The sequence below is a fragment of the Ornithorhynchus anatinus genome, chromosome X5 (genome assembly GCF_004115215.2).
Source record: "Ornithorhynchus anatinus isolate Pmale09 chromosome X5, mOrnAna1.pri.v4, whole genome shotgun sequence".
Lineage (NCBI taxonomy): Eukaryota > Metazoa > Chordata > Mammalia > Monotremata > Ornithorhynchidae > Ornithorhynchus > Ornithorhynchus anatinus.
Window position 1 is genome coordinate 20462662 of NC_041753.1, and position 144179 is coordinate 20606840.

General features: G+C 44.9%; 1 protein-coding gene across 1 annotated transcript; it reads right to left on the reverse strand.

Moving 5' to 3' along the window:
- Nucleotides 1-13477: 13477 nt before the first annotated feature.
- RAD23B (RAD23 homolog B, nucleotide excision repair protein) lies at nucleotides 13478-77595 on the reverse strand. Its single transcript, XM_029055010.2, has 10 exons — nucleotides 77086-77595; nucleotides 56605-56686; nucleotides 51740-51819; nucleotides 49974-50221; nucleotides 31242-31321; nucleotides 27488-27615; nucleotides 22704-22836; nucleotides 20757-20884; nucleotides 19683-19850; nucleotides 13478-15098 (listed from the first exon to the last, which is right to left on the reverse strand). Exons 1-10 carry the CDS (start codon nucleotides 77149-77151, stop codon nucleotides 14985-14987), a joined length of 1227 nt encoding a protein of 408 aa, XP_028910843.1. The 5' UTR covers nucleotides 77152-77595; the 3' UTR covers nucleotides 13478-14984.
- Nucleotides 77596-144179: the final 66584 nt, after the last annotated feature.

The following is a 144179-nucleotide window of genomic DNA, read 5'->3' on the forward strand; positions in this document are numbered from 1 at the left end:
CTGATAAAGGCTTGGAGTACTAATGGCCACTTTAATTGGGCACCCACTTGGTGCAGAGTTCTGCATTAAGTGGCAGGGAAGTGCACAGGTAGACCAGAATGAAACAAATTGATAAAAATGAGGTTGCTTTAGGTCTAGGATTTTCTTCGTGCTATCTTTCTCTACTGTGGGTGCAGGGAGCTGATGAATGCTTTATTGAGTCAATGGAGTGTGCGCACCTTTTATATTCTGAGTTGGATGTAGGTTCTTCCTGAGGTTTTGGGATGTTCCTATTGCTTTTTTTTCCTCCTCTCTCGGTATTTGTTAAGCTCTTACTATGTACCAGGTACTATACTCTGCGCTGCGATAGACACAAGCCAATCAGGTCAGATGCAGACTTAACCCCCATTTTACAGATGAGATTACTGAGGCACAGAAAAATTGTGACTTGCCCAAGGTCACACAGCAGGTACGTGGCGGAGCCAGGATTAGAACCCAGGTTTCTCACTTACCCGAACGCCGGGGAATTGTTTGCTGAGATGGTTGTCCTGATGACTGTGTAGTGGAAGGGAATATCTCTGTTGTGGAGCTTAATGGCTTTTTCCTAGGTTAAAATTCAAAGACATAGGAGTTGAAGCAGTAGGGGGAATATCAATATGCTGAAAGGGATGATGTCGAAAGTCTATAAAGGGGAGCAATTGAGAGAGGATGGGGCAGAGTGGGATGAAATAGAGCAAGAGAGGTGGTAGCACCTATATCGATCATTCAGTGGTATTCAATGAGCACTTACTGTGTGCGGAGCACTGTACCGAGCATTTGGGAGAGTACATTAGAGTTGGTAGACAGAGTCCCTGGGAGAGAAGACGAATATTACAATACATTACTGGTAGGGGAAGTAACCAAATATACAAATATGTTGCTGTGGGGCTGGGGGTAGGGCGGGTATCAAAGCGATTGGGGGGTGTGGGTTCAAGTGCTTAGGTGATGCATTAGGGAGGAAGAATAGGGTGGGTTAGGAGAAGTTAGTCAGGGAAGGCTTCCTGGGGAAGAGGAGATTTTAGTAGGGCTTTGAAGACGGAGGGAAACGGTGGATTTCTGTCAGATATGAAGGGGGAGGGAGTACCAGGGAGGAGGGAGGACGTGAGCGAGGGGTTGACGGTGAGAGAAACTAGATCGAGGGACAGTGAGTAGGTGGGGGTCAGAGGAGGGAAGTGTGCAGGCTGGGTTCGGCGTGGTTTAGTGGAAAGAGCACGGGCTTGGGAGTCAGAGGGCGTGGGTTCTAATCCCAGCTCCGCCACTTGTCTGCTGTGTGACCTTGGGCAAGTCACTTAATTTACAGTTGCCTCAGTTACCTCAGGAGATTACGACCGTAAGCCCCAAGTGGGCAAACCTGATAACCTTCTACCCACCCCAGCGCTTAGAAGAGTGCTTGGCCCATAATAATAATGTTGGCATTTGTTAAGCGCTTACTATGTGCAGAGCACTGTTCTAAGCGCTGGGGTAGATACAGGGTAATCAGGTTGTCCCACATGAAGCTCACAGTCTTAATCCCCATTTTCCAGATGAGGTAACTGAGGCACCGAGAAGCGAAGTGACTCGCCCACAGTCACTCAGCTGACAAGTGGCAGAGCCGGATTGAGTCACAATTTTTCTGTGCCTCAGTAATCTCATCTGTAAAATGGGGGTTAAGTCTGCATCTGACCTGATTGGCTTGTGTCTATCCCAGCGCGGAGTATGGTACCTGGTACATAGTAAGAGCTTAACAAATACCGAGAGAGGAGGAAAAAATTCGAACCCATGACCTCCGACTCCGGGCTCTTTCCGCTGAGCCACACTGCTTCTCAGAGTAAGCTTTTAACAAATACCATAATTGTTATCGTTGTTGTCGCTAGGAGGGGAGTGAGGATAGGTAGAAGGGAATAAGCCCTTATCCATGTTTAATTGTGCATTCAATTATTTATTCAGCTATTTCCATACTGGCGTCGCACCCTGTCGTATCCTCCCTCTTCTGCTCCTTCTCTTTGTAAATAATTGATGTCTGTTATTAGATTGTAAGCCCCTTGGATGCAAGGGACTGCTTCTGGTGTACCCTCTCGGGAGCTTAGCATGTGATTTCCACACAGTAGACACTCGATAATTACCGCTGATTGATTTGATGCATCACCTGGCACATCCATCCCGGGCCTCTTTCGTCAGAAAATGTGCCCGGCAGTTCTTCGGTTCACCACCAGGTGGCAAACCCGCACGTGGCAAGTTCTCGCTGGCCCTTTGGCAAGTTAAGCGCTGCCCCGCGATCTGCTCACCGGTCGTTTTGCCTGGCTCGATCCTTTCATTCATTCAGTGGTATTTATTGAGCGCTTACTATGTGCAGAGCACTGGACTAAGCGCTTGGAACGTACAAATCGGTAACAGAGACAGTCCCTGCCCTTCGTTAGGCTTACAGTCTAATCGGGGGAGACGGACAGACAAGAACAACGGCAACAAATAAAATCAAGGGGAAGAACACCTCATTAAAACAATAGCAAATAAATAGAATCGAGGTGATGTACATCTCATTAACAAAATAAATAGGGTAATGAAGATATACGTGGCTCAGTGGAAAGAGCCTGGGCTTCGGAGTCAGAGGTCATGGGTTCGACTCCCGGCTCTGCCACTTGTCAGCTGGGTGACTGTGGGCAAATCACTTCACTTCTCTGTGCCTCAGTTACCTCATCTGTAAAATGGGGATTAACTGTGAGCCCAACGTGGGACGACCTGATTACCCTGTATCTCCCCCAGCGCTTAGAACAGTGCTCTGCACATAGTAAGCGCTTAACAAATACCAACATTATTATATATACAGTTGAGCGGACGAATACAGTGCTGAGGGGATGGGAAGGGAGAGGGGGAGGAGCAGAGGGAAAGGGGGGAAAAGAGGGTTTGGCTGCGGAGAGGTGAAGGGGGGGGGGGAGAGGGAGCAGAGGGAGCAGAGGGATACTTCCACTTTCTTGGACTCTTTTACCCCAGCAACCTACTTTTCACCCTCTAAAATGACTTGCAGAACACTTTGGATTCTCACCTTCTTTCTGTCGCAAAAGAAAAATACCCCCCCCCCCACTCAGAACATAATAATAACGTTGGTATTTAAGTGCTTACTATGTGCAGAGCACTGTTCTAAGCGCTGGGGAAGATACAGAGTCATCAGGTTGTCCCACTTGAGGCTCACAGTCTTAATCCCCATTTTCCAGATGAGGTAACTGAGGCACAGAGAAGTGAAGTGATTTGCCCACAGTCACACAGCTGACAAGTGGCAGAGCCGGGATTCGAACTCATGACCTCTGACTCCCAAACCCGGGCTCTTTCCACTGAGCCACACCGCTTCTCTAATCCATCAGAGATGGATTACAACATCCCCAATCAGCTGTCTTTTATCACTGCCAGTATACGTTACCTGCTGCCCTCAGAGCGTTGGGAGATGGGTAGCTTCACTTGCTGGATTTTGGCATCAGCTTGACAACCCAACAAGGAAGGCGCTTTTTCTCACACCCCTCCAGTGGGGCATAAAAGACACCAGTTTTCGTGTAATAATAATAATGTTGGTATTTGTTAAGCACTTACTATGTGCAGAGCACTGTTCTAAGCGCTGGGGTAGACACAGGGTAATCAGGTTGTCCCACATGAGGCTCACAGTCTTCATCCCCATTTTACAGATGAGGTAACTGAGGCACAGAGAAGTGAAGTGACTTGCCCACGGTCACACAGCTGACAAGTGGCAGAGCCGAGATTCGAACCCATGATCTCTGACTCCCAAACCCGGGCTCTTTCCACTGAGCCACGCTGCTTCTCAACCGCGGATGATCTTGACTGCCCCTGCTGCGGGCAGCAGAGCGCCTGCTTCCAACACCGCATTAAACCCCTACGGCAACCCCGTCTGCTCTTGGATTCCAATTTTTCCTCCATGCTTCCGGACCTGATCTTTTTTCCCCACTCTTCCTCGTCTGCATCGAAGTCCCTCTCCTGTCTGCCCGTCCCCTGTCCAGGCCTCAGTTTCTCTGGGAAACCAAAACCCGCAGACAGTCTGTACAATCCTGTCGATGGATTTGAATGGATGGTGAGAAAGCAAACCAAAGCTAGTGTCCTGCTCGAGCTATCCGGGAAAGAAGTAGTAAGGGATGCTGGGAGCACTAGCCTGAATACGTAGTGGTCAGTCCTGAAAATGGCAAGCATTCGTTTACTCACTGACTAGTTTCCCTGAAAAATCCAACACAGGGATAAAAAGACTGTAAGGATAATAAGGCCTTAACAGGATCTCTGCTTGCTGCTGTAGAGAAGCAGCGTGGCTCAGTGGCAAGAGCTCGGGCTTGGGAGTCAGAGGTCATGGGTTCAAATCCTGACTCTGCCACTTGTCAGCTGTGTGACTGGGCAAATGACTTCACTTCTCTGTGCCTCAGTTACCTCATATGTAAAATGGGAATTAACTGTGAGCCTCACATGGGACAACCTTATTACCCTGGATCTCCCCCAGCGCTTAGAACAGTGCTCTGCACATAGTAAGCGCTTAACAAATACCAACATTATTATTACTATTATTATTATTAGGAGGGCCCATTTAGCTTTATTCAACCCGGGTCCTCCCTGGCTCCAACTCTTCTTGTTAGGATCCATTCTGGGGCCATGCTGAGCCATTTAATCCCCTTCCATTAACACTGGTGGCTTGGGGGTTTCCCCGCCTCCGGGGATTGAGCAAGTGGGCAAACCTAACTCCCTGTGGGGTGGACTGGGGATTGAGGGGGACAGAGGCATTAAAGGAAGCACCCTTATATGGCCCCAGGGCAGATGTCAGCAGAGAGTGAGTCAGGGCTGAGAGCTTACTATGTGCCAGACACTGTACAAAACACTGGGCTAGATACAAATTAATAATAATGTTAATAATGTTGGTATTTGTTAAGCGCTTACTAGGTGCCGAGCACTGTTCTAAGCGCTGGGGGAGATACAGGGTAATCAGGTTGTCCCACGTGGGGCTCACACACTTTTAATCCCTATTTTACAGATGAGGGAACTGAGGCACAGAGAAGTTAAGTGACTTGCCCACAGTCACACAGCTGACAAGTGGCAGAGCCGGGAGTCGAACTCATAACCTCTGACTCCGAAGCCCAGGCTCTTTCCACTGAGCCACGCTGACCTAGTCCATGTCCCACATGGGGTTCAGTCAATCTCCATTTTTACAGATGCGGTAACTGAGGTGCGGAGAACTGAGGTGACTTGCTCTGGGTTATACAGTGGACGGATGGTGGAGCGGGATGGGAACTCGTGTCCATCTGACTCCCAAGCCTGTGCTCTCTCCACTAGGCCGCGCTGGTTAAGCTCTCAGTACAGTGCTCTGCACACAGTAAGCACTCAATCAATACGATTGACTGACTGGTTCAATGAGCCTTTGTAGGGTTTCAGCTGCCTGGCCTGTTTGCAGGGGTATAGAAGTCCCTATCCTAACTGTCCGCCCTCTGTCCAGGCCTCAGTCCCTTTGGGAAATCATAGCCCGCAGACGGTCCGTACAGTCTTGTCAATGGATTTGAATGGATGGTGAGAAAGCAAACCAAAGCTCTCTCAGCAGGCAGTGAGAGGTTCTGTCATCACCCATTTTCCTCCCCGGGCCCGCCTTGCATGGGGTGAAAAGCGGGAGGCTAAGTGGGGACTCATTCCACCGTTGGGGAAAGGAGTACAAGGAGCCGACTGGGAAGGAAAAGTTGGAACCAATAGATTGTGAGCCCCTTATGGGTAGGGAGCGCGAGGAGGAGCGTGACCTAATGGAGGGAGCACGGGCCTGAGAGTCGGATGGTTCCGAGTTCTAATCTTGACTCTGCCACTTGTCTTGGGGGGGGGGGAGCTTGGGCAAGTCACTTCACTTCTCTGGGCTTCAGTTATCTCGATCTGTAAAACGGGGATTAAAACTGTGAGCCCCACTTGGGACAGGAACTGTGTCCAGCCCAATTAACTTGTATCTACCCTAGAGCTTAGAACAGTGTTGAACACACAGTAACCACTTAATAAATACCATCATCATCAGCAAGAGCTGGGGGGAACCCAGCATTGCTCCAGGATTTCAGTTCTGCCATTAAATCACATACACGTTATTCTTTCACTCATTCTCTCTCTCACACACACACCCCATGCATACCTTGCATGCTCAATAACTTCATCCACACCTGCTCATGCTTGCTAACATTCCCCCCCACCCTCCACACACCCCAACCCAAATTTACCTTTAAGGGAGATGACAAGGATGAATGATGGAAGCCCTGCTTTGTGCAGGAGTCAAGAGTTGAACCCCTATATGATCAGGAGATCCAAGGCTAGCAAGGCCATCCCATGTCCAGCTCTGTACCTCCGTTGTTAACACCACGGGATGCAACAAAACCTGACTTTAGATATTTTAGAACACTGGGGAGTTGGGGAGGCTTGGAGCAGCAAGGGGTCAGTGAATCCTCCTAAAAATGTATTTATTCATTACATCAGTTGTAATCTTGGCTCGTCTAAGCTGCAACATATTTCTCGTCTTAACTTCACTCTCTGCATCTGACTTCCTCCATTTAGACCCTGGGCTCCTTGGGAGACAGGGACGTGGCTGATCTACCGATGGTAAGCAAGTGAAGCAATCATCTCAGGGCAGTAGCCATCGAGTGCCTAGTCGGAATCAGAACAGGGTCCTGGGGGGAAAGGGTGGGGGTGGCAGAAGTTCCTTCCCACTTCAAAGAAATGCTTTCGGTCCCGGGGTTCAAGCAGACCTCCGTAGGCTATCACGTCAAAGGGAGGGAGGCTGGATGGCTTTTTCCCCTGCCTTTGGGTGGCTGAATAGCTGAAGCTGGCCCTACTGATCAAATTATCTTAGGTTTAACCCATCATTTATACTACGAGAATAAAAGTGAGAAAAGATTTGAGTGGGATGAATAAGAACAATAACGGCACGTATTGGGCACTTATTCCGTTTAAGTGCTAAGGTAGACATGAGGTTGAGATTGGATATAGTCCCTATCCCACATGGGCCTCACAGTCTTACCTCCGTTTTACAGATGAGGGAACTGAAGCCCAGAGAGGTTAAGTGACTTACCCAAGGTTGCACAGTAAGCAAGCCAGCGTGGCAGGTTCGAACTTGGGTTTGCTGACTCCCAGCTCTGTGCTCTTGGAAGTAAATGGGGAATGTGTAGCAAGTCAGGTAAGCACGTCACACTATTTCCTGTGTATGGGCATGTGCCGTACATTCATGGAGGGGGTGGGGCACACTTTTAAAACGCTGCAGATTACTAATGAATTATTTTGTAAGATCATTAACAGCCCAATACATTAAATAGAACTAGAGGAAATGAAACTGGTAGAGAGAACTCTCATTTTCTTGTCCAAACAATGTTACGATCTGTCCCCGGCTCCCACGCACACACTCCACCCGCCTCCACCCGTGTCCCAGGGTCGTGTCAGAAAGGCTGTAAATGCTGTTCATCTTAACTCAAACCGTCTTAGATGAAGGACTTCCTGATGAGGTCCAAAATTAAGGGGGAGGTAGAGGAGACACAAATGAAAGACAGACATACATGCACACCCAGACGCCTCCTGGACAGCAGTGGTAGAAAACCAACACTGAGGCCATTACCTTTTTTCTCCTCGACCTTCTCGGAGCAGCTTGGCTCCTTGCTCTGGCAGTGGTGTGGGATAGACACCTCTATCGTGGGACAGGGACAACCTCACAGCAGACTGTGAAGTTTGACATGTCTGGTTGAGGAGGGTAGGAGGATGTGACCACCAAATACACTTAATTGCCATCCGGGTTTCTGCTTTAACTGAATGCAGGCAGGTCATTCTAGGTGGCTAGTCTAATGTAATGATTATGATAACTGTTAGGCGCTTACTATATGTCAAGCACTGTATTAAGCGCAGGTGTAGATACACGTTAATCCGGTCAGACAGTCCACGGGCTTTGGAGTCAGAGGTCATGAGTTCGAATCCCAACTCTGCCACTTGTCAGCTGTGTGACTGTGGGCAAGTCACTTAACTTCTCTGTGCCTCAGTTACCTCATCTGCAAAATGGGGATTAAGACTGTGAGCCCCACGTGGGACAACCTGATTCCCCTATGTCTACCCCAGCGCTAAGAACAGTGTTCTGCACATAGTAAGCGCTTAACAAATACCAACATTATTATGGGGCTCACAGTTCAAGTAGGAGGGAGAAGAGGTATCGAATCCCCATTTTACAGTTGAGGAAACAGAAGCACAGAGAAGTTGAGTGACTTGTCCAAGGTCGCCTGGCAAGTAAGTGGCAGAGCCAGGATTAGAACCCAGGTCCTGACTCCCAGCCCCGTGCTCTTTCCATTAGGTCATGCTGCTTCTTTTCAGGTCAGTCAATCAGGGATATAATGGCAGTAACAGAAAGGAATCCAAGGGGGAGGTTAATCGATCATACTTATTGAGCGCTTACCCTTTAGGTCCTGGGGTTCAGCAGAGAAAAAGAGAAGCAGCATGGTGTAGTGGACAGAGCACGGGCTGGAGAGTCAGAAGGTCATGGGTTCTAATCCTGGCTCCGCCACTTGTCTGCCGTGTGACCTTAGGCAGGTCGCTTCGCTTCTCTGGGCCTCACTTACCTCATCTGGAAAATAGGGTTTGAGACAGTTCCACATGGGACGAGGGACCGTTTCCAACCTGATTTGCTCGTATCCACCCCGGCGCATAGCATAGCGCCTGGCTGAGTCCAATCCACTTTGCTTATATCTACTCCAGTACTTAGTACAGAGCCTGGCACATAGTAAGTCCTTAACAAATATCATAATCATTAAAACGGCAACTACCCCAAATCTCTCAGGGGACACTGTTGATGCCCCAGCTTGCAGGGTCCCCCAAAACAGACTTAAGTTATATAACGTGGTCCAGGCTTTCACCTGGCCTGCTCCTAGCCTGACCCAACTTCATCTCCCGAACAGCCATCCCTCGTAAATGGGATATTTTCCCTTTGAAAGGACTGCTCAACCTTGGCACAAAGGCAGAATTTAACCAGCAGAAAACCCAACAGCACGACCAAGCTGGGGGAATCACTGGGTTTGGAGTAAACTGATGACACAGGTTAAAGTTTCTGTTCTACCACCCTCTCAATGCATCACCGTTTTCTCAGGGGTAAAGCGGGGATCATGTTAGCTGTCCCATACCTAAATGCAGGAAAGATAAATGAAAGCGAAGGACCTTGGGGATCCAGAGACCGGTGTTATGCAAACACACTATCCTTTTTGCAGCATTTAGGCACACCAGGAGACAAGGATCAGTTGGTTCCATTTTACCGTCTGCTTCTTTCTGTAGTCCGTTCCACCAGTGTAGAGCCTTCCAGGATGGGGACGGGAGGGGTTTTGGTGGTGAAACATTCACTAAGCATCCCCTGCCTTTGCGCCACAGTTCAGCCTCGCCTTATCTTTCCTCTCCGCTTCCTTGTGGCAGGTGTTCAACTCACCAGGCCCCGAGCTACATTTCGGTGTGGATCGAGGGTCTCATGTTATCTAGCACTGAAGGATTTTCTAACTCAGAACTAACAGAACGATAAAGACCACTACTAAAAATAATAAATTCAAGGCTAATTTAACTAAGAGCAAGAGCTCACGCTCAAGGAATGTGAATGGGCTGCTCGTTCTACCACGATCAGAAGCTGTAACTAGACTTCTTCCCGACAGATCGTGGCATAACCTGGGAAAACCCAAGCGCTTAGTACAGTGCTCTGCACATCGTAAGTGCTCAATACGATTGATTGATAAAACAGGCTGACATCAGGGCTCAATTAATAGCCAGAAGGCAAGTGTGACTGCTGTGCATTTTAGGGGCCCTGCGTTAACTTGAAGTTCATCTTTTGACCCACATTTCCTCCAAAACAAAAGCCTCTTCTTGTTATTCCACGAGAATGACAAAGTAATTTCCTTTTCCTCCTCTGCTCCTGCATTTACGCTTCAGACCTCATACATTTTGGTGATTCTGTATCCTAACCCTGCTGCTCTCTGGAGATTGTGTATTACTAACTATTGCCTTACCATCATCTACAGGTCACGATTATTTAGCAGCTGAGGCAAGAGTCAAAAGGGCATGAATTAAAGATGTCAGTGTCACATCGGCCACCCGACTACCCCAATTGAATCCAGACCATTATACATTCCCTCTGGCACCTCTACCCAGGAATTGCTTAGGGAAAAATCCAATATGTGGTAATTAAAGCCCAGACAGCACAAAGTAAAAGCTCCATTACTCCTGTAATTCCAAATGAATCGCTCAGCTCTATTACCCTAATTAGAATGGTAAGGCTGTTGGTCTTTCCAGGATTTCTTGAAACGGATACTGAACTACCTAACAGTAGGAAAGACGAAAAAACTTTCTACGGTCAACAGCTCACAAAACATGCCAAGGGTGGATTCTAATTCTTCCAATATTGAGTGTGGTCCATTCATGCTTGTAGCCCTTTTCCATAGTTTAAATTTTTCGGACCAACTCAGAAGCACTCATTTGGGATTGGGTAAAATACTTATAAAATAACTGGATCCTTAAGAAGGGCACTGTTGGATTTTGTTAAACTATCTATACAAGTGGAGGACTACAGCACCACTAATATCAGCAAACCTCCTACCCCTCAAAAACGCAGCCCTTGCTGTCCTGGGAATAGTGATGGCCCAGTTAAATAGACAGTACTGTAGCAACTCGTGAATTACTTGATGCACATCTCCAATAGAGCTCACCTCCTCCAGGAGGCCTTCCCAGATTGAACCCCCCCTTTCCCTCTGCTCCTCCTCCCCATTCCCCCCCACTCCCACCCTCTGCTCTTCCCCCTTCCCCTCAACACTGTGCATACTTGTATATATTACTTATTACCCTATTTATTTTGTTAATGAGGTGTAGATCTCTAGGATTGTATTTATCTTTATGATGTCTGCGCTAGACTGCTTATGTTTTGTTCTGTTTTGCTTTGCTGGTTGTCTACACCCTTTGGACTATGAGCGCATTATTGGGCAGGAATTGTCTCCATCTGTTGCCGAATTGTACACTCCAAGTGCTGAGTACAGTGCTCTGCACATAGTAAGTGCTCAATAAATACTAATGAATGAATGAATTGCTCCCCTCCCTGTGAGTTCAGGTAAGAATTATGAAGTACTGGAAAGAGGGGAAAAGAGAGTTGTGGGTGGGGGGAGAGAAAGAGAAGTGGGCGGGGGGAAAGAGGCTGGCTTCAGTTAATATACTAGGGAAGAAGCTCATCTATTTCGTGATAATTCATAGGGCGAACAGGAGGCACTAAATGTCTGCAACTCCATTCTTTCAGGCGATTAACACGTTTTTATTCAACTGCAAGTTCAGCTCAATTAACTCTCTAGCAAATCCATTTTAATAATTTGTGTTAACACTGCAATTCTATAATACTGAGCAAGTTGTGGGCAGGGAATGTTTCTGTTCTATTGTACTCGCCCAAGCGCTTAGTACAGTGCTTTGCACACAGTAAGGGCTCAATAAATATGACGATGAGCTGAATGAAGTTGTAAGGGGGCCCAGAAATCCAACACTGCACCACCAAAAATGGAAAGGCATTTCTTCAACTCACCTAAAAGACAAATATCAAAATATAGTGGGGGTGGGGGGTGGGGGAACAGAAGTTGTTAGAGTGTACTCTCCCAATTGTTTTGTACAGTGCTTGGCACACATTAAATGCTTAATAAATACGATTGAGGGAATGAATTGAACGCAAGAGAAAGAACCTGGCTGCTGGATTTTTTTTTTAAATTGAGTCTTGCTTGGGCACCGCAAATTCTACTGCAAACAGAATTGCTATTTCCTTTACATAAAACCAGCTCCTGTTCATTGGGCTATTTTGGACAACTTGGGCTCCTGTACCCCGCCAAAAAAAATACAGGATGGAGGCAAGTTTTCTGCCAGGCAATTCCACAACCAAAGGTCTATGTAGAATAGAGAATATTTTCCAAATACAATGATGCCCACGTAGGTCACGGACTATGTCTGGCCTACTTATCTTGTACCTACGCAAGGGTTTAGTACAGTGCTCATCAGACCTGTTTGATTTTTTAGTCAAGTGCTAATTTCTGGTCAGCGTTGTCATCATCACCTCTCCTTTCCTTAATACGCCATCTCAAGTTTAGCACTCACAAATGGGGTTACCAGTAACATTGCAGAAGTCGACACAGAACAAATAAGGCAGCACAAGTTGCGTGCCCAACCCCTCCCCAGCTCAGACCAACAATCAGGGTGAGCCCCATCAATGTGGCCAAGCAACCCCAGGGTCCTCGGATGACGTCGTATGTCATTGATACCACCAGCATTGGCTTGCAGCACCCCCCACCCCCCCCAAACACACACACACATACACACATTGCAGGCAACAGGGAAACTTCCTAAGACATCCCCCTTTCCTAAGTGATCGGATTTGATGCAGGTCACCTGCCGGGTGGAAAAAAAATATCACCCCACCCAGCAGTGGTAATGGTGGGAACATAAGGCTTTCAGGAAAGCAGTGCTACAACACGATTCCAGCCCAAGAATCAAAATCCCAATGGCTGCCTATCGCACTTCTTTTTCAGTGCCTTCTTCCTGGTTGCTGAGACCGCAGCTGGATGATCAAAATCAACTCCAAAGTGTTGGCCACCCATTGAAGGTGAGTTCAGCACCAGGGCAACCCCTTTGGCTCTTGATTCCAAGTGGCCACTGCCTGGGGGTGGGGGTTGGAGGGTCATCCGTGCAAAACTATTTCTGAATGTTCAGAGGGAGTTCTTTAGAGTATCTTGATTGCCCCACAGCAAGCTTTAAACAAACTGAGCTTGGAATAGTCCATTTTCCGCCATAAACAAAGTAGCAAACCTCTTGATGCCATCAGAGCACCTCTGCCATTAAAAACGGTACTACTCAGAGACAATCTGGCTATGAATATTCCTTTCAGGGTTGGTAATGGATCGAGTTCTAAAATAGAAAGATCAGTAGATTTATCGGCAGTGCTTATGAAGCAGTCTTCCCAGGCTACTTGGGCCCAAGAGTAAATTGAGGGGGGGTGGGGGTGGGGGTGGGGGGGAGATCAAACACATTTAATGCACTATTCTTATATGGCTCAAACAATTCTTCGGGTGCTCCCTTGTCAGGTTCTTAAGTTGGCATTACCCCAATTACTAGCAAGGGGCTAAAAGAACAGGTGAACAGCTGAAATTATACACTAGAAACAGAAGGCTAACAGCTACGAGGTCCAAATTGAGGCCCAAAGATCAGTTTTTGCTTCAATTTCATCTGTCGGCATCATAAGGTTTCTCGCAGACATTTGCTTTTGACCCTCAATGGCAGTCAGAGAGACAAGTAAGCAATGACGATGGAGCTGAATTCAGCTTAGTCTTCTCCACTGCTTCAGAAACATTATTGAATTTAGATGTGATACCCAGAGTGAATTTTCACTTACCATCCTGACAAACTGTCAAAGTCACTGATGATAAATACGGTCATTTTAAAATTAAACCACATCATCACATTGTGGCAAAAAATCGTGATTTGATTTATTTCATAGGAGAGAAGATAACAAATGCATGACATAGAAGCTCAAAAAGCATCATTATCAAGCTGTACTAAAGGTACTGTACTGCAAGAGGTCACTGCAGGGATAAACCTGTGCAAACTTCATTTTCCTACTCAGCATCACAGAGTCAGATAAATTTAAAATGAATTCTTAGTTAAAGATTTGTTAGGCCAAAACATCTTTGAGAAGCAAAAGTGTAGCCGTCTAACCCCTCTCATAATGATTCAAACCCCAAGATTTACAAGGGCTTACCCCAAAAGAGGGAGAAAAATTAAACAATGTTAAAAGCTCTCTTTTAATATGCTGTGATGTCTCGACTGCCTCTTTTCTAGAGTTTGATATTCTCCCATCTTCTTCCAATTCCCAACCCTCTCAAAATATTTTGCCAAACATGTCTTTAAGAAAAGATGTTGAAAAGCGTTCTGTGTTCTTTTCAAAAGCATGACAAAGTCAATAGCTTCAGTTGATCATACCTTGTCATTTGAGAAAATAATTCTACTAATATCAGAAATCTAATTTTGAGACATTTCTATTAGAGAACTATGTTCGATCACCTTTTCATGATCTGAAAAAAGGTAGTGCGCCTTGAATTGTTTAAATACTTTTCTCTGGGCAGGGTAGGGAGAGTGAATGCTGTGTTTTCTCCATTGGCCCAAAAAGTGCTCAAATCACGAAAAGGGATACATCAAAAGCAACATGCAATGGTTGTTTTAAAACTTTTACTGCTGTAATGTTGAAGTAAATAGTAATTAGATATCTACCATTTTTTTCCAAAAGAAAAAAATGCAAACAGGAAAATAACTTTGCCTGTTTTGTGACAGCTTCTCAAATCATGTCAGAAGAGATCTCACATTCAATGAACAAGAAATTTTAAAACAGTAATGCTTTTCACTTGAAGAAAAAGGTTGCTTCCCCAACATTAACACGAAGAATGGGCGTACACTAATCTTATACATATCTGAAGCAGCAAAAATAACCACCTATAATTTGGCATTTATGTTTACAATTGCTCCAAAAATCTTTTGAATTTCACAAAGCCATTTTCCAGTGTTGCCATGAGACTCTAGATTCTAGATAGCAAAGGCTCTTTCCAAAACCAATGTTAAATCAAAAGAAAGATGAAACAGGGCATTACACTAAATTTCTGGATCTAGTACGCTAAAAAGAGTGAAAACCTAGGAAGGTCACCTACAGTTATAGAAGGAACTAAATATCTGCAAAAGCTGATTTTTGGTTGTAGAGTATTTTACACTGTGGCTTTGCTGCATCTGCTAATTTAAAGCAGACATGCACTGTACTTATCCCTGCCCTATTTTTTTTTTTGTATCCCTCCCTCCCCACCCAAGCCTTCTACAATTTTATACCAAGTAATGTGGATATGAGCCCAAATCATCCCAGACAATCCAGTGAACAAAGTTAGTGTAATGCACTGGTGTGAAGTGAGATTAAAAAGTCTCTCCTTTCAATCTTCATCAAAGTTCTGCTGTAGAAGAAAATTGGCAGCCAAATTTTCATTCTTCTCACAAGCAAAATACGCTTGTATCACAAGTCCTTCAGGGAATCCTAACGCCTTTAACTGGAGAAGGAGGGAAAAAATGGGTTTAGTAAAACAAAGCAAATTATTACACGTTTTCATTTTTTTTAGTGTATAAATGCCTACCATAGCATTGCTGACATTACGATTCAAAAAAACCAATGTGATGATCAATACCAAACAGGAAAGCCTTCAAGATCTTAAACTCTATTGAGAAGAAATTTGGTGGCAGATGTGCTTAATTTTATCTCTCCTACTCCGATTCTAGCACAGTAACGTCGTATCATAGTATTTAGTCCTTCGCTGAGTGCTGCCTTTCAGTTTTCTTTTTTTAGATTAAGTGATTAAGCAAGTGGGTCTTTTTTTTTCATTTTTCAAAAACATTGAAGATATTCATCCTCCCCTTACTTAGTAAATAGATTCTACAGTAGCTGAGACGCTGTGTACTCTCTATGAAAATTTCATGTTTTTCTCAGGTTGTCTACCGCTTCCCCTCACTTTTCTTCTCCCTTCCTCCCCCTGATATTTTCTAACCCTTCTGGTCATCTGGCTTCCTCCACTGCTCATGTTCTTCCTGCCACTAGAGTCTTACATGAAACGGAAGGCTCAATGCCAACTCAGTTCAACCTGGCCCAGTCTCAACCCCATCCAATACCCAGTATGCACTCCTGGTGCCTAAACCAGATGGAAATTGGCTCCAGGCTCATGTCTGGGTAGATACAACATCGTGTGAGAGACCGCCCTTGAGACTTCTTGGGGGTCTGTTCAAATAGCTTCAGGAGACAATTGCGTGTGTGATGAACTACCATGCCAAGACTCCAAAAGCTCGAAACCTCCACAAATGGGGAAAGGGGTTGCGATAGAGAGGTTGGGAACTGTCCGGGCTTACCTGTCCTCGACTGGGTGTGACTTGATGTCAGTGTACTGCTACTACTACTAATAATAATTGTGGTATGTGCCAGGCACTGTACTAAGCGTTGGGATGGATCCAAGCAAATCGGATTGGACATAGTCCCTGTTCCACATGGGGCTCATACTCTCAATCCCCATTTTCCAGGTGAAGTAACTGAGGCCCAGAGAAGTGAAGTGGCTTGCCAAAGATCACACAACAGAAAAGAGGCAGAGCTGGGACTGCCCTCCTCCCTTCCTTAACTTCTATTTTTAACCACTCAATCTCCAAGGGCTCCTTCCCCTCTGCCTTCAAACATGCCCACGTCTCCCCCATCCTAAAAAAACCCGCTTTTGACCCCACTTCCCCCTCCAGTTATCGTCCTATCTCCCTACTACCCTTCCTTTCCAAAATCTTAGAACGAGTCGTCTACAATCGATGCCTAGAATTCCTTAACTCCCATTCTCTCCTAGACCCCCTCCAATCTGGCTTCCGTCCCCTCCACTCTACCGAGACTGCTCTCTCTAAGGTCACCCATGACCTCCTTCTTGCCAAATCCAATGGCTCCTACTCCATTCTGATCCTCCTTGACCTCTCTGCTGCCTTTGACACTGTCGACCATCCCCTCCTCCTCCATACCTTATCTCACCTTGGCTTCACGGACTCTGTCCTCTCCTGGTTCTCCTCTTACCTCTCTGGCCGATCATTCTCGGTCTCCTACGCTGGAGCCTCCTCCCCCTCCCATCCTTTAACTGTTGGAGTTCCTCAAGGGTCAGTTCTTGGCCCTCTTCTGTTCTCCATTTACACTCACTCCCTCGGTGAACTCATCCGCTCTCACGGCTTTGACTACCATCTCTACGCAGATGACACGCAGATCTACATCTCCGCCCCTGTCCTCTCCCCCTCCCTTCAGGCTCGCATCTCCTCCTGCCTCCGGGACGTCTCCACCTGGATGTCGGCCCGCCACCTAAAACTCAACATGAGCAAGACTGAGCTCCTCATCTTCCCTCCCAAGCCCGGTCCGCTCCCAGACTTCTCCATCACCGTGGATGGCACGACCATCCTTCCCGTCCCGCAGGCCCGCAATCTCGGTGTCATCCTTGACTCGTCCCTCTCATTCACCCCACACATCCTATCCGTTACCAAGACCTGCCGGTTTCACCTCTACAATATCGCCAAGATCCGCCCTTTCCTCTCCACCCAAACGGCTACCTTACTATTACGGGCTCTCGTTATATCCCGGCTAGACTACTGTGTCAGCCTTCTCTCTGACCTCCCTTCCTCCTCTCTCGCCCCACTCCGGTCTATTCTTCACTCCGCTGCTCGGCTCATCTTCCTGCAGAAACCATCTGGGCATGTCACTCCCCTTCTTAAACAACTCCAGTGGTTGCCTATCGACCTCCGCTCCAAACAAAAGCTCCTCACTCTAGGCTTCAAGGCTCTCCATCACCTTGCCCCTTCCTACCTCTCCTCCCTTCTCTCTTTCTACCGCCCACCCCGCACGCTCCGCTCCTCTGCCACCCACCTCCTCGCCGTCCCTCGGTCTCGCCTATCCCGCCGTCGACCCCTGGGTCACGTCCTCCCGCGGTCCTGGAACGCCCTCCCTCCTCACCTCCGCCAAACTGATTCTCTTTCCCTCTTCAAAACCTTACTTAAAAATCACCTCCTCCAAGAGGCCTTCCCAGACTGAGCTCCTCTTCCCCCTCTACTCCCTCTGCCATCCCCCCTTTACCTCTCCGCAGCTAAAGCCTCATTTTCCCCTTTTCCCTCTGCTCCTCCACCTCTCCCTTCCCATCCCCACAGCACTGTACCCGTCCACTCAACTGTATATATTTTCGTTACCCTATTTATTTTGTTAATGAATTGTACATCGCCTTGATTCTATTTAGTTGCCATTGTTTTTACGAGATGTTCTTCCCCTTGACGCTGTTTAGTGCCATTGTTCTTGTCTGTCCGTCTCCCCCGATTAGACTGTAAGCCCGTCAAACGGCAGGGACTGTCTCTATCTGTTGCCGACTTGTTCATCCCAAGCGCTTAGTACAGTGCTCTGCACATAGTAAGCGCTCAATAAATACTATTGAATGAATGAATGAATGAATAAGCCAGGTCCTTCTGATTCGCAGACCTGTGCTCTCTCCACTAAGCAACGCTGCTCCTGCAGGGTAACTCAGGCCCCTAGACTTGAGATTTACGGGACCTCCCATGGCTCACCCAGGATGTGCTACCTTAGCAGTTGTCTGGCTCTGCGCATCCCACCGATTCCCTTCTGCTTACCTGTTTATTTAAGCCCTAGCACTACCAGCAGTCCTCGCCTGTGGTGTCTAGCAGGTGTTAACCCCACCTAGCTGGTTTCACAATCCCTTTGCCCCAGCCCTTTTCCCCCGCCCCAGGGTCAAATGCTCCTGCCAAGGTTGACGGCCCCTACTGGCTGCTCACGTTTAGCCTCGCTCTGGCCCGCTCGAAGTCCACAGCTGCCCCCCGCTCCTTTCTGACCTCGTATGTGAAGTACAAGCAGGGGCAGAACAAAGTTCCACAGATTTGGGCAACAATTTCATTTGCCACATAGAACACGTGGCAAGTCACAATGTGCCTAAACACACCCAAATGTCAGGATGAAAGAATAACATTCACGAATTCCCTTACAGGACAGGACTAGATATTTAAGGGTGGGGGTGGGGGGAAGCCCTTATAGATTCCAGACTAGAGTATTATAGAGCTACAACGGACTTCAGGAAATCACCTGGCTCGGTCTCCTGCCCGCAGACAGGTTGAACGGCTAAACTCTCTGGGCCAGGTAGTTGTATGTGCTTTTCCTTATACAGTTGAGACACTGCCAATGGTTAGGAGTTTTTGTTTAAGGGGGGAAAGAATGGTTGGCCACTGGAGGTTTGAGGGGAACCACATGCTGTATTTTGAATGGTGTTTTATGGCAATAATGTGAGCAGCTGTGACAGTCCTGTCCAATCAAAATCTCCCACGGGGCAATTTTAATCCATTTTCTTTTGTTTGGTCCTCTGGGCTTAGAAAACTGGTAAGCATTCTCTCCTTAAAAACCTGTCATATATTTCAAGCCTTTAAGCCATCTCTTAGCTGTCGCTTCTCCAGGCTAAAACTACTAATTTCTTTACCCTTTTCCACTCCTTTAATCATTTTTGTCACTTCTCTGGAACTTCTCATTTCTCCACGTGCTTTATATAGGGTGATGTCCCAAACTACCCGCAGTGCTCTAATAAGCATCCAATGTAGAGCATAACAGGAGATTGGCTGTCTGTCCGCTTCTCACGTGTCATGACCCAGTAAGATGTTGTTTTAAGAATGATGCACAAGAGGCTGTGCCGCAAAGCAGTAGCTCGCAAGGTTACAATAGGCCTGCAAGACACATTCTCAATCTGCTTACCGTCATCATTTCATCCTTACAAGACCACTGACCCAAAAGAAGCATGCTATGTGACTACGGACAGGTCACAATCTCTCTGGGCTTCAGGTCTGCTCGGCTGTAAAACAGGGATAATTCCTGCCTTTCCTTACCTTACAGGGATATGTGAGAGGTCAGAAATAAGAATATGCAAGTGCTATGGAAATTCAAAGCATTATTTTCAAAGGTGTTCACAATTCCATTTCTCAGTAAAAAGAGGACAAAGTCTTGATGAAAGCTCACGCTATATACAATACCAACATTTGAAATATTGTAATTTGACATTTAATACAGGATTCAGTGTGGGACTCCTACTACTTACCCTCTCTATAGCTTCTTTTTCCTGAGGGGTTACTTGAATATAGTTCATATGACCACTTCCAGCTTCTGCTACTCCTCCACTGCCACTTCCACCTCCTCCTTGACCTCCAGATTCTTGAACTGGTTCATTTAGCATCTGAATGAAATGCTCCTGGTGTTGGCTGATTTGCTGTGGTGTATTGGAGGACAGAAGAAAACAATATACTGAAATTTAGCATTTTTGGACCTTCTGAGTGGCAGCTGCGAGTTATGAACATAAACAGGGAAGAATAGTGCGCCTTAGAAACTAAGAACTAGCTGAGAAATCTATTTCTGCAGATTGATGAGCTGGAATTTTCTAGCTGGGCTACACTACCTCAGCACTCCAAGTAGTCTACTCATCAACTCTAAATAGTGCATGGCTCAGTGGAAAGAGCACGGGCTTTGGAGTCAGAGATCATGGGTTTGAATTCTGGCTCAGCCACTTGTCAGCTGTGTGACTTTGGGCAAGTCACTTAACTTCTCGGTGCCTCAGTTACCTCATCTGTAAAATGGGGATTAAGACTGTGAGCCCCACGTGGGACAACCTGATTCCCCTGTGTCTACCCCAGCACTTAGAACAGTGCTCTGCACATAGTAAGCGCTTAACAAATACCAACATTATTGTTATTATTATTATTAGTGACTGTACATTAATACATGCTAGAGAAATGGTTTGGGGATCTGTTAGAGAAGGTCTGAGAGATCAGAAGGAGGGAGGCTGAAGAAATAATAATGTTGGTATTTGTTAAGCGCTTACTATGTGCCGAGCACTGTTCTAAGCGCTGGGGTAGACACAGGGGAATCAGGTTGTCCCACGTGGGGCTCACAGTCTTAATCCCCATTTTACAGATGAGGGAACTGAGGCACAGAGAAGTTAAGTGACTTGCCCACAGTCACACAACTGACAAGTGGCAGAGCTGGGATTCGAACTCATGAGCCCTGACTCATGTTTAGAAATGAATAGGTGGAAGGATCATGCTCAATGACTTATTTCAGAATCCTGTACCAATACCCTAAAGGGATTACTGAAGCCCGACACTGCTGCTAAAGTCACCTGTAGGAGCTGAGGATTCTCTCGTCCTATCTGCTGTAACAGCGCTGGCAGCAGAGAAGGGTTTTGCTGGATAATCTGTCTCATCTGTTGGAACTGAGGCTGATTCCTCAAAAATTCAAGTGGATGACCTGAAATACATAATATATGCGATCAATCAATAGTAGTTATGGTGTGCCTTTCTGTAGGGCACTGTACTAAACACTTGAGAAAATCAAATATAGGAAAAGACACCATTTCTGGCCCTCATTTCCACTTTCCCCACTCCCTCCTGCATCACCCTTGCACTTGTTCTGTTTATTCACCCCTCCCCAGCTCCACAGCACTTATATACCTACCTGTAACTTATTTATATTAATATCTGTCTTCCCCTCCAGACAGTAAGCTCATTGTGGGCAGGGAACATGTCTACCAACTCTGTTGCGTTGTACTCCCAAGCTCTTAATACAGTGCTCTGCACATAGTAAACGCTCAATAAGTACGATTGATAAGCGGAAACAGAGTGTTTACAATGAGTGGAAGCAGGAGAAAGTACAAAGCTACAGTTGGTAAAAACAAACTACGGAAAGATGAATAAAGTGAAAATATTGTTACAAGATTGCTAAGAATTGTTGTTTAGCTATAAGTGGTAAGAATGGCAGTTGGGTCGACAATTTTAGATGGTGGAAATTAAGTTGGGGAACGTTCTGGGAGAAAGGATTTTCAGGAGGACTAGATAGCTTTTTTTTCATTAAAAATGTAATCATACATTTTAAAGGCCTGCTATAGACACTAAGAGATTAAATGAGTTAAATTCACAAACTGCAGAGATCACTCCAAGAAGCAAGTCAGTTTTGGAAACTATTACTTAAGAGCACGTCCACAGTTAGGCAACAGCAGTAGAGAACAGCTTAGGGAAAAATATTCTTCCAGAATACATACTATTCAAATGAAAAATAAAATATTAAGTAGGAGCCTATTTCCTAAAGGATTCTCTGGAAATGCACAAGTACCCCCATTCCTCCCCCCACCTCCATTCAGCACCCTGCCATTACTTTTTTAAAATATTGTTTAAAATCTTTAAATAAAAAGTAGGTAAGATCCTGCAATGGGAAGTATCTGAAAAATGATGGGGGTGGGGGTGGGGGGTAGAGGAGAGGGGAGGGTTATTATGAGCATCCTCAAATTTGACTGAAAGGGAGGGGCAATTTCAACATTAACCACAAGATTGAGATTTAGTTACCATTAGTGGGTAGATTTTGGTCGATTATAAGGTATTCTCGTTTGAAAATATACAAGGCTAAATGGATTAAAGTAAACCTAACATACCAACTGAAATTTAAGTTCAACGATTTCAAGTATCAAAGACGATGGAAGAAACCACAAATTAGGTATTATGACAAACCAAATAGCTATTTGATTATTCTAAACAACTGCAGTCTGAAACCAAAAATTTTACAAAAACAGATCCTTTGAATTAAGAGTTAGATACCACTCTCGCTGAACTCAATTTTCCCTATTTCCAAGAGAAACATGCAGTGTACCAAAGGTGTTTTACATGCAGATCACTGAAGTTTCCTAGTTTAAGAATTTTTGACCTACAGAGCGCCATACTTACACTGTACATGAATGTATACTCTCTTCAAAATATGGCATAATTGATATGTCACGATGGGAAGTTTAATGATTCAAATTTGCCTAGGGATTTTTCCCTTTTACAAGAAAAGGTAAAACAATGAGAGTTCCAGGGAAGAAAGGGGGGAGAGGGCCAGTTACTGCTTTTACTTCAGTATGCCTCTAGTTTGTCTGAGAATACAAAAGAGCACATTTTCCCACCTAAATTATTTTCATCTGAAATCGAAATCAGAGTAAGTGACATTACAGTATAATTAACCAGCACTGGCTTTCTCTTCTCCTTTCCTTTCCATTTGAGACACGGCCCACCCTCCTCACCGAGAGACTCTGCTTTACCTCCAGAAGTTGTAGAAGTAGTTGTCGCAGTAGTTGCTGCAGCTGCGGCCACCGCGGAGGATTGCGCAGCACCGGTACCGGCTGCTTGAGGGGGATCAACCACAGCCTGACTCTCTCGATCTCCAGGGATGCCCTAAAACACACGCAATGTCCAAGCTTTAAATTCCCGCCTACGATGAGAAGGCTTCATATTATGTCACTGATCACTGCCAAAGGCTCACAGACACAAGACCCCAATTCCATGGGGGTCAATCACCCCCACAGCTGTTTGGAACTGGATAACCAGCTTCGCTCATCCTGGTTTGAACAAGACAAAATGGAGGACTTCTGAGCAGTGCTGAAAAGACCCCCAAATGGTGGCCTCTGGCCTGGATCATCCCCTCCCGGTTTCCAGCCCTCTTAAAACTCCAGTCCTCCATTCCTCCCCTGCACTCCAAGTGAAATGTTGACACCAATGCTCACAATCCATTTTGAAACCTTCCCCTCCCCACTCACCAAAACCACCACCCTTATCTGCCATACAAAAGCCGGGTAGAAATATAGGGTCTAACAAGAGAGGCATGGGGGGGGGGGGGGGGAGGAGAAGATAGTGTCAAGGAACCATTGGGTTTAAACATAATAATTGTGGTATTTGTTAAGCACTTACTATGTGCTAAGCGCTGTTCTAGGTACTGAGGATGATACAAGTTAATCAGGTCAGATGCAGTGAGTTTCAGCCAACAGAGAAGCCACACGGCCTAGTGGGCAGAGCACGAGCCCGGACCTGGGTTCCAACCCCGGCTCCACCACATGGCTTAGCGGAGAGCATGGGCTTGGGAGTCAGAGGTCATGGGTTCTAATCCCGGCTCCGCCACTTGTCTGCTGTGACCTTGGGCAAGCCACTTACCTTCCCTGGGCCTAATTTACCTCATCTGTAAAATGGGGATTAAGAATGTAAGCCCCACGTGGGACGACCTGCTTACCTTATACCTACCCCAGAACTTAAGAACAGTGCTAGGCACATAATAAGCGCTTAACAGATACCATTATTATTATTGTCTGCTCTGTGTCCTTGAGCCAGTCGCTTAACTTTTCTGTGCCTCAGTTACCTCATCTGGAAAATGGGGATCAAGACTGAGCCCTGTGTGGGACAGGGACTGTGTCCAAACTGATTAGCTTGTATTTAGCCCAGGGCTTAGTACAGTGTCTGGCACATAGCAAGCACTTAAATACCATACAGCAAACAAAAAAAAACAACCACCAAAAAAACAGTCCCTGTCCCACATCAAATCACTTTTATACAATATTGAAAATGAAGTGGCAACATACCTGGCATTCATTGTACTTTGAAATTAACAGCAATGTCGCTCATAAAACATTCAAGGAAAAAAGATCGTCATACTCAAACAGGTCCCACCCACTGCTTATTAAACTTTAAAAAAAAAAAAACTACTAGGCTTACCTTTTCTTACAGATCTGCGAAGGGGGTGAAATATGAACTTACATATATGAATGTGCTTGGGCCACAAATTAAACCACGAACTAAGCTCACAGACATATGGATTAGTGGGTAGAAAACAGAAGACTAATTGTTACTTAAATTAGATTTCAATGCAGACTTTCAAAGAAACTTCAAAGTGAGGACATCAAGCACTACATTAATAAATCTGCAGATGCTTATCCCATAAATGCCATTTATCCATTAGGTAAGGAGATTATATCCCTCCTTGCCTATAAACCCCAAAATGGAAAAAAAGAAAAAGAAAAAGTGATACACTGAACTCACAAAGTATGTCATCACTGTTTTCTTTCTTTGAATGACAAGTACTCACCCAATACAATAGGGCTCCTTTAGTTGTTTATTGCCTGCATGGCACAAACTTTAAAGAATTTTTATGACACTGGAAACAGGAGTTCAAATGACCAAAACTTCTTAGACATTTACATACTGTCATTGGGTACTTCAAAACTTTAGTATAATGAAGTCATGTATTTTAAAATATCTATAGAGGTATCTATAGAAGCAGTGTGGCCTGGTGGATATGGCAAAAGTGTGGGAGTCAGAAAGATCTGGGTTCTAATCCCGGCTCTGCCACACGTCTGCTGTGTGACCTTGGGCAAGTCACTTCACTTCTCTGTACCTCAATTACCTCATCTGTGAAGCAGGGATTAAGACTATGAGCCCCATGTGGGACAGGGACTGTGTCTGGCCTGATTACCTTGTTTTTCCTAGTGCTCAGAACAATGTTTGGCATATAGCATTTAACAAAGACCACAATTATTATCTGTGATTTTCTGTTGAGCTTGATCAAACTCTCCTCTCATCTGAATGCAAACGTCTCCCTAGAACCTGCCTCAAACACCTAGTTAATGCCAAAACAAGCAGATAAAGTTAGGTCTTGCACCACTCCCTTAATTCTAAACTGATTCTGAAAGAAAACAAAATGGAATGAATGCATTTAACACCCAACCACAGAGAATAAAACATAAGGTCATCTCAGTTAACCATAAAAACAGAGAGGAAGTCATATGTTAGTTTCACATGCAATTGAATTGGCAACCAGTGAAGGATCCAATTAGAATTTTTCTTACAATTTGTTTACTTCAGCAAGAAAACTACACACCATATTCATCCAAGCCTGTAAAATGGTAGATGTAAACATCGGCAGTACCAAATAAAGCAGAGTCCCAAGGCAGAAATGAAAAGGAATATATAACCTGTAGTAAAATATGTTCTAAGTTTAGAGAACAAGTATGACACCTTCCACGTCCACCAATTAGAAGGATTCAGACCACCTAAGGCTGTGTGAAAAACAACAATTAAGCACTACTAAAGTCAAACTTAAAAAAGCCAACTAAACGGACTGAGTATTGGATTGCCTTCAACTGTTCTTCCAATTTAATTCACACTAAATTGACCTTAACGTAGATTTTGCCAACTTTCATGTTAATGACACTTCTGCTCACATCCTCATCTCTTTCCATGAGCTAGTTGCCAACTGAACTGGCCAAGACTAATGGGATCACAATCCTAGGAAATTGCAACTATCAGGCGGGCCTCTCTAAAAACTTGCCTCCCTCTCCAGTCCCTTCCTCCTCCTGCCCTTTCTTCAACTCTCCCATCTTTGCCAACAGTGCCTCCTCCTGCTTTCTCTCAAAATCCACCCCCTCCACCTGTGACTCTGACCCCGTTCCTTCACACCTTATCAAAACACTTGCCCACTCCCTTCTTCCCTCCTCAACTGACATCCTCAGCCATTCACTCTTCAATGGCGTCTTCCCCATTTCAAACATGCCCATGTAACCCTTATCCTAAAAACCACCCCCTTCGTCCCATGGCTTCCTCAACTTATTGCCCCATCTCCCTTCTACCATTTTTCTCCAAACTCTTTGAGCGAGTTGTCTACACCCACTGTCTCCAGTTCCTCTCCTCCAATTCTCTTCCTGATCCCCTCCAATCTAGCTTCCGCCCCTTTCACTCCACAGAAACCACCTTCTCAATGGTCACAAATGATACCCTTCTTGCCAAATCCAAGAGCCTGTACTCCTAATGATCCTTGACCTCTCAGCTGCCTTTGACACTGTCAAACACCCCCCTCTCCTGGAAACATTATCCTACCTCGGCTTCACTGACGCTGTCCTTTCCTGGTTTCCTCCGAGCTCTCTGGCCGCTCATTCTCAGTCTCTTTCGCGGGCTCCTCCTCTGCCTCCCATCCTCTAACTGTGGGAGTCCCTCATGGCTCAGTTCTGAGTCCCCTTGTATTGTCCATATAAACACACATATTTGAAGAACTCATTCGCTCCCACTACCATCTGAATGCAGATGATTCCCTAATCTACATCTCCAGCCCTTCTCTCTCTCCCTCTCTGCAGTCTCTCATTTCTTCCTGCCTTCAAGACATCTCTAATTGGATGCTCCACCGACACCTCAAACTTAATACCAATGCCAATCTATCAATCAATCTAATGCCAATCTATTCACTGTATCTCGCTCTCATCTATGTTGCCACCGACCTCTCACCCACACCCTGCCTCTGGTCTGAAACGCCTTCCCCCTCCATATCCGACAGTTACTCCTTTCTCCACCTTCAAAGCCTTATTGAAGGGACATCTTCTCCAAGAGGCCTTCCCTGGCTAAGCCCTCTTTTCTTTTACTTCCACTCCCTTCTGTGTCGCCCTGATTTGCTCCCTTTATGCACCCCTCCCTTAGCCCCACAGCACTTAAGGTACATATCCATCTCCCCCTCTAGACTGTGAGCTCACTGTGGGCAGAGAATGTGCCTACCAACTTTGTTATATTATACTGTCTTAGGCGCTTAGTACAGTGCTCTGCACATAGTAAACACTCAAATAGAATTAATTGATCAGCAGAATCACCTAGTATCCCATGAAAACCTAGCGGGGCATTGCCAGTAAATAAGACCACATCCCCCAAATATTTTCAAGCTGTTTCAGATCCACAAAATGCTTCCTCAAGCCTGGTTTAACCTCATCTAAGTCTACCATTAACCCAATAAAATTACTTACAATTTACATTTTCCTACAATATCGAGTTTTGGTGCATAAGAGAACTCTGAATTTAAAATCTCTTTAAAAATCATGTTGCACAAGATCATTTCTCATTTATGAAATTCTCAGATTCAGTCTCTGGATTTAATATTCAGGGACTCCAGTTAGTTTTACCTTATCTGTTAGAGGTTGTGTTACTTTCTGGCACCAGGTAATACAAAGATGAATTCCTCTTGCGATCCAAGTCAAAAATACTAAGCTAAAAGGTGAAAATATAGATGAAATTAACAGCTCACCATTAAAAGATACTCCACTGCTCTGTCAGGATTGTTGAAGCTGGCTCTTAGGGCTGCAATTACTTGTTCTCGTTCATAGCCCATTGACATGATCTCAGTCACCATGTTCTCATAAGATTGACCTGTCACTAAAAAAAAAAAGAGATAAAAGGTTGTTTGTTTTTTTTAAAAAAAGGGTCAAACTTTAAAGAAATGAACACAAAGCAGTCTTAATGAAAAATCAGGACATACAACTAGTTGCGTTCCCCTTCATAAAGACCACTTTATAAGTATGTCAACCTACATTAGCCAACATTCCATTTATTTCATTCTAATATGCTCATGTTTGATTCTGAAATGCTCATTAAGGACGGGAAGTTCCAGGCCAAGGGGAACTGCATTTAATTCTAGGCCTAAAGTTATTAAACATGTTTATAATATATATTCTCTGTACCAAACAGAAATTTTCTCCACTCATCATATCCAAGTCAAGAAACTGTCACTAACCATCCATTGTGGTTTGGTTTGATCTCTGGCTCCCTAGAGAGATATGGTTAGAAATTATTACTCTAGACAAGGTCATGGAATCTAGCAGTCTGTAAAATCAAATACTGTAGCCAAGCAGAAATACCTCACCATTGGTTTTAAAGCACTCCCTAAGCTCTCTCACTCCTCCTAATGCACTCTTCCCCCCTACATCCCAGCTCACACTTTTCGTGCCTCTCGCTGTTCCACACAACACTGTGCCTAATTTTCATCTTTCCCATCACCAATCCCTTGCTTCCTAACTTCCTAACTGGATTCCACCTCCCTCGCCAACCCGACCTCTCACCAACCCTTCCCACCTGGCTGATCTCCCCATCTTCCAAGCCCTTAGGAAATCATCTCCTGGAGGCCTTTCCCTCAATTTCTAACCTCAGTTTATATCCCTGCAACTGACACATCAGCACCAACTAAACACTTAGGTACTCACAACCTCCCACAGAATGTACACCCATAACTTACCTACCATACTAAAGCACTAAATCATGCATTTATATCCCATTTCCTCTTTCTCCAATCTATAATTTATAATACATTTTAGTGTCTGTCTCTCCTGTTCCACTGTAAGCTGATTGGGGACCAGGATGACATACTCTACTGTATTCCATATGTATCCTAATATAGTCTCCCAAGTGCTCAACGCAGTGCTCCGCACACCGTCGGTATTTAGTAAATACTATTGATTGAGGGTCAACGAACTATCTGTTGACCAAATAACAGTTTTAAATCATACCACGGATGATGAGCCTCAAACAAGTATCAATTCACATGGGTGGAGTAAGGGACATCTGGCTTGGAAATATTTCAAGACAATAATGAAAAAAAATAAAAAAATGAAAGGACTAGAAAGATTAATAACGAAGAACCCGGAGGGAACAACCACAGCAGCATAGAGCTGAGAGTAAGGTTAGGCTAGCAGATCTAGTGGGAGCAGTGGTAGTAAAAGTATCTATTAAGCACCTGCAAAAAAAAAATTTTTTTTTTTTTGCATATTTGTGAATCTAAGGCAGCAACATCAGCCAGTTTAAAGAATGGGATGAACAATGTTCCAGAAGTCTAATGGTTTCTCTTTTTCACAATTTAGAAGAAAAGACTGAAAGAGTGGAACAAAGCATGGGCAATTTTCATTAGATAAAAAGGCAATTAGGCAAAGCTGCCTATGGCCCCTGCTGTGGAGCTGGCCCTTTGGCAAACATATATATATTTCTATCTCTGAAGGCTAATGTAGGCAGGCAGATGGCATCAAGCACATTCAAGCTTCTTTATGGCTCAAGTTATTTTTTTTCCAGTTGAAAAATAAAAGTTCTTAATTATTCTGTGTTGAAAATCAGTTACAAAGAAAGTATTGCCAAGTACAGTTTTAGATTGTGAACACCCCTCCCCCACCCCCAACCCAGAGGGACAGGGACCATGTCTAATTCCCACCTGTATATCCTCCCGGCGCTTAGTACAGTGCTCTGTCTGCAGTAAACATTTAATAAAATACCATTACTACTAGTCAGCTGTACTATGGTCTGATCTTGCTCCACAGGTTCTGCAAATCCACCCACCAGCAGCCAAATCTGGTTTGCCTGGCACAAGCACGTAATAAGGCTAGTTCAAACCAATTGCTATTTGTTTCAACCCTTTATGTTCTTGAGACCTTGATATTCACCATCTAAGGTATTTTTTTTTCCTTTTTTTAGAAAATACAAAACAAGGCCTGGTTTGAAAGAAAAGGCATTTTTTTAAGCACATAGAAATAGGGGGTGAAATGGGCAAGTAAGACAAGACCTATATTTATTGGCAATTTTATTGATAAGAACAATTAAAAGAAATGAATGCACCGGTTGCTCTGAAAGGAAAGGCCCACACCTTTTTATTTATTCATTCATTTATTCAATAGTATTTATTGAGCGCTATGTGCAGAGCACTGTACTAAGCGTTCGGAATGTATAATTCGGCAACAGATAGAGACAATCCCTGCCCAGTGATGGGCTCACAGTCCAAGTATAGGGAATGTTAGTAACCCCAAATCTAAGTCTCTCTCACAGTTTTACACCTGCACTACCACGTTGACTGGTTGGGAGAGATTTCCAGCCTTTGCCATGAAGCTCTTGCTGGGAAGTCTGGAGGTATAAGGTTTTGGTATAATCACTGCGTCAATCTAGCCATTCAGGCGGCGTGGCCAAATGGAAGGGACCTCAAGCCTCTGTAGTACATCTCTTGCCGCAAACCTCCAGAAACCATGGAAGGAAGCTAGAAGCCTCTCCACTGGAGCCTACCATCTGAACAGTTGATGCAATGAGGAGCCTGAGCCAAAAAGACTTCCAGCCTTCGAAGGTGAGAGCCATTGTATTCTATGGGGCCGGAGAACCCAAGTCCCGTTCACCTCCCAATCCTTGCCCGACAGAGCAACTTTCACTGCAAAGTCTGGGAACCCGGTGGCTCGGGTTGTCAGTGTTCCGCTCCCATCTCCTGACTGCCCCGATGGGTGTGGATAAATCCAAGGGTAACCGCACTCAAACATCCACGAGTATACTGGTTATGTTTATCCATCTACACAATGAAGCGTGTTGGAATGGAGTTTACTTTGAACACAAAAAGCAAGAGCAGGCCAAGAACAGAAAGGAGAAAGAAGAAAGGCTAACAGTCAGAAAAATGCATAACATGGGGTAACAGGAAAATGAAATTAGTAAAATAAATTGCTCCAATACACAACAACCTTCACTTCTTACATTAGTAGCGTCCTTGGTGAGAGAACTAATGTATGTGCACAGGCATTATGTAGGGTTCTATTTCGCATCCAAAAAAAACCCCTAGAAAACAGCCTGTGAACACACATTTTAGTAACCTTACCGAGTTTTTCTGAGCCCCTGAAACATACATTTTAGTAGGCTCAAACTTCTCAACCCCCTTTGGATAATGATAGCCATGGGACATGACTATTTTTAAGGAGCAGCAAAGGAAGCTTCCATTGTGGATAGAAGGCATTTTCCAAGTACTATATTAGAAACGACCCCCAAACCGTAGCTATATTCAGTATCCCTCAAACCCCAAATTTATCAACTCCATCCTAATAAGTGCCTGAAAGGAGAAGAATCTGAGAGGCAGGAAGAATTAGAAAACAAAAACTTCCCACAAAAGCAAAAAGGGCAAGAATTCTAAACCCTTTGAATACATTTCTCCAGATCTCTCATTCTTTACAATTTAAGTCTTTAGCTTTAAAAAACTGACTACAGGAGGAACTCACCAAGTGCACTTGTAGCATCTTCAAAAAGGTTTGACCGAGAAGCATCACCGGAAGCATCACCCGAAGCATCACCTGTCAAGCTGCAAAAATAATAAAACTAAACTTTAACGAACACATAAATGTGGAATTAAACCCCCAGTATGTTTCAACAAGTTACTGAAATGATCCCATTCCATCTAAACACAATCGAGTCATTCTTTGTCTCCAGAGAGAAAAAAAAAACTGTCTACACTTTCTTCCAAAATCCAAATATTCTCATCTGGAATATAAACGAAAAGATGTATTTGTCCGTCTGATTATATTGGCAGGATACATCTGATATTCAGTATACTATACTCCCACCCACTAAAGAATGTTCAATCACTGTAGCTGCAATTACATAAACAAAAAGATAGAGCTTACAGTGATTGAGATGCTGATCAGCATCTGATTTTTTTTTTCTTTAAATCACCATTTTACACATTTTTTTCCAACACATAACTTGCCCGGCCTGCAACCTTCATTCAAATCAAGCTTGTCATTTTACTATCGCTCGCACTCAAGTCAAACTACCCCAAAGGCACCTAATAGGTTCTTTTCTTTCCTTTAAACAGCAGCTCAATGCTCACCTCTTCCAGGGAGCTTTCACTAACATTTAACACTGCCCCATCTCCAAGCAACCAGCATTAATCCTGACCAACTTGGTGTACCATTACACTTACCTGTATTCACAATTTGTTCTTGTTATTAGTTCCCTGATTATCAAAGCTCTCTATTAAAATGGCACTTATCTAAAAAAATCCCCCTTTTTCCAATCAATCAATGGTATTTATTGAGCACTTACTGTGCGCAGGGCACTGTACGAAGTGCTTGGGAGAGTACAATACAGTAGGTAGACACAATCCCCGCCCTCAAGGATCTTACTAGGTAGCAGGGAATCCAGAGAATAAGAATAGTTATAGGTAAGGGAAACAATAGAGCATGAGGGTATGTACCTAAGTGCTGGGGGTCGGGTAATAATAAAACTGTGGTATTTGTTAAACACTTACTATGTGCCAGGCACCGTATTAAACGCTGGGGTGAATACATGCCAATTGGGTAGGATACGGTCCCTATCCCACGTGGGACTCACAGTCTCAATCCCCCAAGATGCTTAGGAGATAGGTATTTCAGTGCACAGATGGTGCAGAACACAGGGAAAATGGGGTTAGGAGAAAAGAGAGGTAGGGAAGACTTCCTGGAAGAGATATGATTTTAGTAAGGCTTTGAAGATGTAGGGGCGGTGTGGTGGTCTGTAGGAGATGAAGGGGAAGGGACTTCCAGGCAGGAGGGAGTGTGTGAGCAAGGGGTTGATGGTGAGAGAGATGAGCTCCGCCACTTGTCTGTTGTGTGACCCTGGGCAAGTCACTTAGCTTCTCTGTGCCTCCGTTACTTCATCTATAAAATGAGGATTCAATACCCGTTCTCCTTTCTACTTAAAGACTGTGACACCCTAGTGGGAGAGGGACTGTACCGATTTGATTACCTTGTATCTACCCCAACGCTTAGTACAAGGATGGGCACATAGCAAGTGCTTAACAAACATCACAAAGCTTATTATTATTACTCTTATTACTGAGGCACAGAGAATAAGTCGATGCTAGAGGAGTGAGGTGTGGGGGCTGGGTTGTAGTAGAACACTGATGAAAAATTAAATGATAATGAGGAAAACCAAACCCCAGCTCTCCACCTTGATTTTTCTTTTGACTCACCGGTAGCATTTACTGAGCACCTACTGTTTTCAAGGGGCTATAATAGGGGCCCTGTTGCTTAAATAACAGGTGCGTAGATATGGACAAAGCTCACTGACCAGGTTGCGCCATCGGAAAGTTGAGGGATTGATAATTCGGGGAATGCCTCTTGAAGGAGGCATTTGAAGGTGGGCTTTGAAGATGGGGAGGAGGAAGTTCCATTCGGGGGAACAGTATTGGGGATGGGAGTCATGAGCAAGACACACAGTAAGAAAGCAGTTAAGCAGTTGGCAGTTGCATGAATTTCTTTCTTCTAATAAAAAGCTTCACCTTGGCATTACAATTCTCTCTGAAAGGCTGGCATACAAAATTTAAAGCGTTAGCGTTCTCAGAAGTATCCCAGGGAGGACAAGGGAACAAAAGCCTGATACGTGAACGTATACTAACTAGCCTGTTTTTCCCCTCCGGAAGCTGCACGTTAATGAATGCTAAGACAGAGTACAGAAGCCTTTTGGTTAGCACTAGTGGGCAACCTTGCATATTGCAGATGATACTGCTCCCCTGGAAATAGTCAGGTAGAACCTAGGACATTTGAAAACGGAGGCTAATGGTGAAGTTAACATCAAACTGGTTGACCTGGAATTCCTCGGTAGCTTGGGGATAGCCCAAACTACTAGGGAAGAGTAGTTCATGGCAGTGCCAGAAGATTGCAGAGTTCCAAATGGCTCCGGGGGACCCACTTTGCTTACAATCCCCCCAAGGCCCCTCACTCCAAACCCATCTGCAGGGATCTCCCAACTGTTCACTAAGTCCCAGTGTGTGGAGAACCCTCGCTAGCCCAGCAGAATGACATAATGCCAACTCATATTGCAAAGACAGTGACTTCCTGCCCAACACAACTAAAGAAACTACAATTCGGAGTTAGGGGGCCATTAGAGAATGAAAGGACATTTCTCATCACATTACAAAGAGGGAACATTCCAAATCATGCCTGAGTGAAATTCATCAACTCTTTTTATCTTAGGCTGTCAGGTAATCCGGTCGAAAGTCATAAAGACAGCTAGAAAAACCCCTCCATATTCCAATTTCTATCCTCACAATTACCTCAACGCAGTTACAACCTAGAAATCTTATACGAGTACAGCACGCAAGACACCACCACAGGGAGCATTCATTACTAGTCAGCAACTCATGTTTGGTGTCAAAGAAACCAAAAAAACCCCACAAATGTAAGGAATATGGGCAACTCCTAACTCGCTGCTCAATAATTTTTGTACCTAAGAGAGTACTAAGTTTGGCCAATGGTCTGCCCAGGTCTATATATTCTCTCTAAAAGCACAGGCCTAGGAGTCAGAGGACCTGGGTTCTAACCCCGGCTCTGCCGCTTGTCTGCTGCGTGACCTTGGGTAAGTCACTTCACTTCTCTGTGCCTCAGTTACCCACCCTACCTGTAAAATGGGGATTAAGAGTGTGAGCCCTATGTGGGACAGTGACAGTGTCCAACCTGATCATCTTGTATCTACCCCAGCACTGTGTACAGAGCCGGGGTTAGAACCCAGGCTAATCAAAGACAAAACAGAACAACAACAACAAAAAAAAACCCAAACCAAAAAACAGTGGCATCATGGTGCTTAAAGGAAAAATGATAGGTTAGGGTTAAGGTTGTACCATCTAGCATCGTGAATTTCCCCTTTAGTAAGCTGGTATGGCCCTCATGTCCAAATCCCTCTTGGAGCTACCAATCTTTGGCCAACCTAACTTCCCAGGTGATAAAATGAACGAACTGAATTTACCACTACATGTGAAAATAAAATTCCTTCTGATGGTTTTGAACCTGTCAGCTCCTAACTGCAATGGACACCCCCTAGTCCTGAGGCAAGTGGGATATGGTGAACAACAACTGTGTCCAAGTCTGGTCTGTCCCCTTCATGTCACCTTCCAGCTTTCTTTTTTTCTCCAAGAGTCACACCAAAAGGACTCCCCGTGAACGTAAGGTTGGAAGTTCAGAACTAAGAGTTTCCTACGTTCACGGAACTTCCAACCTACTGAACATGCAAGAATCCATGCGAGCTGAAATCATGCGTATCACAAATGTGGGGAAATCTCTCCCCCAGAGCCAACTCCTTACTGGTCACCCAAGAATGGATCCTGGATAGAAACTCTGAAAATGGGTTCAGTGTCAGAAATTCTCTCTCCCCCATTAAATTAGCATGTGCGCTCATTGATAGGGAACGTGTCTCAAGCTTCTGGTGGACGTTGCCAACTGCACAGTACAGTGAATTGCATCCAATGGATGCTCAATAAATACCACTGCTACTATTTGTAACTTTGAGAATAGAAAATTAAACCCAAAGCAAGATGGTTTGGGGGGAATCCAGCCCGAGGAGTAAGCCACACAGAGTTAATTACTAGAGAAGCGATGATATGGGTCAATAGTTCTTCAATGAGTCTGAGAAAGCAGCAACATAGTGATGCCCTTACCAACTGGAGGCCAGCTGCCCGGCCCCGATGCCTCCTGAACTTTCCATCAACCTCTGCTCCAGGCCAGGGAAGGTAAGAATTCAGCGGCACTGCGGAGCTTTCTCAACTTCTAGAATGCCGGGAAGGCCAGGGCTGCGGCTGCAGCTGCCACTTGGATTCTGAACCACGAGGAGTCAGACTCTGCTCCTCCCATCTCAGCACCATATTGCTCATAGTGCATTTATTATTTAATGTCCATGTCTTTAATATTGTTAGAGTTTTTACTGTTTCATCTTTCCCTACGTATCCGCTGCCACCCCTGTTCGCCCCACTTTATTCATAGATCGTGAACCCCCTGGGGGCCAGGAACTACGCCTGATTCTCACCCATAGTCCACTTTTTAAAAGAAATAAAATACACTGAATAAAAAACACTACTCAGGCATTCACCAGTGTAAAGAGGTCCACCCAATACTAACACTGAGCTGTATACACAGTAACCTCATCTTTCTTTAGAAATTCAGGAGGGGCAGTACTTAAAGATGTGGTAATGCTTCAGGATTAGATTATCAATAGCAATTAACATAGGAGGTGAAGCAGGTGGGCTATGATTTTGAGCAGGCTCCTGGCCACCTTCTAGAAACCTGCAGGCTGGCTGAAACAGTAGGAAAGCCTAGAAAGGTTAAGTGCCTAGACTTCCGCCTTACCTTTCTGAGTTAGCAGCATATGCCACTGCTCTAGCCCTGGAAGTTTTTGTGAACAAATGTCCTTCTGGTTGCAGGCAGGGGTGGAGGAATGTGGTACGCCCAAGCTGAGGCTTCTGGCCTTCTCCTCGACAGCTGCAGCGTTGAGCAAGGCTTGTGTGGTGAGCAGGGTTTGCGTGTCCAAAGCCGCTTAGCACCCCGACTCTCGCAGAGATAGTTGGAGGGTTCTCGGGTCCCGCACGCCACCACCATCACCACCGACCCTTTCCCCGTGCTTGCGGCGGAAAGGGTGGAAAGGGTGAAAAGGGTAGGACCGCCACCCACCCTCCCGGGAGACTGGCTGCACACCTCCCATGTTTACTCATTGTGTGATGAGTCATGGGTGATGGACCTGCAGCCAGTCAGAAGGACATTCTCCCGCGAGCCACAGGGCGAGGAAGCTCTTCGGCTCAAGCACACACGTCACGGCATCCGCTGCTTGGGCAGCGTGTCCCAGACGGCCAGTGGTGTCTTTTGGGAGCATTCGTGTTTTTCAGGGCAAATAACGAAGAGTTAACTCGATGACACACTGCATCTTGCATTATGAGAAAGTCTTGCATAGCTAGATCATGCTTCCGTGCTTGATCGAAACCTCTCGGGAAATCTCTTCTGCTGACAGGGCATCATCCCAAACGGGAAGTGTGGTCTGAGGAGGATATCACCGAAGTTGAAGGCTCCCTATGGGTGCGTTGTTAGCCGAAGAGGCTAAGGTGAGGCTGACGGCCCCATCCACAATCTCCAAGGGTTGCCCTTTGACACTTCTTGTTGCCGTTTGCCCTTTCGCCTGTTTCGCCATCCTCTCGAACCCTCTGCTCCACACCCACTCCTTTCTCGACAACAGGGGGCCGTCGTGACCTGCTGTCGTCCGGCTTTCGGCTGCGATGCCAGAGTGTCTGGGCCCGGCCTTCACTCCATCCTTAAAACGCTTCCTCTCTCCCCCATGCTCTGGGTTGTCCCCTTTCAGCTCATCATACAGCAGCTGTTTGGGTATGCTCCCATCATCCATTCTCCTCACAATGAGTAACTTGTGAGAACGATTTAGGCTTCAAACCAGCAGCACTAGATTCCCTTGTACCTGCTAGGATAGAATGTGGCAAGCATTGCCAAAATAGGCCAGTTCCGTTAGCTTCATACATGTGTTCAGGAGATAGAGCATGTTCAGCAATTACATTTCTAAAACATTTACCGTGCTTTTATGCCTCTTGATGGTCATCTGGTTTTCATTCACTGAGCTCCATTCGTAAATATTCGAATGTGTCTACCCTGTTGGAACGTACGCTCTTTGTGGACAGGGAACATATCGCTTCTTTCCCAAGTACTTAGTACAATATACTGCACCAGTGGGCGCTCGATAAATACCATTACTACTCCTGGAGCTAGGGGCACCTCACGGATGATCCCTGAAAGCCAGTCATTTTAAACGCTGCCTCGCTGCGAAATTAGATTATGTCAAGTACGGTGAATTGGAACAGTCGTCCAGGGCACTGATATCACAACGTAGACTAGCTAAAGTCGTACAAGATACGTACGTTTTCAAAACGCCAACCAATATCTACTTTCGGTTTGAAGGGCAACTGCTCTTTTGTTCTCTTCTCCTTTTTGCCGGTCCATTCAGGCCTACCGGAATATGGTTTTACTGTGCTTTGGTTGGAATTTACAGCAAAACTGGGAATGGACTTCCAACAACGCGAGTGTCTAGATAGTGTGATGCAGAGAAACAGTTGGGCGCATTTGACTGCTAAGTAGTACCATGTGAGTTTCCCTTAACCAAGGTTCTGCGAGAGTGCAGTCTGCATTATAACGTGACTATGGTAGCAAATACAAATGAGAGAAACGGCATTGGTTTCACCTCAGCCAATGCATGGGCTGTTGAACTTCTCCCAGAAAAACCTGCGCCCTGAATAGCATATGCACAACTACTAGACTGAAGGATTTTTTAGCGGGGCTTCTGGGGATAGAGAAAGAGGAGAGTTCACAGTTGGCGGTTTCTAGACACAAAAAAGCTTTTACTGGAGAAAGGTGTGTGAGTGTGTGTTGCGGAGAGGGGAAACAGATTATATACTGGGCATACGGCTTCTTAAAGGTGACCTGAATTCATGGGAAGAGTTTGGGAACAGGAATCAAGGAGACCTGGATTCTAATCCAAACCTTGCTATTGGTTGGCTACGTGACCGCGGGCGAGTCACCTACACTCAATCCATCACTTGTCCGCTCTGTGTCACTGTTTCCCCGCCTACAAAATGAGGATAAGATACCGCCTCTCCCTACCTCTTTCATTACGAGCCCCGGAAATAATAATAATAATAATGGCATTTGTTAAATGCTTATTTTGTGCCAAGCCCTGTTCTAAGCGCCCGGGGAATACAAGGTAATCAGGTTGTCCCACATGGGGCTCACAGTCTTAATCCCCATTTTACAGATGAGGTAACTGAGGCACAGAGAAGTTAAGTGACTTGTCCAAAGTCACACAGCTAACAAGTGGCAGAGCTGGGATTAGAACCCATGACCTCTGTCTCCCAAGCCCATGCTCTTTCCATCGAGACATGTTGAAGAAAAGGGACTGTTCACCATCTGATTATGTTGCACATATTTCAGTTCTTAACACATAGTAACGCACTTAATAAATATCCTAGTTAGCTTTCTAATCCCATATGGCCAATTTTTTTTTTTTAACATTTATAGCCATTACCCAAATTTGAAAATGAAGGTACTGATGGTGCAATTTTTGTTAGTGTGTACAAGGGTGGCTGATAAGATCAATGTGACCAACACTTTTCTACACAGTCACATATACATGGTGTTGCAGAGGTTGCCACACTCATTGGAGGTGCCATATTTTGGGTGAGTGTTGTGCGTGGGACTCCTCGCTGAACTGGGTTGGCTGATATTTCACCAAGGCTGCACTGGATATCTTCAAGTGACTGTGCACCCAAAATACGCAGCCTAAAATACACAGAAATGCCCACCTGGGTCTATAATGCAGAGGGTGCATTCTTTAAACAACCCAAATTATAGTCAATTCACACTACAGTATTCGTGCATTCCGACTTGGCACACATTGTGAAGTTTCTTCCGACACCTACTGAGAGAGGTTGGCACTGCTGAATGAAGGTTCCCTACTTTCCTAACACAATTTTAACCAAAATGCAGTGAAAAATGTGTTAGGGCAGGTGTATACTGTGTAACTGCACGCATACACTGTAACACAGCCACCTACTTGTTTTATTGTTCTTGAAGGAATAAACTGCCCAATCCAAATCTAGTTAACTTAAATGTCCATTTTTTTCCTAAATCCTTGGGCTTTCATGGGTTTCTGCGGGAATTGGCCAAACAAGCATGAATAATAATAATAATAATAATAATAATGTTGGTATCATTATTGTACACTGGTGTTGGGCATCCAGTTGCCTTCTGGGTTCTTGGGACATTGTCTGTGCCAAAAAAAATATGGGGCAGGAAAGGCCCAATGTAATGCTGATGTCCTTAGTTGCTTTTAGTGGAACTTGAAGCCATTCTCCTTTGAGGACTGAACCACCCTGAGTGTCTAATCAGTGGCAACTGAAGGGAACTTTGCAGCAAAGACCCCAGGTCACACTGAGTTGTGGCTGACTGCATGGTACTTAAAAGTTGCTAGAAGTTTGCTTTTAAGCATTGTGCAAGGTTGCTCCATGGACTTCTCATCTAACAGCACTTGGGGCTTATGGCTACGGTTGCATAGACCTCCTTGAAATGATTTCTAGCCACTTTAGAAGCGCTGTAACTGCCCAGCTGAAACAGGGCTGTGGGTGGCTGTTCCGGCCTGGCTGATGTGGCTTTGTGCTGACCTGACAGTCTCGGGGGCTCTGTTCCCAGAGGCTTTCTTGGGCACACAAAGGGCTCTAGAGGGAGGCCTTAACATTCCCTGTCCTTACCCTTTATGATGAGTTTGTGTTTTCATGGTTCCATACTACTTTATACAGTCTCTTGCCAACCTCCTTTCTCCCACTTATTCAAGCCCCCCCAGGGGCCAGGAACTGTGTCTAATTCTCACCTCCCCAATTTAATTGGCCCTGTTGATGGGCCTTATACGACCCATTACTAAGGTATACTTACTATCCTTAACACAATTCCTACCACCAGAATCTTCTTCCTGTAGTTAAATCCTTCCAAAACCAACAACCAAATTTTATTTCTTTCAACTTCTAAGTTTTTCTTAACATTTTCACTGCCCAAAAGAACGAAGGTGATAGATGACTAATCAATCCAAATTCTGTCAGAATGCACTTAATTCAATTTAGCGCATCTGGGATGAATTGCCAACATCTCACTGATGCCAGCAGAAAATACCCATATTTTTGGAACGCTCTATTTTGAAGTTGATCCTTTTAAAATGTGTTGGTTTTTTTCCCCACTGCAGGATTTCCGCTTTTCCCATTACTGACACTGCAGTCCAATATCCTAAAATAAGCAAGGTCGCCTTAACACCGCTTGGCACATCAAAGGGTAACTGATTTCAACCAATTAGCCATTTGCAAACACTAAAAAGGACAATTATGATCAAAGAAACACTTGTCATGCAGCTGGTAGTGTAATGTGAACTCTAGCACTCAAAAATCCCAGTTTTTACATAGGACACCAAATTTTTTTTCCCAAATTAAGTCAGTTCTGCCGTAACACAGGTTTTCACTATGTCTTTTGGCTAGGTTGCTGTTGGACAATTAGGAAACTTTTGCCAGGCAACACGAACCTGCTTCAGTATGGCACACTGGTGTTGTAAAGGTGAGTGCTACAGGGCCAAGTTTTCCAAGCGTATAACCCCTGCAACCTGGGTGAACGGTCTCTGTTTTGGTGGCCAGGAGATCCGGAATCTCCCACCGCTCCCCTCCCCTCCCCTCCCATGCTCAGCAGTGAAAAAAATGGAACATCTGGAGAATATTCCCTCATGTCCTTCCACAAATCTGTGGAATTAGATCATTTGCTAGACTGACAAAAACATCATGCCCTGATGATCTACCCCATTCTGGTCTGGATAATGGGACCAAAGGATCAGGAAGAATGCCTGAACCCTTATTTCTGTTTTCCAGAACTAGCAGTGGACCAAGATGTAAAACAGGAAGGTGATACTGCATTCACTTTGACATTAGCTTTCCCTGTCCTTACCCTTTATGATGCGTTTGTGTTTTCATTGTTTCATATTTCTTTATGCATCTTTTGCCAACTTCCCCTCTCCCACTCACTCTTCAATTGTAAGCCCCTCAGGGGCCAGAGACTAATTCTCACCTGTGTATTCTTTCCCCAACACTTCACATAGTGCTTTGCACCCAGGCGCTTAATAAATATTATTACCACTGATGATTATGCAATTAACAAGAACAAACTGGAAAGCACTGTTATGTATCCAGGCTTTTAGAAAAAAAAACAAGTTACTGAAAGCTGAACTCTAACAACTAGATTGCCTCACAAAGACAGGACCTGTGATCTCAAGATAAAAAGGCAATTAAGTAAAAAACAAGAAAGTATGTCATTGCTTTTACTAGATCACAAAAATATCTTACTTATAATTTGTGGTCAATATTTTTTTTCCTAGTCACTCATCTGACTTGGCTTCTTTACAGTGTATTTATACTTGAACCTAGTCACATATACCAATATTATTAACACATCTCATCCACTTCAAAAGCAATTGTGAGAATTCAGTTTTATTCTATTATGGGCTTGATCCTATAGATGAAATTGGAAAAAAAAACCTTCTCACTTTTTGAAGGTGCATTAACTACAATAGCATTTATATACACTGGAAAAGAAGTTATTCACTAAATGTTTCCTTAGTGATCTGAAAGAGTCCACCTTCAAAAAAGGAACAATTTCCCCAAATCTTATTAATAGAAACTCATCCTAAAATTGTCTTGCCTTACATATCCAACAGTTACGGGTAATCTTATAAATTCTAAGACATGCAATTCTATGGCTGAAAAGCAGAATAGGCAGCCAAGCTGCTTCTCCCCTGAGTCCACCTGCCAACAGAAAGAGATGCTTATAAAAACTATGTGAATTCTGGGCTCTAAAATGAGTAAGAAGGCCCAGTAGGAGGAGATCCCATATCGGAGCAGGAAGTGAATTCTGTTAAAAAAAAAAAAAAAAAAAAGCCAAAGGAAAGTGCAAGGAGAAACCAGGGACCGGAAGGTAGCAGCATGCTAAATTCACGCCAGGGGGTACATTAAGACATTACCAATTCACCTGTGTTCTATTCAACAGACAAATTGCTACTTTCCTACTGTCCTAAAATAGGTTTGATCCCCTTCAGAAAGAGATGCTCCTAATCATCAAGTTTGGTTGGGCGGGGGGAATGCATATACCTCAGATGCTAGTAATCGCACAACTCTACCATACTACTTTGATACTGATCAGAGAGTCTAGGTATAAACCCACCAGGGTTCCCAGTGACCTATGGAGATAGGCTAATCCGAGGAAAGTCTGGAATTAGGTGGGGTTGGGGAAAGCTTGAATGACGGCTGTGGCAGGTCTTTCTACAATTAGAAAAGTACAGAGTCTCACGGAAAATGTAGTTACAGGCTGTCTCCATTTCCTAATACTTCAAGCTCTTATAGCTGTCACGTTACTAGGAATGGTATTTATTGAGTGCCCACTGAGTGCAATCCACACTAAGCATTTCTGAAAGTATAACAGAAGCACAAGACATGTCCCCTGCCCACAAGGAGCTTACAGTCTAAAGAAAGAATCAGAATGATTGAAAATACAATAGATACACACAAGCATTGAAGATATTCAGGGAACCCAACTGTCCTTAGAGAATGTTTATTATCAAGAAAGGTCCACAAAAAGAAGGGAAAACACTCAAGCCTAAAATTTTTTTATTACAGTAGTGAACCATAATTTAGGGGAAGGGACTTTTTTGGGAATTCTCTCAAATTAATGATTAACTTAATTTATACTTAAACTTTTAAAAACAAATATTAACAGGATTAAAGGACAAAGCACAACAATTTCTCAAAGTACCAAAGTGCAAAAATCAAGAGATTACGAACCTCTGATTAATGCAAATAATGACCACCCAGAGTTAGATTTAGAAGTCCAGAGAAATTCAGTGGGCTGATCAGGTTTTTTTTTCCCCACCAGAGGTCGTTTACCCTCATTGTTAGAGCCTCATTGTTTTTGGTACAGGTTTTGAAAATATCAAAAAAATTAAACATTGGCTTAACGGTGGTGACGCACAGTCTTCACAATCCTCCCTATTCCAATAAGCACATCACCTGCATGCCTCCAAGAAGCACAAAAACTATTATTCATCAGTCTAGTTCATATGCAGTCTGAGACCAAATGGTGAAAAAAAATACATCGTCACTTCCACCATCATTATGTCTGTGAGCATCAATTTCCCAACTTCCTACAAAATTCTAACATTTACACTTCAATAATAAGCAAGGCAAACAGCACAGTATTTGATTAAGGCCACTTCGGAAATAAACAGAACATACATTGGGCAGAGACGGTTGGATTCTTCAACTGAATTACTTTGTTCCCCTGACTATACATTTGTGACTTTCTGACATAGGTAGATGAAGGCACCTTGGATTAGGGGTTTAGAATAAAAGCAGGCACTCCTGCACAGTTGAGCGGCGGGGAAAGGAAGGAGTAACGTGGGTTCTAGAGCATTAGAAAAAGGGACATTATAAATGTTGGTCATCGAGCTTTCCAAGCGCCTTCCCCTGGCGGCTACCCTGGCAGCAACAGCATTAAAAAGGACAAACTCGAGATGCTGAGCAGCACCCTTTACTGCCGCACACAGGACGGTGATCCACAATTTAAGGTGGCAGCAGTGATTTAAAGAGCAGTCCCGTTAGACCTTGGCCCTGGATTGGGGGGGGGGGGGGGGTACAAAGTGGGTATTTGAATTCCAGGACCATTTCAAATTCATTTAGTCCTTCAACTTCTCCTGGATTAGTATGGCCCTTGAAGACCTCTAGGACACCCATTTCAGTTGCTCTAAGGCAACTCCCGGAAGCCAGCTCACGTTTTCTGGCTAGAATTACAGCACATCCCTGGTCCCCGGGAACGAGAGGCCCGTGAGGCCAGAAGCTACCTCAGGGGCCAGGGTGGGGGGGGGCAGCCCCCCACCTAATTATAGGGCAAGGGTGGGGGAAGGAGAGATGACGAGGGAAGCTCCGTCTCTCCCTACTCTCGACTCCCCGCTGAGGGATACTTGGGCAGGATAAAGAGGTTTCCAGGAGAAAGAAACCCTGTTGTTCCTTTCTTTTCTTTGAGCCAAACTGGGCCGGAGAGAGGAGGAATTACTCTGCCTTCCCAGACCTCCCTTTCTTTACCCTCCCCAATCATTAGATACCAGGGTGGTGGGGAAAGGCTATCTTACCTTGAGTCACAAAGAGGTAAAGGTAGAAACTTCTACAGACATCTCTGAAGGTGGATTCAGTGAACTGAGGAGGGCCGGTTCACGTTCAGGAGTGCAGCCATTGCAAAGGCGCAGAGCAAATTCCACAAAGGAAAGACTATGTCTGAGCCAGCAACAGAGGCTATATATTGTCCATCTGAAGAAGGGCCGATGCACAAGGTTTAACAAGGTTTCGTTTACCAAGCAAAAATACCACTCGACAGATGTCCGGTGGCACATGCACAAATATCTGCAAATGTTTAGACAGCCTCGAGAACAGAGGGAGCCCTCCGAATGGGTTGATGGTGAGAAAAACCGGAATACCTACCTGTCTCTAAACTAGCAAGAGTAGAACGATTGAATAATTTTGATTAGGACATCACCCTTGGCGTAATGAAAACCACAGCCTGGCTTCTGTCAATTTTCCTTTAGGATTTATGCATTCTTTCTTCAATTCCAGGGTCCTCGTTTAATATATCAACCTTTTTAACTAACAGCATACCACCGATGCAGCCCACTCCAACCTTCTGGGCCCAAATCCGGGGGGCAAGGGATTGAAGGGAAGAGAGGGGGGAGGTGAGAGCAGCAGAGGCAGTGTCAGGAAAAGCCTCATCGCTGGACAGCTGTCGATTGGGAGCTTTCTCAACTCCCTGCCCCTCCAAAGCTGAAAAGTTAACACTTTGATCTAGCAACAAGAAAGCAGGAGTTTATTTGGGCAAAGGAGAGAAAACGATCCCAGCTTCTCTTCAATCAATGGTATTTATTGAGCGCTTTCTGTGTACTGAGCCCTGTATTAAACGCTTGGGAGAGTACAATACAGCAGAGTTGGTAGACATGTTCCCTGCCCAACTCCCTCGAATAGCTAACCCAGGGGACTCTGCAGCAGGAGCAACCTGGTTGAAGGCTGGGGGAGAAGGGAAGGGTGAGAGGGAGAAGAGACAGTGAGCTCAAAAGTAGCTTGAGCTTCTTTTTTTTAAAACCAGCCCTGACCCTTGGCTCTCCCTGCTCTCTAAGATGTTATCCTGTTGTTTATGGTTGTAACAGCAAGGAAGAAAAAAAGTATTAAATCCTTGTGGCTTGAGGAAGATGGTCCAAGAAGATACAAAGCAACCTCTGAAAAGAAGATGGGAAATTCTAGCCCCCAAACAACATTGATTTTTCAGGGACAAGTGGATTTGCTAAATCCCACCCTCCTCCCCTTTTTTTTTTTACTTTGAGAACTAAGATTCATGATGTGCGTTAGTCTTGTACCAGTGTAAAGTGTCCTGTTAGACTTCAATTCCTGGCTCACATTTTCCCTCCCCATCCAGTCTAGGACACTCACTCCCAACGACCTGAATCTCCTATATGAACTTTCCTATTGACACACCCACCTCCAAGTCCTCTCTCTTCTGGATTCTGCTGGCCTTCAATTCCACCCGACACCAACTACGATCACACTCTGGAACTCATCAAAAGATGTTGCTCCACCACTGAGATTACCAACTCCAAGTGACAACCTATCCTATATCTTGAGAACTTGGTAACCTCCCCCAAATGACTCAAGTTACTGTCTTCCATCATCTCTCTAGACTTCTCTCCTCTTTCTGAACTCAAGGATCTACTCATTTTACAGCTCTCCCCAGTGTCCTAGTCTTGACCCGCCAGCCCTAGATCACCCCCAACCAACTCCAGTGCCTGGACAGATACTAGAGGGGGGGAAAAAAAAAAAAAATCAAGGAACGGAGCCAGCCTATTTCACCCTGCATTTGTACTTACCCGCAATACTACTATTCCTTCTTCTTTGCATCACTTTCCCGTAACCCACATGGCCATAATCCTCTCAATGCCTCACCCTTCTCCTTAACAGCTAGTGTTCCCAAAATCTATTCCACTGAAAGACTGTAAGACAGAGCTGTCCCCAGATACCCCCTTTGCCCACATTTACATACTTTTCTGCATTCATCCATCCTCTCCTTCCCTCTGTCAGGTATCTTCCCTAATTCCTGAATGCTAGTAGCTTTGTCTATGCCTCAGAGACCTCATCCCTCATGAGATTATGCTCCCATCCTGGGTTTTCCAACTTTATCCCCTTAACTTCTTTCCTTCCGCTGGCTCATTCTATCCACCCTTTGACGTCTTCAAGTCAGTTACATTTACTGAGAACCTGTGTACAGAGTATGGTATTAAGTGCCCAGGAGAGTACAATGAAAGTTAAAGACACGGCTCCTGTTCTCCAAAACTCTATGCTCTAATTGGGGAGGTGTACAGATACAACATGTATACATGGAGTGGGAGCAGGAGGAAAGAGCTAGCAGAAATTATACGGAAAAACGACATGAATATTTAGATTTACACATTCCACTTACATGCTAAGAGTGGCTGTTGGGATGACACGACCAGGGTGGTGGATATTAACTGGCATATGCCTCATGAAGGAGGTGGTCTGGGAAGACGCTGATGATGGGAAGAGCTGCAGTCTGGTGGATTCTAAGGGGGTAGGGAGTTCCAAGCATGAAGAAGGGTGTGAGCAACAGGTTGGAGACATATTCAGTAAGGACACCTTGGAAGGAGTGAAGAGTGTGAGCTGGGGTGTTGCAGGTGAAAGAACATATATAAGGAGGAGAGTGATGGCAGGCAGCCTTGACGCCAACAGTCAGGCGCTTCTATTTGATGCAAAAGAGTAGTTGCCATTGGAAGTTGTCGAGGACAAGAGTTACGTGTTCAGGGCGACATTTTAGCATGATAAACCGAGCAGCGGAGTGTAGTATAGGATGAGGAGGAGCAAGGATGGAGGCAGAGAAACCAGTGAACAGTGAGGCAGTAGTGTAGACCAAAAATGACGAGAGCTCGGACCCAGATGGTGATCATAAGGGCAGAGAGGGTCTGCACCACGCAGAAAACGGCATTACTTGATTCCACTGCTACCACCCTCAACTAATCCTTTTGAATGCGGAGTCTACCCTGGCTGCCTCCGTTTTCCCTCCTTTTCATCTCTGTGTATTCTACACTTTGCCATCAGCACTTGGTAAACTGCTTGTGCTAAGATCAGTCCCGGCTTTTACCTAAATCTAATGGCCTCTCTTCTATTCCTACTCCTCTATGTCCACCATGGCTCTCAAACTACTTTTTCTGCTTTTCACTACAGACCCCATGCTTGACCCCCTATTTCTCAAACTTCCGTCTCCAACCCCGCTAGGCCCAGAGCTGCTTTTTATTTTATACTTGTTCCACCACTGTGGCTGGTGCCTTTCCTGGCTTGCAGCCTCCACTTCCAGACCCACCAAAGCCGTGGGGACGAGGCCAGAGTAGGATGAGGGAGGAAAAAGCAGCCCGCTCCCAGGACCTTTTATGGTGGTGAACCAATGCTAAAATAATAATGATGATGATGATGATGATGATAAAAAGTGGCACATGGCTTGGGGGAACTATGGGGAGAGGAGGGTGGGAGGATACAGGAGCCCACATAGCTGTGAAGAAAGTTTAAAAAACTGTAGGCAGGTGACATGGGCTTACCTGCTCATCATGACAACTTTACTTCGTGTGGAAGTAAAAAGTCACCACGCTGTTGCCTACCTCAGTGGAACACTTCATCAAAGAAGAATGTAGAATCGCCTCTAAAAATTGAGAATATTATAGGCGAACATCCACCTGCAATCATTTTGGCTTAGTTTTATCAGGATGAAGAAGGAAGGGCTTGATGACTTCTCCAGAAACTTGGGGCTCTATTTCCACACCAGCCTAGCCCAAATTTCCAAATGTCTTCCCCCACCCCCCCAAAAAAACTGCAGGCTAGGGTTTATGTGCATGCTCCTCTCACTTCTTCCCTGCCAGGGCAGGAGGCACCATATTTAAGAGGCTTGCACCCAAGAAAGGGAGCCAAAGTTAAGGCCCTGGGGGCTACTGTAGACAAATACAGATGATCCTCTGGGTGACAGGCGGCCTCCGGGCCCAAGACTGAACATCACCTACTTAAAATTCAAATATGAATAGGGTTAAAATTATATCATCAGGTCTGAGGGTGACCTTGGAAATGGGTTGTCTTATTTTTCTCTTTTTGGGTCCTCCCACTCTGTTTCCTCTTCCTTTAGTTCCTCCCTTTCCAACAGACAGGGTCTCACTGTGCCAGTAACGAGCATTTTCAACCCCACCTAATCCCACCCTCCCCCAGCAACCACCTCCCCAGTCAGACATTTAAGCACCTATGGGACTTTCTGTTCATTTATTGTCCAAACATTGAATTGCTTCCTTTAGGTTTTAATCACACCGACTCTTAAACTTGGCAATTTAGTCTGTAAGCTCTTCAAGGGCAGGAAGTATCATGTATGCTCCCAAGCGCCTCATAGCACTAGTAATGGTATTTATTGAGCGCCCACCGGCTGCAACACACTGTATAGGGTGCTCAACAAATGATGCCGCTGAAAGCGATACGCTAGTGACCACCAATTCACCCCCCTGTCTCCAGGCATGACTGCACCTAAATCAGGCTAATTCAGTGTCTTCCAAAATATGCTAAAGGGACCATAACTGGTCCAAAGACTGCTGGAGGTTTTTGTTGTCCCAATCCTTTGGCTCTGTGCCTCTCCTACTTCTCTGCTGTACCCTTTCTTGGGTAAGGAATCTGGGCCAATCACAGAGGCTGAGTGAGGATAGGTTCAAAAAAGAAATCAAGAAATGAGTGCCTTCTGCACAGCAACATTTAAATTGCTGTCTTTTCAGGCACCAAGACATTAGGAGGCAATCTGATTCGAGTCAAATACAAACAATTTGCCCCTCTGATTTCAAATGCAAGAGATGCAAGGAAATCCTAGATGTTGCAGAGACCTCTAGGTAGGCCATGCCATTATTAAATCTCTTCAGAGATCCTCCCAGAATAAATATCAAAACACCTTAGAAGTTATGGCAAACTAAAAATTACTAGCGGTGTGTGTCACTATTTTCTTTGGCTAATTATCCAAGTAGAGACATCCTCCAAGTCTTGGTTTTAGTAATCAGCCAAGGAAATTTTAGACAAGTTGAGGCAACGTGGCCTACTGGAAAGAGCATGGGATTGGGAGCCAATAAACCCATATTGTACCCCCAGCTCTGCCACTGATTCACTGGGTGATCTCAATCAAGTCACTTTACCTCTCTGGGCCTCAGTTTCCTCATCCGAAAAATGGCAACAAAGAGATTACGAGCCCTGTGGGGGCCAGGGCCTGAGTCCGAATTGAGACCCTTTCTCCAGTCCAGCACTCCGCACATAGTAAGTACTTAATAAATGCCACCGATATCATTAGTCATTTTTTTTTTAGCAGATTAGCATCAGTAGATTTTCAAGTATTTTTGACAATCTACTAATGGCCTAAACCCCCAGCATGTCAGCAAACCATGTTTCCCTGAAATGCAGTAAAAACCAAACATGTGAATGTACCAATATGGAGTTCCGATACAGTTTCCCTGAAGCCAAGTCATACCTGTCAGATGACGATGGGCTGAGAGCAACTGGTGCCTCGACCGGTTTCTCTGCAGGTTTCTCTTCCTTGGGAGCAACAGTAGGTGCAGGTTCACCAGCTGGTGTTGGAGTGACAGGAGCCAAAACGGGGGAAGGAGTAGGGGCTGGAGTAACAGCTGATGCTTTAGATGAACTAACAGTAGAGGTGGTAGCTGGGTTTGATTGCTGACCTACAACTGGTGATGGCATTGGAGTAGCTGTTGCTTTGGGCTAAATGGGTAAAAGCAAACAAAGAAAAAAATGTTGCTAAGAAAAAAGGTTGCACTGGTCCTTTTCTTGACACTTTACGCTACCTTCGGGAAATGCTACAAACCTTGAATTTAAAATCTTTCAATTCTTAGTTGTAAAATCTGATTATTAGTTCCCGGGTGCACTGTTTGGAGATATATGCAAGTTTAGATCTCTGTGGACAAAATTAAGGCTCTAAAGCATCTCCAGATGCTTCTCACCTGCCTGGCACTTTCTGAATTAGAAGTGGGCCCGGCAGTCATTGAGGTGGGCAGGAGCCAGCTCTGTAAGGCCAGAATCACACTACAGTTGCTTTAATCCTCGCCCTCAGATTTATGACTGAGGACAGCCAGCCTCAGTGAGATCATGCCAAACATCAAAGGACACTTAGCACAGGTAAATCCTATTCCTTCACTCAGCAGAGAATGTCAAAAGCAAAGAAATTAGACCCAAGGACTTTTTCCACTTGCACTGTGCAAAGATATTAGATCAGGCATCAGCAACGCCGGCACAGGTGCCGGGAGCTTCTGTTTCTTCCACAGCTACAGGTTTCTGTACAGATTTTACTGTCGTGCTGCTGATCCCAGTCTCCCCCTCCCCCCAACTCATACCCTGCCACTCCGCCCGGACTGCCCATGGTTCTGAGAGTGCCATTACTGGAGAGACAAAAGACAGCAAAAGTGGCAACAGAAGAGATGTAGATACCTAGAGCTGTAGAGAAGCAACAGCTAGGAAAGTCGAAATCTGCCAGGATCTGACAATGTAAACTATTTCCTCAATTCTTTCTGCCCAATTTCACTATTTCAGTACCTTCACTGACCTCTCTGTAGTCCATATTTTTTTTCCATTTTTATAACCCTTAATAAACCCACAATTTCTCCTAAATATCTTTCCAGCATTTCAGGTATAGAAATCTCTTTAGATCGAGAGAATTTACTTCTGCCAAACATTAACATCTCCGCTCATCTTACCTCTTCATTGCATAACCTTGCATCTCAAAAGAACCCACACTCAGAACTTGTCGTTCACTTCTGGTAAGGAGCTGAAATTTGGGCTGTTTTTGAGGAAAGGAATTATTTTTGACAACAGCTGTTCTGAATTCCAAGGCAGAAGTAAAACATATATATATATTTTATCTCCAGATGTCTGGAACTCTATTCTGACCTCTACCCCCTCTTTTAAGGAAGTATCCCTGGAATTCACACTCTTCCAGGCCTTTGGAGGTTAGCCAGAGATTCCAGTGTAAACAAAGGCTTTTTGATGCAGGTTTTCAGGTAAACACCAATGATTATTACCCCCCCTCCAAATCCTTTGCCCAATTTTAGCCAGCCACCCTCCATCTGGCTACACTGCCTGAATTACACAGATTTCCCACTCAGTACCCAGGCAGTGGGTATATGGTCATCTGTAAGACTTATGTCTGTCGTCATAAATCTCCTGTTAGAATACGAATTATGAGTTTTGCAGGTTTTTTATACAGAATGCACAAAAACGACTTACTTTTGTCACCATAACGACCACAAAGTTCTTCTCATCAATTTTATACTCTTTCAGAGCCGTATCATCGTTGAGTATTTTACCTAGTGGGTTAAAGAGAGTAACTTGCTGAAGTTATTTGAAGATTTTTGCCTTGTATATCTGTCAGAGTAACTCAAGGGAGAAAATGTCCAATTGCCAACCGCTAAAAACAATGTCTACCATTAATATAAATTTTTCAACATAAAAATAATCCTGGAACCAAAATGATAGTTAAAAATACCTAATAAAGAAGCCTTTACAGCAATCTTCAAGGAATAGCACTTCCATCATGCCTCACATGCTTGGAATTTTGTGGCTCACACTTCTGCACTCAAAGCTTCATTATGCTACTGGAAGTCAGACAGGCAAATCTGTGTAAATGATTTGCAGGTTTGCCTTTCCTGAATTGTGGTTGCTTCTCTATCACAGAAGGGGAAACATATTTGCCAATGGGCCTGTTTGAACAGAGGGGGCAGGGATGGTGACGCTGGCACTAGGCGGTTACACTCACCTCAGGCCGCAGAGACTAAAATGACAGTGCCATTGATCGAGACACGCTACGATTGTGCCTCCCTACCTTTTCTGACCTAAGGCACCAGTTTCCAGTAGATGGCAGATGGGCCATATTTTTTCCCCATGCCAGTTCCACACGATTATCAGAGGAGTGGGGGAAATCCCCCCAACAATTAGTTTGGAGGAGAGCTTGAAGGAAAATTTGCCAGTGCCTCCATCTCTCCAGCAAAATACGGGCAATTAATACAAGGTTAAAAGCATAGCAAAAATGTCATGTGCACCCACGGTCAGTGTTAGAACATTGTTATTAGGCCAGAAAAAAATAAAATACCAGACTGGGGTAATTGTTTTCATACTTAATCCCACTCTGGGACCCTGATTTACAGCATCACTTCTCTTGGTATGCTGGTCCCCTTTCAACAAAAAATAGGGTAAGCGACACAAAAATACAAGAATCTGGTGAGTGAAAAGCTCAGGGCAACTAGCATATAAGGTAGAAGCTCTTTGTGGCTGTCTTGTTTTCACACAGTAAAAATTTTAAACAAGCAGAATGTGGAAACGTAAGTAGTGATTCAGTTTAAGTGCAATGCCACAATGCTTCTGGCATTGTAATTCCCTGTCCGCCTTGGGTGCAAAATGAAAATTAATGACATTTCAGGCCTTGCCATGGTTTGCATAGGAAGCTGCCCTCATTAGATTGCACCGAATTAAGGGGTTTCCTGTTGGAAAACATGAAAAATTCATGTGAGATTGAAATTTTTAAAGACTGGCGGTTTCAAAATTGAAGAGATGCCATCAACAACCACTAAAAACTGTTCAGGCTATTAAACTGGTCAAGGGAACGGGTAACATAAATCACCCTGATAATGGCTGATTAGAAAACAAAGAAGGGAATATCGTAAGAAGGCCACAAAACCTGGGCCGGCTTCATAAATATCATTGACTAATGAGCCTGCATGACCAAAAAACAGTCAGTTCTGCCAGAATGCATGTTTTCACTTCATGTTTTGGACAGAACGCAAAGGTAGAAGTAAAGAACATTCTTTCGACAATGTGCGTCTGTCTGGATAGAACATAATGTGGTGTCAGAAGAAACAGTTGGACACATGTGCACGGCACTGAACCTGGGATGAATACTAAAATGCGAATTTTCCTTAAGGGGTTCCTAGGGAACACGAATCCTGCATTCTAAGAGAACTGACTGTACAGTGTGGAATCAAGCTTCAATTATTGGATAATTATGGTATTTGTTAAGAGTTTATTATGGGCCAAGTACCACACTAAGCGCTGAATGGATTGATTTTAAGGTTTGTGGATTTACCCAGGGACTTTAGTCCACCTTTCTGAGGCCTACTTTCAGCATTTCACTACCCATTAGCCCCTTAAACCAGAGAAGGGGAACTTAGGTGAAATTCAAAATAGTTTGGAATTTCGCTGCCTATTAGCAGTTCTACTGAAAGACTGGGGAAGAAGTTGAAGACAGTAACAAGAGAACCAGACTTACCCACAGCCACGAGCAGCAGGCAGCTTCCCTGAGATAAACTTTATATATATGTACACACATTAGGTGCAGGTGTTCTTCATATTTGAAGAGAACATCACTGATGAGGAAATCTATCTAGGAGGTGCAAGTGTGACTGAAATGGCCGATCAGCATGGGAAGCCGTGTCAATCCACACCACGGGCACAAAGATTGTCCCGTTGCCCCGGCATGCTGGCCGCTTTCAACATAAAGGACTTCCTGACCAGCAGTGATCCCTGAGACTTCAACCAATCAATGGTATTAATTGAATGCTTACTGTTTGCAGAGCACTGTACTAAGTGCTTGGGAGAGTACAGCACAACAGATTTGGTGAGTATGCTCCCTGCCCACCACGAGTTTACAGTATTCGTTGGCACTATTTTAGCTTTTGCTTCAGCCTCACCATTATCTTAATGCTTCTGCTTGAAAAGAGCTGTTTTTGTTTTTTTTTGGCAGCACATCAGGCTAGTCTAAAGTAGTTCCCCCCAAACGTTTAGCTGTGATGTCTCATTGCCTTCACCCGGCTTTTCTACATCCCCGGATCTTTCCTTCTGCCTCCTTACTTACTTCCGGGCATCACATTTCAGCTCACCAAAACCTACTGGGTACCCTGCTGTTACCCATTCTGTCTCCTTAGGCAAGTTGTGAGGGAAGCAGAAGGTCAATGCTAGTGGACTGGTTTTGCTCCAGGACTTCATCGTCTGTGCTCCTGCCTTGTCATCTGATGCGGAGTTCAGCATGGTGCATAGGAGATGCTGATGAAATTGTTCAAGGAGACATTTTTGGTGGGTCCAGGTCTCACAACATACTAAAGGCTGGACTACACTAAATGACTTTTTTTTTTAACCCCACTTTGTTAAGCCACTTTCCTCACTTCTACAGAGTTCTATCAAAAAGCTACTTAATGCATGGTTTTCCCAAACTTCCCCAAACAGGCCCTCCACTTCCAATTACCTCAGCAGATACATAAGTACACACGTATTTTCTTTTACCATTCCGTGAGGCCTCTTCCCATAACACCCCAGTTCATGCACTCTGATTGGCCCAGGCCAACTCATGAACCACCCAGACTAGGATTTCTGCATTGGAGCTCTGACCACACCCCAATGTGGAATGCTCAATTCCACTCCCATTCAGTCCTACATCCCTGCCCCTCCTTTAAAACCATAGTAAAAGCTCCATCTGACATGGAAGCCTTCCCTCCCTAATCCCATTACACATTAACACCACCAAGTACTGCCCCCTCTGTCTAAATACATAAATTTAAAAATACATATTCATTTTTTGCTCATCTCTCCCACTTCCTCTCCATTAGAGTATAAGCTTTGAGGTCCAGGACCTGAGCTTGCCCTGAAAGAAGTTCAGGGCACAAAGTCAGTCTTCAATAAATACTGTTAACGATGAGGCTTTTCTGGTATACACAAGAAACAACCATATAGTTAGACAAAAGTACAAGAGAAGCGCTCCCCTGTTAAGTTTTATGATCCTTGAGGGGAGGGCCCCTGGTTTCTTCTTCTTTGGTGATTCTCCTTAGTGCTTAGTACAGTGCTCTGCACAGAGTAAGCGCTCAATAAATACAAATGAATGAATGCATGCTTAGTATGGTGCCTGGCAAAGAGAAGGCCCTTAAATATTGCTGAAGATGCTAAATCAGGATGTTGTCATTAGAAAGTGTGTCAAACTACTCCTCTTGACAAAGTAGCACACCTGGTTCTCCTTTAAGGCAGGGGTTGCATTATCACAAAACCCGTGTTAAAGAAAACGTTTATAATATGAAACGTGCTTAATGACATTTGCATATGCACAGCACATTCTAGCTAAAACATGTAGTGAGAGCTCCGTGGACCTCAGTGCTAGTTTCCTCCTGGGCTCCCCTGTTCCCCGATTCCAAAAAAAACAAAAACCCCATGTTTTTGCCTCTTGTGCCTCAGACACTATCAAAGAGGAAGAAGGAAAAAACGGAATGGGACATATGGACACCACTTTTAATCAGTCATGCTTCCAGGAAGCTGAGTAGGGAGTTTGCATTGGGGTAAACGGACTGGAGCCAGAGGAGAGGGTCTGTGGCGAATATCCAGATTTGACTATTCTCCGTATTAGATGATGTATTGAGAATGTTCCATCTAATTTTATTTTTTTTACCATGTGGATGGCAGCCAGTTCAGAGTGCAAGCTCCTTGAAGGGAGGGAACGTGCACTTTGCCTACTCTCCTATATGCTCAGTACAGTAGTTCTGTACTGAGAAGGCATTTGCTAACACCCTTGATGGATGCATTCTGGGCAGAGGTTGGGAAAGTGTGTTTGAAGAGTATAAGCAACTGAACTTCCAGAGTCAAGAGTCACCCGTGCTGAAACAGAGGACGAGGCTAACCCTGGCCAGCTGGATGGGGTAATGTGCTTTTTCCGGGGGGCGGGGAGGGAGAGTGAGTGTTTGTGTGTGTCTGTATTAGACTGCTTGTGCCAGGCAACTGCAATTTGCCTACAGCCATGCATTTTAGAAGAAACAAGTGACCCAAGTTGTCCAGTGAATCTAGGTTCTACTAGATCCACGGAAGCTTGGAACGTATTTTAATTTCATCCAAAAGAAGCACCAAATCCAAGAGGAGGAGTATTCTTTGGAGACTAAAATGGTCCGTGGACAGCTGACACCATAGCATTAAGAGATGCTGTTTTATTAATAATTTTATCTTGCTTTTAGCATCCTAGCTCTCCATAAAAGGCCACTGGAGACTATTTTGGGAAAGGAGTGAATGAGCGGGTTAAGAGAGCTCCTTAATACAAACAAAAAGATCTACTTATTCCCTATGATTACCTGCATAAATTAATTTTTGGCCTGCTACTGGAAAGGCATCCTTCCCCTTTTCAGTTTCAATCTTCTCTTTCAGTGCCTTAACCTGTAAGAAAAGAAAATACAGATTTTTAAAAAATTTCTTGCATCCACAGTCAAGAGCGTGGGTAGGCAACAAGTAGCACATGTTTGAGAGAGGAGCTAGTGCCAGGCTATTCTCTAGGGTCCCTCTAAACCAAATGGACACCAGGGGCTGATTATCCATGCTAGAATGCCAGGGATATTGGTGTTCTCCCAGGGATATTGGAGTCTCTGTTACTCTTGTCCCTGTCAGGCTGGCATGGGCCCCACTGACCCACACCAATCCTGGACTGCCCTGAAAAGACACTGCTAATGCCTCTTCTAGAGTCATCCGCAAAGATGCCAGATAAAACAAACAAGTCCCCACTGCTTCACTTTCAGGAACTTTTGCTTTCATGCTTATTAAAAGACTTTTCTCCTTCCAGTTTGAACGGAAGCACTGTTATTCAAAGGAAATATTTTCTGGTTAACCATACTATGGAAAAATCAATAACTACCATGATGTTCCAAAAGCAAAGTCACAGAAAAAGCTCAAGATGAAGAGGAAAAAATGAATATAGCAGAAGCACTCTAAGAAAATACAAATAATTCAGTGATCTCTATTTCTCTCAAAAGTGCTCTCAAACTATGAAGGGCAAACACAAGTACTGAAATGAATTGAGGGGAAAAAATGGTTTATTAAATTAAAAAAATATATCGCTTTAAATTTAAACCCAATTTAAATGAAACAGTCGTAAGATTTTGAAATTAGAAATTGTGCAAAAATTACTGTGAATTTACCAATCACCTCCAAACATTCACTTACGAGATGGGCTTTTCCACTTATTTGCCTACAAAATTGTAGTATCGGTGCCATTTCAGAAAATGGCAAAAATGATTTATCCCCATTTCTTTCCCTTTATCAACAGCATGGGGATTATGGAGGCCCTCAGGAAGACCAAATCTGAGAACCCTAAACCTGGACTCAGAATTTCCGTTCACTCTGAAATGATTATTCTCTGTATAAGATGAAGAGGTAACAAACACCACTGATCCAGTCACTAAAAATATTTTCACAATAAAGACCTACCTTCAGTCTGCTGGGACTAATTAGCCCCTCGCCCGATCCACGGGTCCCAGTTCTAACCATCAGTATTTGTAGAAGGGATTGGGACTCCGTTCATAACCAAGAGCATAGGAATCCCTTCCCCAACCCCGCACCCCACCAAATGGAATAATCTTGAAATAAGGCATGGGTCAGTTCTTGGACAACAGTGATGGGGGGGGGAGGGGGGTTGGAAAACCTACACAAATCTTGAGAGAATATGGTCTGGCCAGGATCCATTTGGGTCGGTACTGGTGCTTCCTCTGATGGGAACCACTGTCATTTGGGATGGCAAGATTCAAGAGCCACCTAGTCCCCAGCTGAGAAACTAGAAGCTGGGGGTCGCTTAAAACCGTCCTAACCTAGCAAAGGGCTTTCTGAACCTGACAGGTTCCCCCCGTTCAGACTGCCGCAAGCACGAGCGACTGAGGTGCTAGCCTCTCTCCCCCTCTCATCAGCTCAAAGCTGTATCTGTCAATGTGATGACAATCATGGGTAACCAGCCTCCTCGATGCCCAGGTATTATCCTTCAGATTGGTGAGCAGAGAATGAAATAGTGGGAAGGAAGCACTCTGACAAGATGGAGGACATCCTTACAATGGGGTAGGAGTAAGAAACGGAGATAGCTCCCTATCGACAACTTGCCCTCTCCTGGACAACAGCGAAAAAGCATCCATGTCCACATTAATCAAATTGATGCTACTTACTGAGCACTTACTATGTGCACAGCACTGTACTGAGCGCTTGGGAGAGTATAACAGAATTAATCTGCATGTTTCTCCTCGTCTTCTTTTTATATTTGTTAAGCACTTACCATGTGTAATCAGGTTGGACGCAGTCCCTAGCCCACATACGGCTCAGTCTTAATCCCTACTTTACAGATGAGGTAACTGTATGTTACCTCATACAGAAGTGAAGTGACTCGCTCAAGGTCCCACGCAAGCAGATAAGTGATGGAGCCGGGATTAGAAGCCGGTTCCTCTGGCTCCCAGGCCCGTGTTCCTTCCATTAGGCCACGCTGCTTCTCATTTTATTCATCCATCTTTCCTTACGTTTTCATGTTGGATTGTAAATGCCTGCTTTGCGCACAGTAAGCGCTCAATAAATACGATCGAATCAATGTCTCCCTCCATTAAAGTGAAAGTTCCTTGGGGGTAGGAAGCATGTTACTTATGTTTTGCACACCCCAAGCATTTAACACAGAACATCGCACTCCAGGGGTACCCAAATACTATTACCACTACATACCTGCACATTGAAAATACATACTGGGACGACAGACCATTATTAGACTTGGAAAATATTTCTGGGTGCCCTTTCTGCTTCATGCCACATCTCTATTGCAAACCATCTATTTCTCTTTGCCAAGACTTCCCTCCTCCAACCCATCTCCCCCTCTCTTCACCAGGCCTCTCTCCTGTTCCTCCATCAATCAATCGTATTTATTGAGCGCTTACTCCTCGCCCCCCACGCTTTAGCTTCATACGATCTCGCGGGTATACGCACACACATATGCATGCACATATGTGTTTTCCACCAAGCCATTGGGAATGGTCCACCAGGAGAACCAATGTGCATTTCCAAATGGAAAAAACAAATCCCCATTATAACTTTCATTAGTGATTTTTTTCAGGATAGCACTACTGAATTTTAATGCCAGTATTTCTTATATCTCTCTCTCATTGTTTGATAATGCTCCCTTGCTGCCTATGTGCTGATGGCTGGTCATATGGCCTACTTGCCATGCACCACCATGCAAAGACCACGGCCTGGAGTGGATAGGAACATAAAAACGGCCTCAAGCATTGCTCATCTTCCTATTTTTGCCCTTCACTTTTGCTGCATTTTTTTAAAATGCTACCATTTCTCCTTCTATATGTCCAACCGCGAATCGCGTGTCCGACCGGGGCCAGGTCTGATTTGTTCATTTTGTACAGAATGTACCCCAGCGCTTGGCATACTGCTTCAGCACATATTAAGCCCTTAAAACCACAACACGGCTGCTTTGTTTTGCACCGACCGAATGGATATATTTTCAGAATGACCTAGAAGCAAATCTCATATAATGAAACACAGTAGGAGTGTGCTAGGAAACAACGGGAGGCATGTCGCCCGGGTGCTGAAGTAACTGGACTCAGGTGTGCGTCAAAACAACACACGCAAGGCTTTCCGTGAAGATAATTATGCTTTTGTGTGGATGTGCATTAACATCCACTTGTTTAAATTCATTTTCATTACTGGTACATATTTACATTTTGAATTGATCGCATAAGTCAAAAGTGTTAACAACATTCGTTTTCATCCTTTTGAAAAAAATAGATTTTAAATTGCTCTGAATCTCAGGAACACATTAGTGTGTTTTTCAGAATTTCCTATGGGAAACTCTACTTAGTGTACTGCTCCTTCCCCGAACCAATTATGAGAGCTAACCGGGGATCTTTCTCAGTACGCAATGCTATTCCCAGTTTGGAGAGACTGTGCTGGAGGCCTGTGTCTGCGTTCAGGGGGTTCTCTGCTGCTTCGTCCCGGTTCCTCCCTTTCATCTCCCTTCATAAGCACCAAGGGCTCTGGGACTCTTGAATTGGTGGCTTGGGCATCCAGTGCTGCAGCTACCGTGTTCTTTGAGAACCTAGCATATGCCGCACCGACCCTCTCACCGGAAGCAAGAAACGCATAAGCGAACAATGAACAATGCCTTTTAACACGACAGGGGGCAGGCCTGGAACTAGTACTCAGCCAGATTATAGAAGAATGTTCTCTAAATATGAATGGGAATAGTCAAAAGGGGCCCTATGGTTCCTGAGCTACAAGATCCGCCACGGACCTTAGAGAATAATCCGCTCTCTTTAAAGAAAGTCGATCGCCCACATTGTTCTTTTGAGAAACCACCACCTGCGGGGGGGGGCAAGGAGACGAACTGGGTGGCCTCTTGGGATCCTTCACTGCTCTAGAATACCGTCGCTTTTCCCACTGACGCCAGCATACATCAACCCTATGTCTATCAGCTACTTGCAGCCTGCCAAGTCTTTTGGGTAGGTCCACAAACATCCTAAATTGCCCCTTTCTCTTTCTACCCTCCCACCGTCCGGGGCCCCTTTTGAAATCCATGACAGGAAAAAAAGTTTCCCTCCACATTCAGGAAAGAGGATGAAGGGGAAGGTAAACGTCCCAGCTCCCAGCCTCTTTCACCGAGCAGAGACACATTTTGCAGAGCCATTTTTCAAGGGTCCTTTTTTAAGAGCTCACGGAAGCTGCTTGGACACCAGCACAGTCAAGAGTCGAAGGGTCCTAGGAGAGAAGTCACCAGAAAAATAAGGGTCCCCCAACCGCCGGGCAGAGGTCCGAGCGAGCTCCCCACGAACCTTCCACTCCCTGTCACGTGAGGGCCCCCCCCCACCCTAAATAGGCTGATCCATCCTGACCTATACAACTCCGCCTCCTGGGTAAGTGGAAGAAGTACTTGACCCTACATCTAAGGTTGCACCTCTGGAAGCCCCTTCCTAATGGGTAGGTAGTGCCCATCATATACATCTCCTTCCCTCAAGTGCTTGAGGCATAGTATGGCTAAGACACAAAGTGCAGGAAGTTCCTCCCTCTAGATGAGATTAGGCAAACACCAGAGCAAACCTCAGCATATGAGTGCGTTTCCCCATTTCTTAACCAGAAATAGCAGGGCTCAGCTGTGATTGGACGGCAAAGGCCACAACCCACGGGATTAACCTAGGGTCAGTCGATCGTATTTACTGAGCACTTACTGGGTGCAGAGCACTGTACTAAGCGCTTGGGAGAGTACGCTGTAACGATAAACGGACCCGTTCCCTGCCCAAAACGAGCTTACAGTCTGGAGGGGGGAACAGTCATTAATAAAATTCAATACATCCCGGATATGTACGTAAGTGCCATGGGGCTGGGAGGGGAGATGAACAAAAGGGAGCAAGTCGGGGCGACACGGAAGGGAGTGGGAGAAAAGGAGGGCTTTCGTCAGGGAAGGCCTCTTGGAGGAGATGTGATTTCAGTAACACTTTGAAAGAGAGAGAGCCTCCAATGTTGCCAACTGTCCATAAATTCACTAAACAAGTGCTTAGTACAGTGCTCTGCACATAGCCAGAGCTCAGTAAATACAAGTGAATGAATAAACTGGGCCCACTGCAGCTGCCACTGAAAACCAGGAGCAGGGGACGCTGCTGCCCCCCCCCCCCCGCCTCCTGCCTAACCCCCACTGAATTTACCACTATCAAAATATTTATATGGGCTTTATGGGCAAAAGCAATTTTGGCTCATTCTTACAGGTGGTTCATGAATTTACAGCCCTGTCAGGGGTAGCTTCAACAGTGGGCACATTTGTACGAATTTACATGCACTTGGCAATTCTGCTCTCCCCACTGAGTGAGAGAAGTCAACTCTTCTAAGCCGCCCATACCTCCTGTGGACAGAAGGGCCTACCTGACAGGGTCTAGATGACCAAAAAATGGGCAGAGGTCAAGGGAATGGAATGCATAGGAGACTACTGTAGGTATATGAATGGCAATAGTCCAAAGGGTCCCTAGGGTTCCCGAGCTACCAGATTCAGGGAGTAATTTGAAAGGTAAATTAGGCAGAGCAGCAACGAAGCCTTCACAGAGAGGGTCCTGGAGTGTTAGGTTAAAAATAAAGACACTAGAAAAATATACAGTCAGTTCTCCTAGAAAATAGTAATAATGATAATTATGGTATTTGTTAAGCGCTTACTATGTGCCAGGTGCTGTACTAAGCACTGGAATGGATACAAGCTAATCAGGCTGGACACAGTCCCCATCCCACGTGGGGGCTCACAGTCTCAATCTCCATTTTATAGGGCGAGGTAACTAAGGCCCAGAGAAGGTAAGTGACTTGTCCAAGACCATGCAGCGTACAAGTGGTGAAGCCAGGGTTAGAACCCATGACCTTCTGACTCCCAGGCCTGTGCTCTATTCACTACGCCATGCGGCTTTCATTGTGTGCTCTGGAGAATTAGAGAACGTTCTTCCAACAACGTGCATCTAGACAGAACATTATGCTCTGTCACAAAAAATGGTTGGGCATGTGTGGGTACCTTAAAAATTAGACATAAAAAAATTAAGTGCTCCCATTGGGTCTACTTCATTTCTCTTTTCTATGCATCTGTCCTTCCCCCAGTCTCGATTTTGAACCTTGTGTGGGACAGAGATGGTTTCTGGTCTATCTCGTATTTACCCCATTGTGTAGTGCGATGCTTTGGTAAGGGCTTAAGAAGTCCCAAAATTAACCAATGATATGATGGCTATCCATTTTTCTTCTCAGACAATACGTGCATGATGGCTTATTCGAGGTGAAGAGTAGGGATGCTAGAAGATAAAGCTTTAGTCATGAGGACTAAATAGACTGGACGGATCCCTGGACGGATAGCTATGTCTTAAAATGGTACGTCTCTGGGCCATCAAAAAATAAAGCCAACTGCAACTCAAGACGATTGCAACAACAAAGCCTTAAATCAAAAATGAAGTCTGTCCAAAGTTAGACAAAGAGGAGGAGGCTCAAATGAGCTTCAGGCCACCTTTTCATACCTGTTTACTCACGCATACTCACTCTTTCTGGAGAGTAGCCTCCATCTTCAAAACTGAGTTTATACAAAATATTCCAACATTTTAAAAAGATGTAGCAAGGATAAAGTATTATGATTAGGTTTGGAAGTCCCACCTTTCCCCAGTAACAATTAAGCTCTTGAAATAAACATAAACTCTTAACAACCTCAAGACCTAGTTCTAATAGTTAAGATTTTACAAAAAGCAATACAACCAAAAGCACGGATTATTTAGTTCAAGGAAGAGTTTGATACTGTCAAGCATTTAAGTGGCCTAAAATATAAAGAGGCCAAGATCAGTGGCTCATTAAGCAAAGAAAGAAAAAAAAGTTGATTAAAGAAGAAATGCACAAGTCTTAGAGATAAAGATCATAAACTGGAGGGTAAGCTATTGGAAGGCAGGAATCGGGCCTCCGATCGCTATAATACTCTCCAAACGTCTTAGTACTATACGGAGAAAGTGCTCACTACATACAATTGATCGATTAGAAAGCAGTGAAGGGAAGAGAATACAAGAGACAAATAAATGAAGTTGGAAATAAAGAGTGGTAGTGACAGAACAGAGTTCCAAACCAAACACGACTATTCCCTTAAGGTTTCGGAGAATCAATATAATCAATATTTGGCTACAAATTGGGGAAATGAGTAGAACATAGGCTGAAATGACTGTCCCAGAGTAACCTTAGGTACAACAAGGTAAACAGCAGGCTTTGGATTGAGATTCATACCCTTCCTTGGGGAGTCTCTACAGTCTGTAATGCAGAATCTCTGGTGGAATACGAGAAAAATACTAAAAAGATCCTGGGGGGCGGATGGGGGAAAGAATCTGGTAGTAGAGAAAGAATAGAGCCATGACATTTTTACCTAGAAAGGCAAATCACGTATTGGGTTAACAGACAAGCAACCTTTCACTATTTAAATGAGTTTCCATTTATCCTCAAGAAGAAAAACAATTGAAAGTTATGCCTGTATGACGCAAATCTAGCACCAGGTTGAAATAATTTCGTGTAATCCACCTGGGGCTTAATTGTGCAGATGATGATGATGATGATTTAGTCTCCTGTTGAGAATGGTGGATGAACCTCAATCCTGAGACTTGAGAACCTGCAGGAAAGAACTGATTATGGTCATGGTGGTTTGTGCCAGTCATGTCCCCCTAGGGGCATAGACTGCAAGGAGCTAGGAGGCAGGCAAAGGTGCAGCACACAGAGAAGTGCACACAAAGGTGGTTTTGTTTTTCCTTTGCAGGCCCCATTTTCAGTCCAAGTGGCGACGGCACAGTGCCGATTCGGTTGTCCTCACCTACAGTCCTCATTCATTCATTCGTTCGATTGTATTTATTGAGCGCTTAGTGTGTGCAGAGCACTGTACTGAGCGCTTCCCTCACCACCCATGTTAGCCAGCTCTTTTTCAGGACTCCTTCTGGGTCTGTCCACCTCAGGGAAAAACAAGGAGAGGGGGCAATGGGGAGTTCCTTCAGTCAAAAACCTTCACTACTGATGAGGGCACAGTCCCAGCTGATATTTTTCCCTACTTGCAGAGCTGGGACTAGAAATTAGGTCTCCTGTGCTAATAACAGGAGAAGCAGCATGGCGTAGTGGAAAAGGCATGGGCCTGGGAGTCAGAGGGTCATGGGTTCTAATGCCGACAGCGCCACTTGTCTGCTGTGTGGCCCTGGACAAGTCGCTTCACTTCTCTGGGCCTCAGGTACCGCATCTGTAAAATGGGGATTGAGACTGTGAGAACTATTAGGGCCGGGGACTGTGTCCAACTCAAATTGCTTGAATCCAACCCCATGCTTAGCACAGTGACTGGCATATAGTAAGCGCTTAACCAATACCTATTATTATTATATTATTAACGGTCAACTCAGGCTATCAGTAGGTGTGGCTTTTTCAGATTTTTAGAAATATGTAATTTGGGAGGGGTGTGAATTCAAGAGTATGGTTTTTAAAATCAGGTTTAAATTTTTAAAAAATACTTAGATTTTGGCAATGTCCATACAATATCTACGCAGCAACAGTTTCTTCAGTAATATTGGCCTTTAACCACTTGAGTTATTCTGCAAATGCCGGAAGCCAACCTGCAATATCACAGTTGCCTGTTGGTATGCACGGATGGCAATGTTACGGCAATTTCACTTTATTTTGGGCGTCAGACTCCAGGATCACTCCAACGTGTTAAAATATCCTAAATCTAGCTAAAGAAATAAAATTTGCTTCTAAAAAATCCTTCTCCTAAAGCTGACAAGCTACAGGAACTCAGCACTCCACAGTGCTCTGGAGGATGGCAAAAAGGAGTATTGCTCCTAGACTGTTTCTAACTGCTAAGGTGTTTTTCTAAGGAAAACTAGATTGCTGGGGTCTGGATCCACAACAGGCCAGAGTTGGGTATCAAGCTAACAATGGTGGCGAATATAGTCCCACGGCCCAATCTGCTGCAGAGTCCCTGGGGGGGGCGGGGTGGGGGCAGCACAAGAATCTAGCCAACTAGAGCTTTTTCACCCAGGCCGCTTCCCTGCCGCTAGAGTCCAGGCAGGCTGGCACTAGGGGGATAAGAGGAATGCAGAGCCAAGGACACTCCCATACAGTAACTGTCACTTGGAGCTACTCCTAGAACATTCCCGTGGCATGTACAAGGACGATTCCTTATCTGCACGCAAATTCAACCATACATTTTCAAACGTTGCAACAAAATATAAGAATCAAATCTTCCTAACATTCAAGTGTGAGAATGTCAAGGACATTATGAAATAGATCGAGTCTGTACATTTCTTTTAGTCTCAGAGGATGGTCTTGTGCAGGCTTGGCCCAAGAATGAAATTGAGTTCCACCTCAAACAGATATTTGAGCTTTGGTTGTTTTAGCTGCCAGTAATAAGGACAAATCAGTAAAATACGGAAAAATGTTAACACACCCACCTATCAAAACAACCGGTTGTACTTGGATCCGCCCCATGCGATTTCTAGTCTCAACTGTATTTGACAGAAGTGGCTAAGCTCACTCTATTGGCCTTGGATCGTTTTAAAAGTCCTTCAACCAGCACAGGTTATCACTGCCTTCGTTATATTTCACTTTGTATTAAATACTGCAAGTGACACCTCCATCAATCATTGACGCATCCTAAATAGATATATACACACAGGCTGCAATTAATTGCCGTCTAAAACTGAAAAACAAAGGCACTCTTGATCCAGTTTATGGAAACTTCATTTCTAGCAGCTAGGAAGAATCTGAAGGGTTGTGCACTCCAAGAAATAGTGAATGGGAATATGGCCATGAAAATATTCTTCCTTGAAAGAATATTCTGTTTTGGTTCTACCATCCTGAAAATTGTTTAAATCATGGATCGATTTTTTTTAATAGATGAGCTGCACATTTCCACTAACCAAAAACTCAATTTAAAAAAATTAGATGCAGGCTTTTTTGCTGTTCCCAAATCCCGAATTTACAAGTGATGGAAGAAATGCTAACTGGGGAGTCCCAAAGATGGATTTCCTGTACCAACTAACCTCAATCTCAATCACTCGTCTAACGATACAGTAGTACATCAGACTAGGAGTCGTCCGATATTGATCGGACACTTAGCTATGGCCAAATTTTAACACCAATTTGATTCCCTTCAAGAACAATACATTTTGAACCTAAGTTCAGCCAACGACTGGCTTTTAGAAAACCGTGAGTGGCTTGTGAAATCTGTTCAGCTGAAATGGCTTCTGGAAAAGCCAGCAAAAAGGAACCACAGGTAATCGCAGAAAATTTGGTCCCTGAAGTAGTGGAGATCTTGTCAAGTCTCCCCTAGATAAGTTAATAACAGCCTGCACCAGGAATTGGCTTCACCCTCGCCATTAGACAATTACCACCGACAGCATTTACTGAGCGCACAGGTGCAAAGCACCATACTAGGCGCCTGGGAACAGCTCCTGCTCCCCGCCAAACACTGGAAATGTGTTTCATCATCACTTTGGGTCTACTTAAACGCTCACAGAACTTTTTCCCGAAACATTATCCAATAATCTTACTCATTGCCATCTCAAATATTCGGCCTCCTTCCTGTTCACTGTCCCTAAAGCACAGCTCAAAATTTTTATCATTTTATTTGAATTTTCTTATTAATAAGCTGAAGGTATAAAAACATTACATTGGCTAGGAATACCTCCAGACGACTCCTTTAAGTGAACTGCATTTAGAAATCGCTGAAAGCACAGTTTCCCCACAACAGCAATGTTATAACTGGAACAACTGAAAGTGGAAGAGACAAGAGTAGCCCCTCACTTTATACTTTTTACTTTGATTCACCCTTGCAAGGTTTTATAAATTTTACTTTTTGGGAAACTTACCCCTCTTAACTACCTAAACATGTGACCACTTTACCGATTCTGACTACTCGGGAGGGATCCCAGTGTAAAATGTGGGAAGCCTACGTTTTTGAACCTTAAGATCCACAGGGCTTTGTAAACTCTCAGAGGGAGAACGGAGAGGCATTTTAATGCGTTCACGCCGTCTTTTTAAATAGCACCACTTAGTGTAAAAAGGGACACCTGACGGTGAAGAGTACAGACACACAAGACTCAAAACAGGGAGTGGCTGGGATTTGTACAATTTTTCTCCCCTCACCCCCATCCCCCAAATCAGATGACTGCATGAATTTTCCAGGAATCAAAGATCCCTGCTCCCGGCAAGCCCTGTAGACGGTGGGCTGAAACGATTTAAGCTGCTCCAGAGGGTTCCCCGGGCCCCTCTCTCTACAATTGTCACTTCCCTACTGTGATATCCAGGGCCCCGGAATCCTCCTCCACCAGACTGTGGCACTGCCCCCACCCCGGCTCTCCTTCACAGCGATGAGGAACCTCCATCCAGACCTGCTTCACACCACCCCAGTGGGACAGGGAAAAAAAATCAACCCCAGCCCGGCGCCGTCTCCACAAAACCTTGGGAAAACCGTGGTGGCAGCTGCTGTAGCTGCCACCGTTGGCTGCAGTTGGGACTGTGGACTCTAGGTCACGGGGAGCCTGAAATTCTGCTCCTTTAGCCAGTTTCCCGCAGATCTTCGTTTTCTGTCTTAATGCGGGCTTAGTGTTTTGTTTTCATTCCTCCTTGTATATCCATTGTGGGTTTCCTCGCCCCGCTTTTAATTTTTACATTGTGAGCTCCCCAGGGGATAGGGACCGTGTCTAATTTCCAAACGTGAATTCTTTCTCAGCACTTAATAAATGCTCTCACTACTACTCTCCAGTAACCTTACCCACTGCCTCCACTACTGCAACTGCTCCTGCGAGGGGCACGCCTCAACTTCCAGCCCTCTTGCATCAGCTCTCTGGAGCATATTAACCGGAAGCATGAGGTCCTCTGGAACACCTACTGTCCTGAGTTACAGAGTGTCACATGCCGACCAAGAGGGGCCGAGGGGAAAGAGCACGAGCCTGGAAGTCAGAGAACCTGGGTTCTAAACCCGGCCCTGCCACTTACCTGCGGGGTGACCCTGGGCAAGTCACAACTTCTCTGAACCTCAGTTCCCTCATCTGCAAGATGGGGATTCAATACCTACTCTCCCTTCTACTTAGACTGTAAGCCCCGGGGGGGACCTGATTAACTTGTACCTACCCTAGCGCTTGGTACCGCGCTTGGCATATAGTAAGCGCTTAAAGAGCACAATTATCATTATGCGATACTGTACTCCAGGGTTTACGTCCCACTTGCCATTATGAGTAACTACACCAGTCACAAGGATACTGAGTTGCATTCTAGGTGAAACTGCTGCCTTCACAATGCACCAAACTCCCAAGCTTAAGAAAAATATTTAAAAAAAACAAAAACAGGGCTTTAGTTTGAGATGTGTTTTTTAATCCCACTGATTACAAACACAACTTTCTTGAAGTGTGTACGTCTATTGCTATGTCTTTCTTGATAGTACTCAGTTCACAGAGCTCGGCTATGCGGGATTTGGGTTCTTGAAGGAACAACTTGGGTTAGGGGAAAAGTCAGCATGATTTAGTAGAACAAGAACGAGCCTAGGTTTCCATTGGCCTAGGTGACCTGGGGCAAGTCACAACCTCTCTAGGCCTCAGTTTCTTCATCTGTAAAATGGGAATAGGAGAGAAGAGCGAGTCCGATGAAGGACAGGGACCGTATCCAATCTCATACGACTGTATCTTCCCCAATGCTTAGCACCTAAGTGTTTAATGAACGCTAAAATTATTATTCATCAGTGACCTGTAATACATAATATGTTGGGAACAGATAGTTTGAAGACACCAATATGACTGAAAATTTCTGATACAAATTCCTATATTAGCAGAATGGTTTATAACCCTTGCTATTTTACTGTACTAATCATTGGTATCTATTGAGCACTTACTGTGTGTGGAGTATTGTACTAAGCGCTTGAGAAAATGCAACAGAGTTGATAAACACATTCCCTGCCCACAGGGAGCTTAGCTTTTAGAGGGGAGACAGAAATTAAAATAAATTATGGATATAGACGTAAGTGCTGTGGTACTGAGGGCGGGGTGAATACAGGGTTCAAATTCAAGTGCAAGGGCGATACAGAAGGGAGAGGGAAAGGATTCTTGGAGGAAATTTAATTTTAATATGGCTTTGAAGTTGGGGAAGAGTGATGGCCTGCCAGGTACGAAAGGAGAGTGAGTTTCAGACCAGAGGGAGGATGTGGGCAAGGGGTCAGTGGCAAAATAGATGAGATCGAGGTACGGTGAGTAGATTGGCGTTAGAGGAGTGAAGTGTGCGGTCTTAAGTTGTAAGGTAGTAGGGGGAGAGCTGATTGGGTGCTCTGAAATATTAAGTATTGCAACCTTACAAAAAGACACAAAATATTCTATAATACAGTACTGTAAGGTTGAGGCAGAAACTTGGAAGCATAGCATCATGCTTTTTTGATTTTTTTTTTAAATAATGGTATTTGTTAAGCACGTACTATGTGGCAGCCGCTGTACTAAGCACTGGGGTAGACACAAGATAATCAGGTTGGACACGGTCCAAGTCCCACATGGGGCTCACAATCTCAATCCCCATTTTACAGATGAGGTGACTGAGGCACCAAAGTTTAAATGACGTGCCCAAGGTCACACAGCAGACAAGTGCAGAGCTAGGATTAAGAATCCAGGTCCTCTGATTCCCAGACCCATGCTCTTTCCATAAGGCCACACCGCTTCCTTAACGTGCCTTTACTAAAGCCATACGTCAAAACTGTTTTTTCCTACACCCAGCCTATTTGCACCAATTTGGGATTCAGCTTATACCAAATTAATCTTGTATAGTAGTAGTAGTATTTACTGAGCACCTACCGTATACAGTGCACTCTAAAACACATACAAACACATTCTCTGCCAGTAAACAGCTTAAACTATAAATCGGGGACAGACATATTTGTAAACAGAGGAATCTGAATAAAATAAAATATTCGAATATATCCATATGCACAATCATATTTATTAAGCACATACTATGTGCAGAGCACTGTATTAAGCACTTGGGAGAGTATATAATAATTAGGAGACATGATCCCTGCCCATAATGAGTTTAAAGTCTAGAGGGGGAGACAAAACTTTACTATGGATAATAGCATTATGGGTAGACATAAAGAAAATCATCGGTTCAAGAGGTGGCTGAAGGGTTAATAAGATTCAGTGTGCTGATAACTAGTTGGGAATGGCTTGAATGAGATGGGAGTTTAGAAAGGATCTGAAGGTGGAAAGGTCTGGGAGAGCGATCCAGATTAGAGGGACAATTTGAGGGGGGGGGGGGGGGGTCCAGAGGTGAGCAAGCCAGGAAATGGAGTTCGGAGGAGCGGAGTCCAAGCGGGAGAGAATGGGGTGAGAAGAACCAGTAAGATGGAGAGGAATAGGGATCGTGTCTTAATTTTCACCTGCGTATTCTCTCCCAGAGCTTAGTATAGCGCTCTGCACACAGAAAGCACTTAATACTCTTCCCATTATTACTACTTGAAGTCGTTGCTTAATTCCGAGAGAGGACGGGCGACCATTAGAGAGCTTTGAGGAGGGGGGAAGACGATCCCAGGTTCTAGCTCCGGCTCCATCACTTATCTGCTGTGTGACCTTGAGCAAGTCACTTCACTTCTCTCAGCCTCAGTTCCCTCATCTGAAAAATGGGGGTGAAGACTGCGAGCCCCAGGTGGGACAACCCCATTACCTTGTATCTATCCAGCGCTTAGAACAGTGCTTGGCACATAGTAAGCGCTTAACAAATGCCATAAATTATTATCAGCTGAGTGACATTTCAAGAAAATGATCCCAGCAGCAGCGTGGAGTACAAAGGCTGTAAGCTCCTTTTGTGCAGGGATCACCTCTACCGACTCTACCTTATTGTATTCTCCCAAGCGCTTAGTACAAGTGATCTCCAACAGAGTAAGCGCTCAACAAATACCGCTGATTGATTGAGGCAGGGAGACGAGCAAGGACAATCGGTCCACTTGCGATACGATGAGTACTCGAACCAGGGTTGTGACCGAATAGGTGGAAAGGGAGCGGATTTACAAGATGGCTTTGAAGAGGAGAGCAGAGTGAGCCCTGGATGACAACATGGCTGACGGCTTCATTCACAGGGAAGCTCCCGGTGTCAACGGACATGGGGAAGTAGGGATGGGGGAGGGCTTAGGAGACAAGATGAGAAGTTCATTGGATGACTCAAGTTGGGGGTAAATACATTTCCTAATTCTTCCATTCTATTATATCCAAATAGTGAATGAAAATACATCGTGTGGCCGAACTGATCGCAGAGGGAAACTGCACTAATGATGTGTTAACAGCAAAATAAATTCTGTTTTTCTAAATTTGAGTGCTATATCTTGAGAGACAGCCTCCAGACTGTAAGCTCATTGTGAGCAGGGAATGGGTCTATTACATTCAATCATACTTATTGAGTGCTTATTGTGTATACAGCACTATACTGAGCGCTTGGGAGAATATAATATCACAAGAGACACATTCCCTGGCCACAACAAGTTTACAGTCTAGAGGGGGAGGCAGACATTAATATTTACGTAAGTGTTGTGGGGCGGGGGGAGGGGGGACAAGGATAAAGGGAACAAGTCAGAATGACGCAGAAGGGAGTGGGAGATACTGTTCTCTCCCTAGTGCTCAGTACAGTGCTCTGCACAGAGTAAGTGCCCAATAAATACTACTGAGACCCTGAAAATAAGTACTTACGTGGGCATCTGAGATACTATATACTCCTTAGTTCTGCTGCAATAGCCTCGCCCTCAGTGTATCATACTGGACAGTAGTTTGTGTTTTTGCAACTTCACAGTATTTAATATACTGTAAGGCAAGGATGTAAAGTGTTCTTCTAGTGGTGATCATAAACTACAGAACTGTATCTAATAGCAGTAATTGTGCTATGTTGAGAACATACTAGGTGCTAAGCACTGGGAGAGATAGAATCAGATCACACAGGCCAAATTCTACCCACTAACCCCATAACAGTTCTTTAAGAACACAACCCTCACGATATGGGAGAGTTGGGTTTACCGAAATTTTGTTCCTTCGATCAGCCTGGAGGTGAAAAATACATAGGATAACACCAAAATTGATACTGTAATTGCCTAGGATAGTGTTTGTATGAGAAAAAATAATTTTGCAACTTAATTTTAGTAAAGTGGCTATGCTTCTAAACTCGGCATTGGTCCTAATTTGTTATGGCTGAAAAATAGTATTCTAATATACCAGGATATGAGGAATGAACATCTTTAGTATATACTGAGACCTCATCTACAAATATTAAGTACCCAATTTTTGATAGTCAAAATTTTGTCAGCTAAGAGACTTCACTATATCCAGCATCCAACTGATCCCCATACCCTTGTCTTGGGTACGGCACCGGTCTCTAAACCAGGGGCAAGTTATCTTGAGCCTCCTCCTACAGAGCGAGGGATTCAGGGAGAGAAAGTTCCTGAATCAGAAATAGGAACCAGGCATCCCAACTTTCCAATTTTTTTTCTGAATATGTGATGTCATGACATACAAAACAATTCCGCACCTCTGGTGTTCACAGTCAGTTCTGTTTACAGTCAGTTCCCAAATCCTATCCCTGTGCATGCGTTCTGGTCGGAGAGTGAGTACACCACAGAGCGGGACAAAAACCAATCTTTTCTGTGAAATTGCTTTTGACACTCTGGCACTTGCTGGGATGGTTTTCAGGCTGTGCCTGTGAGCCTGCACTCTGGTACTTTCTAATACTCAGAAAATGCTGGGATCTAAGGAACGTATACATCTGGCTACTCGGAACTAGAGGATGCAGGGGCAGGGGTGAGCTACTGCAAAATGCTGTCATGGTGGGTTAGGGGTTGGGGGAGACGGGAGATTAGGCTTGCCCCCACAACCGGCTGATCAGCAGCGTGTAACTCGGAAGACTGAACAGTTCTAATAGCTGCATTTTATAAATGGATTAGCCAAAATTGCTTCTGCTCCATCTCTCCTTATGCGCTTGTGCTCTCAACCCCAATACTCTTAATCTGTGGGTCCCCATGACTAATTCTCATCAGTGTATATTTGTCAAGTGCTTTGCACAGAATAGGCATTGCATACAATTACCACTCCTAATTTTTAAGTTGATAAATAGTACTTCATTCATGTCCTATTACATTCTCCTGGAAATGTACTGGCGACTGGATACAAGTAATTCTACTTCAAATATACAAAGGGAAAATAAAATGACAAAGATCTAAGATAAATTAAAATAATCCTTTTAGGCGTCCTCGAAATTTAAAAACTGACTATGGTTTTAGTTTCATCACTTAGAGACTAATGTGGCCTAGTAGAAAAGGCAGAGGGGCCTGGGAGTCAGAGGACCTGGGTTCTAATCCCAGCTCCGCCACTTGTCTGCTGCGTGACCTTGGGCAAATAGCAACAGTATTTATTAAGTGTTTATTATATGCAGACCATTGTTCTAAGAGCTAGGAAAGAATACCCAGGCGGGAATTAGACAAAGTCCCTGTCCTTGGATGGGCTCATAATCTAAAAAGTCACTTACCTTTTCTGTGCCTCAGTTTTCCCATCTGTAAAATAAGGATTCCAATACCCGTTCTCCTTTCTGCATTTAGTACAGTGCTTGGCACATGATACATATTTGTAAAAAAAACCACAATCATTCATTCAGAGGCTTGCTTTTTGTTGTTTTGGGTTGTTTGTTCAATTATAATTTTGCTCAATTCCAACTGGCTTTTAGCAAAAAGTGAAATAATTCCCCACCCCTTAGTGTGGTCAATTTGAGTGCCATACTCAATAACAGTTTATGAAGCAGGTGAGGAGGGGGGCACAGGTTTCTTTTTTTTAAAAAAAAAAATGGTATTTGTTAAGCGCTCATTGTGTGCCAAACACTGTACCAAGTCCTGGGCTAGACACAAGCCAATCAGGTTGGACACGATCCACAGCCAACATGGAGCTCGCAGCCTTAACCTGAGAAGCAGGAGCTTGCTGTGGTGGATAGAGCACAAGTCTGGGACTCAGAAGGTCATGGGTTCTAATCCCGGCTCTGCCACTTGTCTGCTGGGTGACCTTGGCAAGTCACTTCACTTCTCTCTGCCTCAGTTACCTCATCTGTAAAATGGGGATTGCGAGCAGGAGCCCCACGTGGGACAGAGACTGCGTCCAACCTGATTCGTCCGTACCCACCCCAGGGCTCAGTACAGTGCCTGGCACGCAGTATGCGCTTACTCGATACCACAGTAACTATTATTCCCCATTTTACAGATGAGGTAACTGACGCACAGAGACGTTCGGTGACTCGTCCGTGGTCACACGGAAGACAAGTGGAGCCAGGATTAGAACCCAGGTCCTTCAAGGCCTGCCGGGTCCAGGCTCTTTCCACTACGCCATGCTGCTTTTTTCTATTCTGTGACTGCACAAGCCACCTGATAGCCATCTCATATCGCATGCTGCAGGCTAAACTGGGACCGGGCAAAAACGTGAGCATCAGCAGCATCGTTTCCTAACAGAAAGGAGGCCTCTCTTTGTAGGCACACGGATACTACACGTATACCACCTTGGGTAATGACGGAGCCTCCCATCATAAATGATAAGCAAACCTCGGTCTATCGGCCCCACGGAGTAAATGCTCGATACCTGGCTCGATCCGGAGAATTTAAAAACAAGGATATACAGGCCCAGTTTAAGCTCCACCCACTCGGAGTAGGTTGGGTATACCATACACAGCTTCAAAACACTGGTGTTTCATCGTATGCCAGTAAATTTATTGAATTGGTCTCCTGATTTTTTAAAAAAGTTGCACAACGTAAACGGATCGAGTCATCCGAAACTAATCTTCTCTAAAAATCTGACACGAGGCAGCTGAATAACTGAGTTGACTGTTCACACACGTGGTCGTATCTAACAATGAAGAAGAACGTCAGGGTCTAAATCATAATATTGAAAGAGCAAAACAGTTTGTATCAACAAAGTCGTTTCCTCCCTAGTTAAGAATCCAATCAACGGTATTGTGCCTGGGAGAGCGATCCCTGCCCACGGAGAGCTTCCAGTCTACGGGAGGAGCTCACACCCACCTGAGGGCCAGATTCGTGCTTATTTTTTGGCTAAAACAAGTAGATCTCTCGGTTAAAACGCTTGTATTTTAACAGGGATCGACACCCTGAGACGACTAGTGTTTCCGATGCACTGGTGCCCCGTGTCATCTTACAAAGATTTGGGGATCAATCGAATTCAAAGTTGACGTTCCTTCGGCTTACTTGGCCTGCCACCATTTCCCGTACACTGGGATGGCAATGCAACACAAAAGGCTTTAAAGGACACTAAACTTGGCGATGTTGCACAAGCCAGTTTGGCCTCTCTAACCCATACCGTGTCTCGATTTTCCCCCCGCGGACCCCTCCGTACTTAGGCTCTCAGGCATGTTACTAGGAAAGAGTTGGTTACTGGGGCCCAGCTATGAAAATTGCAAAGCTTCGTCCGTACCAGAGCCGAGTCCCCAAAGGATGGGTGGAGAGCCCCTGCAAAAAAAAAAAAAAGGGGCGCCGCCGCCCCCCCCCCCCCACACACACACACACCCCGGACACAAAAGCGGTATGGAAAAATGGAATGGTCCGCAAGAGGCGGAGAATGGCCAAGGAGCAGAAATCTGGGACTGGATTCCGTCTCTCGCGCCTCCCGGGGGGATTTCGAACGCTTCTACGAATCCAAGCAGCTGCAAGAAAAGCATTTTAGGAGATCGCCTTCCTTCCCCCCGCCCCCCGCCCTCTCCTCGCCCCCTCCCCGCCGCCTTCCCTAACTTTGGTACCCGGTGAAGGCAAACTCGAAAGAGGTGGGCAACGTCGGCTCCGGATGGCTGGAGGGGCCCCCGGCCCGGGCTCCCACCTGGCGAGCAAACGTCCGGTAGCCCTCTCCGCTCCCATCTTGTCCCCCTCGCGTCTCCCGGGAATTCCGCCCGCCACCTCTACACTTTCCCCCTCCCCCACCGCGAGTCCAACCGCCTCTCGGTCCGGTCGGGCTGGGCGCCGATCGCTCGCCCATCTGGCTCCCGCCGGCCCCGTTTCCCTCCTCCCCGCCCATCCCCCAGCCCGGAACCTCTCCTCCGGTGGCCGCTCCGGTGGCCGGTCCCCCCGCCCCGGGGCGGCCCCAGTTCTTCCCTAACGGTCGGCGGCGAGGGCCTCTCCCCAACGTGGCCGGGAGAGTCCCGAGCCCACCCCGCGCGCGGGCTCCGCGTGCCACCCTTCCTTCCCTCCGGGCCCCCTCCCCCACCCCTTCCCCGCCGGCTCCTTCCAGCGCCTTCGGCCGTACCGTCTCCTCCGGGTCGATGTCGATCTTGAAGGTCTGTTGCTGGAGGGTCTTCAGAGTGATCTGCATGGTGGTGGCGGAGGTGGCGGCGGGAGCGCTGGTGCCGCTGGTAGTGGTAGTGCTGCCGCTGCTGCCGCCGGGCTCCAGTCTGCTCTGGGCTCTGACCACTGGGCGGGGTTTCTGGGCCTCTCCGGCCCCCGGGGCCGCTGGTGCTTCACGGGAGGTGGAGGTGGTTGGGATTTGTCACATTCACCCCGAGGGGCGGCCTCTCCGCCGGCCCGGATGCCGCTGTCGCCGCCGCCGCCGCCGCCGCTGCCTCGAACCGGTCGTCTCTCCCTCGGTAGGTTGGGCCGTGTGCTCGCGCGGACCGGGGCAGAGGCCACTGGTCCGCACAGACCGCGGGCGGGGTACGAAAGGGGGTGGGCGAATCCGCTAGTTCATCAGGGCCTGGTCGCCGCCATCATGACTCGCATCGACATCCTCCCGCCCCTCTCACCGAACCGGCCGGGGGAAAGGCGGGCGGGCGGGAGGGAAGGGAAGGGGGAGGGGGCGGGGCGGAGGCGGGCGCGGACTGCGCAGGCGCGGGCGAGGGTGGGGCCCGCGGACGGGCGGCGGGGGGGGGGGGGGGGAGAAGGAAGAGGCACCCGCGCTCATGCGCAAATCGTTCACTCCGTGGAGCCGGGCCTCTCCTGGGACCGTCGGTCCCCGGGCGCGGGCAGCGGGCCGCCCGCCCGTTTCGAGAGAGTCGGCCTTTGGCCGCAGCGATCGAAACGAGGAAGGGATTTGGGGGGCACCCGGCCCACACCACTTGGAACCGTGGGGGGGGGGGAGATCGAGGGCCGGGGCGGGGGGGGGTTGCTTGAGCCACGCTGGGAGCGGGCCCTCTCTTAATGATACCAGAGGACTCTCTGTGCACATAGCTGCGTTTCCTCAGAAATCCATACCGTTTTACCCGCGGAAGCCCTCCCAGGGCCTGCAGGAGTTCAAGAGCTTGCTCGGTGGCTCTCGGGTTCCGGCGGGGCTGTGTTCCCCTGCCCGGCGATCCCCGCTGGGGAGCTTCCTAGCAACGCGTTGGAAAGCTTTTAGCTGTCTCATCCGATCGATCTGCCCCTTCTCTCCTTCCCAAGCAGACCAGTCAGAGTCACGAGATCTCTGGTCGAGGCGGCCCCCCCACCTCCACCACCTATCTTCTTCCATTTGCTTTGCCTCCTCGCCTTCCCGAACTCCCCGTTTCCGGTAGGCATCTCTGAAGACCTAGAACCGACCAGATCTTCGTGTGATCTGAGTCTCAAGTGGAGCTTTGAGAGTGGCCGAAAAGAAAGAGAAGCCACACTTACTCCTTTCGGCCTTAAATAACAGGCCAAGCTGCTGGGTTACCATATGTAAGTGACCCACTCTGTCTGATCTCAAGTGACGATATAGCCCATTAAGTAAAATCCTCAATCCAAATCCAGTAAGAGAGAGTCCAAGCGTATTGAGGGCAGAGGCTACGTCTTCTACTTTTATCCTGCACTTCCAAGTGCCTGGTATAGGGCTTCGCTCCCAACGTTTCTAAACTTAATGCCCCGTTTCATTTTTACAACGGCAGCCTCATCTGTGACCCTGAGAATGATAACGGTGGTATTTGTTAAAGTGTTTACTGTGTGCCGAACACTCTTCTAAGCGCTGGAGTAGATACAAGGAAATCAGGTTGTCCCACATGGGGCTCAGTTTTAATCCCCGTTTTACAGGTGAGGTAACTGAGGCACAGGGAAGTTAAGCGACTTGCCCAAGGTCACACAGCAGACAAGCGGTGGGGGTGGGATTAGAACCCATGTCCCCTGACTCCCAAGCCCGGGCTCTTTCAACTAAGCCAACACTAGCTCTGAGAGTGCAGGTGGCGGGGCGAGGGGCTCGTATGAGCGGGATGGAAGACGGAGAAGCAATTTTTTTTAAGTTGGTATGGTGAAGGGGGTAAAATAGGGGAAGTTTAAAGGGAGCAGAAGCAGAGTGGAAGAGATGGGGGGTGGTGGGGAGGCGTTGATCACCAGGCACAGTCATGAGTTGGGGTTGACACAGTCTGACAAATCCATTTTACTTCTCATAAAAAAAAGTAGACTATACTACACTGTCAGATCCACAATAAATACATTAACGTGGCCACATTACTCATCTACAGTTGTTTGAATGCACAGTTCTGGGTAATTCTGGTAAAAACAGGGTATCCAACCTTAGTTCAGGATCCAATCCCCCATTTATAATATTGTTTCTGGGAAAAAATTAGATCCGACATAACACTTCAACTTGATGCAGTTTTGAGGAACCGATCGTTTGTGAATCCAAGGACTGCCTGTATTGAACTACTGACAAATTACTTAAAAAATACTGCTTCCTGTCTTTACTATCTGTTACTCTGTCTAAATGAGGACAGACTACTGAAATCCTAGTTGTTGATTTAGATACAGTAGAGCTAAATCAGTACGGTGGAGCAGCCCTAAACCTGTATCCAGTCATTTGCATTTATCCTCCTACTTGGAATTGTTAGTAAGAGCAACCCAGGCAGTTAAAAGTCAAAGACAACCAAAATGTGAATATAGTCCTAAACGTTTATGAACAAATCACAAACAATCTCTTTATACTCTGAAATATTTCACTTTCAAGAAAGAAGCGATGATTTAGTATTTTCTGGCCAATACGGGGAAGATGCATTCATTCATTCATTCAATCATATTTAATGAGTGCTTACTATAATAATAATAATAATGTTGGTATTTGTTAAGCACTTACTATGTGCAGATCACTGTTCTAAGCGCAGGGGTAGATACAGAGTAATCAGGTTGTCCCACGTGAGGCTCACAGTCTTAATCCCCATTTTACAGATGAGGGAACTGAGGCACAGAGAAGTGAAGTGACTTGCTCACAGTCACAGCTGACAGGTGGCAGAGCCTGGATTCGAACCCATGACGTCTGACTCCCAAGCCCGTGCTCGTTCCACGCTGCTTCTCTGTGCAAAGCACCGTACTAAGCATTTGGAATGTACAATTCAGCAACAGAGACAATCCCTGCTCAAGAAGGGGCTCAAAGTCTAAACGGGGGAGGAAAAAAAAATAGGGTGAGAAAAAAAAATTGTGCTTATAAAGTTCTTGGGAAAATTCAGAGTAGTATATGAACCTAAAATTTCAGTACCATAAATGCCCATTACTTATTAGCATGGCAACTTTCAAAAAAGAAACTGCTGCGTGTGCCTAATGAGGAAGCAGGTAAAGTAGCACTTTTTGCAGCAAAGTCACAAAATCTCCCTGAGTGATATTACTATGATTGGGTGTGATTTATTTAACAAATACCGAGTCTTGTGAATAGTGGAAAAAGAACTGATAAAAAACAATCTGACGGTGCAAGTTAATCTAATAAAAATTTTTCCCCCAAATCAGTTATATATTCGAGCTATGGGTTGCACCTCATTTTAAAAAGGAGCTTGAGCTACTTTTGAAATCAGCATCTTTTCTCCCTCTTACCATTCCCTTCTCCCCTAACCTTCAACCAGACTACTCCTGTTGCTAAATCCCCTGGATTAGCTATCTGAGAGGGTGGGCAGGAAATGTAGAGTAGGAGACCCAGAGCAGAGCCCAAGAGCGGTGGAAGAGGAGCTGGTAGAAGAGGCGGCTGGGAAGGAGGAAAATGCCATATCAGGAAAACAAAGGTCTGGAAGTGTTTCCAGTGTAAAATAAGAAGACTTAAGTATTAACTACACCCTTTATAATATTCATCGTCATTGACACCATACAAGCAACACAGCTTCCCTGGATGGGATGTGTCAGGAGAATAAATGACCAAGGGGAAACTCAAGCAACCGCTCTTTGGAAAACTGGAAAGGGGCACAAGTAATCAATCAATTAGTGGTATCTACTGAGTGCTTGCTGGGTGTGCAAAGCTCTGAACTAAGCACTTGGGAGAGTACAGTACAACAGAGTTGGAAGACACATTCCCTGCCCACCAGGTGCAAGCCAGAAGGGCAGAAAGAAACAACTGAAAGACATGGTGAACACTGTTTCGAATAATGCGATACAGCAGTAAACCCTTAAGAAACCACTGCAGCAGGCAGAACAGTCTGGTGGGAGATAGAGAGGTTACTCTCCCAGAACGGATGCTTCGCAAAGATCGGGATACGAAGAAGCACACTCAAGAGCAGGGACAGGCTCTATATGGGGCAAACACATTGACTCAGCAAAGAGCTATCTTTACGTGCAAACAACGGGGAAGGGAGTGTTGATCACATAATGTTCTTTACGGCCACCGTAGCATCCTCCTCCTCAAATAGAAAGGACGAAAATGATGGGCTGTTGATGGCGAATACCCAGATTTAACAAGGAGGTCTCAATTGCAAACAGCTTTTATAAGCAGTTGTATGAATAATAATAATAATGTTGGTATTTGTTAAGCGCTTACTATGTGCCGAGCACTGTTCTAAGCGCTGGGGTAGACATAGGGGAATCAGGTTGTCCCACATGGGGCTCACAGTCTTAATCCCCATTTTACAGATGAGGGAACTGAGGCACAGAGAAGTTAAGTGACTTGCCCACAGTCACACAGCCGACAAGTGGCAGAGCTGGGATTCGAACTCATGAGCCCTGACTCCAAAGCCCGTGCTCTTTCCACTGAGCCACGCTGCTTCTCCTCGGGGCCTCCGGGTAGTGTTGCCCAAGAATACCCTGAGAGATTGCTGATACCATTCTAGTGTCTTTTAGAGTTAGCCCCCTCGTAGTATGAGGAAGAGGAGTCATTATGGTAGTTATTGAGTCCCTATTGATGGCAGTGCACTGTACGAAGCTTTTGAGAAGATATGACACAGAAGCATGAGACATGTTCCCTGCCCACCAGGAGCTTACACTCTAATGGGGGAGATAGAAAGCGTTTACAAACTGTGAAATCAGAATAAGTTGAATGTTTGATCAAACATATGCACTTGCCCACATACACAAAAATACCGAGGAAGGCTATAATCCTATTCGTGAGGGCTAAAGTCGGCTGTTGGGTTGATAAAATTCAAGATGTGGATAATTAGTCGGGAAAAGCTTGTTGGAGGAATTGGGATCTTAGAAGGGATATGGAGGTTGGGGTGACATCTGATGGGGAAGGAATAATGCTGCCACTTGTTAAGCACTTGCTAGGTGTGAACCACTGTCCTAAGCGCTGCGGTCGATTCAAGATATTTAGGTTGGACTCACTCCCTTTCCCTATTAGGCTACCAATCTAAGGAAGATGGAAGAAGGTGTGGGCTGTGGGGACAACATGAGCTCTAGACTGCAAACTCATTGTGGGCAGGGAATGTGTCTGTTATATTGTTGTGTGGTACTCTCCCGAGTGCTTAGTACAGTGCTCTGCACATGGTAAGTGCTCAATAAATACAACTGACTGGTTGGAGGTAGGCAGGAAGAAAACAGGGTACAGGTGAGATGGGCTTGGGAAGAGCTGAGAGTACAAATTTGGAAAGAGTGGATGAGGAGAGCCCACACAGAGAGATAGTGGAAGGATGGAGAGAACTGGTGGAAAGTCTTGAAGCCAATAATCAGGACTTTCTGCTTGAGGTGGAGGGAGATGGGCAACCAGTTGACCAAAGAGAAGACACGTGCTGAGCGATGTTTCAGGAAGATGATCCGAGCAGCACTGTGGAGAAGGGACTGAAGTGGGGAAAGAGTGGGAGGCCAATGTTCACCTAACTAGTCCTGCACCCTTTGGGACTGGTAGCTACTTTGGAGAGGGAGTGTCTAATGACTAGGCCCATCCCTCCTGTAACAAGCGTCCTCTGAACTAGCTGGATTCCCACCCACATAACTACGTGGTGATCACTTAGTATTTGCTTGCTATAGAGCAGAGGTCTGCAACCTATAGTTCAGGAGCCATATCTGAATCTTCTTAAAACCTAATATGGCTCTCCAAATGGAGAGGGAGAGACAAGGCATTTTAAACTGTTAGATTCCAAATCAAATCAGCTCTACTGATAAGTTTAAACTGTAAGATTGGCTTTAATTTTGATTGACTCTTCTGCATAAAAAGAATGCCAACCCCTGGTAGAGAGGCTTTCAAATAGCAACAGTAACTGAGTAAAACAGAGGTTTGTCAGATCCTGGAATAAACACAGACTACCTTTAGTCTGGAATTTATCTCAGCTTTAACATGGGGTTACCAGTCTCCCCCAAATACTGCTATACTTTGTAGTTTTCCCTGCTATCCACAGATTCCTCCTTAGCTCCACTGTTTGGTAACTTCTTTCCATTCTGGAATCAGAGCAGGGTCTCTCTCTCTCTCTCTCTCTTTCCTCTTACAACCTGGATCCCCATGGTGAAAAACACTCATACTTCCTTGTTCTGGGTTCTAATAAAGCCTCTAGCTCCCACTTCTGTGCCCAGTTCCTCACTTGTAATAAGAATAATAATGGTGGTATTTGTTAAATGCTTATTATGTGCTAAGCACCATAGTAGATACAAATAATCAGGTCCCACATGGGGGTTACTGTCTAAATAGATGGGAAAACAGGTATTGAGTCCCCATTTTGCAGATGAGGGAACTGAGGCACAGAGAAGTAAAGTGACTTACCCAATGTTACACAGCATGTAAGTGGTAGAGTTGGAATTAGAACCCAGGACTTCTGATTTCCAGAGTATTTCTGCTTATATGTACTAAGTTTGATGTCCGAGAGGCATTTTCTATAAGAGGTCCAAGTCTCAAGGATTAGCATTTCTCTTTGCTCATTAAAACCTAAATGTTCAGTTATCTGTTGAGTGAGGCACTGGTTCAATACTGTAGAAGAAGCACCTAATTTATAGTCTTGGTCAATAGCTACATATCTTGCCATGTTTTTGTGCATGCATTTGAAAAGTAGTGAAGCTCTAAATAATGACAGTAATAAAGGCAGCTAGATGAGTCAAGGACAGTCAGTGATTCTTAGAGATAAAGAACCAACATAGATCGCCCAGGTTTTAGAAGCAGTTGAGGTTTTGTTTAAGCCCTGGGTAGGGGTCTTTACTTTGTTCTGAATTTAGTTTACAATCTTCAAGAGGGAAATTCTGACCTTTAAACAACCTGAACCATTTTACTTCATTACATGTGGCTCTAGAGCAGGGTAAATTAAAGGATGATGGAAAAACCTGTTCTGCATACTATCGGCACAGAAGATGTAAACTGCCGCCCAACAGGTTCCACAGGAAATTGCCCTACACCCTCATCTGACTCAACTGGTTTCCCACTTATTGGGAACACCAATTCATTCCAGGAGGCCCTCACCCAGAATCTTACCCTTATGCCCTGATGAGTCGATTCAGTTCTGCTTGTAAAAGCCTTTTCTTTCTTAAATGTCTGAGGGATAACACCCTACAGGGCCATCTTGAGATGGTAAGGCTGGGTAGAGGATTGCCTCATGGTGCCACACACTGGGCGTGGCCATGAGGGATCTTCCAAAGATGGTGGCTGCCCTGGACCTTCCAAAGATGGCTTTGCCATCGACCTTCTCAAAGATAGAAGCCACAGGGCTTCTCTCAAAGATGGTGTTGGAATGGAAGTGATTCATTAGCAGGGTGTAAATGGGGGTTGTCGGGGACTCTAAGTCAAGGGGTAGCCATAGGGGTGGGAGGGGCAGTGGAGAAATGCTCTTCTGCAAAATGTTGCATTTGACTTCATCGTGTTAGGTTACGTGTGCACATAGCGTGACATGATGGCACCGTCCTGAATGTGGAAGAGCAGCCAATTTTGACCTGGATCCCTGAAGCCACCCTGGACCCTCTTTTACTAGAAGCACTAAGCTTGGCTTCATTGACACTGTCCGCTCTTGGTTCTCCTCCCATCTCTGGCCGCTCCTTCTCAGTCTTTTTCATAGGCTCCTCTTCTGCCTTCCACCCCCTAACTGTGGGGGTCCCTCAAGGCTCAGTTCTGGGTCTCCTTCTATTTTCCATCAACAGCCACTCCCTTGGAGAACTCATTCGCTCCCATGACTTCAACTACCATCTCTACGTTGATGATTCACAAATTTACTTCTCCAGCCCCAACCTCCAGCCTCTCCCCACTCCAGTCCATACTTCACTCTGCTGCCCAGATCATTTTTCTAAAAAAATATTCTATGCACGTCTCCCCACTCCTCAAAAACGTCCAGTGGTTGCCCATCCATTCTGCATCATACAGAAACCTGTTACCGTTGGCTTTAAGGCATTCAATTATTTCTCCCCCATCCTACCTAACTTCGCTCTTCTCTAAATTACAACCTAGCCTGCACACTTAGCTCCTCATGCACTAACCTACTTACTGTGCCTTGAGCTTGTCTATCTCACCGTCAACCCCTTGCTCTGGTCTTCACTCCTGCCTGGAACTCCCTCCGCCGTCATATCTGACAGACCCCTCTCTCCATCTTCAAAACACTAATAAAATCATATCTCCTCCAAGAAGCCTTCCCTGCCTAACCTCTCATCTCCCCACCCTACTCTCCCTCCCTTCTGCATCGCCTTTGCACTTGGGTCCATACGCTCTCAGCACTTTGATATGTACTTCAGAGCTTAGAACAGTGTTTGGCACATAGTAAGTGCTTAACAAATACCATCATTATTATTACTATTATTGTTCATATAATTATACTCTGCTGCTTCCCCTACCTGTCATTTATTTTGATGTCTGTCTTCTCCACTATATTGTAAGTTCGTATAGGGCCAGGATTGTGTCTACCAAGTCTACTGTATTTTACTCTCCCAAGTGCTTAGTACAGTGCTGTGCCCAGAGTAAACGCTCAATGAATGTCATTGATTGATTGCTTGAACCCTAAACAGATAAGGAAGAGCTTTAGATATTTATCCAGTTCTTCCTTATTGTATTGGTTTAGTTCAGGAATCATAGAGCTAGAAATGAGTTCACAGGTCAAGTCCATCCACCCCCCTCCAAACAGACTGCACCTGAAATGTCCAAGAAATATGATATTTGTTCCTATCTTCTGGGAAATAGAGTCTGCAACCTCTCTTTGTGATCGATTCCAGGCCTTAATAAGTTTTAGTTCTTGACATTTTTACAGTACGCTCCTATTCAAAAAGGGTTGTGGGAAAAGTGGAAGAGGTGTATTCCAGGTTCACAGTGGCAGCTAGGACCCACGAGTGGGGATTTCTGTGCTGCCATCACTCCCTGGTCACATGTCATCTTCACCTATACTACGAACTTTGGGCCCCCCTATACTCCCTCAGCCAAAAGCAGATACAAAGAGGAGCTTGGCTACGTGGCTTGGCACCCTGTAGCCATGACAAAAGGTTAGTTTCCCTAGGCAAGATGGTGCATGTGCAGGGAGCTGCCAAAGCCCGTTTAAAAATAAGGCAGTTCTTCCTTGAGCCTTCCCCAAATGCGAAGTTTACCCAGGCACACTTGATAAATCAGTGCAGAATTAGTGAAAAAATGTTAATATTCCTTCCCAGACTTGGTAGGTTGGTTCAAGACCGGCTCAAGAGGAAGTCCTCTGAGAGCAGTACTTACCAGCTATTGCTTACCAGCTATTACCTAGAGCTCAGCTAGAAATCTGGATTTGTAATTTTTTCTTTTTTGGGGGGTGGGGGTGGGGGGCTGGGGAAGTCGCTTGCTCCAGAAGAATAAACGTCTGAAAAAACTGCCACCCCAGTTCTGATTGCTCAACCAATCTGGAGAGTGGCTCTATAGTTCGGCTCAGTAGGGGTTAGATATTTTAATAAAACACCAGGTAACCATGCCCACAACCCCCACCAACTATTTCAAATCTTTAACTACGTCCTTCCCTAATCCCGATGATCTAGCCAACTGCTTTCTTGGAACGACTACTTCATCCTAGCAGGTCAGGGGAAGGACAGAGTTGGCAGGGTGTGCCTCAGCTGCTCCCCTGGCCTCGGAGTGAAAGCCCCACCACCCAGAAGACATGGTGCAGCTGCCCTTCCCTCCCTCCCGCCGCCCAGCGGACCTCCCCCCAATTCCCCGCCCGCTGCAATGTGGTAGGGTGAGGACAAAGAAGCAGCAGGTGCTTCGACTGATCCTCTAACCTCAGAGTGCAGCCACCGATTCCTTTACCCGCTGGGCCTTCCCAACCTGCCTCGTTCCGCCCATGACAGGGGGAGAACTAAGTGATCCCCCTGTGTCTATCCCAGCGCTTAGAACAGTGCTCTGCACATAGTAAGCGCTTAACAAATACCAACATTATTATTATTATTATTAAGTGGCAGTGGGCCTTCCGAACTCTTAGGATGCTGGGGCCGGGGTGGCTGAGAAGTTGTGACTGTTGGATTCCAAACAGCCCTGAGGGGTGAGGAGCCCGGAGCTGCTCTTTTAGCCACAATGTACCGCACCTCTTATAGTCTGCAAAGTCGTCCTTGTCATTTGTGCTATTTTGTGGTTTTACAGCTTCATCCTTTATTAGGTGTTCTTCGTCAACCTCCCGCCCCACCCTTAATCTTAAATTGCGAGTCCCTTGGGGCTGAGGAGTGTGTTTAATTCTCATTGGTATATTTCTTCCCAGTGCTTAGCCCAGTGCTTTGCACACGGTAGGTAACTCATGGTGGGCAGGGAATGTGTCTATTATATTGTTACTCTCCAAAGAGTTTAGTACAGTGCTCTGCACACAGTAGGCGCTCAGTAAGTACGACTGAGTGACTGACTACTAGTCAATGAATGAATGAATAAAATAGAAACCATCAGATGTGAGCTTCTCATCTTCTCTCCTTTATCGTCTCTCCATTCTCTTACTCCCTTCTTTGACCTCTTCCTTCCTAAATGTCTCCTTACTGCCCCCTCCTCCCTCCTCTACATCCACGTCAGAACCCATCCCTTCTCATCTCTTAAAAACATTTATCCCACTTTCCTCCCCCCTCCCTCGAACCTTTCACTCTCAAATGGTTCTTTCCCATCTGCCTTTAAGCACACCTAAGTCTCATCTATACAAAAAAAAGCCTTTTCTGGATCCCACAGCCCTCTCCAGCTATTGCCTCATTGAGAAGCAGCATGGGGTAGTGGATAGAGCACGGGCCTGGGAGTCAGAAGGTCACGGATTCTAATTCCGGCTCCACCACTTGTCTGCTGTGTGACCTTGGGCTTACACTTCACTTCTCTGTGCCTCAGTCACTTCATCTGTAAAATGGGGATTGAGACTGTGAGCCCCCCATGGGAGAGATACTGGGTCCAACTCGATCTGCTTGATGTTGATTGATGTGGTGAACCTCTGGTGGAGAAACACTTAGAACAATGCTCTGCAAACAGCAGCGACTCACTATACATTATCGATTGGTTGCACTCATTAGGTGCTCAGTAAATACCATTACTTCTACCAGAAGGGGACTGCAGAGATAGAACATTTTCTAGACAAAACTAATCAGGGATTTGGGGTGATCTCCCAGCTAGCTGGCTGAAAGACGTTTTCAAGCCTTTGAAGGTAAACTTGTAAAACTAATGTTGTGCCCCTCTTCCTTTTCTGATTGCTCCCTTGATGGATTTCATTAAAATGTTCACGGAAGAAAAAAAGGGGAAGGTCAGAGGTGATCCATTAGAAATATTTGAAAGCACTTGAAAGAGACCAGTCACCGTGATCTATAACGGGAACTCCAAGGCACCCAACAAAAAGCAGCAGCAGCTAGGAGCTAAGTCACTTCCTTAGTGACTCCAGGCTTCATGACATATGGAGAAGCAGTGTGGCCTAGTGGAAAGACCACAGAACTGGGATTCAGAGGACCTAAGTTCTAATCCTGGCTCTGCCACTTGTCTGCTGTGTGACCTTGGGCAAGTCACTTAACTTCTCTGTGCCTCAGTCACCTCATCCGTAAAATGGGGATTAAATCCTCCCTCCAACTTAGACTGTGAACCCCAGGGACAGGGACCGTGTCCAACTTAATAAACTTGTATCTACCCCAGCGCTTAGAACAGTGCTTGACACATAGTAAGCACCTAAGTAATACCATAAAAACAAATAAAGAGGCCATTATCTTCACCTCCTGGGCTGGCTACTGCCCCACCAGAAGGGTGGCTTGGCTCTGGTGAGTTTTTCTGTGTGTGTAAGAAGAATGTTTGAAAGAGTGTGTGGCTGTGATGAGGTCCTGGATAAAAAGGGAATGCTCACGAGAAGGCAGTACGTGATGAGATGGGGAAGGCCACTAACGGTGAATTTTTGAGGCCGCAAGGATATGGTTTCTAAACAAAGTTGAAAATACCCAGTCTAAGAGACAGAAGATCAGGTCTCCCAATTTCTAATTTGGGTTCAATATTAACGTGTTACGTGACCAAATGTGCATCATCACCTAGGCCGGTAATCAGTAATCCAAAATGGTGGTTGTACACAACCATGGTGGAAGAGAGAGATGGAGAAAGAGAGCCCCAAAGGAGAGAGCACATATACCAGTTTTCAGAGACGCTACAGCAGTCGCTACTGTTAATTCTGGAGACTGTCCCCACTGTCATCTCCTGCACTTTACGATGCCTTGGCTACCTACAAACGAGAGATAAGCTGGAGAGAGCAGTGGGCCAGACAAGCAGCATGGTCTCCCGAACCTAAAGTGGCACCATGGATTCTGTAGCATCATCAGTTTCAATGGCATTTATTGGGCAGTTTCTGTGTGCAGAGCACTTTTCTGAGAGTTGGCAAGAGAGCTCTGAGACCAAAACATCCCATCCCTGCCCTCTAGAGGGTTGCAATCGAATGGGGAAAGCAGGTAGACGAAAATCATTTACAATTAACAGGTCTAGGAAGAATAATAAAGATATAGAAGATAGTAGCGTGACTATGTCAGGTTGAGATTACTGAATAAATAACTGAATAACGGGAAGCAGCGTGGCTCTATGGCTAGAGCACGGGCCTGGGAGTCGGAAGGATACAATAGGTTTTTGAGGATGGGTTCTGTTATATGAGTGCTAAGGGCCTGACATTGTGGCCTGGAGCTACTAAGTGTGTAGGGATTGGAGTGGGAAAGCTTCTTAGTGGAGATGACATTCTAGGAGAGGGCTTGGAAGATGGGGAGAGCCATGGTCTGGTGGATTTGCTTGGGGAAGGAATTCCGGGCAGGGGGAAGGATGTGAAGGAGGGATCAGAGGTGGGAAAGTTAAGAGTGAGGTACAGTTAGAAGGTGAGTTTCGGAGGGTCTCTAGCAGAGTGAAGAGGGAGAGCTGGGGAGTAGAAGGTGAAGAGAGCCCATCTGGAGAACGGAGAGAGTGGGCAGAGAGCCGTGACGCCCAGACACCGATCCAGAAGTGGGCATTAACAGTCTAGCGTAACCAGAACCTGCCTTTCACGTGGGCTTTTAAACTCTTAAAACGGGAGCATTACCATCGGGCTCTATAAGTGATCACGTAATTCACACTGGGTGTGTTCGGTGCAAGGTATAGAAGTGGGAGTCGTAAGTATTCAAAATAACATCATCCTTTCTCTGTAAACACCGTAGCTATTTTTTCCAAGGAACTCGGCGCTTACTAGAAACCTTCAGATTTGTTCATGAGAAGGGCAAGGCAGCAAGGATTCTTGGGTCCACGCTTCAGAAGGGGGCCCATGCCGAACCCCCTCTGGACTGTAAGCCCATTGTGAGCAGGGATCGTCTCTCTTTATTGCTGCATTGTGCTTTCCAAGCACTTAGTACAGTGCTCTGCACTCAGGAAGTGCTCAATAAATACGATTGAATGAATGAATGAACCGCAACGTTCGGACTCCAAGCCCAGACCACTACCTGTTAATGACACTGCCTGCAAACAAAGGCGCATTGTGGGTGGGGAATGTGTCCGTTTATTGTTGTGTTGTACTCTCCCAAAACTTTGTACAGTGCTCTGCACACAGTGAGCTCTCGATAACTACGATCAAATGACTGAATGAGTGAAAACCTGACCAGTATTGTGAGCTTTCATGTCTGTTGGACTGCATGCCTCTATAAATGCAGATATTTCACTGGTATCATTTGAGAAATGTGTTTTTCTCAACTTAATGACCTTTCGGCGCCTTCTTTGATGATTTTCACTGGCCCCGAGAAATATCACCCTCGCCTTCTCCGTTCACCAGGGCCCTGTGATTTTCCCCTCCAGTTATCCACTTAACTGTTTGCCTTTACAATATTATGATGACAACTTAGGGAGTACCTTGTGCAGCGGGAAAAGCACTTAATGTTCAAAGTCATTCTAAGGAAGGGCTGCTGGTATTGAGCGGGGCTGCTGGACATAGACAGCAGGTGCCTAATGCATTTCCCGAGAAACCTATTTTTCACCATTTACAGAATTTGAAGCATAAACAGAACTCTTGAGGCATATAGAGTCACGGGCTTGGCAGCTGTGAGCAAAAGAAACTGACAGCGAATGGAAATAAAAAGGAGCAGCACCAACTAAATCTAGTATTTCTCTCCGGTCACAAACAAGAGGTCCTAGATAAAACATCCACCTTGATTTTTGTTTTGAGATGCTTATCCATCCTGTATAGTTTGGAGAAGCTCAAAGGTTTCTCAAATTTTATCTTAGGAATCTTCACTTTTCTCAGGAAGAGGGAGGTGGGCAGGAAATGTCATCCCCGGATATGTACGCAAGTGCTGCGGGCCTGAAGGTGGGGTGGATTCCCAATGCCCAAAGGGTACAGATCCAAGTGCCCTTGTTTGGAGCCCTTCCCTGCCCTTCTAAAGTCTAGGGATGTTTAACTGGACCTTCTTGCTTAACTTGACTCCCTTCTCCCCAGCAGTTACCCATTGTTTAAACGGAAGCGAGGCGTCCCAAATATTGTTAAATTAGAAAACCCTAAGGATACACTACCAGAACGGTTACAGGTGGAGAGTTGGGTGTTTCGGGAGAGATGTGTCCGTGGTGTCGCTATGGGTAGGAAACGACTCGATGGCATAAGACAAGACAAGTAAAATATCCATTCGAAGATCAGATGCTGTCTCTGTGCCCCTTTCTTTATGTGCCTCTGTCATTTTATACCTACCTGTCTCTTTTGACATGTAGGCTCCTAGAGGGCAGGGATCATCTATTAACTCTATTGTACGCTTCCAGGTGATCCGTACAGTGCTCTGTACAGAGTAAGCGCTCAATAAGTGCTATCGATTGGTTAATTGATGGTTCCATTTCTTTCTCGCTGTGTTTCCAGTTCTGTGACCCCACCTCTCTATGTCTTTCTGCATCTATATTTCTATCTCTTGGGTCTATCTGTCTTTTTGTCTCTCTGTCACTATGTGTCTGTTTATGAGTCTGTCTCAATCGTTTAAAACTATTTTTGCCTTCGTAGGTGTTTCTAGGTTTTGATCAGTTGAATTTACTGAGCACTTTCGATCAATCGATCGAATTTACAGAGCGCTGTACTAAGCACTTGGGAGAGTACGATATAACAGAGTAGATAATGTTCCCTGCTCATAACGAGCGTACAGTGTAGAGGGAGAGACAGACATTAATATTGATAAATTGCGGCTCCATGCATAAGCGCTGTGGGGCCGAGGGAGGGGTAAATAAAGGGTGCAGATCCAAAGCAAGGGCACCACAGAAGGGCATGGGAGAAGAGGAAATGAGGGCTTAGTCAGGGAAGGTCTCCTGGAGGAGATGAGCCTTCAATAAGGCTTTGAAGGTGGGGAGAGTGATTGTCAGATATGAAGAGGGAAGGCGTTCCAGGCCAGAGGCAGGACGTGTGTGAGAGGTCGGCAGTGAGAAAGATGAGATGGAGGTACAGTAAGGTGATTGTATTTCTGTCTCTATGTCTCCATCCCCGAGCCTTTTGGGCCCTCTTCCCATCTCACCTAAAGTAATCAGATGTTTTATCTTCTTAACTCAGATGGGAGTCGCCTGGGACTGGAGAGGAAGAGGCTGGTGCCATTCTAACCCCCCAAATTCCCATTTTCTTATTTCAGTCTTGCAAATGAACAGTAACTGAAAATGTTTACATACACAGGGAATCCTTAGATAACTATTCTAGGGATACTGAAGCATAAGGTATTACTCATAATTATTTCCACCCTGCATCCCTTCTTAAAAAGAGAAAAATATAAGTCTTCTGTGGGAAAATCTGTAGTATTTTCTCTGTCGACAGCAAAGAACTTTTGTTTCTCACTTGTACAGAAGTAAGCATCAGCACAGAGTCAAGTCACACTAATGTCACTGCTGCTTCTGAATGCAAGTCTTATCAGGGAAGAACTTCTGGGAGTTCGTAATTAAATATCCCAAGGTCCTGCAGGATTTTGGCAGCATTTTGAAGCCAAGATCATTTTCCGAGCTCCTAATAACCAGAACTGGTTATTCCGAAAGCTCATGTCTAGCAGCATGAGGACCCAGTAGAGAATATTGATCAGGCATTGGAATTCATCTCCGCAAACTCTCTGAATTCAGAATGATTAGTTATTATTAGAAGAACTACAGTGTTGGGAGTCAGTGGGACGAGCTGGATCCTGTTTACAGTGAAAGGGAGAAAACAGCTTAAGAACCTTCGACTTCTGTACACCGTAGACCAAACTGCAAGTGACTCACAGTAGTACGATTGTTTAATCACACCCCCCCTTCGAGTGTTAGTGAATGAGGTGGACTGTGGAGCTGGGGGAGGAAATGGGCGAAACAGTCTCTCATTTGAGCTGCTTTATTATTGCTGAGTCTTTGAGTGGCAGCTTTGGGCTGTCGACTCCTCCTGCCTACCCTTTTTGGGTTTTTTATCGTATTTGTCAAGCGCTTACTATGTTGCAGGCACTGTACTAAGTGATGGGGCAGGTAAAAGATAATCGGGTTGGATACAGTCGCTGTCCCACATGGGGCTCACATTATTTTCATTCACTTGTATTTATTGAGCACTTACTATGTGCAGAGCACTTAATCCCCATTTTACAGATGAGGTAGCTTCTTAGCCTTACCTTGGGTGGATGGGGCTGGGGAGAGCTTGGAGAAAGGAGAAGCAGTAGGTGTGGGTGTGCTGGTGGGGGAGGGGGAAGGAGTCTCCCTTTATCCAAATGGTAACCTCCAGTGGTTGCCCATCTACCTCCACATCAAACAGAAACTCCACACCATTGACTTTAAAGCACTCAATCAGCTCTTCTCACCTAGTACAGTGCTCTGTTCGTAGTAAGCACTCAATATGATTGATTATCTTGTCTAGCTGATTTCCCACTACAAGCCAGCATGCTCACTTCGCTCCTCTAACATCAACCTGCCCACCGTACCTCGATCTTGTGTATCTCGACGCTGACCCCTTGCCCACATCCTGCCTCTGGCCTGGAACTCCCTCTCCCTTCAAATCCAACAGATGATAACTCTCCCCATCTTTAAAGCCTTACTAAAATCACATTTCCTCCAAGAAGCCTTCACCGAGTAAGCCCTCATTTTCCCTACTCCTCCTCCCTTCTGCATCACCCTCCAACTTGGATTTGTACTCTCTATTCACCCCACCCTCAGCTCCACAACACTTATGTACATATCCATAATTTATTTTAATGTCTGTTTTCCCCTCTAGACTGTAAGCTCCTTGTGGGAAGGGAACATGTCCACCAACTCTGTTATACTGTACTTTCCCAAGCACTTAGTACAGTGCTCGGCATTCGGTAAGGGCTCAGGAAATAATGATTGATTGATTAACAATGGGAACAAAAGTTTGGGGTGGTTGTTTTTTTTTAATGGTATTTGTAAAGCACTTACTCTGTGCCAAGCACTGTACTAAGTGCTGGGGTAGATACAAGCTAATAAGGGCTGTGGGGCTGACCAGGTTCCATCCACTAGGCCACACTTCTTTGTGTGGTCAGTGTCGCGATGCTGTGTCGGCTAGTGGGAGGAGAGCTGCGCATACACCACCTCTGGTAGTTTCCACCCCCTGGGTGGAGGCCGTGTGGCAGGGAGAAAGCGGGGTAGGGGCGGGTACACTCCTGGTGGTTTTGTGTCATCGAGTGAACCAAGAGACTGACACCGTGCCTTTAGACTAGAAGAAAGCTAGCAGGGTAGTGAAAGGCACTATAATTAGTAAGACCAGCTTTTCAAACCTGCAGTGGCATTAGTAAGCCTCTTGTCAACATAGAACACAATTTGGGAAGTAACCAGAACATAGGTGAAGAGGTTACATCCCCCAATAGATCTCACTTGCAGGGGATCGACCCTCTTGCTGGAAGTCCTGCTTCACGTGGCCACTTTGGATCTAAAGATCTGCTTCCCAACAAAGTTCACGATCAACCTTTCAGTTGCAAGTTTGACTCTGTCATTCGGTGAACTCCTCTTCTTCACTAGAGACTTCCGAAAAGAAATGCTGAGAAATAAGAAACTTGGAAAAAGACGATAATCATGATTAATAATAGTTGTGGTTTGTTAAGCGCTTACTATGTGCCAAGAACTGTCCTAAGCGCTGGACTAGATACAAGACAATCAGGTCCCATTTGGGGCTCACAGTCTAAGTAGGGAGAACAGGTATTGAATCCCCATTTTGCAGAAGGGGGAACTGAGGCACAGAGAAGGTAAGTGACTTGCCCAACGTCGCACGGCAGACGAGTGGCAGAGCCGGGATTAGAACCCAGATTCTCTGACTCCCAGGGCCGTGTTCATGCTCTTGTCACTGTTATTATCATTGTCGTCATCATCAAGATTTATTGGACGCCGACCGTGTGCACAGCCCGGTACTGCTATAAATGACAGATGTCCCCCTGCCCAATGGGGAAGATTTCGGGGTCAAGAATCTGCTCGAAAGAATGGATTTTGATGGAAGAGGTTTGAATAGTGCCCCTTTTAGTCTTTCATCCCTGCTAGTCATTTTCCTGATCAGTCAATCAGTGGTATTCATTGAGTGCTTACTGGTGCACGGCACTGTACTAAATGTTTGGAAGAGTACAAAGCAGTTGGGAGACACCATCCCTACCCTCAAACAGCATTCAATCTAGTGTGGGGAGACAGACAGAATAAATTACAGGTAGGGGAAGAGACAGAATCTAACCATATGGACCTACATGCTGTGGGAGAGGGGTGAGTATCAAAGCACTTAGGAAGCACAGTCCCAAGTGCAAAGGCAATGCAGAAAGAAGGGACACTCTGGTGGGGAGATGTCAGTCAGGGAAGGCTTCCAGGAGGACATATGATGCTAGCGGGGCTTTGAAGATGGGGAGAGTGGTGGTCTGTTTGAGATTAAAGGGGGAATTTCAGGCAGAAGGGAGGGTGTGAGCAAGAGAGATGGGAGTGAGGAACAGTAAGTCGGTTGATGTTAGAGCGAAATGTGCGAGCCAGATTGTAATGGGAGAGGAGTGAGGTAAAGTAGGACGGGGAGAGCGGAATAAGTGCCTTAAGGCCAATGGCGAGGGGTTTCTCTTTGATATGGCGATGGATGGCAATCAACGGAGGTGCTTGAGGAGTGGGAAGAAGTGCACGGAATTATTTTTTTTTAGAAATAACGATCCGGATAGCAGGGTGAAGTATACGCTCTGCATCAGGCATGATCTCCTTAAAATCTCCTCTGCCCCTCTCCAGTCCCATCTTCCTCCTGCCCCCCTCTTCGACTCTCGCATCCTTCCTAGCAGTATCTCAAGAGATCTCCTGCCTCCTCTCAAAATCTACCCCCTCCACCTGCATACCTTATCAAAACACTTGCTCCCTCCTTGACTGCCATCCTTAACTATTTGCTTTCCAGTGGCTCCTTCCCCACTGCTTTCAAACATGCCCATGTGTCCCCTTGACCCCACCAAACCCTCCAGCTATCACTCCGTCTCCTTCCTACCATTCCTCTCCAAAATCCTTGAGCTAGTAATCTATACCCACTGCTCCAATTTCCACTCTTCCAATTCTCTCCCACTGCAATTTGGCTTCCGTCCTCTTCGCTCCATAGAAACGGCCCTCTCTAAGGTCACCAATAACTTCCTTCTTGCCAAATCCAAAGACCACTACTCCATTCTAACCCTCCACGATCATTCTGCTGCCTTTGACACTTCTCCTGGAAACATTATCTACCCCGTGCACTATTCTCTCCTAGTTCTTCTTCTGTCTCTCTGGCTGCTTCTTTTCAGTCTCTTTCGTGGGCTCCTCCTCTGCTTCCCCCACTAACTGTGGGTGTGTTCCTCAAGGTTCAGTTCTGGGTCCCCTTCTGTTCTGCATCTGGATCACTCCCTTGAAGAGCGTATTTGCTCCCATGGCTTCAACTACCATCTCCACACAGATGATTCCCAAATCTATTTCTCCAGCTCTCTCTCTCTCCTTCTCTGTTGTGTCTTATGCCATCGAGTCGTTTCCAACCCGTAGTGACACCACGGACACATCTCTCCCAGAAAGCCCCGCTCTCCATATGCGATTGTTCTGGTAGTGTATCCAGAGAGTTTTCTTGGTAAAAATCCGGAGTGGTTTACCATTGCCTCCCTTCCGTGCAGTAAACTTGAGTCTCCGCCCTCTACTTTCTCCCATGCCGCTGCTGCCCATGTAGTCCCACATTTTCTCCTGCCTTCAGGGCACCTCAAATTTAACATGGCCAAAATAGAACTCCTCATCTTCCCACCCAAACACTGTCCTCCCCCGGACTTTCCTTCCACTGCAGACAACACCACCATCCTCTGTCTCACAAGCCTGTAGTCTTGGCATTATCCTTAACACATCTCATTCAAACCACACATTTAATCTGCAGTGAAATCACAACATCTCTAGAATCCATCCTTTCCTCTCCATCCAAATTGCTACCGTGCTGATCCAAGCACTTATCATGAGCCTTCTCACCGACCTCTCTGCCTCCTGTCTCTCTCCACTCCAGATCACACTTCACTCTGCTTCCTGGGTCATTTTTCTAAAAAAAAAAATGGTTCAGTCCACATCTCCCCTCTCCTAAAGAACCTCCAGTGATCGCCCATCCACCTCTGCATCAACAGAAACTCCTTACCATCGGCTTTAAGGGCACTCAATCAGCTTTCCCCTTCTCTCCTTATCTCGCTGATTTCCTACTACAAACAAACCCGTACACTTCACTCTTCTGATGCCAACCTACTCTACCTCGATCTCGTCTATCTTGCCGTTGATCCTTTGCCCCCATCTTCCCTCTGGCCTGGAACTTCCTCACCCTTTGTATCCAACAGTCCATCATTCTCTCCACCTTCAAAGCCCTCCTAAAATCACATCTCCTCCGAGATACCTTCTCTGAATAAGCCCTCATTTCCCCTATTTGCCCTCCTTTCTGCATCACCTGTTCACTTAAATCTGTACCCCACAAGCACTTGATATTCACCCTACCCTCAGCCCAACCGCCCATAGCCTTCGCTCTGCCATTTTCCCTCTCTCTACTTGATTTTATTGTGTGTCTCCCCCTCTAGACTATATGCTCCTTGTGGGCAGGGATCGTGTCTACTAACATATACTCCCAAACTCTTAGTACAGTGCCCTGCACACAGTAAGCACTCAAAAAATGCCACTGATTGATATATCGCCAGCCCCTACCCTTTTCCTTCCTTACAAGCTCGGCTGTAAGCTCCCCTCTAGACTGTAAGCACGCTAGGGGCACAGAATGTATCCGCTAATTCTGTTGTGTTGTACTCTCCCAAACACTTGATACAGTGCTCTGCACATAGTAAATGCTCAATAAATACAACTGATTAATTCATTTCCTTCTGCCTTCAGGTCATCTCTATACATGGATGCCCTGCTAACACCTCAAATTTAACGTGTCCAAACCCCTTCTTCCTCCAGACTTTCCCATCACTGCTGACACCACCATCCTCCCTGTCTCACAAGCCCCTAACCTTGGCTTATTCTTGATTCATCTCTCTTCTTCAACCCACGTATTCAGCCTGTCACCAAATCCCGGCAGTTCTGCCTTCACAACATCTCTAGATTCCACCCCTCCTCTCCTTCCAAACTGCTACCATGTTGGTCTTCACACTTATCATATCCCACCTTGATTACTGCATCAGCCTCCTTGCTGACCTCCCTGCCTCCAGTCTCTCCCCTCTCTAGTCCATACTTCACTTTGCCAGCTGGATCTTTTTTCTGAAAAATTCCTGTATATACATCTCCCCAGTCCTCAAAAATCTCCAATCACTGCCCATCATCTCCAAATAAAAATAATCACAATAATAATAATAATAACAGTATTTGTTAAGCACTTATTTTGTGCCAGGCACTGTACTAAGCACTGAGGTAGAGACAAGTTATTCAGCTTGGACACCGTCGCTCTCCCACATGGGGCTCACAGTCTAAGCAAGAGGAAGTAGGATTTAATCCCCATTTTACAAGGTCACATAGCAGACAAGCGATGGAACCAGGATTAGAGCCCAGGTCCTCTGGCTCCCAGGCCTGTGCTCTTTCCACTAGGTCACATTGTTTCCACATCAAGAAGAAACTCCTCACCATCATTTTTGAGGCACTTAATCAGCTATCTCACTACTTATCCTTGCTCCTCTCCCAGTACAACCCAGCCCACACCCTTTGCTCCTCTATCTCTAACTCGCTGTGCCTCAATCTTGTCTCTCACTACTCTCCTGTCTGGAGCACCTCCCCTCTTAACAACGAACAGACCAACGCTATCCCCATCTTCAAAGTCCTATAAAAACCATATCTGTTCCAGGAAGCCTTCCCTGATTCACCTCTCTCATCTCCCCACCCTATTGTGTCCATACCCCATAAGCACTTTGATGGACACCCCACCCCCAGTACAGTCCATATCCTTATACTCTATTGCTTCCCCTACCTGTAATGTTTTTTTCATGTCTATCTCCCCGACTAGACTGTAAGCTCCTTGTGGGCAGCATCGTGCCTACTAACTTGTACAGTACTCTCCCAAGCGCTTAGTACAGTGCTCTGCACACAGTAAGCACTGAAAAAATACCCTTGATGGCTTACTAGCAAGGGCTTAATAAATGCCTTTGTAAAAGAAGAAAAGAGGGGAGGGAAAATGGAAAATTTGGATAAGCTGTCAGCTTTCTGGTATATCTAATAGGTCTTACCTGCTGCTTAAACACTCGATCCAACATATCCATCCACAGAATCGCCGTTAACCAATCTCGGTCAGTCCCTATCTAAAATGCCAACACACCCATTGGTATCTGTCATGTAGGCCCAGATATCCCCCAGCTATCTAATAAGGGACAGTCCTGCTTTCTATTTCCTTTTATGTGGGTCAGATTCCATTAATAAGCAGACCCTCAGCCCATGTGCAACATAAACCAGGAATGCTTTACTGGGGCCCAGCCCACTTCACACAGATTCCCAGTATAAGAATAGCCCTTACCCAAAATAAACCCTTGACACGCCTAGCACATTTATGAAATCTTCACTGGTAAGGAGGTCAAAGTACTTTGTTTAACAATAGAAAATCATCATCAACATCATCATCATTGTGGTATTTAAGTGCTTACTTTGTGCAAAGCACTGTGTCGAGAACTGGAGTACAAAGACGATAATCAGGTCACAGACAGTCCCTGTCCCACAGGAGGCTCACAGTCTAAGTAGCAGAAGTGTCCAACCCTAATAGCTCGTATCCACCCCGGTACTTAGTACAGTGTCTGACACATAGTATGCACTTAACAAATATCATAATCATTAGTAGTAGTAGTATTCACGGTGCCAGCGCTTATACCAGTGCTTGGCACATAGTAAGCACTTAACAAATACCATCATTATTATTATTTATTCATTCATTCAATTAATTCACCCTCCTTCAAGTAATCAATGTGTTGAGGAGATGGTTGATCATTATTTTTTAAACTTGTTCTTCTAGGATTATCCCTTTATTCCCTCTGAGAACCAGAACCTGCTGACACTGTTTACCTGGTTGCCATCCATGTCCTGGATCCCCTGGGCCTGGGGTTTGATCTGCTGTCACCACTCTCCCTGCTCATTAATCAATCATTCAATTGTATTTACTGAGTGCTTACTGTTTGCAGAGCACTGTACTAAGCACTTGAGAGAGTATACTATAACAGAGTTGGTAGACATGTTCCCTGCCCACAAAGCGCTTACAGTCTAGAGAGACTGCTCATCCTTTCCACCCCATTTTCCCTCCCTTTATTACACACCTCCCAGTCAACCATTCATAATAATAATAATGTGTGGTATTTGTTAAGCACTTACTATGTGCCAAGCACTGTTCTAAGTGCTGGAGTAGATACAAGGCAATCGCTTTAGACTGAGAGTCCCTAAAGGGTCGGAGTCCATGTCTAATTTCCACCGGGGGACTCTTTCCCAGTGTTTAGTAATGTGCTCCAAACACAGTAAGTGCTCAATAAATACTATTACTGCTACTATCCAAAAGTTGACAGCATCTCTGATAAGCTTTCGAGTTTTCATCCAACCTTGGACAAATCACTTCACTTCTCTTGGCCTCAGTTTCTTCATCAGTATATGGGGGATAAAATACCTATGCTTCCTTCCTCTTAGACTGTGTGGGGCAGACATCAGTAGTCCAGAGAAGTATAGAATACGTGCTGTGGGTAGTATTTTCAATTTTTATTCACATTTTTACTTTCAGGCTTTGCTTAATTTCTCCCATGCCTGGGCTTGTGGAATCATGCTAATGTATGTTAACCCAAATGCTTTGCCTCTATTTCTGTTATTACTGTAGAAAATAAAACAAAGAATTCTGGAAGTCTAATTTTTCACCAATAAAGAAAAACAGTTAATTAGCTTTACTGTTGATCTTGCACAGATATATTTATATACGTCTTTGGCCCCGTTTTCCATTTTGGGGTGCAGCCTGGTTTTTCAATTCTACCCTCGCAGAATAAACCTTTTTCTTTGCTACTCTATGTAATTGTCTGGAAAACCTCTGCCTATTATGCTTAGTACAGTGCTGTGCACACAGTAAGCACTCAATAAATACGGTTGATTGAATGATTGATTGATATAAGCCACACTAAAATGTACGGCTATTGAATCAAAGCCTAAACATAAGCCCCAGTTGGCCCGCTCCTTCTGCATTTTAGTGCCTGGAGCACAGACTTGGGATGATTTTTAAAGCCAGGGCTGTACTCAGTGTCACTGGGGAGGCAGGGAGAAGGAAAAGAGCTTCTTCTAATACCCATCCCTTCCTGCTCCAAGCCCCAGGGGAAGAAAAAGCCCTCCTAAGAACTCTCTCAGTGAAGCTCTGGCCACAGAGACTGGACAGAATTCTTTAAAAATGCATCTCTCCCTCTCTGAGGTTTTTAGAGCAAATATTATACGTTCTACCAATTGAGTTAGTGCATTTTCCCTTCATTCTTTCGGGGCCATTATCCACAGAGAACGTCAGTAACCTCATTTCTCTCATTCTACCTTATTACAGTTTCAGTGTGGACATAGGTTCTGAGCATGTGGATTCTGAGCACTAGATTACAATATGTATTCTCAAATGCGCTCTGCACACAGTGAGTGCTCGATAAATGCCATTGATGATTATGATTGACTATGATGATAGTAAATTAGTTTCCTAATATAGAAATAAAAATTACAAAATTGCATTACTCTTGGAAACAATTATCATCAATTTTTAAAAAAAAAACCCTCTGATATACATGAAACTCCTAACATGGCCCATTTCTATTCTCCTCTCTCCTATTCACCTTCAATTTAATCAGTTTAAGAGTGTGGTCAAATTGCACAAATCATTAGAATTTGCTTTATGTGCAGCACACATTGTCCCCAGCAATTCTAGACAATGTTTTTCTGTTACATAAATTTTGCTGAATAATGACACCTTTCCTAAACTCCTCAGGGACTTACCATCTTCAGTAAGTTACATTGTATTTAGTCTTCTGATGGCCCAAATCCTATATTTTATCAAGGTGCCTAAAGAAACCACGCACGAAGATTGTTGAAGATTGTTGAGAAGCAGCATGGCTTAGTGGAAAGAGCCCGGGCTTGGGAGTCAGAGGACGTGGGTTTTAATCCCGGCTCCGCCACTTGTCAGCTGTGTGACTTTGGGCAAGTCACTTAACTTCTCTGTGCCTCAGTTATCTCATCTGTAAAATGGGGATTAAGACTGTAAGCCCTACATAAGACAACCTGATGACCTTGTATCTATCCCAGTGCTTAGAACAGTGCTTGGCACATAGTAAGCACTTAACAAACACCATTATTATTATTATTATTATCAGGGCATTATTTTGAACAAATTTCCTTTCATTTATCTTTTCCTCAAGTTCAGAAAGGATGAGGAAGAGAATGTTGAGGAGTCTAGTAGGACAGATTTTTCATTTTCTCTTACTTGGATTCATGGTAGCTGAAGACAGAATAACTGAACAATCTGAACAGTTGATATCTGCTTGAGTAATAGAGGGAGATTGTAGTTGGTTTCTAGCACAACAGCTGTCCTATCACTGTGGGAGAGAGAGACAGAGAGAGGGGGAGAATTTTTTTTTTCCTGGGTTGGGTGTTTGGCCAGGGCAAACAACTGTGGAGATTCTGTGCAGAGGGTTATCGATTCCAATAGAGTAAGTCTCTCGGGTCACTTTTCTATTAATTTGCTCAGGTGCCTAAGCCCTACAGGTTCTGACATTTTTTTTGTTTGACCCTCGATAAGCGGTGACCTTTTACACACAACACACTTTCCGATGCCAACTGTCAATTCATTACATAACATCTGGGAGTTCAATTCATTTCCAGTTCTGGCTGAATCCCAAACAAAGGGGTAATCCAGACATTGAGTTTTGAAGTAAGTCTACACAATGGAATTGGTGCAGGGGAATTTATAAAGCTTTGCCTGATAAAATCCTGCCAGAGAAATAGGAAAAAGGTCTCTAATGCTACTTATTATGTATTTTGGCAGCTTTCTTTTCGTCCCTTCTCATCTTCCCATGTCCCCAAATCCATCTTTCGCTCTTGCTTGGAAGGGGCCCAAGTTACACAGATTGGCAGTACAGTAACTGGTGATCGAATCCCTCTGAATCTTTTTGGAAGGGGGCCTTTGATCATGCTGATAATGACAGCTTATTTGCTCCTTTTACTGTCATAAAACACAAAAGTAGCACTTAAAATATTTGGGGGTTTTACTTCAGTCTTAAAGAACCTGACCCTCTGATATCATTTTAAGGGATTCTATTATCTCCTTGCAAGCAGTGAAAACATTAGGAGGTGGAGAATTTGTTATGGAGATTCCACTGAAGCTCTGAGGGTCTGACGGTAGCATAATAAAAGTTGGAGTAAAGCCAAATTAAAACAAAAGTGGGGAAGAAACATGGAATTTAAGCACAGTTCCTTGCAAGGAAAAGGAAAGATCTGAATGCATTTAAAAAAAAATCAAATGTAAACAGGGTCCATGAGATGGTACAAGTGTAAATTGTAAAGACATTGAAATGCATTCAGGTGTATTTACTGAGCATTTACTGTGTGCAGAGCACTGTACTGAGCACTTGGAAGAGTACAGTACAACCATAAACAGATATATTCCCTGCCCACAATGAGCTTAGAGTTTAGAGAAGGGGCAGAAGATAGAATTTGGAGCTCAGGAAGGTGGGAGGAAGGAAAGCTTCCTACTATGAAAGAAGTTATCCCCTAGCAATGAACTTGACTCTTCAATACCAGGCTCCCGAGAGCACAGCAGAAGTGCCCTTGGGAATTGTGGAGCAGAAAGCAACCTCTTTGCTCTCTCCCATATTTGCCGCTTGAAGCAGATAAGCACCTGCTTCAAATCAAATGACCAACCACCCCTTGGGTGACAGCTGCTGAAGCTGCCATCTGTTTGACTCTCTCCCAGTGTGGCTCTTTAAGGCATGCTGAGGTTATCAGCAGCTGCAGCAGTAGCAATTACTGAATGCCTACTCTGTGCAGACCACTGCACTAGACCTTGAAAACATACTCTAGAAGGGAAAAACAGTAATAATAATAATAATAATGGTATTTGTTAAGCGCTTGCTATGTTTCAGGCACTGTAGTAAGCGCTGGGGTGGATACAAGCAAATTGGGTTGGATACGATCCCTGTCCCGCATGGGGCTCGCAGTCTCGATCCCTGTAAATGAGGCCCAGAAACGTGAAGTGACTTGCCCAAGGCCACACAGCAGACAAGTGGCAGAGCAGGGGTTAGAACCCATGCCCTTCTGACTCCCAGACCCGTGATCTATCCATTCCGCCATGCTGCTTCTCATGGTCCCTGCCATCCAGGAGCTTATAAGTTGCCCAGTGAGTTTTGGTTCATGTTTTAAATGGGAGTTTTTAAAGTCATTCAGTTGATCGTATTTATTGAGCGCTTATTGTGGGCAGAGCACCGTAGCCAGACACATTTCCTGCTGGCAACGAGTTTACAATCTAGAGGGGGAGAAAGACATTAAAGGGATTTGAGGGAATTGTGTCCAAGAATAACTAAGGCATTCTTAGTGTTTAATGAAAACAGGATGATGGGAGGGGCCCGGGGGCAAGGGGTGGGGAATACCCCTGCCCTCCATTTCCCCCATCCTGTCCCAGCTGGCCTGGTCCCCTCGGCTTTGGCAAGAAAGCTGGGGATGGGGCCAGCTGTGGTTTCAATGAAGCAAGGCTTTTTTTAAAAAAAAAGCATTGGGCTGAGGTTAGGGGTGCCTGGGGAGGAGGAGGGGAACGGGGAGAGAAGGCGAGCCATAGACATGGGAAGGGATGGATCTGGGGACTCAGAAGAAGGGTGGGTGCACCAAAGCTGCAGGGAATTGGGAGAAAAAAAATTAAAAGCCGCAGAGGGGAGTTTTGAAGAGCAGTGTGGGAAAGCAGGGCAGGAGAGAACAAAGTGGGCTTACCCTGGTGGCCTGGACTCCAAGGATAGGACAGGACAACCAGGCAATTTTACTTTTGTTAAAAGGAAAATGGGGTGAGAGTATCCCTGATCAGGGCTCTGGCCCCAACTCCTGTACTCCTTGGAAGAAAGGCCCAGGGGGGGTTCTGCATTGGCTTAAAATAGGACCTGAATTACAAGGGTGCTTGTGGGGTGCTTAGAGATTATTCAGATAGCTGGGAGTTTCCCTTAGGACAAAGGGACCCTGATTGAGGACAGTGGGAATAACAAAGGGAAGGATAGTGGCAACTGCCTAGTGAATTTATGTACTGGCAATCACCCTGGTGGACATGCCCTTCATTCCACAGAGGACCAGATAAGAGGAAATGAGTTTACATGAAAGCAGGAGACAAGGAAGGACTTCTTGACTGTCCAGGTGATAAAAGATTGGAACAAGATACTGAGGGAAGATGTGGAGTCTGCATTCCTGGAAATCTTTAAGAAGTGAATCAATAATCATCAGCCCTGCGTGGTTTGGTCCTGTGGTCTCTTCCAGCCCGACGATTTATGATTCTGTCATTTTCATTGCCCCTTTTAGAGAAATTTTCAAGTCTGTTCTTTTTTGCAATATAGCTTACTCTTCTAGGAAAATTAGATTCCCTAGAAGATTATGGTAAAGTTCTTTGGGGTTCAGTCAATCAATGGCTATATATTGAGCACTTACTATGTGCAGCGCACTGTACTAAGCGCTTGGGAGAGTACAACACAACAATATTACAGACACGTTCCCAACCTACAGCGAGCTTACAGTCCAGTGGGGGAGACAGACATTAATATAAATAAATAAAAATAATAATAAAATATACATAAGTGCGGTGAGGCTGGGGGTGGGGATGGTGAGTAAAGGATTCAGAAACAAAAGATACTCCTCCTTCTCGAAACCACTGGGAATCCTTGCCACCTTTTTTTAATGGTGTAGGTGCTTACTATGTGAAAAACACTGTTCTAAACTCTAGGGTAGATACAAGTTTATCAGGTTAGACATGGTTAAGAGATTGGACAGAGCCCTCTCCCTCAAGGGACTCACCATCTATCTCATCCTCATTTCAAGGAGGGGGAACTGAGGTACAGAGAAGTTAAATATCTTACCCAAGGTCACACAGCCTACCAGCGGCAGAGCTAGGATTAGAACCCAGGTCTTCTGACTCCAAGTCCCATGCCTTTTCCACCAGGGCACGGAAACACAACATTGTTAAAATATGGACATCAGGGGTCAGAAACCACACCTACATCAATTATCGCATGTTCTGACCTACAGTAAGCATAAGTTTGGGGAGGATATGATTTGATCTGTGGCATATCTGGATCTGTGGAATGACATGTTATGTACTTTTTCTTAAATTTCAGAAAAGGAAAAACAGTAAAAATGGATTTTAATGCAATTCATTGTATAGTTAAAAAGAAAACGTTCCATGGGGTTACTATTGTGGGAAGCAGCGTGGCGCAGTGGAAAGAGCATGGGCTTTGGAGTCAGGGCTCATGAGTTCGAATCCCGGCTCGGCCACTTGTCAGCTGTGTGACTGTGGGCAAATCACTTAACTTCTCTGTGCCTCAGTTCCCTCATCTGTAAAATGGGGATTAAGACTGTGAGCCCCACGTGGGACAACCTGATTCCCCTGTGTTTACCCCAGCGCTTAGAACAGTGCTCTGCACATAGTAAGCGCTTAACAAATACCAACATTATTATTATTATTGTCTTTTCAGAAGTTATTAAGCCCACAGAAATTCTACTTGGCCCACAGAATATGTATTACCAATTCTTTAACTTCTGTTTCCTAGCCATCCCTGCCTTAAGCTACATCGCTCCATAGAACTGCTCTCAGAGAAGCCAAGCATCTACCTGTAACAGAGATACTTACAAACCCAGATTCCCAGGATCATCAAACCAAATGGGACAAGAAAGGAGTAACCGAGAATATTGAATTTATTTTAGATTCCCCCTTCCCCGCTCCATCTCCCTAAGTGTCTGATTTTCTGTAGGCCCACTGCCAGATTTCTTTTAGGTCTTGGACACAAGACCTAACAAGTTCTTAATTTATCTTCTGAGGATTTGTGCACTTTTGGTTTGCAATCATTTGCTGATTGCTCCACACAATGTATGGTACCAGTAAGGTACAGTTGGGGAACTGTGGCATAGTTATGATCTCTATTTTGCAGGTAGAGCAACTGAGGGCCAACTTTATATTTCTCTCCATCCCACTGAAGAGACTTTCCACCTCCCAGAAGCAATGAGGAGTTCCTGCTTGATGTGGAGAGGAATGAGTTAACCAATGGAGGTTTTTGAAGAGTGAGGAGATATCTGCACAGTGTCATTTTAGAAAGGTAATCTGGGCAGCAGAGTGAAGTATGGACTGTGAGCCCGTTATTGGGCAGGGATTTTCTCTATCTGTTGCTGAACTGTACATTCCAAGCGCTTAGTACAGTGCTCTGCACATAGTAAGCGCTCAATAAATACTATTGAGTGAATGACTGGAAACGGGGGAGACTGGAGGGAGGGAGGTGGGCCAGGGGGCTGATGCAGTAGTCAAGCTGGTTTACTGCAACCACCTGGACCAGCATGGTGGCCATGTCAATTGAGAGGAAATGTTGCAGAGGAAGAACCGAAAGGATTTGGCAACAGGCTGAAGATGGGAGTTGAAAGAGAGGGAAGATGGTTACTGGTTTGAGAGATGGGGAGGATAGAGGTGTTGTCAAGTGTGAAGGGAGAGTTAGCTGGAGGAGAGGGTTTTGGAAAGAAGGTAAAGAATTCAGTTTTGAACATATTGAGCTTGAGATGTCAGTGGGAAATCCATGTAGATAGGTTCTGGAAGTAAAAGGAGATAAGGGATTTTAAAAAAAAAGAGGTCAGGATTAGTGAGGTAGATTTTGGAGTCACCTGCATAGAGTAGTTGAAACTGTGGAGCAGGTGAGCTCCCTAAGGGAGTGAATATAAACTGAGAAGTGAAGGGAACCTACACTCACAATTAGGGGGTGGGAGACGCAGAAGGAGTTGGAAAAAGAGACTGAGGAGGTTGGGTCAGAAAGCTAAGAGGAGAACCAAGAGAGGACTGTGTCAGAAAAACCTAGGTTAGGTAGAGTTTCTAGGAGAAGGGGGTGATTTGCAGGATTTAAGGCAGCCAAGAAGGCAAGGAGGTTAACACTGAGTAAAGCAAAGAAGATCGATACTGACTTTGGAAAGAGAATTCTAAGTGGAGTTAAGGGGTGAGGAACCCGATTGTAGAGGGTCAAGAAGGGAATTGGAAGAGATATCATGGAGGCAATGACTGTCTACAACCCATTGGAGGAATGTAGAAAGGAGTGCCGTGAGAGAGATGAGGCAATAGCTGGATGGTGCAGTGGAATCCAGAAAAGGATTTTTTAGGATGGGGGAATGTGGGTGTGTTTAAACACAGAAGGAGAGGGGACATCAGAGAGTGAATGATTGAAGATGGTAGTCAAGCAAGGAAGAAGTGTGGGCCCAAATGTGTTTAGAAGGTGAGAAGGGATGGGATCGGAGATGCAGTGGAGAGGACCAATTTTGAGAGCAGGTGGGAAATCTCTTCTTGAGCTACAGCCAAGAAGGGCGAGAGAGGATAAGGGAGCTATGGAGGTGAGGAGGCAAGGTTGAAGAGCTCACAACTGATGCTTTCACTTTTACCGACAGAGTAGTTGGAGGGGTCACTGGGGTGAGAGGTGGGTGAGGTGGGGGCACTAGGGATTTCATGAGAAGCAGCATGGCCTAGTGGATAGAGCATAGGCCTTGGAATCAGAAGGACCTGGGTTCTAATGCCGGCTCCTCCACCTGTGTGTTGTGTGACCTCAGGCAAGTCACTTAACTTCTCTGTGCCTCAATTCCCTCATCTGTAGAATGGGGATTAAGACTGTGAGCCCCATGTGGGACATGGACTGTGTCCAGCCTGATTAGCTTGTAGCTACCCCAGCACTTAGTACAGTGCCTGGCACATGATAAACACTAAGCAAATATCATTATAAAAAAAAAGTTAAAGGTCTGGAATAGTCGGTCAAGCTAATGGGCGTGGGAGTAGATGAGGGAGGAGAAGCAATGCTGTCCCTTGCTGGGCTTCATAGCTGTTGTTTTTAGCACCTGGCACTGTTTTCACTTGTGCCTCTTTGTCTTACAGTCCTCATAAAGTTTCTTCTCCAAAAGAACTACTCCTTTTTTAATGGCCTCACACGAATGCGGGTTGACGGTGGCAACTGCTCATGGAATCTACTACCCCTTGTTTCATCACATCATCACATAGTGAATACAAATATGGTCTTTTTTAGTGAAATCAAACCAACATGCAGCTGGTATGCCACCTTTTAAACACAGACCAAACATTTCATGGTTGCTTAAACAAAACCACTGATCAGCATAAAAAAGAGGCAGTGTGGTTTTGGTGGGAAGATGGTTAGATTGGGCATTAACCGCTCACTCCCAGACTGTGTCACATAACCTCTCAGAACCTCAGTTACTCTGCAACCTGGTGCTAATGATACTTGCATCATGTTGTGAAGATAAGCCAGATAAATAAGATGAAAGAGCTCTGAATTGGGGTGAGAGTAGGCCCTACAGAAATTTACTTGTGAAGTTGTCTGTCTATTATCACTTGGGATTAGGAAACAGCAGAGAAAGGGAGGAGGCAGAAGGATATAGAAGAGACAGGAGGAGATAGAGTGGGGACAGAAGGAGGCTGGAAGATAGAGAGAGATAGGAGACAGAGTGAGATGCACATCACTCAGCCACACATGATCGCACACAGAATCCATGCCTCCCACCCCCCCACCCCTTCCCATATTCAGACACAGCTGGGAGGAAGGAATCCCACTCCAAAAACTTGGCAAGGAGAAAAGTTTCTCTTAAATTTCAAAAAGGAAAAACAGTAAAAATGGATTTTAATGCATTTCATTGTATGGATTAAAAAAAAAGTTCTGGGCATATAGATATAACAGAATGGCAGAGAAAGGCCATTTCAGTTGTCATCCACATGGTAACTAAACCACGGAGCCTGAGCATCTAATTGAAAGCAATTGAACCTGTGCCCCTGATTGTTTAATCACATCACATGGCTGATCCAGGCTCAGAACCTGTCCCAGAGCAGACTCTAGTATCGCTTGTTGGCACGTGACAAGTTCCAGTGGCACAGGGATCATATGGCTCCCTGTGAATTATGCCGCTGCCACGTACCCTTGTGGATCCTCTGGCTGCCTGGGTGGACCCGGTGGTAGTGAGGTGGGCTGACTCTTCTTCACAGAACACTGGGAACAAGAGGGACCCATCCTGCAGTTCACCAAGATGGGAAAAGCAACAGCGGTGGCTGTGGGGTCCTCCTCTTCCTGGCATCGGGAAAGAAGTGGAGCCAACAACCTGGCTTTCATTTCTGGTCTTTTTCCAACTCCAAGGGGTGGGGTGGGTATATTAGATGGACAAATACCAGGAGGGGGTATCCTATGGACATCCCCAAGTAGCAGGCCCCAATGCCTTATAGGATACTCAAAGTATTCCAGGGATAGTTGTACCCCTGGTTGACAGCCTCTGATTTACTCTGGCATAAGGGAAGATAGCTTCTAAACCTTCAGGGAAGGAGATTTCCCAGCTTCCATTGGATAGCGGTCCCTGCGTTTCATAATCTATACCATCTGGAGGTATTTCCATATCTCTTCATCTGATTTCTTCTTTCTGAAATTGAAACCCTTTCCCCTAGTTCTAGGGAACTAGGGGGAAAAAGAAAAGGTCTGTTCAGACTCTTTACATAACAATGCTCTATATTCATGAAGATTGTTGTTAGATTATCCTTTGCCTTTTATTTTTTTGTCAATAAATGAATCAATATATTTATTGACTGCCTTCATTGACTGTACTAAGCACTCAGGAAAGTACACTAAAAGCAAAAGACAGGTTCCTGCCATCAAGAAGCTAGCAATCCAGTAGGAGAAACTGGCAAGAGCCCTCTTTTTTTTTTTCTTACAAATAGTGGGAGCAAGAGAGAATAAAACTACTAATGGCAGTTTTGGACTAAACAATCATAATTCCTTGAATTTCTCCTATGTACTATTTTCTAACCCATTAACAATCTTTGCTCATGTTTCACAGGGTTTCTCAAATTTTTCCCAGTCTCTCTGATTTGGAGGGCTGAAAACAAGTAATGGCACAATTTTTGTGGAAAAATTCCATATGGTCTACTGAAGGCCTACATCATAGTATCTTGTCAGAGCTGACACAACAGTTCTCCAATTCTGACTTGTGTTGGGCTTCCGGTCCACCATAACCTTGTAGACCGGATATACCCAACTCATTTCTAAGGACGGGCCATTTATTCAATGGTACATTTGTACATGAGCCACTCTTTTTAATAAGTTGCAAGTGAGTAGTGAATTGTTAAATTATCAGCAACCTAATACATCTTTATTAAATAGAACGAAGGGAAGATCTCTTTTTCCTGCTTAGGAAGAACACAGGAAAGGGAGAGAGAAATGCAGAGACAAAGAAAGACAGATAAGCAGAAAGACATGGAGAGGCATTGAGAGACAGAGACCAACAGCCTTCACATGTAACATGTAACAGCTGTAAACCCATTAGTGTCCACTGTCCAAAAGAAACTCATCTCTATAATTGGACAGGATTTATGACCCAAAAAACCTGAAAAAGTTTTCCATTTTCCATGAGCCCCTTTACCTCTTCCTCACCCATCTTTGCTGTCAGATAGTTTCAGTATTCTGGACATTGCCAGTATCACGCTCCTGTGGCCGAAAGATCCATCCTCACCAGTCACTTCTCTTTACACCAATCATTCAATTAATCGATAACATTTTATCTCCTGCTGTGTGTACAGAGCACTCTCCTAAGCACTTGACAGATCTGGAGTCCTAGGTTCTGCCCTACCACTTCTGTTATGTTGTACTCTCCCAAGGACATCGTACAGTGCCCTGCACTCAGTAAGTACTCAATAAAAGCTACCAATTGATGGATTCTCTTTCCCTCCCTCTTCTAAAGTTTGTGACTGTCGGTCCCATTAGAATATAAGCTCTTTGAGGGCCAGGATTATGTCTTCTAGTGCTATAGCATGCCCCTCAGCTCTTAGAACAATACTCTGAATACACTAGACATTAATAAATACCATTGATTTCTTGAAATATTGCCAAACTGGCATGTCTACCTGCCCCCAACCTCTCCCACACAAACGTCCTCCCAGAAGCATATTCTGTTTCTACACATGCATACTCACTTTCACCCCCATGATGTTCTCTGCAGAGGACAGATGCAACTTCAGCAGCAGGATAATAATAATACCTTTTTATGGTATTTGTTGAGCACTTTCTGTGTGCCAGACACTGTACTAAGTACTGGGGTAGATACCAGCTAATCAGGTTGGACACAGTCCATGTCCCACGTGGGTCTTACAGTCTTAATCCTCATTTTACAGATGAGGTGACTGGGGCACAGAAAATTGAAGTGACTGGTCCAAGGTCACACAGCAGACCCATGGTAGAGCCAGGATTGGAATAACCCGGGTCCTTCTGACTCCCAGGCCCGTGCTCTATCCACGAGGCCCCACTCCTTCTCCAATACTTGTGGCATCTGATGAGCACTTACTATGTGCCAAGCACCGTAATAAGTACTGAGGTACTCAGGGTGGACACAGTTCCTGTCCCAGTGGGACCCACAGGCCAAGTGTAGGAGGGAGAACAGGTATTGAATCCCCATTTTACAGATGAGGCACAGAGCAGTTAAGTGACCTGCCCAAAGTCAAACAGCAAGCAAGTGGCAGAGTCGGGATTAGAATCCATGACCTGACTCCCAGGCCCGTGCTCTTTCCACTAGGCCAGTCATCGATCAGTCAATCGTATTTATTGAGCACTTACTGTGTGCAGAACACTGTACTAAGCTCTTGGGAGAGTACAATATAGCAATAAAGACACACAGTGTCACTGCCCACAGTGAGAGGGGGAGACAGACATTAATATAAATAAGTTACAGATATGTACATAAGTGCTGTGGGGCTGAGAGGGGGAGATGAATAAACGGTCATGCTGCTTCTCTGAGGAGAAGCAGGAGAAAGCACAGCCAAGCCTGCCTCCTCCACCCAGTTCCTGGTTTCTTGTTTTGGATTGGAGGGGCTTCAGCCCTCACCATTACCATCAGGAAACTACTCTCTAGGTTTTGAGTATGGAGAAACTTCCCTACTGTGGCTGTTGCCTGAAGACCTCCGTGTGCCATGAGTTTGAAATGCCTACTTTAGATCTTGTTCTACTCTAGTTGTCCACTGAAGCCTTAAATTACTTAATGATAGAGTTTCTGTGGACTCAGTGCCTTCATTAAGGAGCTCAGCAGACTGTGAATGCTGGCCATTTTGATATGGATTTGGGAAACTGGCAGCTCCTAGATGAAAATAAAAGCCCAACTGAGCCAAAATTCTCTCAAATCTACCAACATCTCTGGGAGAGGGATAGAGGTGTCATCCAGTGAAACAGAATGTCCAGGAAGGAATGAGGACAGGAAAGGAATCTGTAGAAGATTATCTCTTTTGGAGGCCCTTCTTCTATCACTGCTAACCATATCCAGGAGGAGAATAAGCCTTCAGGGAAGAAGTCAGAAACATTGCATTCCAGATTCACAATGAGCCATTTTACTTTGGAACCTCTATTTCATTCTGGCTGAAACATCTGTAGTACTTTCAAAAAGGACAGCCAAAAATAGAGAACACTGCAGTAACTTCAAGTATTTATGAATTACATAATGTCCCATTGTGAGATCAATAAATGCAGTTGGAATGAAAAGTATTAGTGTATCACACAACAATAGCCAGGAGTGAGGGGGTGGAGCAGAGTTAAACCTGGAATCTAAATTGAGTTTTGGAAATCTTAAACATAGGTGTCTTAATGAGGAAAATAACTTCCCAAATTAATATTCCTAATCCCACTATTTCATAGCGCTAGCATCTCATCAGTTCCCTCAAAACGCGGCAGGGTGGCCTGAAGGATGTGTGGATCGAAGCAGTCATGCACGGGGCAAAGGACTGATTGATCATTGTATGAGATGTTCCCAGCTTCCACTGGCAATTACAGCCGCCGAATTGAAAAGTGGCCTTCAAACCACTTAAGGCAGCTCAGCGTTATGCTCCTGGAGCCTGAAACTACCTGCAAAGAGCTCCGCAGCAAATTAGAGCGGCCCCGTAGAAACGAAAAACTCCAGCGTACATAGCGAATGGGCATTTCTCCGTGATATCGTCTCCCAGGCAACAGTCAAGACATTGGGCACGGCTAATTGAAGCCTCCGGTACCGGTTCAATGAAAATGACTCAGAGGTTAAAGACTTACTTGCAGCAAAACAAGCATTGAATCAACAAAACCTTGCCGCGTTTCATGACTCTGGCAAGAGAGAAGCATTTAGAAGCTTAAATAGTGACATGCAAATTATATTTAAGTATAGTATGTGCCAGAAATGGTGGGATGCTGAGGCAGAAGGGATTCGCGACTAGTCAAACTGCCCTTATCGCCACTGGGTTAAAATGGGGATATGTAGCAGGTACAATCCTGTTCAGTTTACTCTGTGTATCATAAAAGTGGCTATAAGACCCCATTGGCATTATGACAGGCCCCTCTGAAGAGTGAGGATGGCTCCAGCTTCATCACAGACAAGGGGAGAATTCCAAGGAGATAGGAAGGATGCTTTTTTTAAAAAATGGTACTCGTTAAGCACTTACTCCGTTCCACGTGGGGCCACACAGTCTAAGTTGGAGGGGGGAGGATTTAATCCCCAGTTTCCAGATGAGGTAACTAAGGCACAGAGAAGTTAAGTGATTTGCCCAAGGTCACTCAGCGGATAAGTGGAGGAGCCGGAATTAGAACCCAGGTCCTCTGACTCCCAGGCCCATTCTCCTTGCACTAGGCCACACTGCTTACCATACTTCAGTATTCTCCTGACCCACCTTCTACTATTGAAGTAAAGAACACCAACCAATATGGGGGACGCGGCACTCGTCCCAGCGATCAAGGATGGCACCTCCGCAGTCAGATCCATGAAAAATGGCAAAGCGCCCGGACCTGGTAGCGTACCTCAGAGATCCACAAGCATGAAGGTTTACATATTTACCCAAACTTTTCCTCAAACATAACAACTCTGAGGAGATGCACAGGGCCTCAAAGATGCTACCGTCATGACCACCTTTTTTCTTTTTTATGGTACTTGTTAAGCACTTACCATACGTTCTAAGCACTGTTCTAAGCACTGGGGTAGGTACAAGTTAATAGGGTTAAACACAGTCCCTGACCCACATGGGGCTCACCATCAGCTGTGTGACTGTGGGCAAGTCACTTAACTTCTCTGTGCCTCAGTTCCCTCATCTGTAAAATGGGGATGAAGACTGTGAGCCTCACGTGGGACAACCTCATTCCCCTGTATCTACCCCAGCGCTTAGAACAGTGCTCTGTACGTAGTAAGCGCTTAACAAATACCAACATTATTATTAAATGGGCAGGAACAGTCAAGAAGAAAGGTGAAAAATCAGATTGCTGCTACTACTGTAACTCTCTCTGCTCTCCATTGCTATCAAGGTCCTGGCCAGAGTCCTTCTGGACTGGCCACTGAAGAATATCATCGACTAATTACATGCTCCTGGAATTGCAGAATTTCAGATGAAAACAGACATAATGTCCACAGTGCTTTAGTTACAAGAGAAATTCAAGGAGTAGCACTGAGACCTTTAGACTTACTTTCATAGACCTAACAAGAGCATTTGACACAATCAGTAGACCAGGGCCTGGCAACTGCTTAGTAAATTTGACTGCCCTGAGAAGTTCATCAAGATGCTGAGACTGCTGAATGTCAGCATGATCGTGTGAGAGCTGATGGCACCCTATTTACTCCATTTCCCACTGCCAATGGGGTAAATCAATCAATGGTATTTATTGAGCACTTCCTGTGTGCAGAGCACTGTACTAAAAGCTTAGGAAAATACAGTACAGCAGAGCTGGTAAACATGTTATCTGTTACCTTTTCCTAAGCCCTCATTTCCCTTATCCACTCTCTCTTCTGCATTGACCACGCACTTAGCCACGTACCCATTGACCACTTTGATACTCACCTCAGCACCATAGCACTTTACATATCCTTATTCCTCCTCTCTGTAATTTATTTTAATGCCTGTCTCCCCCTGTAGACTACAAGCTCTCTGTGGGCAGGGATCACGTCGGCCATCTCTGTTATACTGTACTTTCCCAAGCACTGAGTACAGCACTCTGCACACAAGAAGCACTCAATAAATATCACTGATTGACTGATTGATATATAGCAACTCCGATCCTGCTCAGGTTACTCTAGGCAGACTTAGTGGAGGGTTCAATAAACAGACCTAGATGCTTGCATTAGAGGATATTTCTGACACTTTTCCAATTCAACATACTTCATCCAAATATCTAGAGACAGTCATTCAAGAAACCACAATACGCAGATGACCGAGTCTTTGAGGCACACACCCAAGAAGATACACAGATGTTTGTGAATCCCCTTGCACAATCAATCTGGCACAGAGAACTGACAATAATCCTGAAGGTAACCAAAGCAATGTTATCAGCCTGCACCAGGAAAATCCTCCATGTAACCAAATATATTTTTTGGCAAAATGGAACTGAATGTCATCACAGAATTCTGTCACCTAGTATTAGAGGCTGAAGCTCTTTCTTCGTGAGATCAAAATTGAGGTCACTTAGCTGGAAGATCCCAAACTTGAGTGAAAATCAGGCCATCAGCTCTCATACTTTATTGAGAACATTGAAACCATCAGGCGCGATCTCCCTAAAATTTCCTCTGCTCCTCTTCAGTCGCCCCTCCCTCCACCTGCCCCTTCTTCAACTCTCCCATCTTTCCCAGAAGCATCTAAAGAGGCGATCTCGTGTCTCCTATCAAAATCCACTCCCCCCTCCTGTGCCTCTGACTCTATCCCTTGGGACCTTATCAAAGTGCTTGCCCCCTCCCTGACTGCCATCTTCATTCAGTCATTCATTCAACTGTATTTACTGAGTGTGTACTGTCTGCAAAGCACTGTATTAAGAGCTTGGGAGAGTAGAATATAAGAATAAGCAGACATTCCATTCATTCATTCAATAGTATTTATTGAGCGCTTACTATGTGCAGAGCACTGTACTAAGCACTTGGAATGAACAAGTCAGCAACAGATAGAGACATTCCCTGCCCACAGTGAGCTCGCAATCTAGAGGGATGAGCTCACAGTCTAGAGGGAGCTCTCAACTGTTCACTCTCCAATGACTTTTGCCCCACTGCTTTCAAACATGCTCATGTCTCTCCTATCCCAAGAAAACCCTCCCTCGACCCCACGGCTCCCTCCAGTTATCACTCCATCTCCCTTATACTATTCCTCTCCAAACTTCTTGCCTGAGTTGTCTGCACCTGCTGTCTCCACTTCTCCTCCAATTCTTTCCTTAACCCCCTCCGATCTGGCTTCTCCTCCTTCGCTCCCTAGAAACTGGCCTCTCAGTCACCAATGATGTCCTTGACAAATCCAACGGCCTATACCCCATCCTGATCCTACTCAACCTCTCAGCTGCCTCTGATACTGTCGACCGCACCCTTCTCCTGGAAACATTATCCAACTGTGGCTTAACTGACGCTGTCCTCTCCTGGCTCTCCTCCTATCTCTCTGGCTGCTCATTCTCAGTCTCTTTTGTGGGCTTCTCCTCTGTCTCCCACCCCCTAATTATGGGAATCCCTCAGGGTCAGTTCTGGTCCCCCTTCTACTCTCCATCTACACCCACTCCCTTGGAGAACTCATTCACTTCCATGGCTTCAACTACCATCTCTATGTGGATGATTCCCAGATCTCTATCTCCAGCCCTGAGTCTCGCAACCTCACATTTCCTCCTGCCTTGAAAGCATCTCTACTCGGATATCCTGTCAACATCTCAAACTTAACATGTCCGAAACAAAACTCCTTATCTACCCACCCAAACGCTGTCCTCCCCTGACTTTCCTGTCACTGTAGACAGCACCACCATCCCTCCTGTCTCACAAGCCTGTAACTTTGGCATTATCCTCCACTCATCTCGCTCATTCAACTCACATACTCATTCTATCACTAAATCCTTTCGGTTAGACCTTCACAACATCACTAAAATTCACACTTTCCTCTCCATGTTAATTGCTACCACGTTAATCCAAGCACTTATCCTGTCCTGCCTTGATTACTATATCAGCCTCTTTGCTGACCTCCCTGCCTCCTGTCTCCCCGCATTCCCGTCCATACTTCACTCTGCTGCCCGGATCATTTTTCTACAAAACGATTCAGTCCACGTTTCCCCACTCCTCAGGAACCTCCAGTGCCTGGCACATAGTAAGTGCTTAACAAATACTGTAATCATTATTATTATTATTATTGTCCAATCTCCTCACATGACTACCTGGTGAAAATGTGGAATGTGATGATCGTTGCTTCTATGTTGATGGATCGATTGCATTCCAGGACTGCATTTTTTTTAATACTGCCTCGTCATTTTATATCAACAGTGCTGCATAGGTAGCAATGATGGAACTGAGCAGATATCATGTCTGTGCTATGTCCCGGTATGGATCACGTCAAAAGTTTCAGTGCTATGAGTGGGGTATTTTCAGGCGCTCTCGAGGTTTGGTTATGTGACCTGTCTCTCCAGAAGGCTAATTTGCCATAAGTCTTCCCTGAAAGGACCATTTGATTTTGCATTTACTTTTCTGTGGGTTTCAAAGTATACGTAGGGCAGAAGGAGTGCAACCGAATGTTTTCACTAGGTTAAACTACCTCACACAGGCTCCAGGAAAACCCCCAAACTTCTCATCCTACAGAGATATAGTAACCAAAACCTCGATTTGTGTTGATGGGCAAACTTCATCCTCTTGACCTGACACTTTTAATCACCAACGGGGTGGTTGTGCTCAGAGGGGAAGGAGAGATAGGAGAAGACCTACCTAAGGAGCCTTAGAGGGCAGGGCAACGGATAAGGGGGAGGAACCAGGGAAAGAGGGCTGAAACCACATGAAGGAGGAAATGGGAGGGGATAGGAACAGGAAACTATGTTTTAAAAAGAGAATATTGTAGTAGTGTGGTAGTGGTGTGACTGGAGCCCTAAGTGTGGTGCATAGTGGGAACAAAGGCCCTTCTGTGTTCGGGTGCAGCCGTGTCCATATTTGCCGACATGAATTTTCCACTCATTTGGTGCAGGGTCTTTTTCCAGGAGGTCCAGTAACTGTAGGTTTTAAAGGCATATTTCCCTCCTCACAATTCTGACGCTAATGATTGCCATACCCACTCAGTAGAACTCCTTAGGTTTTTCTCTGGTTTTCATGGGATCTGCTGCCAGCCCTATGATAAATGATCTCCAAACTTCTTTGGCAATTACTCCCTCTGTTCAAGCATCCAGCCCCTCTAGGATTGATTCAGATGGATAACCTCAAATCAGGAGACTGCTCTCTTGATAGTGCTCTACACTGTAAGCTCTTTGTGGGCAGGGAATATGTCTGTTTATTTTTGAATTTTACTCTTCCAAGCTCTTAGTACAGTGCTCTGCACACAGTAAGCACTCAATAAATACCATTGAATGAATAGTACAGCCTCCCTGAGCCTCTAGTTTCACCTAGGACAGTTTGTACCAGCTCTCTCTCCTTCCCTCTGCCACCCTGCCCCCTTCAGAGTTAGTCAGTAAGTCAGTCAATCATATTTATTGAGCACTTACTATGTGCAGAGCACTGTACTAAACACTTGGAAGAGTGCGATATAACAATAAACAGATACATTCCCTGCCCACATTGAGCTTACAGTCTAGAAGGGGAGACAGACATTAATATAAATAAATAAATTAAAGACATGTACATAAGTGCTGTGGAGCTGGGAGGGAGGGAAGGGGAGCGGTCCTTATCTCTATGCAGCAGGGGCTATGTCCTACTTTCATATTGCACATTGTTTTCTTATGGCAATAAACTATGACCCTCTTGCCACGTGGTGGGAAAGAACCTCACCCTTTGGCTGCCCAACACTATGTACCTACTTTATGACTATCCATTACACAAGCCTAGAATGCTTATTTTGAAATTTCTGACAACTTCATCAGCCTCCTCGCTGACCTCCCTGCCTCCTCTCTCTCTCTCTCCACTCCAGTCCTTACTTCACTATATTGTGAAGGTCATTTTTCTAAAAAAAAAAAAAAAAAAAGCTCAGTCCACATCACCCCACTCCTCAAAAACCTCCAGTGGTTGCCCATCCACCTCGCCGAACAGAAACTCATTACCAGGGGCTTTAAAGTTCTCAATCAACTCCCTTGCTCCTAGCTTACCTCACTGATTTCCTACAATGACCCAGCCCACACACTTTGCTCCACCTAAGCCAACTGAACCTTGAACATGTCTATCTCACCACTGACTCCTCGCCCACATCCTCCCTCTGGCCTGGAACTCCCTCCCCGTTCATATATGACAGACCACCACTCTCCTCACTTTCAAAGTCTTATTAAAATTGCATCTCCTCCATGAGGCCTTCCCTAAGACCTTATTTCCCCTTCTCCCTCTCCCTTCTGCCCTGCCTATGTACTTGGCCCTGTACCCTTTAAGCACTTGATGTTCACCCCACCCTCAGCTCCACAGCATATATGTACATATCCAGAAGTTATTTTAATGTCTGTCTCTCCCTCTAGACTGTAAGCTCCTGGTGGCAGGAAACATATCTACCAAGTCTGTTGTGCTGTACTCTCCCAAGCGCTTAGTATAGTGCTCTGCCCCCAGTAAGCACTCACTAACTGTCATTGGTTGATTGACTGATTCCAAATAGCATTTCTCATGGCATGAATGAGTGAAAGAAATTCCATGCCATAGTGAACATCCAAACGAGTGAAACAGGGGTTTCATTCTTCACTCTCCAGCCTCCCAATAACAACATAAGCCTGGATTTTTCAGAGTTAATTGGAATCTGAGAATGTTAGCAGACCTTGTGGACATTATTGGCACAGAACAGAAATATGTGAGGATATTAATGTAAGGTTTCATGATGTTCTGCCATTTGCTATTTCCATATTTTGGTCATTTATGTTTTCATCTGAAAAATATTTTTTTTCTTCCTATGAATAGAAACAGGTATTAATGTGGTGGTGCATTTAGATTTTAAAAAATATGAAAAGAAGAGAGAGAGAGTGGAAAAAGTAGAGAGAAACAAATGGTCAATACAATGATACCTAAAAATCTTCAGTATTTGGACTCTGTTTATTTTCGTCTTTTTTACCATTTGACTTATAATAGTTGATGCCTTTCTCCTCTGAAATCTTATAACACTAGGCCACTGATGAAACCATGGAGTAAAAAAACAGCATGAGGAAGAAAGAAAACTCATTTTGCTCACAAAAATGACCAGTAAGCCAAACTGCTCCTTCACTTGATAGTCCCTTACAATTTTGAGAAGCTATATGGAAAAAATTATAGCTTTCTTTGCTAATTTCAAAGTTTAATGCCCTCACTCAACATACTTGGAGCCTGAAAAATGATAGTTTTGGCTTGGATTTTCTCCTCATATTTTACTTGGGATGTATATCATGCAATTCAACTCTGTACCGTTAGTACTCTCTTGAAATTCCTTAACTCTGTGGCTAAGTCAATAATAAGTTGGGCATTTCTGAGAAATAGGAATAATAATATGAACCTAATATATAGGACTGCTTTGGGGATTTACTAATTAATAACCAAAAACATTTTGATGCTATGCAAATGCAGTATAGGAGGAAACAGTAATATGGAATTTCAACATTGCTTCAACAATAACAAAAAGGCTCACAGAAATTTTTCTTTATTATGTGCTATGTTAAGAGAAAATAATACATAACAAAGTAACTTATGATAGCTCTCGGATAAGTAGCCTGATGAGTTCTTCCCCCTCCTACCCACCCCACAACTAACAATCTGGAAATTGCTCACAAATTATATTTTGGGTGCAGTTTTTATATGAAGTAATTCCAGAAAAAAAAAGTGAAAGTTATTTCTGAAGATCTGGGATTCAGGTAGTCAAACACAAGAAACACCATGGTCTAGCGGATTAGAGCATGGGTCTGAGAGTCAAAAGGACCTGGGCTCTAATCTCAGCTCTGCCACTTGTCTACTGTGTGACCTTGGGAAAGTCATTTAACTTCTCTGGGCCTCAGTTACCTCATCTGTAATGGGGATTAAGATTGTGAGCCCCAAGTGGAAGAAGGACTGTGTCCAATCTATAACAATAATGTTGGTATTTGTTAAGCGCTTACTATGTGTGGAGCACTGTTCTAAGCACTGGGGTAGACACAGGGGAATCAGGTTGTCCCACGTGGGGCTCACAGTCTTAATCCTCATTTTCAGATGAGGTAACTGAGGCACCGAGAAGTGAAGTGATTTGCCCAAAGTCACACAGCTGACAAGTGGCCGCTGATTACCTTCTATCTACCCCAGTGCTTAGTACAGTGCCTGGCACATAGTAAGTGCTTAAGAAATACCACACACAAAAAAACCCCAAAAAACACCAGTTGACCTCATGTTATTTTCTAAGATATCAGTTTTCATACTTCTACAAATCCAGTTTCCTTGAAAGTAATCTAGTTTGGTTGTCAACATAGGTCTTTCTCAATTACTTAGCCTGTGCTAGCAACCTACTTCAGGAAAAAAAGGCAGTGTTCAGAAAGATTGCATGTCTCTCAAATCAGAGTTCTTACTTCTAGAAAGGCTGATAGCTATCCAGGACAACTTGGGCAAAATCATGTTGGAACTCATGAGGTAGGGTTCCAAATCCAAAGTTTAAGCAATTCTCTGCGCTACTTGGGCCAGATTATTGGGAATCCAGGATCCATCTTGATAATTCAATTTCAAAGTGGCTTTTTTGGGCCTGAATTGGATGAGGTTATTATACTCTTGCTCCCATGCCACACTTATAAAGTGCCCAGATAATTTGCAGTTGTGAATTAGTACATTTTTTCCAGTGGACATGACCCGGATTGACTGACATCTCTGTTTCAGATTCTTAGGATGATTGCTCAAGTCTCTCTTCCAGCTGTTTAGAACTGCCCTTACAAGGAAGGCAAATGCTATGTGTTATATCTGCCAGTCAATATCAATAACACTACTTATTGGGTGGGAGTCCACAAAGTACCTAGCCCTGGCCTAAGCATTCCTATCGCTTTTCCTTTCTGGCCAGTCAAAGGCTAGTCTGCTGGAAATGGAGCTGTTCTATCCACTTCAGTTCTCTCAATCAATCAGTGGTATTTACTGAGTGCTTACTGTGCGAAGAGCACTGTACCAAGAGCTTGGGAGCATAATAATAATGTTTATTAAGGGTTTACTACATGCAATCATTGTGCTAAGCACTGGAGTAGATACAAGATAATTAGGGCCCACGTGGGGCTCACGGTCTAAGTAGGAGGGAGGAAAGGGATTGAACCCCCATTTTGCAGGTGAGGGAAATGAGGCACAGAGAAGTGAAGTGACTTGTCCAAGGTCACACAGCAGGTATGGGGCTGGGCCGGGATAAGAACCCAGGTCCTCTGACTCCCAGACCCGTGCTCTTTCCACTAGTCCACACTACTTCCCTGCTTACAACAAACTTAGTAGACATAGACTGCAGACTGTACTAAGCACTTAGTACTGTGCCCTGCACACAGTAAGCACACAATAAATACAACTGAATGAATTCCCTGCCCACCATGATCTTACAGTTTAGAGTGGGTGACAGATATGAAAATAAATTATGGCTATGTACGGAAATGCTGTGGGGCCAAGGGTGGGGTGAATGTCAAGTGCTTAAAGGTTACAAATTCAAGTGACAGAAGGGAGAGGGAGTAGGGGAAATGAGGGCTTAGTCAGGGAAGGCCTCTTGGAGGAGATGTGATTTTAATAAAGCTTTGAAGGTGGGGAGAGCTTTGGCCTGTCATATATGAAGGGAGAGGGAGTTCCAGGCCAGAGGAAAGACTTGGGCATGCTCAGTTTTTCATCTGTACAATGGAAAACTGTTGATTTTCATTGTTGCCACTTACCTGACAGAACCAAGAAAACATTACTTTAGGTGTTAAATTACTGTATTAAGGATAATGCTGCTGATCGAAATGTCTAGGGCAGAACAGTGGAAATGCTATAAGTCAGCAAGGAGGCTTTAGCACCCTGTGGTAAATCATGGTGGGCAAAATCCATCCAGCCGAGTGGATAGAGCCCGGGCTTGGACATCAGAAGGACCTGGGGTTTAATCCCTGTCTGCCACTTGTCTGCTGTGTGACCTTGGGGAAGTCACATCACTTCTCTGTGTCTCAGTAACCTCGTGTAAAATGGGGATTAAGACTTTAAATCCTATGTAGGGCATGGACTGCATCCAACTTGATTAGCTTGTATCTGTCCCAGTGCTTAGTACAGTGCCTGGCACATAGTGAGTGCTTAACAAATACCATTAAAAAAAAAAACTGTGGATTCAGATAGGAGCTACTTTGTAAATTTCAAGGGAGAGGAATGTGAGGGCTACTGATTTCATCCTTAGCTGGCTCAGTGAACAGTTTGGAATCCCTTTTTCTTTCCCTCCAACCTCCAGCTTTAGTCTAAGTGGTAAGAATGGTTTCTTCCCTTCATAAATATCAATCTGCAAAGTAATAAAATGTTTACTCTGAACAAATACATTAAGGAAATCAATTAAACCCACAAGCAACTTTCCAAGGAGATTTTAATTACAGTACTTAGGGGTATCTCACCAGAGCAGTTTGTCAGGAAAATAATTCGTAAATGAAAAACAACTGACAGTGAATGGGTTGGGTTATAATTAGAGAGCACTCACAGTCCATCTGAACGGAGATTAAAAAAAAAATCAAGCCAGCAAGCAAGGTAGAAGCAAAACGTAAATAGCATCCTGCTATTCTAGACATCTAAATGGAAATCTCTGCCTGTTCCTGGAGCTTCTTGTGGGATTGGTCGAGTTGGGCCATGGAATGGTGAGATCCAAGCTTAGATGGGGCTGTGCATTCCTATTTTAGGCTCTGGCTGGGAGGCCAACAGCTCACAGCAAATGCAAAGGCCACAGTTTTGTCATGCCATGGTGCATAAATAGTTCGCTGATACATGTGTGGCTGTCCTAGAAGTCCATAGGAAGAACTGTGCTATTCACTGTACGGTTTTGCACAGACCTATCTCCACTTGGGCTGTGAGACCCACATGGGACAGGGATTGCAGCTGACCTGATTAACTTGTATTTATCCCAATGCTTAGAACAGTGCTTAGCACATAGTAAACCCTAAACACATACCATCCTCAGCAGCAGCAGCATTATCATCACCTGGAGTGAGGCTTGGTTTGGGTCAAGCTGGGCCCTCAAATTTGGAACCATGCAGGATTCTTCTGCCTTCTTATTACCCTAAATATATGAACAGAAGCAGCATGGCCTAGTGGATAGAGCATGGGCCTGGGAGTTGGAAGAACCCGGATTCTAATCCCCGCTCCGCCCTCTGCCCCTTGTCTGCTGTGTGACCCTGGGCAAGACACTTTGCTTCTCTATGCCTCAGCTGCCTCATCTGTAAAATGGGGGTTAAGAATATGAGCCCCACATGAAACATGGACTGTGTCCAACCTTGTATCTACCCTAGTGCTGAGTAAAGTGCCTGGCGCGTAGTAAGAGCTTAACAGATACCATAAAAAAAAAAGAACCCATGACCTCTGACTCCTAAGCCCATGCTCTTTCCACTGATCCATGGAACCAAAGTAAACCGCGTGGCCTAGTGGAAATAACACAGGCCTGAGATTCCAAGGACCTGGGTTCCTAATCCCGGCTCTGCCCACTGCTTGCTGTGTGACCTTGGGCGAGTCATTCAACTTCTCACACCTCAGTTTCCTCAACTGTAAAGGGGGGATTAAATACCTGTTCTCCCTCCTACTTGACTGTAAACCCCATGCAGGACAGGGATCATGTCTGACTTAATTGTACCAGGTTGGATCTACCCCAGTGCTAGGACAGTGCCTGGCACATAGTTAAGCACTTAACAAATACCATGAAGCAACAACAAAAAAGCACTTACTATGTGTCAAGCACTGTTCTAAATACTGGGGTATAGACAAGCTAATCAGGTTGGACACAGTCCTTTGTCCTGCATGGGGCTCAGTCTGAATCTCCATTTTACAGATGAGGTAACTGAGGCATAGAGAAGCAAAGTGACTTGCCCAGATTCACACAGCAGACAAGCGGCAGAGCCAGGATAAGAATCCAGGTCCTTCTGACTCCCAGGCCCATGATCTATCCACTAGGCCAGGCAGCTCCCCTATAGTGGGGAATAGTGGGGAAAGGCTGCAAGAAGCTCCAAGCATAAGCTGCCAATCATGCAGACCTTTGAACATTCATTCATTCATTCCATAGTATTTATTGAGTGCTTACTATGTGTAGAGCACTGTACTAAGCGCTTGGAATTTACAGTTTGGCAACAAATAAAGATAATCCCTGCCCAATGACTGGCTCACATTCAGTTAACACATATCAAGATGCACATACATCACTGATCTGCTGCCTTGTCTACACTTTCGTCTCCAACCTATAATTACAAAGTGAACCGTGCTTCAAAGCAGCAAAAAATACCCGTTTCCAATCCCCCATTTCATCAGCAGCAGCAATGGTATTTTATCATCAATGGCATTTATTGAGCGCTTGCTATGTGCAGAGCCCTGTACTAAACACTTGAGAGAGTACGAGAGAGTTGGCAATCATATTCCCTGCCCACGACGAGCTTACAGTCCAGAGGCTGCAAATGTGTCAAGCTGCCGTTCACCAGAAAGGCAGAGCAACCAGCAGGGTGAAGCTACTAAAAGGCATATGACAACAGTAGGTTCAGGGGGTCAGTAATGTCGAGGGTTAGTGTGGCTCAGTGGAAAGAGCATGGGCTTGGAAGTCAGAGGTCATGGGTTCTAATCCTGACTCTGCCACTTGTCAGCTGTGTGACTTTGGGCAAGTCACTTAACTTCTCTGTGCCTCAGTTACCTCATCTGTAAAATGGGGATCATGACAGTGAGCCCCACGTGGGAAAACCTGATCACCTTTTATCCCCGCAGCCCTTAGAACAGTACTTTGCACCTAGTAAGCGCTTAACAAATGCCATTAGTATTATTATTATTATTAAGTTAGGAACAAGTGCAAGATTCCTGATGGGGGTTATTGCCGAATCTAGCTGAAGATTGTTACAAAATGACTGTTGCTTTTGAAAGGCTGAACTAAGTAAATACTGGATACTGTGGAAGCGTTTGACCCCTTCTCTTCCAACCTCGGAGCTGTTTTGCCTCTAGGCCACTTGATTGTCTCAAAGCGGGATGCTCAAAGTCAGCACCTCAGGTACCCTCCCCCTTTTGTTCATCCCGCCTGTTTTATCGGAGAGATTGGCATATTCAAGTTCTCAAGGTAGAATGGAGCTGTTCCTCCTTTGTCTAGGGTGAAAACCCTAGTGGGCTGATCAGATTGGAAGCAGGGAGTGGGATCTGTTTACTTGGCCTTACTTGATTATAGAACAAAGCAGGACCAGGCAATTAGCCCAAGCGGGCATTTACTGCTGCCTGTCTTAAAATCTTTATCATGTATTGTGCTCTCTGGTACCAACTGTATATAAACTCTGTGTGGCATGGATCTGACCTAATCTCAACTAGCAGGGAAAACTCTGTCAACCTCGGCTCCCTTCTAACACTAGTAGAAATAAACTTGTCTCTGACATACCTGCTTGAACACAACTCGGAATCTGTGAAGTTTTCTTCACCAATACCTGGGAGTAGTATTTTTTTCTTTATGATATTTGTTAACGGCTTTCAATGCTAGTCAGCTGGTCATTCAGTCGCATTTTTGAGTTCTTACCGTGTGCAGAGCACTGTACTAAGTGCTTGGGAGAGTACAACATAATTAAGAGACACATTCCCTGCCCACAGTGAGTTTACAGTCTAGATGTGGGGGAGGTGGACATTACTATAAATAAATTATGAGTATGTACATAAGTGCTGTGGGGCTGGGAGGGGGATGAATAAAGGGAGCAAGTCAGGGTGATGCAGAAGGGAGTGGGAGAAGAGGAAAGGAGGGCTTAATCTGGGAAGGTCTCTTGGAGGAGATGTGCCTTCAGTAAGGTTTTGGGTTGCGGGGAGAGTAATTGTCAAATATGAGGAGGGAGGGTGTTCCAGGCCAGAAGCAGGACATGGGCGAAAGGTTGGTGGCGAGATAGACGAAACTGAGGTACAGTGAGAAGGTTAGCTTTAGAGACCGAAGTGTGTGGTCAGGGTTGTAGTAGGAGAGTGGCGAGGTGAGGTAGGAGGGGGCAGCACTGGGGTAGATACAAGCTAATCAGGTTGGACACAGTCCATGTCCCACATGAGGCTCATAGTATTAATCCCCATTTTACAGATGAGGGAACGGAGCCGGAGGGAAGTGACTTGCCTTCCATCTCGATCTCATCTATCTCGCCACAGACCTCTCCTCCACATCCTGCCTCTGGTCTGAAACGAGCCCTCCCTCCACATATCAGACAGATCATTGCTCTCCCCCACTTCAAAGCCTTATTGCAGGCACATCTCCTCCAAGAGGCCTTCCCAGACTAATCCCTCCTCTCCTCTTCTCCCACTCCCTTCTGCAACTCCCTGACTTTCCCTTCATTCAACACCCCCCGACCATCCCCACAGCACATATGTAAATATCTGTAATTTATTTATTTATTTATTAATGTATGTATATTGATGTCTGTCTCTCTCCCTCTAGACTGTGAGTTGGTTGTGGGCAGGGAATATGTCTGTTTGTTGTTGATTTGTACTCTCCCAAGCAATTAGTACAGTGCTTTGCACTCAGTAACTGCTCAATAAATGTGATTGAATGAATGAATGAACTTGCCCTAAGTCATATAGCAGACAAGTGGGAACCCAGGTCCCTCTGACTTCCAGGCCTGTGCTCTACCCACTAGGCAACACTGCTTCTCTGCACTTCTCATACTCAGTGCACTGCACTATACTAGGTGTCTGGGAAGCACAGAATAAAGAAGTGAAATATTCTCTGGCCACAAGGAGTTTACCCTCTAAAGGGAGAGACAAACAAAAATATGTACCATTAGAGTGGTCAAAATGAATAATTGAATACACAGCTATACAAGAGTGTTGAGTGAGGTATAAATAAGGTGATAATGCTAGAGCTGATTAAAGGGATGATAGGGCTTAGGGTGCTGGGAAGTTAATTGGGGAAAGCTTGTTGGAGAAGGTTATATTTTAGGAGGGATAGATATGTGAGGAGGGAGAGCTATGGTCTGTCTGATGTGAGGAGAAAGGGATTAAGTTCCAAGCCAGGAGAACAGTGTGAGCAAGAGGATGGTTGTGGGAGAGTTGAGAGTGAGGTACAACTAGAAGGTTGGCTTGGGTGCAACAAAGACAGCAAGTTGGGGAAGAGTGAGTAAAGAGGGCAAATGGAGATAAACTTCAAAGAGTCTTGAAGTCGATTGAGAGGTGTTTTGGGATGATGCGGAGAGACACAGGCAGTCACTTGAGGGTCTTGAAAGAGGAGAGAACATGATCAGTGCAGCATTTGTTAGGTATTGCTATGTTGGGTTGAAAATGAGGCTGGGAAAACCATAGCAGTTAAATAACAGGTGCTATTTTTCAGATTCTTTTCATGTCAGGCCCTTTGCCTGCATAGACCAGATATTAGTATTCAACATACGCTGGTCTCTCTGCAAATGTTTACAAAAATATTAATTAAGATCTGCCCACATTTCTGGGTGCTTCCTATTCCTATTCCTAACTAGAAAGGATCTGGGACACATGAAAATATCCATTTGTAGTAATAATAATAGTTATAGTATTAGTAATGACGATTCATTCATTCATTCGATCGTATTTAGTGACCTCTTACTGTGTGCAAGGCATTGTACTAAGTGCTTGGGAGAATATAACAGTAAACAGACACATTCCTTACCTTAGCTGAACCAGTGTGAGAGATGTGAACCAACCGAGGTTCTACCATAAGAAATATAACTCTTTCAGGGACCAGAGGTTAATAAATTACTTCTCTCTGGGCACACACACACACACACACACACACACATACACAAAAGAATCTTGCTAAGATGGAAGAGTTCATTCTCTTTACAAGGGCAAAGCTTTATTCGTAGAGAGTATTTTACTCACCCTATTCTATTTCACTATATTTTTGGGCTACTTAGTCAACATAGTGTGGGTGGGACATCAGATACACCAGGCTCAGCAAAGAACCACGATTTGATGAAAAAATAATTATGGAAAACACTATTCCTGAACCTGCATCATCACATTTGCCAAACTTAGTGTACCCATAGTAACCCATTCACCATGCATTCAAAGACTTCAATTACTGCTACATGTTAAATATATGACTATACAGCATGTATGAGCATATATAGCTACATAATACGTGACTATGTACACAGTGAAACACCTATCCATTCAATTGGGCATATATTTGCCCATTTAAGTGAGAAGAACTTCAAATGCACCCCAAGTATTGGGTAATAGAAATTTGAATGTTTGTTTCCTCTTCCTCTGCCCAGAGTGAAAGGTACATTAAAAAAAAATATCAACCATCCTAACAGTACGATTAATGTGCACTGGGGTGAGGGACAAATTCTAGGAGATTCTTAGCTGTAGGACTTTAAATTACCAATGTTTATGCTACAATAAGGCTTGTTTATGCCACCTGCTTCAATTTAGAGGAGCGGGAGAAATTGCTGGAGCTTATTTTTTATTGTGATTATGCAATAATCAATCAAGAGCCTAGACAAGAGATTCAGTGCTGTCTATTTTTCCCTGGCCAGCTGAAAGTCCCAGTGGCTGTCAAAACTTTGATTGCTCCGAGATGAATAAGTTTGGGGACGCCACAACTTTAATCAAAATAAATAAAATTCAAGAAGGTTTGAGATAGACAAAAACAAGCATTCTAAGACTGCATTTAATGATGACTATGAAAAGAAGGAACATCCGTTATGTTAATCTATCAACATGATATTTGTTGAGTGTTTACTGTACACAGAGCAGTGTACTAAGTGCTTAGGAGAGTACAACACAATAAAGTACAACACGATCCCAACCCTCAAGGAGCTTACAATCTAACAGAGAAGACGTACATTAAAATAAATTACCGATAGGAAAAATGGCAGTGTATAAGGATGTGTACATAAGGAATGAGGGGCTGGGAGTAAGAGTATCAGAGTACTTAAAAGGTACTTAAGTACTTAAAAGGTTTAAGTACTTAAAAGCACATGGGTGATGCAGAAAGGAGGGTGCATAGTTGGGGGGGAGATGGGAAGTTAGTCAGGGAAGGCTTCTTGGAGGAGATATGACTTCAGTGAGGATTTGAAGATGGGGAGAATGCTCATCTGTCAGATAAGAAGAGGGAGGGAGCTCCAGGCAGGAGGACACGAGCAAGGGGTCAACGACGACGGCAAGAGAGACAAGACCAAGGCACAGTAAGGCTGGTGTTAGAGGAGCAAAGTGTGGGAGAGGAGCAAGGTAAGGTAGGATAGGGAGAGCTGATTCAGGGGGCTTAAAGCCAGTGGTAAGGACTTTCTATTAGCTGCAAGATCATTTTTACTTCCCTTTAAGCATCATACAAATGCAGCATGGCTCAGTGGAAAGAGCACAGGTTTGGGAGCCAGAGGTCATGGGTTCGAATCCCGCCTCTGCCACTTGTCAGCTGTGTGACTGTGGGCAAGTCATTTAATTTCTCTGTGCCTCAGTTACCTCATCTGTAAAATGGGCATTTAGATTGTGAGCCTCATGCGGGACAACCTGATGACCCTGTATCTACCCCAGCGCTTAGAACAGTGCTCTGCACATAGCAAGCGCTTAACAAATACCAACATTGTTGTTGTTGTTAATTACTTTAGAAAAGTTATATGTGTGAAATTCATCATCTCTCTTTCCCCTCTTCACAGATTTGCACTATCACTTTTCACTCAGAAAGCAAAAAAATGCAAAAATCACAATGAAACGGAGAGAAAAAATGAGTAGCACAACAATACAGTTTTAGCAGTACGAAGCAAACATGTTGTGAATGTGTGACTTGTAGATCCTGTGTCTCCACTCTAGAACCCAGGGCTCCTATGCTTAGTACAGTGCCTGGCACATAATAAGTGCTTAACAAATACCATTATCATTATTATTATCCTAAGTCCCAGGTCTGTGCTGACTCCACTAGGCCACTCTGCTTCTCCCACTGTTGTCACCCTGGACCTTTGCTTTGTGTTCCCTCCCTGGGGCTGTGATGTATGGTGCAGCCATGGCAAGCTGGAAAGGTTGTTCTGGCTCTTATTTTCTGGTCAGAACTCTGCTCTGGCGCATTCCAGTCTACTTCCAGCAATCAATCAATCAATCAGCCATGTTTATTGAGGCTTTACTGTATTCAGAGCACTGTATTAAGCATTTGGGAGAGTACAAGCTAACTGAGTTGATAGACATTATTATTAGTAGTAATAATAATAAATAATAATAATTGTGGTATTTGTTCAGTGCTTACTATGTGCCAGACACTGTACAAAGCACTGGAGTAGATACAGGACAATCAGGTTGGACACAGGCCCTTTCCCACATAGGGCTCACAGTCTTAATTCCCATTTCACAGATGAGGTAACTGAGGGATGGAGAAGTGAAGTGACTTGCCCAAGGTCACCCAGCAGACAAGTGGTGTAGCCAGGATTAGAACCCAGGTCCTCTGACTCCCAAGCCCATGCTCTTTCTGCTAAGCCATGCTGATTCTCTTGCCTGCCCACAAGGAGCTTACGGTCTACAAGGGGAGACAGGCATTAATATAAATAAATTACAGATATGTACATAAGTGTTTTGAGGCTGAGGTTGTGGTGACGAAAGGGTACAAATCCAACTGTAAGGACAATGCAGAAAGGAGAGGGAATAGCGGAAATGAGGGCTTAGTCGGGGAAGGCCTCTCGGAGGAGATATGATTTTTATAAGGCTTTGATGGTGGAGAGAATGGTGATCTGTTGAAGGAGGAGCGAGTTCCAAGCCAGAGACAGGATGTGGACGATGGGTCGACAGCAAGAGAGACAAGATGGAGGTTCAGCGAGTAGGTTGGCATTAGAGGAGTGAAGTGAGAGTGCTTGGGTCACAGTAGGAAATCAGCAAGGTAAGATAGGAGGGGGCAAGGTGACTGAGTGCTTTAAAGCCATTGGTAAGGAGTTTCTGTTTGATGCGGTGGTGGATGGTGTCACCCGTCGCCAGGGACAGGTTCTTTTGGAATTGGCGCGGCAAGTGAGAGAGAGAGAGAGGCCGGGGATGGAAAACCTGAGTTTTGTATAGAATTTATTCCGCAGGGCGAATTTAATTAATTATTTAGACATGACAATTGGCCTTCCCTTTTGGGGGGAAATATGGTGTTAAAGCTTCCCCTTTGGGAGGAATATGGTGTTAGAGCTTCTCAAACGGGAGGAATACACTGATATGACACTCGCGTGTGGGCGGACATCCGAGCCCACTTATGATTTACTCACAACGTGGTGAAGCAGCTGGCTCCCACCATGTGGTCGCCCCACCCAGGAGGAATCCACCTTTGCGTTAAATACACTTATCTGTTAAACACTAATGAGTTACATACACATATGAGTTACATACAGTTATGCGTTAAACCCAGTTATGCGTTACCCACTTATGGTTGACTTGTAAAATAAGCCAATCTGATCCAGAAGCAGCTTGAAAGTGAGGGTGCTCAGCTTCCAAGGTCATGTCTGCAGGGTCACTCTTCCCTCATCCCTTCACCTGAGGCCACTGTACCAGAGACTGTGCAGGCTCGAAGGGGTCCCTCATCTGGTTCTATAGCTTCTCGGCTCCAGTCTTGGTCCATGGATTCGTCAAGGCAAAAGAGGTCAAGACACTAATGATGTCGAGAGATCGAGACATCTCCACTGTACTCCACCCCGACTCCTGTTAGCCCGATATACAGATCTCAGAACATGGTAGGTTCATCGTCACTTGACTTCTCGGTGCCTCAGTTACCTCATCTGTAAAATGGGGATTAAGACTGTGAGCCCCACGTGGGACAACTTGATTACCCTGTGTCTACCCCAGAGCTTAGAACAGTGCTCGGCACATAGTAAGCGCTTAACAAATGCCAACATTATTATTATTATTACTGGCACTTGGTGAGGCGGCTGGCTCCCACCCTGTTCACGTCCCCCTGGGGAGGCACCCACTTAGACATCAAATCCATTTTAAATGTTACATACCCATGGTGAAGCATCTGGCTTCCAACCCCACGAGCTCTCAACAGGACAGGACACTCACCCATCCCATGGCTCCTCACTCGGTGAAGGCCGAGCGGCCTTCTCACGTTCTGGACAGAGGCGACCTACAGCCGGCTGCTGCAAGCCCCATTCCTCTGCACAGAAGGTTAGAGGCGGCAGGTATTTATCACCTGTGCCCTTAGACCATTCCAGCTTCCTGCCTCAGTTTATCCAATCTCTGCCCTCCCGCTCCTCCATTCCTAATTTGATTGGCACGGGGGTGAGGGGCACCTTCTGTATTCCCAGCTTGGGCTGTCAATCTGGCAGTTTTGGTTGTGGGGGTGGTGTCCCACCCTCACTTCCAAGTTCCGCCTGCTGGCTCAGGAGGTCACGAGATAGCATTTGACCTTGAGATGGTCGGTACCCCAGGGTCATCTGGGACAGATGGGCAACCACTGGAGGTTCTTGAGGAAGGGGGAAATATGGATTGAGCATTTTGTAGAAAAATGATCCAGGCAGCAGAGTGTTGTATGGACTGGAGAGGGGCGAGACAGGAGGCAGGGAAGTCAGTGAGGAGGCTGATGCAGTAGTAGTATACTTACCCTTATTTCATGTTCTTTTAGTTAGTAGTCTACTGGGACACTCCCTTCAAACCTGTGACTACAGAATGGGTTTTTTTTAAGCCTTTGCTGTCAGAAGTGCCAATTTTTCATTTTGAGCCTGGGCATACAGTAAGCGCTCAATATATACGATTGACCAAAGATTTATGGAAAAAAGTGGGATTAGGAATTCTGTGGCTTCGGTCACCCTGAGGGAAGTTTGAGGAGATTTTTGCTATTTGACAATGAACTTTCTAAGTCATCACTAAACACAATAAATAAGATGATCGTTTTTACTATCACGCCTACCGACTCTACTGTATTGCATTCTCCCAAGCGCTTCGTACAGTGCTCCGCACACTGTAAATGCTCAATAAATACCACTGATTGATTGACTAACCTCACAAGAAAAGTCAGGATAATTTCACGAATGTGAAAGTCACCATAACTCTTTAGAGTTCATTGTTCCATTATGTTCTCTATATATGAGTGATAAAAACAGATACAGTTAATAGCCTGAAGCACAGTGCAATGACGCCAAACTGAATACTTTGGTATTCCAAAAATTAAGCATGGATAGTCGCAAACACCAGTTGGAAAAATTGTATGCTTTTTTTCCCCTGCAGGCAAGGTCACTGATCCAGTTTACGGTGGCAAAATGTTTCACTCCTCTGCAGTGTTTTTCAGTGCAACGGTTACAACCTTTCCCTAGTCCTTGACTATAGGATGTGGGCATTGCCATCCCAAAATTGGGTGGGAAATGAACCCATTTTTTCCTGACTCCTGCCTGACAGCAAATGTCAGGGTTGCTGTGGACCCCAGGTCCAACTGGATCACCAATCTCTTTCCAGGGAGGGGTCAAGACCCATCCTGACCTGTGGGTATCTGCATCCCCATTATCTGTTGGGCAGAAGGGTTCATTTTGAACCATCTGCTCCTCCGATCGCGTGGCCCCAAATGTAGGTCCCAGTTGCAGATCGCCAACATTCTATAAACTCCTCTAGACTGTAAGCTTGTATTGGGCAGAGGACGTATCCGCTAATCCTGTCGTATTGTACTCTCCCAAACGCTTAGTAGAGTGCTTAGCACAAAGTAAGCCCTCAATAAGTACGATTGATTCTGACCCTGTATGCCAGTCAATTGAAAAGAAGTATCTCGTCAGCCTGGCAATCACAGTGGCAATGGTGACAATTCCCCAGTGGAAATTCAACAAGTTGTCAGGTTCTTCCCCAAACCACTTTCACACACCTCACCTCAGGAATCAATCAGTCAATCAATCAGTGGAATTTACTGAGCACCTACCATGTGCAGAGCAATCTAGAGAGAGTACAGTACAAGAGAATTCGCAGTCAAGTTCCCTCTCCATAACAAGTTTACGGTCTAGAGTCCCTGGAAGGACTTGAATTATTTCATTTGCTAGATCCAAATCCTCTGGCAACCATATTCATCTTTTCAGAGTAGTCCCTTCCACAAGACTACAACTCTATTCTTTGCTAATAGAGGGAGCCTATGGCATAAAGCAAAGTACTTTCCTTTTTACCTGGGCAGAGTGCCTGCAATAGCAAAGAACAGCGTGTTCTTAGTGTTCTGCCTGGTTTCAGTTATCCCAAGTTATATGCAACATAAATTTAGGGCAATGAAATCCTAAAACTATTCACCATTCAAAAGTAATGTCTCATCTCTTTTTGACCTTAAGGATGATGGACAGCAAGTTTCCTTCCTGCCTGAATTGTGCCGAAGACCGCGATCTGGACAAGAAACAAGGACTCTGCCGATGTTGGAACCTGGAAGGAATCTCTCTCTGGGTCAGTCAGTCAGTCAGTCAATCGTATTTACTGATCACTTACTGTGTGCAGAGTACTGCACTAAGCGCTTGAGAGAGTACAATATAACAGAGACGTTCCCTGCCCACAGTTTAGAAGGGGACACAGACACCAATGTAAATAAACTAATTACAGATAGGTACATAAGTGCTGGGGACTGGGAGAGGGGATGAATAAAGGGAGCAAGTCAGAGCGAGGCAGAAGGGAGTTGAAGAAAAGGAAAAGAGGACTTAATTAAGGGAGGCCTCTTGGAGAAGATATGCCTTCAATAAGGCTTTGAAGTGGAGGGAGTAATTGTCAGATATGAAGAGGGAGGGCGTTCCAGGCCAGAGGCAAGACGTGGGTGAGAGGTCGGTGGTGAGATAGACTAGATTGAGGTACAGTGAGAAGGTTAGCATTAGAGGAGAGAAGATTTTGGAGTGTGTTGTAGTAGGAGAAGCAGCATGGTGTAGTGGATAGAGCACAGGCCTGAAAGTCAGAAGGTCATGGGTTCTAATCCTGGCTCCACCACTTGTCTGCTGTGTGACCTTGGGCAAGTGGTTTCACTTCTCCATGCTTCAATTACCTCATCTATAAAATGGGGATTGAGACTGTGAGACCCGCTGGGACAAGGACTGTGTCCAACCCGATTTGCTTGTGTCCACCCCAGCACTTAGTACAGTGTCTGGCACATAAAAATGCTTAACAAATACCACGATCATTATTATTTTTTTAGGAGAGTAGCAAGGTGAGGTAGGAGGGGTCAAGGTGATTGAGTGCTTTGAAGCCAAAGGGGAGGAGTTTCTGTTTGATGCAGAGGTGGATGGGCAACCACTGGAGGTTCTTGAGGAGTGGGGCTCGCTAGGCAGGTGCTGTCAATTTTAATTTCATAACTACACTTTTTTCTTCAAATTCAAGCCATTCGAATGGTTGTAAATATCCCTAAATTGTACACTACTGTCAAAAAGAGGCCCTCTGGAGGAGTTGTTCAAGTCCGGCTCTGACAGGCAGTAGGAGGGCAGCAAACAAGAAAGTAGCATGGCCCAGTGGAAAGAGCCTGGGCCTGGGAGTCAGGAGAATCTGGGTTCTAATCCCAACTCTGCCACTTGTCTGCTGTGTGACTCACTTCAAGTCACTTCACTTCTCTTGGGCTCAGTTCCCTCATCTGTGAAAGGGGGATTAAAACTATGAGCCCCATGTCGGACAAGGACTGTGTCCAACCTGATTAGCTTGTATCTACTCCAGTGCTTAGTACAGGGCCTGGTACATAGTAAGTGGCTAACAAATACCATAAAAATAAAAAAAAAAAAACAGGGGAGAGCCATTTCCTTGCCCTTTTTTGACCAGCATTTCTTCAGCCTCCACGTCCTTCCATGGACCTGATCTAGGAAAAGTGGTGGGGTCAGGGAGGGGAAGGTGAGGTGGGGGGGTGGGGAGGGATTCTGGGTAAATGGGGTTCTGTTCTTGGCTCACAGTGCAGAATATAAGCTTTTTTTCTTTCTTTTTAACTTTTTCTTTCAATCAATCGTATTTGTTGAGCACCTACTATGTGCAGTGCACTGTAGTAAGCGCTTAGCAGAGTGTAACCGAAGTGAAAGACTGGGCTCTTGCAGGAAAGGCTTCAGATAGGTACGCAAGGTAAATAACTACCTTAGGGCACAGAGTCAGAATGGGACGGGATGGTAGGCCAGGGCACAGAGGTGGTAAAAATTTGAAAGCATCCAGTGTCTCGGAATCAGTGCCTGTGTTCACAGTGGCCAGTGAAATAAATGCAATGGGAGCCAGTTGGGGAGTATTTCTGGGAGAGAGCAGGGGTGAACCTGAGGAAAAGTATTCTAGGTGCAGGGGTTCAAATAGGCTCCCTGATGTAGTGTCACTACTTTATGCTGCTTAACCCATGACTAACCAACCCATGAAAGGAGGTGGCTTTTGAACTCTCGCCCACATCCTGCCTCTGGCCTGGAACGCTCTCCTTCTTCATATTAGACAGATGATTGCTCTCCCCACCTTCAAAGCTATATTGAAGGCACATCTCCTCCAAGAGGCCTTTCCTAATTAAGGCCTCATTTCCTCTTCTCCCACTCCCTTCTGGATCACCCTGATTTACTCCCCAGTGCTACAGCACTTTTGTACATATCTGTAATTTATTTGTTTATATTAATATCTCTTTGCCCCTCTAGACTGTAAGGTTGTTGTGGGCAGGGAATGTGTCTACCAACTCTCTTATATTGTTATATTGTACTCTTCCAAGCCCTTACTACAGTGCTCGGCACACAGTAAGTGCTCAATAAATATGGTTGATTGACTGATTGAAATTGGTCTGATTCTGTTTTGACAAAGCCCACAATTGTTTATAGGTCTCCAGCTCAAAGGAAAATATATTGAAAAGGGAGCAGGGATACAATTTGGTCATTCTCCTTACCCTGGATGATGCATACAGAGCACCAGGCTGGACATTTCTGCAATTTTGAAAGAAAACCTGTCAAATTTTCTAATATTTATAACCCCTTAACTCTTATGCTAAGCAGTTGCCACTCTTCATATGTTTAAGCTTAACTCTTTCCTCTCTAAGAAGAAATGACTGGAAAATTTGACTGGAGAGAGAGAGAGAGAGAGAGAAAGGCACCAGGTAAGATGATTTGTGAACAAGACTGGAAGTGAGGAAAGCTGACAGTATGCTCACATCTGCTATTAATTTGCTGTTGATCTTGGGAAAATCATTCAACTTTTCCAAGACTCTTTTCTCTTCCTTAAGGTGAGAACAATATAGCTTGCCTCCTTGTCTCTAGGAGAGGTGTGAATGTGGCCTAGTGGATAGAGCACATAGTAAGTGCACACAGTAAGTGCTTAATAAAGACCATAAAAAAGTGCCTTGAGCTCCTTAGAGGTGCCAAATTAATGTGGAATATTAACCCTCTTAAGGAAGCTCTATTTAACCATTATTATGTGGATCATAAAAGAAATAAACTACTTACAACGACTAATTCAGACCAAATCATTCTGGGCAATTCAATTTGCTGCAGTTTCAGCTAGGCATTTCAGTGGGGGTGCGAATTAGCACTCACCTACCTGCCTTACTGTTTTCTTCCAAAGAGAATGAAAAAACAGGAGGGAGGTGGATTAAACCTTTCTTCAATTGAAATTTTTTTTTTTCATTTTCTCCCTTATCTAGTTGTCCCTGACTTAGGGGGAGGAAGGGAGATCTGAGTCACTCCAAATCTTCAAGAAAAGCCAGGAATGGAACCACTCCAAAATGGTTCACTATTTTAGCAAGGTCTCAGTTGAAAAACAAGGGGCAGGAGGACTGTAGGAGGGACCCTTCATTCCAGCCAGGCTGGGACTTGACAGCAAAAGCGAAGTGTATTAGCACACTTTTGTCCATGCTCTTGAGGCTGGAAGCTTTGAAGCCATTTCAAATTAGGGGACTCAATGGAGGCTTTCGAAGAAAACCCGACCCCTTACAGAAAAGAACAACAAACTTCAGTTATCACTTTCCCTCCACTAAATGTTTGGTTCGTCCTACTTGCTCTCAAAATTTTCAGGCTGCCTTTGTTTTTGAAATGAAGTGGAAATCTCGCCATCAATTAAGCAAAGTAAGTGAGTAATGAATAATTGGAATACAAAGTGGAAGATAAATGAACAGGGCCTTTTATATTAATCTCAGTGCCGCAAATGGGAGCACCAGACGTCATCTCCTTATGCGTTGTTTTTAAATAGAACCAGAGCAGCTTTTTTTTGTCCTTCTTTAACTACAATCTATATTTTTTCCAAGTCAACTTTCAAAACGGCGCTAACGTTACTGCAAAGCTAAACACACAAGTAGTTTTTGTAATCATATGATGTTTTGCCCTACTGCTCAGGTTAACGCTGAGCATCTAGGATTGAAGTAAAGGAGGGTAATGTGAAGGGGACATTCTTGTTCAATATGAGGTCCAGTTCTGAGATGAATAGAGAAAAAGGAAAAGGAGAAATGGGAAAGAAATCCCTTTCAAGGGCTTTTTTTGAATTATGCGTCAATCAAATCAATAGTATCTCTTAAGCACCTAATGTAGGCAGAGCACTGTACTAAGCCCTTGGATGAGAACAAATTGCCATTGTTCTTGTCTGTCCGTCTCCCCCGATTAGACTGTAAGCCCATCAAATGGCAGGGACTGTCTCTATCTGTTGCCGACTTGTTCATCCCAAGCGCTTAGTACAGTGCTCTGCACATAGTAAGCGCTCAATAAATACTATTGAATGAATGAATGAATGAACAAAAGAGAGTCAGTGTGATCTAGGAGAAAGAGCATAGGAATGGGAATCAGGACACCGGGGTTCCGATCCCAGCTCTGCCCTGTGCCTGCTACGAGACCTTGGGCAAATCACTTAAAGATAACAATAATAACTGTGGTATTTGCCCAGGCCTGGGAGTCATGAGTTCTAATCCCGGCTCCGCCACTCGTCTATGAGACCTTACATTACAGTTACCTCATCTGTAAAATGGGGATTAAGACCATGAGCCCCATGTGGGATATGGACTGTGTACAGTGCTTAGTACAGTGCTTGGAACACAGCACTTAACAAAAACGATTATTATTATTATTACTGTTATGTGGGGTGAGGGCGGGGCAGCGTGGTGGCAATGTGGTGGAGCAATGTTTTTCAGATATATGTCCCAAACTGTTGCAAATGACGCTATTATGTTGCATGTGTGCTATGGAAAGAGATGGTGAATTTTCCCTACCTCAGGTAGGCCAGATGTCTGAGGTAGACCCTGCTCTTAAGAACTAAATTCTTAGCCTCTTCTGAACCCCCTGGAGTACATATCCTGAGGATCACCTGTGTGAACCTAACCCTGATAAATATTCCTGTCCTTTGCCATGCAGACACCCACCCTCCCTTTTATCAGTGCCCTCTCTGACTAATTTGGAGAATTAGACCATAGAGACTGTAACCTTTTATGAACAGATTGGACATTTTGTTGACCTCAATCGATACCATTACCCTAGTTGAAATACCAGAGGGAGAGGCAGTTGGATCCAGGTCATTGGGGCAAGAGAAAGTAATGTCTCACAAGAAACAGAGGGCCTTGCTAATTTTCAAGAGTGTCTTTTTTTTAAAAAAAACCCAAAAAACCAGCAACCGTTGCCTTCCTCAACTTTTGTTTACTTGAAACCAGAAAGTGAAGGCCCCTCTGGCATCCTGAGCAGAGCTGCGTAGCAGGACTTGATACAATTATTTGGGCAATTCTCTCTTTTCCCAGTATTTCTAAGACCCTTCCTCTCCTTTTCATCACTGCAACCTTATCTCAGCTCTCTAATGTTGAAATCTATTTCTTATTGGCCTCACATCTGCACTTCTAAACATAAATGCCAGGGCCCAAATAATCCTGCTCTTTGACTGGGCTGTTCCTCCTCTGTTTCCATATGTATCCACAGCTAATGTCAATGTTTTTCTCTGGACTTTAAGGCGCTCCACCAGTTCATTCATTCATTCAATCGTATTTACTGAGCGCTTACTGTGTGCAGAGCACCCTACTAAGCACTTGGAAAGTACAATACAGCACTAAAGAGAGATAAGAAGCGGCGCCATCTAGTGGAAAGAGCATGGGCCTGGGAGGCAGAGGACCTGGGTTCTAATTCCGACTCCCCCATTTATCTGCTGCATGACCTTGGGCAAATCACTTCACTTCTCTGTGCCTCAGTTACCTCATCTGTAAAATTGAGATCAAGACTATGAGCTCCATGTGAGATATGAACTGTGTCCAACATGATTAGCTTTTATCTACCTCCAGTGCTTATTATGGTGCCTGTAACATAGTAAGCACTTAACAAATACCATTAAAAACAAACAAAAAAAAATCACCCTAACAGGTCATTTAAATTCTCCCCCTCTAGGTTGTAAACTCCCTGTTAAGAGGAAACATGTCTATCAACTCTGTTGTACTGAGCGCTCCCAAGCACTTAGTACCGTGCTTTGCACACATTAAGTGCTCAATCAATACCATAGATTCAATTCTTGACTATTTGCCATGAAAGACTGATTTAAATAAAGATTCCTAATTGGAGTATAGACAGCATTAGGAGGTGAGAAAGTTGGGAAATTTCCTTAGATTTTTTCCTCTGGGCGGGACAGTGCATCAGCTCTGAAAAGAAAACAGGCAGTCAGGCAGTAAATCCTGAAAGGTTGAGTTTAGGATTTAAGAACCCCGGATTCCAATTCCTTCTCTGGCTCTTGGTACTCTTGAGTGCACTATTCAACCTCTCAGTGTCATCTTCTGAAAATAAGAATGAAAATAACAGAGCTCATGTGCACACTGGGTGAGATTCCGAATGCCAGGTGCTGATAACTTCCAATCAATCAATCAATCAATCGTGTTTAAGTAACCACCTACTGTGTGCCAAGTACTTTACTAAGCACTTGGGAGAGGAAAGTAGGAATTAGTATACATGATCCTTTCCCATATGGAGGTTTACAATCTAGCAGGGGAGAAAGATGCTTAAATGAATTATGGATACGAGGAAGTAATAGAGCATATGTGTACATAAGTGCTGTTGGGGGTTGTAAGTAATTAATTGCTTAGGTGACACAAAAGGGCAAAAGTGGCACTAGGGGATAAAAAAGTATGGGGAGGCGTGGATTAGAGATTAACAGGGAAAGGCCTCCTGGAGGAGATGTGATTTCAGATAGGCTTTGAAGATGGGGAGAGTGTGGCCTGTAGGATATGAGGGTAAAAGGACTTTCAGGAAGAAAGGAAGGCATGAACAAGAGGCAGGTAAGACAAGAAGAGAATGAGGAAGAGTGAGTAGGTTGGCTTGAGAGTGTGAGCTGGGTTCTAGTGGGAGAGGAGAGTGGATAAGTAGGAGGGAGATAGCTGTTTGAGTGATTTAAAGCCACTTGTCAGGAGTTTCTGCTTGATGCGGACAGGA

Bases quoted from the DNA above. Each gene is read 5' to 3' on its own strand.
- RAD23B (XM_029055010.2), bottom strand. From the start codon at position 77,151: ATGCAGATCACTCTGAAGACCCTCCAGCAACAGACCTTCAAGATCGAC. The intron at 56,687-77,085 runs GTACGGCCGAAG...CTTTTCTTACAG, and splicing joins ACATCGACCCGGAGGAGACG to GTTAAGGCACTGAAAGAGAA. The intron at 19,851-20,756 runs GTGACTTTAGCA...AATACACCACAG, and splicing joins AGAATCCTCAGCTCCTACAG to CAAATCAGCCAACACCAGGA.